Source organism: Perissodus microlepis, chromosome 16, assembly GCF_051167445.1.
Source record: "Perissodus microlepis isolate ML-2025 ecotype Zambia chromosome 16, ASM5116744v1, whole genome shotgun sequence".
Lineage (NCBI taxonomy): Eukaryota > Metazoa > Chordata > Actinopteri > Cichliformes > Cichlidae > Perissodus > Perissodus microlepis.
In genome coordinates, this window is record NC_140476.1 from 31305526 (window position 1) to 31449704 (window position 144179).

The window sequence follows — 144179 nt, forward strand, 5'->3', positions numbered from 1 at the left end:
AGTGCAGGGATGTCAAACATAAGGCCCAGGTGCTCGAATTAGCACGGCAAAAACTCCAACCCGGCCCCCTTAACAGCTTTGGAAAATGTGAAGAAAAGCAATGATTTAATTTTAAATGTAAAAGGATTTATGGAATTAAAATAATAAAAACCCCGATTAGAGGTTCTGAATGTCAGTTTTGATTCATCTTCAACTAACTGCTCAGCTCCAAACTCACCTTCCTGGACGTGAGGACACGGTCGGATTTTTTTGCTGTTAGATCCTGATCAATCCTGTCTTTATTTGGGGCTGAATTTCTCACATATGAACAGTGAAGTTACTGCTCTTGGCGTGACTCCTTTATACATGCGCACAGTTGTCTCACTTTAGAAACAGAATTATTCTGATGCTTCACATATGTTATAAACAGCTGAAACAACTGTCTTGGTACTTAATACTTATTCATTTAAATAACAGTAATGTGAAAAAACAGGAAATTCCTTCTTTTTTTTAATTTTATTACAGGACAGTCTTGTTTGTGAGCCCCCAGAACTTTTTCTGTAATTTTACAGAAATAATTTAAGCCCAAAAAGTTGTGCACTTCTTTCAGTTACTACAGCAGTAATTCTCTGTCTTGTAGAAAAACTGTTGAAAGTTCACTGCTTTCACTTATATTTGATATATAAAATGTGCAGTTAGACTTGTTTACGTTTAACTGCATTTTTTGTCTTCCCCGCGCAATTGGTTAATATTGTTAACTCCCTGAAAATGGCTTCAGCAGCAAAATTAAGATGTTGATCAAGCTCTGATAATGTGGTCTGAATTACACAAACAAAATGAAATTGTTGATAATCTCTAAGAACAACCTAACCTGTGATTTGGTTATTTTTTTTAAGCCCTTGTCACAGAATATGTCACTAGGGTGACCAGATGTTTCTCTGTTTTTATTCCTTATCCCTCGACCCACGTCTTGAGACAGTGTCCCACATTTTCTAAAGGCTGATTTTTACTCTGTGTATATGAAGGAATGGCTTTTTTAAATTACAGTTGGAAGGAGGACGTTGGCCTGTCTGATGTCATACTCATCAGGGAAAGTCACACGTCAACAAAAAGTCACACTCTTTGCAGATTTTGTTGAATATGATGGAAGCTACCATGAAGAAAATCAAGCGGCAATATGTCCTTAAAAAGAGTTTTTGTCTTTCTTTGCTAGTTATTTTTCAATTTCACACAGAGGCAAAATACGGTGTGAAGCGACATGTTGATACGCGTGTCATAATTGGATAGGGCATGTCAGTCTGTGGATGCATTCAAACTGAAACCGAAAAACTGTTCCCAAACAGAAGAGCAGATGAGATAACCGTGGAATAAAAGAGAATACAGGAGTGTAGAGATGATTTTCAGCCTCTTTTATCTTATTGCTCCTCACGGTTTTATTCATTGAGATTTGTAAGGCTATTGTGAATACTTTATCGTTTGACGTATGTCAACAATCCTGGCTGTGCTGTGATTTCAGCTGCATTTACATAATAACAGTAAGTGAAGTGATCACAAGTTTTCATCTGACAGGGTGCTCTGCTCTCTGTCACACTGAAACCTCTCTGCTCACTCTGAACAGAGCAGAGATAAAAAGTGTCGTGCCTGCGTCGGGAGAGTAAGGCCTTGTTGTGAAGCAGTGTTGTCTGTGGGTGTTTTCAGAGTAATGACATGGTAAAAACAACCTTTCCAGGGGAATGAATATTCAGTTATTTCCCAATGCATCCAGGTCATTTTTGTTATATGAATGTGTGCCAAGTGTTGTAGCAGATATGCAGTGTTACTTTTAGTCACTGAAACTATTTTTCCTGCAGTTTTCAGTTTTATTCTGATGTTGTTTTTACTAAAGCCAAAAATGTGAGCAAATAACAGACACAGCATTGTTATTTGGCACAAACTGATTGAGTTGTGCAGTCGGCTGAGTGTTTGACTTTTCCTCCAGTCAAACACTCAGCCGACTGAGTGGGCAAAGTTACGTGACAACACAGTAGTATGTTTGAAAGGGGATAGTACATAAAAGTATTAATGGAATTAAAATAACATAAACCCTGATCAGAGGTTCTGAATGTCAGTTTTAATTCATCTTCAACTAACTGCTCAGCTCCAAACTCACCTTCCTGGACGTGAGGACACGGTCGGATTTTTTTGCTGTTAGATCCTGATCAATCCTGTCTTTATTTGGGGCTGAATTTCTCACATATGAACAGTGAAGTTACTGCTCTTGGCGTGACTCCTTTATACATGCGCACAGTCGTCTCACTTTAGAAACAGAATTATTCTGATGCTTCACATATGTTATAAACAGCTGAAACAACTGTTAAAGCTCTGCCAATTCACCCATTCATACTGTCTTAGTACTTAATACTTATTCATTTAAATAACAGTAATGTGAAAAAACAGGAAATTCCTTCTTTTTTTTAATTTTATTACAGGACAGTCCTGTTTGTGAGCCCCCAGAACTTTTTCTGTAATTTTACAGAAATAATTTAAGCCCAAAAAGTTGTGCACTTCTTTCAGTTACTACAGCAGTAATTCTCTGTCTTGTAGAAAAATTCTTGAAAGTTCACTGCTTTCACTTATATTTGATATATAAAATGTGCAGTTAGACTTGTTTATGTTTAACTGCATTTTTTGTCTTCCCCGCGCAATTGTTAATATTGTTAACTCCCTGAAAATGGCTTCAGCAGCAAAATTAAAATGTTGATCAAGCTCTGATAATGTGGTCTGAATTACACAAACAAAATGAAATTGTTGATAATCTCTAAGAACAACCTAACCTGTGATTTGGTTATTTTTTTTAAGCCCTTGTCACAGAATATGTCACTAGGGTGACCAGATGTTTCTCTGTTTTTATTCCTTATCCCTCGACTCACGTCTTGAGACAGTGTCCCACATTTTCTAAAGGCTTTTGGGGCTGAATTTCCCATATATGAACAGTGAAGTTACTGCTCTGGGTTTGTCTCCTTTATAAATGTGCACAGTTGTCTCACTTTAGAAACAGAATTATTCTGATGCTCAACGTATGTTATAAACAGCTGAACTAACTCAAAAACCTTTTTAACATTTTACCGTAAAGTTATATTTTACAATATTTACATTTGTAGTAATGTGAATAAGTTGAATGACAGAAACCTGCAGGGGAACCACTTAAAATGTATTGTGCTTAAATTTTAGGGAGAAAAGTCCTTTTTTTTTCCTTTTTTTTTTAGATTAGCTCGGGAAATGTGAGACCGTGAAACCGACTGAAAGCAGACGCTACACTGAAAGCATGAGAGCTGAAAACCCTGTTGGCCTTTTCTGTTATTGCTGCTGTTACCCAAAGTCTTTTGCTGAGCTGACAAACCCGTAGAGAAGCAGAAGAGTAGTAGCTTTGTGACGCCATTCTCTCAGAGGTATGCTGTGTTTAAATTCATGCAGAATTATTTTAAGGTCTGACCTAGTAAGTAATTGCAGTTCTGCCTTTACAGAAAAGTGACCAGGGTTTACATTCAGACATCAAGACGACAAATGCCTTCAGCTTACTGTAAAGCAGTGCGGGCGTTTAAATACCAGAACATTGCACAGGTATAGAAGAAGCTTCCAGGAGATTTTATTATTGATGATTAGCATCATAAAAGCCATATTTTTTTAAGAGAATGATAGTATGTTAAACCTCTTTACTCAGATGGCCAGTGGTTGACAACTGTTGTTATGTTTACTGTTATTGACTCCTTGGTGACTCATTCTGAGTCATCCAGTTTGGTGTTTTTATTTAAGTGGAAGTTTAAATTCAAACATATTCTATGCTTCTAAGCTTCAGTCGCCTGACACCTGGCAAGTTGTTTGCTGCAGCTCCCCAAAAGTTTCGTTTTAACAGCTTCATTCAAATCTGTACCCAGGTTACAACATCAGGTTAGCCAATGAAGATGGAGTCAGCAGCAGAGGTTCAGCAGGGGGCAGAGACTGCTGTGACTGAGATGGAGAACCAGCAGATCACCCCGGCACAGATTGCTACTTTGGCGCAGGTATCAATCACGTAATGAAGATGATGTTGACACAATTTCCCCTACTTTCAGTGCGTTCAGTGCCCATCTTGAAGTGTGTTAAAATGCATGTGATAGCTCAGTCATATCACCTCTGTATTTAGGTGTCCATGACAGCAGGACATGCTTCAGCAACAGGTCCCACAGTAACACTGGTACAGCTGCCCAACGGACAGACGGTTCAGGTCCACGGTGTGATCCAGGCTGCGCAGCCATCTGTAATCCAGTCCCCACAGGTCCAAGCCGTACAGGTGAAGCTTGAGCAGTACTGTCTTTTTATTCAGCCTTAGCACAAGATCATTAACCATGAAGTGTTGATTAATGTCTTGTTCTTTTGATTGATGCTCCAGATCTCCACCATAGCAGAAAGCGAGGATTCGCAGGAGTCTGTAGACAGTGTGACCGACTCTCAGAAGCGCAGAGAGATTCTGTCACGGCGCCCCTCATACAGGTAATTAAGACATTCAAGACAGTGGTGTTATGCCACAGATGAGTCTAAAGCTTTGGGGGAAAACTGTCAGATGGCCACTAAACCATTTTCATTTGGCTCTGTAAATTTCAGGAATCGAGAAGTAGTTCCCAAAAGTTACATTTCTTCTTGCTTGCTTATCAATTGTGCATATTGGTTGCAATACAATCGGCTGATTTTAGTTTGTGTGTGGGGGGGGATATTGGTGTGCCTACAGCATGGATATGGGCATTTCTTTTATTTGTATTCCCCCAAAAACGAGTGCAAAGTGCAAACTGCATCCCGGACAGAAACAACTGCATTACGGTGCTAAACCAAGCTCCTTGCAAGCATCTACAGAGTCAGTGTGCTAACGTTAACCTAGCCTAGAACCCAGAGTGATGTTAAAACTGAATGAATGCAGACCCCAGTCCAGCAGCCAGATCCTGAACTTCAAGAGCTAACAAAGGCAGTGATGAGCAGTCAGGCTGCAGCCTCATTTTCTATTTGTTTCTAAAGTAGACTCACTGTGATGCCTTAAAGTCTCTTTGTGCTGATTTTCACCTTTGCTTTGTGCTGATTGCTTTGTTTTTATACCTAAATTCTAAGTAAAAGGTCATATGTGTGTTCACATTAGGATTTGTGTTGGTGTGTGGCCCTGTAGCCTCAGATTTATATTGTTAAATGTTTATTGTGAGACAAATAAGTTAAATCCAAATGTAATGCAACAAGTAGTAGTAGTATACCAAATTATGTTTTCATGGGAGCAATTGTAATAATGTAATATTGCTGCATTAATATTTACAGGAAGGACACGAATAAGCAATGAAAGATGCTTTATGGAACAGAACACTGTTTGATGTTTAAAAAGAGAGTTTGCTTTCACTTTGGTAGCTGATGTCTATTTTTAGATTTCACAGGGCACTGGCTGTCTCGCTTGCCCTGACTTAACACTCAAGCTAAGGCTGATACATTATTTTATATGGATAACTAGGATTGACAGTAAATCCACTTCTGCGTGTCCTAACAGGAAAATTCTGAACGACCTTTCGTCTGATGCACCTGCTGTCCCTCGTATCGAGGAAGAAAAGGCTGAAGAAGATTCATCTGCTGCTGCCGCCACACCTGCAATCACCACTGTTACTGTCCCGACACCCATCTACCAGACCAGCAGCGGCCAATACAGTAAGTAACATTTGGTTCAGTAATTAAATTATGTTAAGTTATTTTAGTAATTAAAAGAATATAATTAGGAATTAAAATATAAAATATTTATAATAAATAAAGCAATTTAACCATCAACCTCACTACTTCATGTGAAGTCTTAAATTATCTCCCCAGTTTTACAAAAAACTTGATTACTTAATATAAATATAAACATATTGAGGGAGATCACACTAGTATTAAAATATGTTATGTTTTCATTGCAGTTTAAAGCATTTTTAAATGACTTAAACTGGGTTAAGAAAGTAAAGGGCAGTTAATATTCCACATATTCATCACATAGAGGAAGACAATAAATCTGAGCTGTTTAGCTAATTGTTTTGTTTGTGGGGCAGTCCAAGAAATGTTTAACAGTTTGTGCAAGTTCATCACAGAAATGCAGTTTGATGCTTCAGTTTGATTAAGCGCAAGACTCTAAAAGAAACAATAACAACTTCACAGCACATTCATCACAATGTTTTCTTTATGGGAAGACTGGGGAGCGAAGAACGATAAGAATGAAACAAATTTATAATGTGTTTTCTGTCCTTTTATTTTTCTCCCCTTTCATTTGTCCCTCAAATAGTTGCAATCACACAGGGTGGAGCCATTCAGTTGGCCAATAATGGTACAGATGGAGTACAGGGCCTTCAGACTCTGACTATGACCAATGCAGCAGCAGCCCAGCCCGGTGCCACCATACTGCAGTATGCACAGACCAGTGACGGCCAGCAGATACTGGTTCCCAGCAACCAGGTGGTGGTCCAAGGTAAGAGTGGCAGTCTATTATCCATGAGCACAGCCATTCTTCAAGCCATTCTTTTGTCTTTGGAAGCAAAGACAAAAACATTTGGATGTTTATTGTTAGTAAACAAGATAGTTAAACAATAAACTAGGTTCATTAAGAGGCCAAATTAAACATCTGCTTTCTGTCAAATTTTCCTGTTAGCTGCCTCAGGTGACGTTCAGGCCTATCAGATCCGAGCAGCCCCTGCCAGCACCATTGCTCCCGGGGTAGTCATGGCCTCGTCCCCTGCTCTTCCGACCCAGGGTGCCACTGAGGAGGTCACCAGAAAACGCGAGGTCCGCCTCATGAAGAACAGGTATAAAAAAGGAGGACTGTGTGTTTTTGTGTTTGTTTGTTTTGTAATGTCTTTGCAGTTTCTTCAAATACATTTCTACGGCTGCAAGCACCAGGAATCGCAGGGTATTCATAGCAAGTTAATAGTGATTCATACAATCCCTGTAGTGAGTATGTTTCAGCCCAGAGTTTGGTACATTTGAGAAGTGTTCACATTGCAGGTATTAGAAAGGAGGCCAATGAGTACCCACCAAATCCAACATTCAGAAGGAAACAAAAACCCAAATTGTGTCTTATCCTTCTACAGAGAGGCGGCCCGTGAATGTCGCAGGAAGAAGAAGGAATATGTTAAATGTCTGGAGAACCGAGTGGCCGTTCTGGAGAACCAAAACAAGACACTAATTGAAGAACTTAAAGCCCTTAAAGACCTTTACTGCCATAAATCAGAGTAGTTGCACTCCTGAACACCACACTGGGCCAAGTAGCATTTCAATACTTTCAAATGCTTTGACTGTTTCTGTCTACCTGGCCTTCCGGTTTGCCCTTGCCTGGTCTTTATCCCCACCCCCATAAAATGGCTCAATCCAGAAGACTGTTATTACAATAAATTTAAAAAACAAAAGTTGTGTACTGTTATCAAGGTCTAATGAGAAAAACTGCAAAAGTGCTAACTGATACTTCATAGGCAATTACAATACAATCGCAATGACAAGCATATGACAGTGGTTAACATGCTGCTTTGTGTACGAGCCTGAGTTTTATTGTCATAGTTTTGGCTGATGCCCAGATCATTTAGTCTAATGTTGCTTCACAGGACAATAAGAAGAAATCCTGATATCTGCTTGTTTTGTTTTCTGTTTGTTTTTTCTTTGAGTAAATGGTTCAACTTCCAGGCCAACTTGAAGATGCAAATCATTCATAATGGTTTACTGAGGTACTAACTTTTACTATCTCTCTTCCAAGTTCAAGTTTGTTTTTTTACTTGAATCAAGGTTCAGTTGTTGAAAAACAGTTTATTTTCTGGCCTCACTGGACTCCCGTAGAGTCCTGCATTTACTATGTAAGCAATAATGCCATCTTTAAGTTGGCCTTGGAGTGTCACTGTTGTAGCTGTCGCTTGCTGTTTAATTTGCCCAGTGGTTTTGGTTTAATATCAAACTGTAAGGCAAGAACTATTTTCACTGTGTCCTAATATGTGATTCAATGGAAACTTGTCAAAAAAGGTTTTGTTGCAGTGGCGCAATATCACATTGAAGGTAGTCAGCTTTGAAAATGTTTACTGGCCAAAACTTTGACAAGAACACAAAGCTTGTTTTAAAAAGAAGGGGGGTGGCATTGCTTGATTTGTTTTTGTTTTTATTTATATACATATAAAATTATCTTGTCAATTGATATTTTTCCAGCTGTACTTTTTTTTTTTTTACTTTCTGGAAAATAGCCAATATGTTGCTGTACCAGGCAAACCCAGTCAGTTGCAGTTAAAGGCTTTGAATGAAACGTGAATTTCTACTTGATCCACTCGTTTATGTGAACCACATTGTAAAGGGGACTCTACAGCTAATTAGGCACAAACAATCCTTTTTTGTTTTCTAAATATTTGTAATGATGCTACCAACTGCCAAAAAGGAAGAAAGTGGAGCTACGTAGGTGCAAGCAGAAAGTTGATTGCCGCAGTCGTATGTGTTATATATTGAAATGGTAATATTACAATTTTCTATTCACTGCTTTTTTTTTTCTCATGACGATTGTCGCTACTCCCGAAAGATCATTAGCACTGTTTTAAAGGCAGATTATTTTTGTTACAATCTAGACTAAGTTTTTATAGTTTTAGTAAAGATTCCTAGTAATTCTGGGAACATTTTACTCATTGGCTTAAGGAAAAATTTCAATTTTAGACATTAGGTATATTCATGGTTTAAATTATTAAAGTGTTGCATTTGCCAATGCACGCTCTTAATTTGGTGCGTAAAATGCTCTCACAACAAAATTTTAGAGGATTAAAAGAAGAAGGAAGCAAACCCAAGTAACACAAGCGACAAAACTTTTGTTTTGTTTTGTTCTTTAATCTTATTTCCATTTTGCAGTGTCTGTTAAATGATGGTAAAATCTGAATTGTGACACCATAAGATTGCGGGTCATTTCTGGATATGTAGCAGATTGGATCCTTGGTGAAATCTACAGAAGATAACGGCTACAGTAACATGAGTTTAACTCTAATAACCCGTGAAGATGTACACTCCATTGAGAGGAGATCACTTTGTGGGACTGTGTGTGGTTTTTGAACAGATATGTGTATGTATTTGTGTGTTTATTTTTTTATATTACTGTACATAGACTCTACAGCATGTGTAGAACTCATGTATTTCTGTTTGTTTGATATGGAAAAAAATGTTCTTATGGCTTGTATGAAAATCAACTTTGCATATTTGTAACATATATCAGTGTATAATTGAAAGAAATGTATGTGTGTATTCATGTTATCCACCGGGCCTACCACCGTCATGGCAGCTAGTGTACGAGAAAAGGCCTTCAATGGAGATGTTATATTTTGGAGTGTTCTTTAGGATCAGTAGTGTTTGTAGACAAAAACAAGTCTGTTGAAAGCATTTGGGGTCCACAAGATATATCAGCTTCACAATTTTGTCATTGGAAAACTTTATTAGGTTTCCTAAACATATCTTTTGTCTATGCTCATGGAATTTGAGAATACCATTCCCATTGTTTAGGGTGACTTTCAAAATAAAATGTATTTCATAAGAAAGCTATATTTGTTTTAACAGAACATAGTGGGGAGTTTTAGCAGTGATACGATATGTATATCAACTGTTTCTGTTCAAACAAATGTTATATTGTTGTGACATAAATTTGTTATGAAAATCATTCTAAATGAGCAGAACCTCCAGCAGGTAAAGGTTTTCTGTCTAAGTTAAGAAATTAAAGCACAGTTTTTATTTTTTCTTATGTCAATTCAGTCTTTCATTCATTTCAACCAGAACATTACTGCAATCCTCTCTAATGAAAAGTTTGAGGCATTTTTAGTGGGAAAGATGCTGACATGAAAACTTCAAAAGCTAGAAAGGGAAATTTAAAAAATGTCCTTCAGCTCACGGTTGTGATCTTTATACTCATCAAGAAGTCGTTTGGTCCACTTATTAGCATTTGGGAAGCATTTGAAAGCTTTGTTCAGAGCTTTCAAATGCTTCCCGCTCTTCATCTACACATTTGCCATTGCACAACAGAGTGCGGACTTTGATTTAAAGCAATCTGTAGAATTCGTAAAGTCATAAATAATGTTCTTGTACTGCACTCCAGGGGATGATGATTATAAAGTCTGATGATCAAGAAAACCATAAATGGGCTAAAAATCTGTATTTAGTAATAAATGCATGGTCAGTGCCAGGGCTCTAACAGTGTGTTCAGGGATTGGTAGCAGTGACAACTTTTAGATACCAGTGCCATTATAATGCGACAGAGAGGAAATGCAAGAAAGTCAACCCCTTTGTAATTCAAACTTTCAGTGGTGCTTATATTAAAAAAAATCTAGTAATAACTTTCTTTTCTGTTGATTTGATATGGTGAGCTCAACTTTGTGATGTGATTACACAATATCTTTTAAACGATAATTGTTTTGATTTTTGTTTGTGTGCCAGAATAATTTGTAACAACGGGCCTCGTTTGTGCATGTAACAGAACGATATCCATGTGTGTAAAAGTGTGTATATATAAACAGGATTTCTAGAACAGTAATAATGACATTTTTTCTAACTTTTAATGTGATGAGTTTGTATATTGCCACTTTTGCAAGTTATCAATTGAAAATGCCATGTATCATACGGTACCTTGTATAGACGGGGTTGCCAGATGAAGCATTCAATACTGTTTGTTTAAACATTGTCAAATTATAAAACTATACCAGCCCATTATTTCAAAGTGCTGTTACTCTGGCATTATGTCACTCTTTTGTAAACACTTGCTATGTCACAATAAACTGATACTGAAGATTATATATCCTATTGTTAATTGTATTAATTGTATTGTGTGTATTTTCAATCTCCTGCGTTGTGTTTAGTGTTCTATTTCTAATAAAATGGTAGCATGTCAGTTTAATAATCATGATTATCCAAGTTTCAACATGTACGAGGACATTGAGAAAGGGGTGAGGTGTGAGCGTTTCAATGTGGCAGTGGGGTTACATCAGTGATCAGCTCTGAGCCTTGTTTGCAGTGGTGTTGGACGGGTTGACAGATGAGGTCAGGGAGGAATATGATGTTTGCAGACGATACTGTGATCTATAGTGAGGGTGAGGAGCAGTTCAAAGAGAGCCTGGGGAGATGAAGGTGGAGGTATGCACTGGAGAGAAGAGGAACAAACGTCAGTAGAAACAAGCCGGAATACGTGTGTGAATAAGAGATGAAAATGGCAATGTAAGAAGCAAAAGCAGTAAAGGCGAATGAGTTGAAATGCCTGGGATCAAGTATTCAAAGCAACAGAAAATGTAGGGGTGGGGTGGGTAGAAGTCTCAAATCTATTCTAACATGCATTTAAACCCATAATACGTGACCATGAACACTAGGTATGTGTAAGCCAGTTTAAACACTAAGCAAAAAAAAAGAAGAAGGTTGTTTGCTATAAATTTAAGCTGATGGATTTGGGGTAACTGTGGCTCAGGTGGTGGAGCAGGTTGTCTTTGGGATGTCAGTGGCTTGATCTCCTGGCTTACCGTATCAAACACTGTAACTTAAGCATATAGGGGAAAAACAAACAATGGAAGTGGTTAGGGGAGAAAATCATTTGATGAAACAGCTGCAGTAAACAACTAATAGTAGCCAATCATCTATAGTCATGTGATCAGAGCGCACATTGCCTGCATATTTTTCTCCCTCACAACACCAATGATCCCACACTTCTTTTCAGCATGTCTCAGTCCTTTGCATGTTTTGGTATCTGTCACTTCTGCAGCTGTTCCATCACGTTTTTGTCACTGCGAAACACTTCCATTGTTTTTCATGTGCTTTTGCAGTATTTTCTATTTGCATGTGCTTTCTTGATGTTCATTATGATTTTATTTATATAATCGCCTCAAGGCGCTTTATTTTGTAAGGTAAAGACACCCTTTTAACAGGAAGAAACCTCTAGCAGAACCAGGCTCAGGGAGGGGCAGTCATCTGCCGGGTTCAGGTTGGGGTGAGGGGAGGAAGACAGTGTGTAGTGTGTTTGACCTCTTTGGGTCACCGTACTGGCTCTTCCTGTACATGTGTCCACCTTGAGTTGCCTGTGACATATCTTTAAGGAGTGTGAGTATGTGTGTGAATATGTGCTATATAGGTACCAGTCCATTTACCATTTATAAGTAAATTCAAGTATATTGGGTATTTACTTAAAAAGTAGTTGAAGTCTGCTGAAGTATGTTTCATAGTCTCCAGCATGATCTTGCAAAAATAGGGTTGGATGACTGACATGGCTTTCTTTGTTTGTACTTAGAATTTCATGTTTACACATTAAAATATTCAACATACACAAACATACTGCTGGCAGATTGACACTAGTGTATGATTTATGTCATTTGCTTATTTAATCATTGAGCAAAATTTTAATACAATCTGTGGTTTCCCTGTTTCATCACATACAGCCAAGAGTGAGAAGGAAGAGGAGTCAGGAATCCTGTTTCTGAAACCAGAGAATGTGAATTTAAGTTCTGTCTGAGCTGCCACATTTTAATACAAACTGTCTGACACTGGTTTTCAGTGGCCTGTAAGGAAATCTATCATCAGCTCACGAATTCATCTTTAAATATTTGTCAGGGCTTTGTTTTTTTATCCCTAAATCTTCCTCTCACTCTTCGGCTTCACATTTAATTAAACAGCCATTCTTATTTGTTTAATGAATTAAGATTTAACAAATGTAGCATGTTAAAAAAAATATACCACCTGACTTACAGTCCCTGCTTGCCTATCCAAATTTATTGCGTTGTTTGAATAACAAAAGATACACTGAGTGACAGGTAGTGCAATAGAGGATGGGCTTCGGTTTTCACTGTCAAAAAAGGGTGTGGATCAGTGACGATACAAAAATAGGAGCGTTGTAATTACATTTCATGAGTTTAAATCTTCTTTGATAGACAGCCTTCACAACCAATTAGCAGGGTTTAAATGCTCGCCCATTGATTTATTAGCCAATAGTAATGCATGGAATTCCGAGGTGGGCGGGCCTACCACGTTCAGTGCCAAGGCTTGTCCGTTTGGGAGCTCCGGCAACAGATGGTGGCAGTGGCGTCTACCTACGGCACAAATCTGACAGGGAGGAGACTCAAATGGGGGTGTCCGGAATTGTGAATAGAGTTGGTTGTCTAACGATGGACCGGAAGAAGACTTTGTCAGTGCAGCTCCATTGATAATTTCTTGGCTAGTCTTTTAGAATTTTATCTTTTTTTCTTTGTTTTCCAAAGAAGGCCGCAAAAGCCTCGAACTGGATTTGTCGACACACTGGGCTCAGTTGCAAGAGGGCATCTCTGGGATTGCTCGGAAAGTCTCGTAAAATATGTCTGCTGGAATGTGACATTTTCAAGACGTAACACGGTCATTTTGAAGAGACTGTTTTATTTACTTGGTACCACAAAGTTGAATTGATGAGGAGCAGAGAAAAGTTAACGAACCGAGCTAACTGGTTAGCTATAATGCTAGTTGGCTACTTAGCACCGAAACTCTGGCATGTTGAATGAATGAATGGACCAGCTGCTTTAAACTAAGAACGGCTTTTGTTAGGGCGAGAATATATCGACTGTTACATACGCCCAGTCTGACTTTCCACTAAAAGGCAAAGCTTTTGGCTGTTTGGTCTTCGGCTGCTGCTCTACTTAGCCACAAATGGACAGGAGTACAGTTCCTGGGAGTTGGTGGAGAGCGGCGTTTTAGGACGCAAAGATAATGTGCTTGTACTGAGTGCAGCCTGGTAATGTTTATGAGGCCGAGGGAGGCTAACCTCAGCTAGCTACATATATTTGCACTACTTGGATTTGGCTGCTATCGTGTGAAGCTTCCGCTCAGTTTGGAATGGGGAATACGGTGTCATGCTGCGTGTCTCCGGAGTCGAGCCCCAAACTGCCATCGAGACTGCCGGCAGAGCGGCTGGAGGAGTTCCAGACCAGCACCGAAGTGAGCGACGACACTGTGCCCTACCTGCAGCACATAAGCGACAGAGAGGTCCCTGATGGTAAGAGCCTGCCAGACATCCAGCACTTAACGATTCCTTTATAGCTTTAACTCCCGTTTTACTTTTCAGTATCTGGGCCTGTGAAACACTACACCCATATTTGTTTGTTTACAGGGAGGCTCATCCTAATCCACCCACTGGCACAGTGCAGAATGATCTTTGTGTGACTCCCAAGCACACACGCAAACTTAGATGACTGTATGCAGGCTACATCATGTATGCACACACTTCTGTTAATATTGACCCACGGGATGAATCGAAAGCGAAAGATCATCCAAGAACTAAGTAATAATAGTGTTTCACAACTGTAGGGACAACATGCACACACCACACCCACTTTGGTTATTGCCTAGTTACACATCTGTATTTATTACCATGCCAGTGGCAAAACTGGCCTTTTTAATTAGGACATTCTTGGCACCATTTATCCACTGCATTATATTGATCATATTGGCATTACATACAAAAGTTAGACATCAAATGTGAAAACAAGCTTTTTGATATCTTGGTTACTTGGAATCAATTTCTGCAATCTACTGTGTGCTGAAACTTGAAAAGGTAAAAATAAAGAAACTGAGACACACACAAAAAAAAAAAAAAATACCCAAATGTGTTTAGTATTTTCTTTTTTTGCATGACATTTTTATGTTCACGCATGAAATTTACATATTCCTTAGGAAATAACTTCATCTTAATGTGTCTTTAAGCAGGTAGTGGTTGAACACAATGTTACAGAATAAAAAGTACATATTAAGTGTTGTACCCCTCTTAGTTTTGATGCCCACACTGTAATTTCATGCTGTGGTACAGACCCCGATCAGGAAAGTATCTCAGATATTTCTGTGTGATGTAGACCCAAGCTCAGTCCTTATGTCGCCACTCTTTATTGATTCCCCAGCTTGCACAGTTTATTCCATTTATGAGGTTATGGACAGTTGTGAGTGTAGTTTGTGAGACCAGCTGTTGGCAGGGTGAAAGTGGGAGTGGGAGGGGGGGGATCAGGCCAGCAATCTGTCGTGCATTCCTTATGGTACTCCCTTAACAAATGCTTCTATCACCTAATCCCTTGTATTTTATGTAATGTGCCGTCTGCATGAATTTGGAGAAAACGGATTTCTAAGTTGTGGACGTCTATGAACCAGTGCCAGCAAATCAAACTAATGACACTTGTGCTCTGTTTAATGTCTAAGTTGTTTTGAAAACCAGAGGTTTTGTTTTAAATGTAGTGAAAAGTTTTAACATAGTGCTTGTGTCCTTGATAGTCTCTGTATTTGCACAGTAAACTGAAAAAGTAATTGGACAGTAATGCCGTTGCATTTGCTAATAGTACTCGGGCAAATTGGATTTAAGGAGTAAAGGTCATTGTAATTGTAATGCTTTAATTGAAATTTTGCACACAATCCACCTGTCAGGCAACAAGATTACATTTAGTTCTTCTAAGTCAGATGTGTTGGAGGCTTTAAACCTCCAACACATAAGCACAAACAGGTTCCCAGTCTCTCTAATCTGTTCTGAGCTTCATGTCTTGTTTGTCTTTAAAAGATTAAAAAACTGTATTTATTACATTATTCTCCACTATTTATGATGATGATGATGATTTACATAAATACACTGTGTGATCTTATAAGTGTTTGATGGTTTTGTTAGCTCACAACTTTATGGTTTTTCTTTGGATTTATTAATGCAGAAACAGGAGCTAAATGCTCCACACCAGCCACTAATAATGAACATTTAAATGCTTTTCTTGCTTTTGTTGTATCAGAGCTGGCCTTGGAGTCTAATCCATCGGACCACGCCCGAGCAAGCACCATCTTCCTTAGCAAGTCCCAGACAGACGGTGAGCAATCATAACATGACACTCACACAGCAGTGATTCACACAAACTGTCTTCATCTAAATCCCAGTTAACAGAAAACATGCACACATCTTTTCACTTGAGCAAATGTTTGAAATTCAGTGGTCTTTAACCTGCCAGCTCCCCTAGTTGTGAGATGTTCAGCTACACCCTCAGAGAACAGCACCGGTAACTGTTGGGTGAAATTACAACACTCTGTCCTGGCTGAGACCTTAGTTATAGGTCCTATTGTTATAGCTGCTGCTCTGCAGATACATAAGTGTCTTTTAAAAATTCATCACTTTCTTCACTGTAGAGTTTAAGACTAAGATGTATCATTTAAAAAACCAAGTTGGCGATTACTTGAAAGGGTCTCAGAAGAGTTTTAGAATTTTATAAGGAAAATACAAAATAAATCACTTTTAATGGTTTGCTAACCTATGCATTATGAGTTATGTGTCCAAGACATAGTTGAATAAGTATATATGGTATATTTACAGGAAAAATATCTAAACAAATGTAAATAAACTCATCTAACTATAATTTATTTTACATGATTCTTGAGTGTGAAAAGGCTGTTAAGTGCTGTGGTATTACAATTAGTCTTCTGTGATTGATGCTGCTTTTAGTCTTTGTTGAACATTTTAATTCTTTTGCAGTACGAGACAAGAGGAAAAGCAACCACATAAACCACGTCAGTCATGTAAGTGTTTTGAAAATTTACATTAAATTTGTGCTTTTAATATTTAAAAAAAAAATCAATCACACTAAGCTTGGTTTTTAATATCCTAATGGTGACTTTAATATAACTACCAGTAATTAAATGTAACTTATGAACTTAATTTATGGGCTATTAGCTTGTGCATTTCATATTGTAGAGGGCTTCATTTGCGTTTATTGCCAGTGAATGAATCACTTTCAGCGAGGAAAACATTTAAACAAAGATGATCCACAAATATTGTTAAAACAAAACAATTATAACACAGAGCTTTCAAAAAATTGGAAATGTAGGAAGCATGCGTGACCGTCTGTCCCCTGAGCACCAGTTAATTGTGTGTTGTATTTTTTTGTTTTTGTTTTTTTAAATGTGTGAAGGTGTCCCCTGGTCCACTCTCAAAGAAATACAGCTCCTGTTCAACCATCTTCATAGACGACAGCACTGTCAGCCAGCCAAACCTCAAAAGCACAATCAAATGGTGAGAATGTCTCTCAGAAACACAAACACACAGGGCTGTGTTGTCCAAAGGTCCCTCCCTCAAAAAAAAGTCCTGTTACATCAGAGCATAGTAATCCTGGAGTGTTAGAAAACAGATGCATGACTAAAGCTCGTTGTTTCCCCTCGTTTACGACAATAATCTGTAATGACATTAGTCCAGTGAATGTGGATCATTATATCAGGATTATCTGAGTGTGATTAAATGAAGCCTTCTCGCTGAATGTGTCAGATATTTTGTCACACTATAAGCTCTAATACACATGCACACACGATGCTAGTGTCACACTGAGGTTGTAGCTATTAAACTAATCGGGGGTTTTTTCTTTCTCTTTCAGTGTCACTTTAGCAATATACTACCACATCAAAAACAGGTATGTGTAAATGTTGGATTTGATTACTATCGTGTAACTTTTGGCAGATTATTTTATTAAAACTAGTGTGCCTGTGAAGTATATTGACTGATGTATTGCTTGTGCTGTAGGGACTCGGACAGGTCACTGGACATCTTTGATGAGAAGTTGCACCCCTTGTCGGTGAGCATGTTAATGAAATTAACCAGCTCTCCAGCTCAATAATGGTGGTAGACTCACATCGTTCATGTTGATGTGAGTCAGTATGAAGACCCATCACATTTACATGTGTAGGCACTCTGCCCACTGGTCTTCTCTGGGCCACGTTTTTCTAGAAACTTCACAAGTTATTAAGAGTTGTGATGCATCACAAAAGGGATGTGAATCACTGTTTTAAAAAGAACCCATAATGAGGAAGAAAAACATCCTCTCTTGCGGTCTGCATTAATGACTTCCATTCAGTTGTAGATTTGCGATAAAGATGCAGAAGTGGTTTCTTTTCACTGCCTTACAGCGTGCTTTTTGCAGAGCTGAAGTTATCGTAGTGGAAAATAAAGAAATTTCACTGTTAAACTTATTCTACAGTTTCCATTAATAATGGATTTCAGCAGCTAAATGGCACAGCTTCTTTTTCACCAATCAATTTTCTATACTTAAGAATGTAATCATTGCATCATGCCTGACACATCCAGCTTGTTGTGGTGCGTTTCCACACAGCTTTTGGCTCCAGACTTTCAGATGAATTACTGAGCTACAAAAAAATAACCCCAAACAAACAAATGTGACCTGATTGTTGTTAGACCTTTGTTGCTTCTGTCAGACAAGTGTGTATTTTTCACCTCATGCAGAGAGAGCCAGTGCCTGATGACTACGCATATGTAGACCCAGAACACAAACTGATCTACCGCTTCGTCAGGACACTCTTCAGTGCTGCACAGCTGACTGCAGAATGTGCCATCGTCACTCTTGTAAGTGGTGTCTTGAGTTATTTATCACATTTACAACAGTAATTGCATTGCACACTGCATATTTGATTTCACCCAGTGTGTTTATATTGTTTTAATCCTTTTTTCCTTTTTTTATATTGTTTTTGATTTCTGTCTGGGTTTGTTTTTTATTTTGTTTTTTTGGATGGAGCTCATGCCATGGTGTACTTCTACAGTATCAGAATTTAATCAAACACACAAAGATCACCAAGTGGATATTAATTCAAGTTGTGCTCAGCATCGTGTTTGTCTGTACTGAAGATAACCTGAGTGACATGAACACAGCTGTGGAGGTTTTTGTTGTTGAGTACTTTGATGTTGTATTAAATGGCCACCAGATGGCAGTGAACGCCTGCATTTATGCTGTTTTCCCAAATAGCAGAAATGACAGTTGATCGTCAGTATGAAGACAAAAGACACTCACTTTTAAGTCAGAGCTGTCAGAGTAGGATTCCTGAATTTTTCTAGCTCAATCCCTATATTTACTTTCAGTTTATATCATCCTACAGGCTGGGTATTTTGGAAAGTAGTGTTTTGCTTATTTATTTATTATTTTCAGCTGTTGCAAAAATGAAAACTCAGTATTCTGTTTTCAAAATGGCAAAAAAACAACAACACATCTTTGTAGTTTTGTAGTGGTGCTGTTGTGGCTGTTGGCTTGTCACATAATCATTGTTATTAGAACAGAAATACAGTGTGGATACATACTGTAAAAGTAGTCTAAGTAGTCTGGAAGGTGCATATAGGGATTTTGCTCAGTACAGATACACACAACCAGACTATTGTTCCTGACTAATTGTAGTGAACTAGCAAAGGAATTATTAAAACCTCTGAAGCTTTTAACATTCTTCGTCCTCAAGGTGTACCTGGAGCGCCTGCTGACCTACGCTGAGCTGGATATCTGCCCCGCCAACTGGAAGCGCATTGTCCTGGGAGCCATCTTACTGGCTTCTAAAGTCTGGGATGACCAAGCTGTGTGGAATGTCGACTACTGCCAGATCCTAAAAGACATCACTGTGGAGGACATGTAAGTTGTACAAGTGATCTGAAAAATGAGAACATGGTGACTGTAAAAGAACCACTGGATTTAGTAACCTGTTTCCTGTTAATATAGTCACATCCTTGGTGAACTCTAATTTCTGTAGAGAAGATCAATCAACTTGTTCAGAAAATACATGTTAAAATAGTAATGTCAAATATTACCAAGAATGTAAAGCAGATTTAGTGCTTTAAGTACACATATCAAGGCAAATCTTACTCAAGGGTTTAGAATAATAACAATTCAAATGAAGGAGTGAATTTATCAAGGAAATCCTTGTTTTTCCTGGTACTGACTGATCAAACAGCATACCGACTGTGGAACCAAACAGAGTCTTTTCATTCTGCTGTACTGGTATCTTGCAGGCCCGTGTGAAGCACCACGATCAGAGTGCATTCAGTCAAAACTAGTTTGCTAGCAGACATGTTAGAAATGAAATGTGGTAATAGCTGTTTCAAGCACTTGTAAGTGGAATGAAAATACAGAGAAGATGTGGGTAGAAGCTTGAATATGATGCACACTTTCAGAACATCGCTTCTGAAACATAATTGTAACATTTCACTTAAATTTGAAAGAAAGTGTTTGATAAATCCAGCTATGAAGAAGAGCACCGTCCCCATTTAGCACCTCCTAAGGCCGTGTACAAAGCTGATTTCCCCCTTTGGGTTTGGAAAGAGATGCCGCTGTCACTGAATCAACATTGTTCCAAATATCCTCGGGTCTGTTTGAGAGGTTGAGAGAACATACAAGTACCCAAAATCTTTATTGGGTACTTGTTTGGGTTTGTTCTTGGTGAACTCTGGGGTGCCAAAATGTGGGTTGTTGGCATGTTCAGGTGGGGAAAGCTCCAGGAAACGCACATGCAATGAGAAAATGAAGAAATGTGTTGATTTAATAATTTATTTATTTGTTTTTTGCTGTCTGGCTAAGAAAATTGTTTGTTAATAATGCTCAATCCGCCCCACTACCATCATCACCAATAAATAAATAAATAAAAGGAATACATCAACAAGGGTGCACTTAAAGCAGACAGATGAAATACGGGGATGGAGAGAAGCCACAGCAATCTGTGCTGTCTGTCAGGCTATAAGAGTCGAGAGGCTGCACTTGGAAGACCCAGGCTTTATTTCCTACAATTGCTTTTCGTGTGTGCGCGCTCATATGCGTGTGTTTGTGAAAGAGGTCGAAAGTGCCTCCTTGTTTTTTTGTGATTTGGAAAGAAGCGTGTGCGCTCTCTCTGCGAGCCCCCATCCCTCTCATACGTCTGACCTATCCTGTCTGTGCCCTGTTTTCATTGCTTCCTCTGAAGTGTCTTTGTGATCCCGGCCCGGTCTGGATGGAGGGATGGGAAGAGGAGTAGAGGGAGAGAGAGAAACAGAGACGGAGAGAAATGGAGAGGAGGGTCTCAAGTGCTCTCACTGCTTCTACATAATGGTCCTGGCTCTCGCCCGTTCCATTAGTTGCCCCGGGAGACCAGACATCACACACACACTCACACACTCACTCTCACCACCTTTGCTGACCAACAAAGCATCTTGGATGCTGTCTCCTTGGCGACCACCTCCCTTAGATTTTACTCGTGACTGTGATGATGAGGAAGGATGATGGAGGTTGTAGTCTTGAAAAGGATGAGCTGTGATACTCCAGCTAAGTGCCTGGATGTCTGATTACCCACGTGTGAGTGTGAGACCTTTATAAAGATATATCAGATTCCATCTTCAGAGAGATGAGTTTTAAAGCTGAAAGTGACTGAATATAAAAGTTTGTGTAGAGAGAGGTTTGTCCTGTCTGCTTTTGTTTCTTCAAATCATGTCGTCTTCACTGCTGCTTGCTAAACAAGCAGAACTCATCAAAATGTCTTATTGAGAAGTTGTTTCTTACCTGTCAGTTGGACCCTGGTCCCCTTTTCTGTGAACAAGTACAAAAAGGAACTTTTGCAGTGGTTGTTTTGGGGGATTAGTTTACAGTGGCTTTTCACTGAAAAGATATTGTATACTAGGAACTTTCAGATGTTGTGCTTGCAGGAGAAATTGTCTAAGCTAAATATTAATATTCCCTTAATGCACAACTGTAGTTGACTATTTACTTCAACATATTACTCATCCACCTGCTACTAATCAAGGCTGTCGCAACAACTAGTGCTGTGTGATACTACAAATTTTAATATTGATCCGATACCATCTAAATACAGGGCCAGTACCATCCATCCGCTTCCACTTATCCTTTTCAGGGTCGCGCTGGAGCCTATCCCAGCTGTCATAGGGCAAGAGGCAGGGTACGCCCTGGACAGGCTGCCAGTCTGCCGCAGGGCTAACACATAGAGACACAGACAACCATTCACACTCACACCTATGGGCAATTTGGATTAATTAATTAACCCATCCCCATAAGCTGCATGTCTTTGGATGGTGGGAGGAAGCCGGAGTACCCGGGGAGAACATGCAAACTCCACATAGAAAGACCCTGGCATGATGGTGGAATTGAACTCAGGACCTTCTTGCTGTGCGGCAACAGTGCTAACCACCGTGCTACCATGCTGCCCAGGGCCAGTGCCAATATTTTTAAACAATAAAGGCAGCTTATGTAATGAAGAGACCGTGTCATGAGTTCTGGGATGAATTCTCAACATAATTGTAATGATCACTAAATAACTGATTTTCAGTTTTCACAATAATTAAAAAAATCAAAACAACAACACACTGAAGTTTTTCATGAATTTTAAATGTCTGTCTTTAAAGCACTTCTGTCATCTTCTGCTGTTTAGATGTGCTATAGTCTACAAATAACATAAACATGATAGTCAACACAAAAAATAGACATTTGTCATGGTTAATAAGTTGTGATTTTGTTTTTCTTTATTATATTACAGTTTTTAAAAAAAATAACTCAATTCAGTTGATACTTTGTGTCGCTTAAGTTCAGTATGTATCTATTCAATACCAAAACCACTAGCAATAGCAACAGTACTATTAATATTTGAATCGGTACGCCCACCTCTATCCATAACCAGCCGCTTGAAGTTTCAAAAAGCAGGTTGCAAAAACAAGTGTGATTCTGATCAATCTTTTCAAATGTCTCCTACCGTGTCACAAATTATGTAAAATGCAATTATTTTTTTTAACTTTGAGACTGGTTGACTAGGCTGTTCTTTCCTAGGGGAAAAAATGGGCTCTATTTTTTTACACACACTCATACCTTACAGTCCAAATTACGTCCCAGGTTTTGACTGTTGGGAATAACCCTAAGGTGTCTTCCTGATCTCTAGGAATGAGATGGAGCGCCACTTCCTGGAACTTCTGCAATTTAACATCAATGTGCCGGCCAGCGTCTACGCCAAGTACTACTTTGACCTGCGACAGCTGGCCGATGACAACAACCTCAGTTTCCCTCTGGAACCCCTCAACAACCAGCGTGCCCAGAAACTAGAGGTAAGCTTCCTTCCAGAGACTACAGAACATCCGTCTGTAATACTCATCTAACGCTGCCTCAGATTAGGAGTTGCTGGTGGATACTCTGTATTCTCAAGTTAAAGGCTGTTTATTTTGGCAACTGTTTCTATGGCACGATTTACAAGCAGGATTTAATTGAACTAATAAAAGTGTTAGTGATTAGTACAGTAGGAAGAACCACCCTCTGAAAACAGTCTGAGAAATTTCTTACGTAGCTTTTTTGCTCATGACCTGGATTTTTAAAGTGCAACAAAGGCTGTTTTATCATTTACTAATCATTAGATACCTTTAATTCAAACCACCTGGTTAAATCAAAATGATCTAGTCCATCTGTGTGTGACTTTTGAGTAATTGTGCTTTGATAATGCTCCTCTAGGCCATTTCAAGACTATGTGAAGACAAGTACAAGGACCTCAGTCGAGCCGCAATGAGGCGATCTCTCAGCGCAGACAACCTGATAGGTATACGACGCTCCAATGCTGTGCTCTCATAGACTGCTGCCCTCTGACCTCCAAAGTTCAGCTAACCCACAGCCAGCCCCAGAAAGCATTACCCACAGAGTTATCAGGCAAGGACAAAAACGCCACTGTATGACCTGTCCACACGGTAATTTACATTACAGCTGTAGACGTGCGTGATTGTTAAATTATAGGTGTTTACCTTATCTGAAGCATTATCATTTGACTGTTGTTTTTACAAGTCCTTTATTTATTTGTTATGTCTATCACTTCTGAGAGAACACATTGAACATGAATGATTGAGTTCATCATCTGTCTGAAATACACTTTAGTTTCTATTTTTTTCTTTTCTACAAAAGTGTTTGAATTACTTCATGCAGCCTTAAAGGATGAAGAGAGTGGTGAGTTATATTTGTTGTTACTGTCACCGTATTCCACGAAAGACCAAAACCAGCAAATGTTAGATTGTTCAGATGTGGCGAATTGTTTTGTTTTGGTTTTTTTTGTTAATGAAGATTGAAATCATGCTTGAGTGGTATAGCATAGTGAAGTTAATGTTGGTTGGTCATTTCCTGGGATTCCTTAACAGTATATAAATATAAACTTTCACCAAATGTATCCTTTTTTTCCTTTAGCCACAAAAAAATGCAAAATGATCTTTGTTGTAAATTAGATTTAATACCAGAAGTTACTGTGGCGACTGTAACTCAGACATGTTTACTGTCGATATGTTTCGAGTACATTTTTCTGTCCATCAGGATTGAACATCCACCATGTCTCATATTACAAGACACTGAGCTGTTATCACCGTGTGGGAGCTGGCTGACGTCTTCTCAGTCAGCTGTTTTGTGACAGGAAAATCAGGAGTGCCATTTGCAATTTGGTGTTAAGTTGTGTATACCACGGGTGATCAAACAAGGCTGTTTACTGACTCTGGATCAGTATTTGAAAATTAATGGCTCCATATGGAAGTTGGGTATATGCAGGTCAGCCTCAGTATTAAGTTCCTTAGATCCTCATTCCCCACCCCCCACCCCCCATCAGATCACCAGTGTTGTTCTTGTCCAAGGACCCATCCAGGCTAAGGTTTGGAACACACTACACAGATACTGAGGGGGAAAACAAACTGATGGATGCTCCCCTTCTCTTTTGCTTACTATGTAGGCTTCTAGCTGTGAAGTTTGTCTTGTTTTTAATTGAGAAAAAAAAACATTTGCAGATGGAGTATTTTAAATAAACACTAATCATGTAACAAATGTGGTTTATTGTCTTTTATGTTGTGTCTTTACGATCAGCTAAGTTCTAAACATTGTTGAGAATATTGAGCCTGACTTCCCAGAGTTCAGTTTAAACACTGTGTTATAGCCGAATATTAGAAAAACACAACATGCACCATTCATTAACCTTAGCTGGCATTATGATATCTAAATCAAAAACAGCCCACAGTTGTGAGGGAATCAGAGAATCGCTCATATTGTAAGTCCTTGGTTTTTACAGACATGCAGCTGCACGTCTCTTAACAGGTACTAGAACCTATGAACACATCACTCCAATTTTAGCCAACTTACATTGGCTCCCTGTTAAATATCATATATATTTTAAAATTCTTTTGTTCACTTTTAAAATTATAAATAATTTGGCGCCCAGCTATCTTTCCGAACTCCTCCATTTGTACAATCCCAATAGAGCACTTAAGATCTTCAGATGCTCCTAGCACAACCTAGGTGTGACCGAGCCTTTGCAACGGTAGCACCCAGACTCTGGAATAACCTCCCTGTTCATATTCGTACTGCTGAGTCTATCCAGTCTTTTGAATCATGTCTTAAAACATATCTTTGTACTTTGGTTTTTGATTCTAACTAGTTGGCTGTTATCTGGCTTGTTCTGCTGTCACCTATGGTTTCCTGCCCTGTTTTCTTATTGTTTTGTTTTAATTGTTTCATGCTTTTACTGACTGTGAAGCACTATGGTCAACTTTGTTGTTTTTAATATGTGCTATATAAATACATTTTGATTTGATTTTAACCGTTACACAGAACACAAGCAGTCCAAAGTAGAGCTGATACTTCGCACTAGGAGTACACTGAGAAACAGGTGTGGCTAGGCTACATGGTTGAATTGTAAACCAGTTTAAGCAGTTTATCTACTTTTTTTTTTTTTTTTTTTTTTTTTTTTAAGGAAGCAGTTCAAATTTTAAACATATATATGAGGCTCTTTTTGTCAGTGGTGAAATTGAAACAAGTTTTTCTTAGTTGAGTTAGGTAAATCATTCTGATTGCATAAATGTCTAAAGATCATATGAAAGCACTTGTTTCCTGCAAATTTCTGTTAACTGTACTGCAAGTATAGGCAAAAGTTTGTTAAATGCATCTTTTGAATCTATCCTTTGTTGCTTTCAGTGGCATAACAATATACACTCACTTGACACTAAAGTACTACTACCAGGTTGGACCCTTTTGTCTTTAGAACTGTCTGAATTCTACATAGCAAAGATTCAACAAGGTGCTGGAAACATTCTTCAGAAATTTTGGTCCATGTTGACATGACAGCATCACAGGGTTGCTGCAGATCTGTCAGCTGAACATCCATGATGTGAATCTCCTGTACCACCGCATCCCAAAGGTGCTCTGTTGGACTGACATCCAGTGACTGTGGAGGCCATTTGATTACCGTGATGTGATGTTCAACAAACCAGTTCTGAGATTTGATTTTTGTGATGTGGTGTGGGATAAGATGGATTTGCTCATCAGCAATACTCAGATAGGCTGCAGCATTTAAACAATGCTCAGTTGGCAGTAAAGGACCCAAAGTGTGCCAAGAAAATAAATTTCTCACACTATTACACCACCAGCAGCCTGAACCTCTTATACAAGGCAGGACTGATCCATGCTTTCATGTTTATGTTCTGACCCTACTATCCTAATTTTGCAATTGTCCAATTTTGGTAATCCATATAAATCATAACCTCAGTTTCCTGTTCTTAGCTGACAGCAGTGATACCTGGTGTGGTCTTCTGCCACTGTAGCCCATCTCCTACAAGGTTGAAAGCTGCTCTTCTGCACACCTTGGTTGTAATGAGCAGTTATGGAAGTTACTGTTGCTTTAAATTGTCAGGATGTCCCTCTCTGACCTCAGAACCAAATCATTCAAAGTAATTTAGAAACGTTCTCCCCCGTTCTAATGCTCAGTTTGAACTTCAGTAGGTGGTCTTGACCATGTCTACATGCCTAAATGCTTTCAGTGTGTGTAAGAGGACTGTGTGCATATTGAAAGTGAACAGATAAAATTTATACAATAGTAGATGTATTTATACAATAGCAATAGTACAGTATCTTGCTTTTAATCAGCTGATAGCTTCCTGGATTATTTAAAGACAGACATTCCCGTCAACTGTATCGTCTCTAAAGTTATTTTCACCCCCCAAAAAGTACCTGATTATACGTTGAATACTGTTGTAACACTGTTGTAACACTGTATCTAAGCCACATCAAACCACACATGGTTTACTTCCAACACATTGGACTTTATTATTTTTCTGTTAAATTCTAATGTCCCTCAGGTCAAGTGCTGCATTTTCAGCTTGCTATCAGTAACAATTACTCGCATACATCTGATATTTACATATATGTCTGGCTGAAGGAATGAATGAAGAATGAATAGGTGTCTTGTTGTGACGTTTAACGATGTAGGGTGGTGCTACAATGTGACAACACATTCCAAGAGATCAGCAATCTATTCAAGGAAACCCTCTTGCAAGAAGTAGGTGAGACTTCGTAGAATAGTTGTGTATTTCCACAAATTTGTCATAAACAGGGCAGCAAATGGTTACACATCCACTATACTGCCATTATTAGTGAATGCAAGAACTTCCAAATCAGGTTACTGAACAACTAATTTCTTCCTAGTTGAACTTTGCGCTCTCGTGCGCACTCTTCAGCAGTCAGTTAATGTTTTAGGGCTTCATACACAGTCAAAAAGCAGTGCACAACGTTCAAGATCCAACACTTTTAATTCCACAACATGAATCAAAATCTACAGTATTTTATCAACGTCCTTTGAGGAGGTCTGTCAATGTAAAAACTGAAAAAACCCCAACATGTACTCTTTAATCTACACATCAGTTTTAGAAGCATTTCTTTTTTTTGGCATTCATCATCACTCATACAATCATTTCCTTCACACACATCAGACTAATAAATTAGAGCTATCTAGCATGTGGGACACACGGTAATCTAAACAACACAAATGACCATCAACAATGAATGGAAATATTACAGAACGTCACAGGTCCAGTCAGTTCTGCATTGGCGCTGTAGCACTCTGCACTGAGACGGGTTTCATGTTGTACTCGTCCACCGTCATTCATTTTGTTGTCTTTAGCACTCTCTGTCTCTCTCTCCCATCCCCACCCACCACACATGCACACTTTTCTGGGTAAACTGTACACCGTGCAGTGAGTGTGACTTCTGAAAGTCAGTTTTTGTCAAGTTGTCAAACAGATAACTTACATTAGACCACAGAGCCATGCAAACAACGTAAGAGGGTTTGGTTCTTACTTACATGAGAAAAACTCAAAATACAGGTACAGTCTAAGTTCCTCAGTTAATTAACTATTAAGCAAAAGAGCTTTTAAATTGTGACATTGTTCAAAAAGAAGATTTTTCAAAGTGCTTGTTTTCTTCATCCAGCAGTCCAAATCCCAAACAGAACAAGATAAATAACAACCTGGGAAAATTTAAATTGTTACTTTTTACTTCTATAGATTTAAACTATGGATTAAACTATGTCTTGGTTATTTGTTAAACGTGGCTAGTTTAGTTTTCCAGAGTCTAAGGTGACCTTTACTGTACAGAGTCTAACCCTAACATCTGTTTGTTCTGGCAAAATACTGCTATAAAAATCACTTTGTGGTTCTCAAAGTGAGGTCCAAGGACCTCTAGAGGTCACTGAGCTGAGGTCAGGGCACCACAGAATAATCATTAATTGGTCATTTATGCTATTAATGTTTTTCAACAGCTAAGAACAAAATTCAGATGGGTCTGTGGTCTAATGTTCATCTGTTGGGGGTGAGGTGGGGGGTGAGCAGGTCCCCTTTGAACCAGCAGATGGGGCTGAAGTTTCATCCTGTATCTTTAACATAAACATTGTGCATTAGTTCACAATACATGAACAAAACTAGATTCCCTCCCACAGAAACTTTAGTGATTTAACGAGACAGTTAAAATGAGAAAAAGACTTTCAAAGAATTTCATCTCTAGTTTTGGGAAAAAGCAACATAATAAGGACCTTTTCCCACCTTCAGTTTGTAACCATACAAAACAATTCACTCAGACACTGACATACTACAGCACATTTATACACGAGTTTATACAGCTCAAATCTGATTTGTTTTTCTGGCGTCTTACACTTATGATTGTGGCAGTGGCATCAGCTGGTTAAAAACTAAATATATGGCACGTTATCTTTTTTTTTTAAACACCAAATATTTGTACAATATATACATAAATAAATATGTGTTTTTTTTCTCTCTCTGTCAGTGCTCAGGATGAGGAGAAGCATGTGGGACTCCATTATGGATCCATTTAACTCAAAGGTTAGTTCCTCAGTGACAGTCAAGTTCAGTCAAAGGTTTGAGCTCTACGTCCAAGGAAAGCAGGTCTAGCTCACAGTTCTGATATATGTCCACAATCCCAGTCTGTGTTTGGATACTGGGAGATGTGGCTGTACACGAGTCCTCTTAAAAGCTCATATATGAGGCGGAACAGCTTTATGGTAGATCCCTGATGTCAGCCCAGTTCCAGTATGTCCAGTTAAAGCAGTACTGGCCTCACTGTACATGGAGGGTGGAGCGGTGGCTTTCTGTGGCCAACAGGGACAGCATCGAGCCACAAACCTCCTCCAGGACTCTAAAGTTTTTCCCGACCAAATCCAGACTCCTGAGGTGATGCCCACCACTAAGCACATGAAATATTTGAGCATGAAGACGGCGTAGTCCGGGCCTAGTCCCAAGCGCTGGCGTTCGGACGGGCAGAGGCAGGCCAAAGCTCGCTCCCAGCCGGGCCGGTAGTGCTGCTCATACACCAGGCAGGCCACCACAATAGTGGCGGGGACAGTGTACAGCACCGTAAAGAGCCCGATGCGAATCATCAGCCGCTCCAGTTTGTCCGTCTTGGTGCCACCTTGCTTGATGATGCTCCTGATGCGGAACAGAGAAACGAAGCCGGCGAGTAAGAAAAGCGATCCGGTGAAGAGGTAAACCACAAGAGGTGCGAGCACAAATCCCCTCAGATTCTCCAGACTCTGGTTCCCCACATAGCAGATTCCAGCCACAGGGTCCCCGTCCACAGAGCTGAGAGCCAGCACCACGATGGTCTTGACGCTGGGGATGAGCCAAGCGGCGAGGTGGAAATACTGTGAGTATCCCGCGATGGCCTCGCTGCCCCACTTCATCCCTGCGGCCAGAAACCAGGTGAAGGACAGCACCACCCACCAGATGGAGCTGGCCATGCCGAAGAAGTACACCAGCAAGAAGACGAGGGTGCAGAGAGCGGGGCCATTGGTGTCGTAGAGGATGTGTAGGTGGTCGCCGCTGGCGCCACACGCCACTCGCTCATGACCTGCCACCAGCCGGATGATGTAACCCAAGGAGACAAAGAGGTAGCAGGCAGCCAGGAAGATGATGGGCCTCTCTGGGTACTTGAAGCGTTCCATGTCAATGAGAAAGGTGGCAACAGTTGTCAAGGTGGAGATGAAGCACAGCACCGACCACAGTCCCACCCAGAAGCTAGTAAAGGCGTGCTCATCTGGCGAGAAGAAAGGCAGGTGGCAGGGCTGGGCGCAGTTGAGCTGCGGGCCAGTCTGGACCCGGCCATACAGGCTGTGAGACTCCCTCATGATGGGGATCAGCGGCTCTCTGCAGCGGCACTCCCTGTCGCACTGCGGGGGGCTCGGTGGTCTAGTCCTGCCCTTAGGGGTGGGCTTGGGGAACGGGGGAGCCAGAGTGGTGGTCTCGCTGCTGTTCTGGTCCATGCACAGGGTCTCGTCCCCTAGCTGTGGCAGCTGCTCACAGCTCATCCTCTCGGGCCACTCAAAGCCATACTGACTCATGAGAGGCGAGCAGCCCCGTTTGGCTCGTTCACACACCGAGCGGCAGGGTGGGAGCGGCTTGCGGTAATCTGGCAGGCAGATTGGTGTGTACATGCTGCACAGGAAGAAGAGTAAGTCCGGGGAGCAGCGGATCCGGACCAGGGGCCAGAACTGGTGGACCTCCAGGCCCACCTCTTCCTGGGTGTCGTGGTTAAACTGATTGGGCATGTGGGTCAGGTTGTAACCAATGCCCCGACACATGGGCACAGTTATGGGCTCACACACCAGATCCTTAGAAGCACCTAATGTGAAGCCAGGGGAGTGGAGGAGCAGCAGCAGCGTTATGAGGGGCCACGGCATGTGTCTCATTGTAGATGCCATAAATAAATATTAAAATTCACAACGATTCATTTGGAGTCATTTAACGAAGAAATCTAATACAAGAGTCCTTTTACTGCGTGGTCATCTCAGAAACCTGACTGAGAACTTTCTTCTTCTGGTGGATAAATCAGGACATAAACAGCCTCTTAATGGTTAAAGCATAAGCTGAAGTCTTGACGGTAAATCCAGTTGATCCTGCGAGCAGCTGTCAATCATTCACCAGAGCTCCTGCAATCATTACGGAGAAAGTTCATCTCCGGCTGTCACGTTCCACTAAATGTAACGACCCTCTAACATTTTGTTGTCGTTGTTGTTTTTTTGTTTTTGTTTTTACACCGTTTCCTTCCGATAATTCACAGACGCCAGAAAAAGTGGCATCATGAGGTAGAAAATGTCCGTGACAACGTGAACAAACACAGAGCAAAGAGCGGTTCTCCGGTGTACGACAAACGTGTGGCTGTCTCCAGCGTCCAGCGCACGAAGCTCGGTGCGTAAAATCCACTTGTCGTGTCCTCTCGGGCTGGTGTATTCCGTCAGCAGCATTATTTTCAAACTTTTAAAAGTGTCCCCTCTGCCGCACCTGTTGCACTTCTCTAGGAGGGAAAACGAAATAAAACACGAGAATAATCCGCAAGTGTTCTTCAGGGTAAAAACTTATTAGTGCAGCAGCGCGTGTCAGCCTCGCGCACTGAGCCCGAGGACGGAATAAAGTCCGTTTGAAACTGCAGCACCTCCTCACCGTGCCGAGGGTCTGCTGCATTCAAGGCTATCGGAAATGTCACAATTCCTCCGTGAACACACCTTTCGAGTTTCTTCTTACTTGAAATGAAACAAAATCGGTTATTTCTGCCAAGCAAAGTCAGTACGGTGTCCGATTTTTATTACAGAAATGTGTTTTCAATTTTTATACATTTTTTTGTGTATAAAGTACTCAATTTAATAAAAACAAATACAAAATGAAAGAAGAAAAATAAGATTAGGTTACAAGGTTACAACTTTTGTGAAGTAGCTGCTACACACTGATTCTCCATATTGAATGGACTATTTTTAAGGGTTTTTTGTCGCCTGTCTATTATTATGCAGTTAAAAAACGTTCTTCTTGGCCAGGTTTTTATAATGAGGAATAATTTCAGTGCTTTGTTTGGTCTCTAGTAAAACCCTAAAAGCACTCAGTTTTTCTTTTACAACTTTCTTTATATAAAGAAAACGCACACGTTGACTTTATTTACGTAATTAATTTATTAGTAAAATGTGAACTCCTTTATTTGTGTTTCCTTTTGTAGCGCAGCTCAACAAAGCGCCTGTGCGGTTAGAGCGCATGTTTGGGATTGTCCCCAGTATCGAGCAGCACGTGAACGCATCAGTGAGTCATATTTATGACTTCCTGCATTAGGGGCTGGAGTTTACCGGGAGAGCTTGAAGGTATCAGATGATGGATAAGGTCTCTCCACCCACTCACACCTCCACCACAGGACCACACACACACGCACTAAACGGACTTCTCCATTCATTTTCAGTGAAGCAGACACGTGCATTATAATCCACGAGGTTCATGCTTTATTATATTATTATTATTATTATTATTATTATTATTGAATGCTCCTCCGTTTTGTTGACTTTGTTGTCATTCATTGCTTGTTTTTTCCTGACAAAACTGTAATTCTTGAAATCTTTTTAATAAATATAAGTAAACTTTATATTTATTGTTGCTGTCAGTCACTTCTGTTTAGTCATTCTGTTTCCATTTATCAGAACTCACATTTACACATATAATGTATTTAATATCATATGGCAATAAGAAAAACAAAACAGACACCAGGTTATATTAAATAAATGATATGTGCTGAAATTCTCATTAATAGTTTGGCTTTTTGATGGTTTAGCATCCATTAAACTGTTTACACATTTAACTGTTATTGTTTGGAGTTGAGCATGTCATTTTTTTATTTTCATTTTTTTTTTGTCCTTTGTTACATATAATTATTTTTTGTTGTTCAGGTGTAATAACAGGTCTTTTGTTTACGGCCTGTTGTTCACTCCTTGCTTGGTCTACTTATGCTGAACATGCCATTATCTGTAAATGATGCACCGAAACAAGAACAACAAGAATTTACTGATCATTATTATTATTCATTTATTTTACCATGTTACAATGGACCCATATTTACCTTCCTCCCTGCCGCCATACCAAGGTGAAATTTACCCTAAAAGGACTTTTCAGTCTGCACAGCTTACAATACCCGGCAACAGTGTTTAGTGTAGCAGTGTGTTTCAGTATTTCTTCATTTCTTTCCATTAATCAAAGAACAAAAATCAGTATATGAGACAGTTTTCAAGGTGTATCTAGGGATGGATGCTTTAATTGCCTCCATACAAAGCTAAAGAAGGTTAGGAGAGTGGAGGTGTCCTCTGCCGTGTGAGTTAAACAAAGTCTGCTTTATTTGGAGTTAATGAAATTAGAAGCCTTTTCTTGTCAAATAGACCAAATTGAATCACTGACCTGTTTAAACTCCAACGCACTGGGCCTTGATTAGATCTCAGAAATCATGTTGACGGAGATTTGCATGAACCTTGCGTCCACGATGCACTGATCAGAGCAGACACATGAAGAATGATGTAAATGGTGCAAGTATAAAGGACACTGTTTGGAAGGAAGAAAAAATAAACACTATTAAAGTTTTTTTTAAAAAGTTGTTATATTGTTACAGAGTTGTTACAGTATGTTTGGATCTTTTTCAGTCTTTTAATATAAATAACAATTTAATCTATATTTGCTTTATTAAATTAAATATCCTTTTTTTAAATTGCCATCAGTTTCACACATGATGCAGTGTATCCACATCATCACCTCAAGGTCACAATAGTAACATAAAAAATAATAATAATTTTTTTAGTGAACCTATTGCCAGAATTTTTGTTCATTCTGCCGCGAAGTAAAATCAGTTCCTCTAATTTGAAAGTTAAAACAAAGCAGAGCAGTTTTACTGAAGCTGATAGCAACAATGTAAGTTCTACTTTAAAAGGGGAAAACTCTGTGCGCCTGTTTAAGCAAGATAGTAATTCTAAACTGGGATCCGACTTCATCGTGGGGTACTGGACAGTTTTTTTGAAACCTGGAGTTATGGACAGGTTTCATTGGTTATCAGAGCAGCATGCGCGTGGGTGTGTAAGGGAGTGTAGGTTGCCAGCTAAGGTCTGAGAAATGCTCGCAATGAATGCACTGATATCTAAATGAAGTGGTAAAAAAAAATCAGTTGTGCTCGATAGCAGATCTCCTAACGCTGCTCTCTCTCTGTAGCCACACTGTACAAAGGTCACAGCTCTGGCTGGGGGACAAAGGTTTCCAAAGGTGTGTTTGTGTGTGTGTGTGTGTGTGTGTGTGTGTGTGTGTGTGTGTGTGTGTGTGTGTGTGTGTGTGTGTGTGTTTGTGTGTGTGTGTGTGTGTGTGTGTTCAGCATATCAGCTGAGACGAGTCTTTCTGATTTACCCCTCCTCGGCTCACACTGATAGATTAAAGCAAACAATGAGGAGTTCATATGTAAAGCTGGGAAGGCATCAATCTGTCATGTATACCAAAGCACACACACAGACACACAAACATATGCATGTGATTACTTGTGCCAGTTGTGTTTGCCTAAGATTTAAGGGAGAACACACGGAGACGTGACCTGCATCACTAGATGTTCAGGTAACCACAACACACACACGCACATCTGTACTTGTTTCACCTGCGAGGACTCTCAGTGACATAATGAATTATATATTACAGTGTCTTGCCTTAAGACAGTTTTAAGGAGGATTTATCTGTGATTGAGGTGTGCTTCCCACAGCCTGCTGAAGAATTTCTGTCCACAAGACAAAATTAATGTCTATTTAAGTGACTGCAGTGAGGATCTCTAAGGTTGCTGTTCGATGCCATGGATCCAAAGCAGTACTTCATATGTTGCTTAGCTTGGCTTTGTATTCCTTAACCACAGTTTTCAAAGTAACCAGTGTTTTCCAAAAACATATCCAATAACTGAGCTGTATGGGCAGTTCTGTATGATGAACAGCTAAAGTGAGGGAAATGATTCTTTGATCATCTGCTTAAAGTTTGCTCCCTTATAAAGAAATTCTCTAACAATCCTCTAATAATAAGTATTTGATTGGCTATGTGCACATGTGGCACACAGATTACAATCAGTCAGTCAGTTGATCAATTGCACATACTCCAGATCAAAATTCTTTTGTGTATAAAACACACCTGTCCACATAGCCAACTTCTTCCACTGAAGAATCTCTCCACCACCATTGGCAAGATAAGAGAGCTGTCAAAGGATGTCGGGGACAAGCCTGGACTGAGCTACGAGACCATCAGCAAGAAGCTCGATGAGAAAGTGACAACTGTCAGTGGGATTATTCGGAAATGGAAGAAATGTAAAATGACCATCAATGCAAGATCTTGGCCCATGGGGTGAGGATGATCATGAGAAAGGTGGTGGTACCACAGTCACCAAGAACACCACCGGTAACACTCTCATTAATGGCACCATCAACTACTAAGTCATGTTTTGCTTGGGAATCAAATGCTTTCACTCAGTAACATGTAAATCAATTTATATTTTTTATGTAATGAGTTCTTTATGGATGTTTGGTTGATGTTCTCCATTAAAACGAAACAAGCATAAAAACAAGGGGTTCATTTCTTTCTAAGTGTACAAACTTCAGCAGGGGATCAAATGATGATTTTTCCCAACTGTATGATCTATACTTGGTGCAGGGACTGAGCCTCAGGTCCCAGGAAATGTGTAATGACAGTGGGTGGGTTAGTGGATGCGAGGTGTGTTCAAGGAAGTATAAAAGGTGTTAAAGCCTTTACACATGTTCTCACTTTCTTCGTCTTCTTTTGTTTAGCAACAACAGGATCAGCTGATCATTGCTTGATGTCAACTTTTTTTTTCAATGTGATTTTTCTGAAAACTATCGTTTTTTGTTGCATAAATGCAATGCTTTTGATCTATATATATATATATATATATATATATATATATATATATATATATATATATATATATATATATATGTAGATATAGATATATGACAAGTTTCCATCAGAAAAATATGGAATTTTGTGACATTTTTTTGCAACACAGTTGGTGTGTAAAGGCCTTTAAGCTAAAAACCTATGATAGCTAATCTGTTTTTTTTGGGTTTTTTTGCTAATTCTTGTCTACAAATGTCACTTGCCAAGGACTGTAGCCACTGTGCATTTAATGATTAATTGGCTGTCTGCCTGTCCATGAATATAACCAACAATCAGTCCAATGTTTTTGTATGAACAGCAACAAGAACAAAATAACACAATCACCAGATTCATGGCGAGCCAGCAAGTTAACTGCTGTTATGTCTCTGTTACACAAGACGCAGATGCATTTTTGACATAATCTTTAATATGTTGACCGTTAATTTGGTTTATTATCTTTAAAGAAAGAAAGTCTATTGTTCTGTAAAATCTGCAAGGAGCTTGCACTTCATACCTCATATACACAATTTTCAAGCTATTTTATCCAACTCCTTGTTTCCCCAAATCTTTAGAATTAGTTGGAAATTGCAAAGCTAGCAAATAATCCACATAACAGACCTTATAGAATAAGTTGCAATCAGCTGGAATTGTCTTTCAAAACCAATTCCCCAACAGTTTGGCAGCTCATGAAACCTCTTCTGCCTGGCTTGTCACTGGTTTGTTGAAGGCTTCTGTGAATCTCTGTTTAGAAGGCTGTTTTGTGCTTAATTGCGTTCAATAAAAAAAACAACAACAAAAAAACATCTCATTAAGGATTTAAGTAGAAAACAGTGGATCTACCCTTTAACCTTGGTAAAAGCACACTGACAATCAGCAGGGCTGAGGCCTGCTGAAAGCGTCGATGTGGCCAAACGAGCGTCTGAACAACCAGGTCACTGGGAACACTGGGGCCCTGCCAGCTTTTGTGTAGCGGCTCGATAAATGTCGAGGGGGGGGGGGTACTGTGTATGTGTGCGTGTCAAAGCCATGCACTCTCCACTCATGTTGGGAGAGCAGAGGCCCGGTCCTTCCTCCTCTGTGACCGTTGTCCACATTCCCCCTCCTCCTCCTCTCTTTTTCTTTCCTCGTCCTCTTTTCCTCCTTAAACTGTCTTTTGTTTTCATTTTCGTTGGCATTTCTGCTCCGTCGTTGTTCAGTCCACTAAATGAGTCTTGACTGGCTCGCAGGCCACTGGAGAAGCACAAAGGACTTCGTTCTACTCGCTACAGTTGATCCATTGTGGGCGTCCTACAATGCACTAATTGGCGATGACAATTAAGCACGGTCGACACTCAGCTTCAATTTGCCCACTGCTCGACATACATCAGAGGCAAATGAGTCAGCCTCTGAGCTCCCCGCTCTCTCACACAATATCCATGTTCACTCTAGCAGGTTTACATGCACCTTTATTCACATGGATCTTGTTTTCTCTCAGCTCAGCTTGAGGCTGAGCTCATAATCTGATCATCGGCTGCAAACTGACACGTTATCGTTTTTCACCTCAGCAAACTGTGAATTCATTTGGAAATTGTTCACGTCACACGGCGCTTTTCGGCACATGGAGATGATCCATGTGTCACAATCTGTGAATCTTGTGCTCTCATTAAACTATTGCTCTGTAAAAGGAGTTTTATCTCCTGAGACTTTGGACGAAGTACTCAAATGTGGTACTAAACTCAACTGCCAATGCAGTGCGCAGTGTAAGAATACAGGCATCTAACATCTGGTTTAAGTTAAAGATCAACAAATTAAATAATCCCAGTTTTAGGTTGCATTGTTTTCTACCTTATATGGAGTACAATAAGTCAGCTCAGTGTTTCCAGTTTAAATGTTCTGCCCCACAAGATCTCTTTTCCACAAAGTACTGGTTTCCAATCTCTATCCCATCACGTTCCCCCCCACACACCCCACACAAAAACAGATTATTGCAGGTTCGCAAAAGCTTTCAGTATCATGGCACCACAAAAATTGCTGGCCCAAATTTGGAATCACTCGTCGACAGGGTCTACTGCATGAAATTTGCAATTTCACTGGGAAAAATGTGCAATTATTTCATGATTTTCATGCCGGTAGAAGTTATCCTACATCACCTGTGTAACATTTTGTTGTGGGGTATTTCTGAGAAGACAGAACGTAGTCAAGGACTACGTTGGTGCAAAAGACATAGGATAGTCACAAGGTTAATTTGAAGGGTCGTGAGATGGTTATGATATAGAAGTTATGCTATAGACATTCACAGGTCACTTCATCAGTTAGACCCTACTAGTACTGGGTAGGACCAGTTTTACTTTCAAAGCAGTCTTAATTCTTTGTTGCATAGATTCAAGAAAATGCTGGGAAGGTTCGTCTGAGAATTTTTGTCCATGTTGACATGATGATATCACACAGTTGCTGCAGATCTATGATGTAAATCTCCTGTTCGACCACATTGAAGTCACTGTCATTCTCAAACTGTGACATAGTCATGTCATGTATTTACTCCAAAGTTCATTTTCACTGAAGATATACTAATGCACAGCTTCATTATCCATGGATGTATCTTAACACATTCTGAGAACAACCATATCTTTGTAAAAAAAATACTGTTAGCAGTTATCTTCAAGTATGACCCTTGAAGCCACACATTGATATTAAAGCCATATGAATGTCTGCTGGAGGCAGGTGATGACAGGCATGACTTATGAACACATGATTTCAATCTTGCTGCATAAATACTTAAGGCATATTTGCATTTCACGTAATTTACATATTAGCAAATGTGTTCAGCATGTTTGCACACTGTATATTTATTCAGATGACTAGTAGGATACCTCTCCTTGTTTTAACAAAAAGTGTTTGCCCTCGAATTGTTTCAAGTTCCACTTTTTGTCAGTTTCCAATATTAACATCTTCTCAGACTTGTCTTTGTCCTTTCTAAAGAAAAAAAAAATCAGATTGATGTCAGTAAATCAAAACTTTGCCTTCTTGCAATGAGATGACTGATTAATAAATTACCAAGTAAAAAATCAAGTCTAATGCTGCATATACACATATCTTTCACTTGAATCAGTTGCAGTACGCATGCATCTGACAGGACAGATATGTTGACTTGACAGCATCACACAGCTGCTGCAGATTTGTCAGCTGCACATTCATGATGCGAATCACCTGTTCCAGAAGGTTCTCTTATTGGATTGAAATCTGGAGAGTGTGGAGGCCATTTGAGTGCAGTGAACTCATTGTCGTGTTCAAGAATCCAGTTTATATGATCTGAGCTTTCTGATGTGGCATGTTATCATATGAGGGTACAATGTGGTCATAAAGAGATGGACATGAGCAACATCATGCAGGCTGTGACATTTAAATTGTTCTCAGTTGATAATGAGGTGGCCAAAGTGCCTCAAGAAAATATCCCCTACACCAAGAGCGTCAGCAGCATCAGTCTGAACTGTTGATACAAAGCAGGATTGATCCACGCGATCATGCTGTTTATGCTAAATTCTGACTCTACCGTCTGAATGCTTCAACAGAAATCAAGACTTGTCAGACAACAGTTTTTTCCAGTGTTCTGATTTCCAGTTTTGCAACCTCAGTTTCCCATTCTTAGCTGACAGGAATGGTACCTGATGTGGTCTTGAAGGTTTAGAAATGCTCTTCTACACCTTGGTTGTAATGAGAGGTTGCAGGAGTTACTTTTGTCTTCCTATCAGCAGCAGGGCTGTTACCCCTCTGACCTCAGGTATCCACAAGGCATTTTTCACCCAGAGAACTGCTGATCACTGATTATTTCCTCTTTTTTGAATCACTCTCTGTAACTCTAGTTCTCCGAAGGACCCCAAAGTTCCCCACAATTTTTACTTTTTGTATCATGACTATATTTTAATGCAAAATTAAACTACACATCTGTAGCAAGAGTATTTCTACTACATGGTAATACCAATAAGTTCAATTTAAGCTTAGAGTACTTCTTCCACCCTCAGCTCAGACTCATAATTATGCAGGTTTACAATTAGAAAATACACCTCTTATTCTTGGATGTATCTTAGTACATTCTTAGTACATTCTTACATTTTTACACTGTATTGTACACAAAATATTAGCAATCCTTAATGCAGTGAAACACAAACAATTTCTCAACATGCACTCAAAACACTTTCACTGTTGAGAAGTTTGTCTTTATTGGCATCAGTGGCTAGCAGACAAATCTGAACAAAATCCAACAGCAGGAAGGGCTGATTAAATAAGACAGAAAAAAAAGTTCAACTCCCTGTATTTGCATCAGAATTTGGATGTGAAAACAAGGATAAACAAGGACAATAAAAAAACTTAAAAGTGCAAAAGATTTTCAGTCCAGCTACTGTGCTTAAATACTGTACAATATATTATTCTCTAAGACCATACTGCAATGATCACCATGTGCCTGAAACATAAGCAACATTTCAAGTCAAGTACCAAAAAAACAAAACAAAACAAAACTTCCTTAAAATTTCAACTTAGGCTTGAGCTGGAGGTTACTAGGATAACACTGCAGTCATGTAAAGAAATTAAAAAGCAGCTGGGACAAAAGACATAAGAGATTTGCAGATGTTGCAATATTGCAGTATTATTTAAAAATCAAATAAACATAAACCTGCACTTCCAGGTTGCAGTGAAACAACAGCATAAAATTAGCAAGTAATTTAATACATTTCTCAAAGTACGCAATCAAGTAACTTTAGCTACATAGCGGCAAATTGTTGGGCCCAGCAGGTATTTGTCTTATATGGGTTTTCTTTCCATAAATTAGGTTTCTGCTCTTTAAAAATGCATCATTAGACTGGAGCAACAGAACTAAATGTCCCTTTTACCTTTTAAAAAATAGTTATGGTTGTACTTTCTATTATAGATCAGTAAAAATATGGTAAAAGTGAGGTAACAAGTTGGAAATGAGGAGATAAAAAAAATTATAAATGTATTAATTATATTATAATTATAACACATAATTATCTTGTATCAACAACTATAAAGAGCTGAGTAATATTACACTGACATTTATGCAGATGGGTAATAACAGGCCATATGCCTATGGAGCAAAACCAAAAGCTAATCATAGTAATATGTTGATAAAAAAAAAAAATAACCGCTAGCAACAAAACAGGAATATCTGTATTCAAATTTTTATACACTGACTTGCAGAAACTGGTAGTAACCTCATAATAAGGTAATATTGGTTGATGTTTTATATTTTAGAATACTATTATCATATTACAATACTAAAATTAATTCTGCGTTATGTCAGAAACAACAAACAGAAAAACATCTGGCTCTTAATTGATATTAATGTCACTATTATCATTTTGTTTGGGGCAGATGAGGACAGGCATGACTTTTGGACAGATTCTAATGTTACTCTGTTTATGCAAACATGTCTTTTAAGACCTCGTCTGCATTTGCGTCAATTTGCATATTGGCTTATGTCTTCAGGATGTTTACACACCTCTTGCTGTGTTTTATATATTTATTCAGATGACTTCACTTGTACAAATAGAGAAGCGTGCATCACCCGGAGGCTATACTTGTGCTCTGAGCTATTTAAGATGACAATAACTAATGTTTAGCATGCATAATGTTTACTATGTTCGCAATCTTAGTTCATAGTGTGCATAGTATAGAAATGTTTGATAATTAGGTCTAAACAGGTAACTACACAAATGCATATTCCACCCATATTTCACTCAGATTCACAGATATAGGCTAATGATAGCATTACAGTACCGGTAACATCATAAATATCAGCGTTGATACAAGATAATTACTATGTAATTAAGTGGTAATAACTTGTAATTGTGCCATTATTAGCTTTTGTTTCTTACTGCCCCACTATTACTACATTGTTACCAACGGTAATATAAAGTACTACGGTAATTAGTATCCAGTTTTTACAGGTAATTGTTTGAATTCAACTTTTACTAATATATTTATTATTGTCTTTGAAACAATTGTAGCCAATTCACTTAGTAAGTCGGCCAAAAGTAAATGCATGTCTCTTGCTTCACACAGGTTCTAATTTTTCAACCCACTTTACCCACACACAGCTCAGTCGATTATACTTGTATGAAATTGTGGCTGACACAGACACACAAATACTGGTTAGTTAGATGTAGCCTTATTTCTTCAGTCATTTTCTTCTTTGAGTCCTTTTTCTACTGTTGCACTTTTGCTTGTGAAATTAATATTTTGGGGATAACGCCCCACATTTTTTTTGTATATTGTGCAAAAATCATAATATCGAGTCTGTACTTTGTGTGTATAACTTTGTAAGCTGCCTGTTTCTACACACAGAAAACCTATAACGCCTTTCACTTCTATAATTTATGCATCATTGGTGCTTTGTGTGCTTATTCAGTTGATGGTTTATGGAATTTAAAAGAAAAAAAGGCTTTCAATCTTTTGCCTTTTGCAGTGTGAAATGTTTTAGTGGCATGAAATCAGATTTTGTGGGTGATGTGTAGACTTGTAAAAATAGCCATAGTCTGAAAACAAACAAACAAACAAACGAACTCTACAATCTGGCAATCTGTAACAGGAATATAATCCCTAAATCGACATATTTTGATCCTCTGACTTGAAGCTGTTTGTTGGGGCCAGGATGAGGTTTGATTATGCTCATTATGCAACTGGAAACAGATGAGCTAACTTTGTGTGGTGGGCTGGATTTGGACTTGATTACACGTGATTTATTCCCCCTGCAAAACTCTGATCTGTGTGATAAACAGTTAAATGATCTTTGACCTCTGCTGGGCTCCAAAGTACAAAAACAGCATGAGTTCACAGTCAAAAAGTGTAATAATAATAATAAAAAACTTCATTAAACAAAAACAAAAGTTTTTTATGCAGCAGGCACGATCAATCGACAACTTAAACACTGTTTTTAATATCACCTGACATGACTTCAGTTATGACCATTAAAACAAACAAAAATAAATAAGTAAAATAAATAAAAATGATTTAATTTCAGCTCAAACACCTATTTAGTTTCAATGCGCAGCATCCTGAGTGCTTCACAAACACGTAGAACTGTCACTGATCTCACAAAAACACATATTCCTGAATCAAACCAGAGCTGAAGTTTGTCACATTTCAACATTGATGTAAATTTATGGCTCAAACAAGCTGATGAAGAGGAGGTTAAGAAAGGACAGATGGGGAAAAAGTCTGCACTGAGATTTCAGCTTGTTAGGAAGAAAAACAAAAGACAAAAAACAAAACATATTACACATTTTGGCATATTGAACTTTAAAGCTGCAGTCCTTGAGTCTTAAGATGTTGAGAAATCCAATATTTTCTGGTTTGCAATATATTTGAAATCTGATTTTCTAGCAGTGCCTAAAAACAAAGAGAGTGCAGCTTTCATCGATCACTACAGGCAGACTTTACTATCTTTTACTGATTGGAGCAGTTTCATATTTTATGTAGAAAAAATAAAAGCTTACTGTATCTAACATTTCACTCTACACCAAACCAGAAAAAATAGCAGGATTTAATTATTTACTCTTAAACCAGCAAAGAAGACAGAAAATTAATTTGATTAATTTCCTTTCATTATTATATTCTTAAAACTTGATGTAAACACAGCTCGTTCAGCGCTGTAAAGAACATGTTCCCAGACCTTTACACATCAGAGCTGTGGATTATAAAGGCCATCTAGGTTGCATAGAGATACTAAAACGCTAAAGCTGCTATCATGCTTGATAGATTCTGCATGAATAAAGCACAACAGGAAGTAGAATGACACAGGAGGGGAAAAAGGCAACAATAAACAATTACGTTACAGTTTATATTATTGCCCCTTTTGTTATTTTACAGTCAGAGTGATGGAGGGAAGAAAACGTGCCCAAACACACTGACAGAGTCTGCACTAAAGAAACACCGATCAAATGAGTGAGTGAAAATCCACACGTTAAATAACTTATAAGTAGGAGAGAGGAAGGATTTTTATACTTTCATACACATTATTTTTTTTGTTTCTTCAGAACAGCAGCAGCTGTGGTCAGTTTGGATTTAGTCAGACTGTAAATGTCATTGCAGAGACGTTGCCACAGTTTAAAAAAAACAAACTAAAACACTGCTCATTAAAACAGCCCTGCAGCAGAATCCACTTTCCTGGGTTTGTCCATGTGCTCCAAATGCTGTCAGAGTTATCGCACACTACAGTAAAAATATTATAAATAATACAAATATTAGCTGATTTAGTAAATTAATACTGTCATTACGAGACAAGCTGAGAACACTTGAGTCCCGCTGAAAAAATAATCTGTCACTTACAGTAACTCTGTTCAGGGACTTTGAGCATCTCGACAACAATTTGTGGCACTATTGTGAAATCTGGTGTTATGATTTTTATGAGCCACTCTGCGTCAGCGCACCTGTGCTTTCAGAGAAGATGTGATTCTAGCAATATTATAGGAAATCTGCTCTTATGTGGGTAAAGCAGCTGATTGTGCTGCAGGACTGTTTTGAGAAGTTTTCCTCCTGGCACTATTTTCATGTAAAAACAGCTTATTTTAATCACGCCTTCCTGTCCTGCACTCGTCATTAAAACACACTTTTCTAAATCCTATTACAAAGGACACCGTTTGTATACTTCATACACTCTAGCATGTTCTGAAAGTGATCTCAGGTTCAGTCTTGATTGCAGACTGAGGACTGTGGAGTTTTAGACCAAATAGCTTCTGTTAAAATGTTTTTTTTTTTCTTATCAGTGGTCAATAAGAACATGGAAAAAAAATACAGCTTATAAAATGTGTTTCACTTTTGACTACCATTATAAAATGAATAAACTGATACCTTACCCTTTAATATTTGACTGCTGACATAAATATCACTGACATGAATACATGTCTCTTTCTCTCTGAAAGGAAAAATGGTGAAAAAAGGGTTTGAAGTTTTGAGAGCTCTATCACTTTAACAGGAGTTGACGCATTTCCATTACACACAGATCCGTTTTCAGTTATTCTCTATTTTAGTCTGTAAACAAAGACAAAAACATTGCATGGTCTCAGAGGAGGGGGGATTTCAAAATTTGCTTATTTCACCCAAAAGAGAGCAGCAAACTTAATGGGTTTTTTTTACACATCCATTGCCGAGATTGTATACTAGTTTTCTGCCTACTGACTACTCATTTTATTGTTAAACTTAAGCTGGACTTTGAGAGCAGGTGGCTACAATCCACAACATTATTTTTAAGCTTGAATTCCTCCAGTTGATCAGCTTTGATTATGCAGGTCTAACTCCTGCAGTTGGAAAAATGTAAAAGGTAGGAATGAGGAGTGAGGAGGAGATGGGATAAGGATAATCAGAGGATAATCTGTTTGTGCTGGACTACAAAATGCAAGTAGTTTGATCTGTAGAGCCTGACTCAGCAGTTCTTCAGTTGGTTTTCTTCCTGCTCTTTACAGCAAACCAAAGGGTGCTCGGCTCAGGCGTGTGCGTTGGCAAGTCCACACACAAAAACACAAACCTGACGCTGCAACAAAGTGCTCCAAGTCCACTCCCTGGTCACTGCTCCCACAAGGTCCATCCTGCAGACACACACAAATCAGAGAAACAGGCCCTTGTTGTCCAGGGTGATGGCTGGGCGGCGGTGCCCTGTTTGTTATGGCTCCTGCGGGTATTTGTCTCAGGTGTCTTGGTAGGGCACGTGGAAACAGCCTGGGCTGTCGTCATCAGGTGACCAGAAGGACGATGGCCTCTTGTGGTGGAGTTCCCGGCGAACGCAGCGAGGACACGGCTGTGCTTTCTGTCGACACTCGGCGTGGAAAACGGCGCCGCAGCTGTCGCACCTACAAACACAAAGACACACGTCAGTCAAGTTTCACCAGCTGTACAAGGACACTGTCAGAGAGTCAGATTCAGACTCCATACCAACTGCCATGCATGAGGCGTCATTTGGCCCTGCAGGACTGAGTGGCGAATTATGTGAGGAAGGAGTGGATGGTGACTGTGTGGTGAGATTATGAGATTAGGTCTTTATGGTGCATACATGTGGCATGACCTTATGCTTTGGCAGTTCAGGGTAAGGCTAAGTAAACATATTTGAGAATGTATCATTTCTATCTACTAATGCATTGCATGAATCTGACTTCTAAATATATTTATTGTACTCAGATTACTGGTGCAATCCAATTTCATTCCCTTTCTTAAATAAGCCACCTGAGCTGCTCCTTCTACCTTGAAACCAGCTTTCTTCTGATTTGCTAACCCTTGAAAACAGAAGGTTTGAACTGCAGGTGGGTGTGCCTTTTGTGCTCAATGACATCATGTTTAAGGTAGTCTGAATTTGAAACTTTAACCAAGTTTACTAAGTGTCCAAAACTATAACAGAATTTTTGTAATTAAAAATAATCTTTTTAAAATTAAGCAAATCAGCCGCAAGTGTTTGTTATACCAGTGAAAGTGGCATCAGGGCTCCCACCTAAATTTTGGTTAGAAAGGAAACAACCAAACTTCCAAAGAAGTCTAACACTTTTGCTACTAGTGATTAATAAGTGATACTGAGAAGCGCATATAGATTTAATAATGGGTCTTAAGTTACCTGCTGATTACACTGATCTGGTGAGTCAAGAAATACGAGTGTCTGGTTAACCAAAGTGTCCAGGCCAACAAGCTCTTTCCTGTTTCCTTTGGCATTTTAGATGATTTCCCAATGACTTTAAGCTCCAAATAAATCGATAACTATAAACTGATAAAATATAGTTTCCAAACTGTTAAGTGAAATGCATATTGCGATATTCCATAATATGATTCACTGTTAAAACCACAAAGACTACATTGTAATCTGATAGCAATAGATTGGAATTGTCCATGAAGTAGGATAGGCAATTAACGCCCAGTTATTGCTCATTTCCTGCATCTTCTGAGTATGTGTAACTAAGTCAACAGCTCAGTAAATCTTTACAGCTCTGTTCCAGTAAGGACAGCAGATATGACTGTTATCAGTTAACACTTCTCAAGTCATAAAACACAGCTCAACAAGTAGGGTGTGTGTACGTCCAGAGCTTTCAGTCTTTCAACTATTGGTCCTGATCAGCTCCTATCTCTGTGATATCTGTCACTCTGAATTTCAGTGATGGGGACGAGGTTCTGGACACTGTCGTGACAATCCCTGCACCCAAGAGACACACACACACACACACACACACACACAGCTCTCATGCCAACCAGTGTTAGTAACAAACAGCAGACTCAGTCTTGGTGCTCAAAAAGTCACGTACACGTTAGCACCTCATTTCCAGATAGCAAAGTGTCAGCTCACCCGGCTTTCTCCCATGCAAACTGTTTTTAATCAATTTCTGGATTCAAAACAATTACTGAGTCAATAAAGTCTCCTGACTCCACTGAGAAAATAAAACTTTAAATACATTTATCTGGAAACTATCAGTTATGTGCGCTGATCTTCCATCTGATCTTCCAAATGTAAAACCAGTCATGTTTAACTTGTAGAAAGGTTATCGAAGGATGTGTACCTCCGGGTGGCGTTCTCCTGGAAGGGATAGATGACCTGCCCGTTTTGGCAGAGTTCACAGATGAAGCCTTTCTCTCGACACAAGCTGCAGCTGAAAACATGTGAGCTGGCAAACTTGATCACCTTGGACAGGAAAGGAGCCAGTTTTCCATCAATCACCTAGAGAATGATAAGAAAGCATGGACGGTTGTGAGGGATAAAAAAGATGAGCAGCAGGAGACATAAGAAATACATGAAATGTAACAATAAGTGTGACAGTTGCTATGTTTCTTCTTCTGATTTCTTTCATTATCTTTTTTTAAGCCCACTAACTCCTCCTTTGTTTGTTTTTATCTTTTCCTTTTTAAGTTTTTTCTTACAAGTTGAAAATCTTTAGGGTGGCCAATAAAGTATTAGTCACACGCACCGAGGTAAAAACGAAATTAAAAGTACTAAAGCATGCATCATAGCTCAACATATACGTTTAATGTTTAAACAAAATTCCCAATGAGCGTGTTTGATAACATTTAACTTAATATAACTAATTCAGAAAGCAATTTTATAATAAGCAGCTTAAACTATAATATTTTGACAATCAAGTCAAGTCAGCTTTATTTGTATAGCACATTTAAGAAACATCAAGTGTCAGCCAAAGTGCAGAACAGAGGGACAAACAGAGGGACAATGTAATCAAATAAAACATGACATTGAAGGCTTTTATTTTATTATTATTATAGCAGTTTTATTGAGTCAGTCTACAGAAGCACCAACAGAGAAGCATCATCCTCCTTACTGGAATGTTTGAAGGTTGCCAATATATGTACCTTTACATGTCTGACTGACAAAGACATTTCATATCCTTGCTATGCAGATGACAAACAGCTGTACTTCTCTGCTAATGTGCCAGGAGCTAGCACTGCAGCTCATGCAGATTTGGTTGCTGAAAGGCAGAGGCATTTCTATGATCTAACCTTTAGGGGGCTCAGGCCCCCATCATAATGTCATGCGTACAGATGAATAATCACAGATTTCAGTATAATACACCAGTTTTATACTAGTGAACTCTTTAGTTATTAACCCTTTAAGACCTACCATAGAACTAAGTCCGCCAGAGCTTATATTATATTTTTACATGCTGTAGAGCCATTTTTGGGAGCATTTCAAGTTCCTATACATCAATACAACCATTATAGCCCAAATTTTAATAATATGTCTGCATTAAGTGCATAGTAATTACATAAATTGCAAAAAAGTGCAATAAACTACAAAAAAATTGAAAATTGTTTTTGTTTTTTAACATATATTTCTAGTTAGAGAAATTTAAGAGGCTCATCCCTCAAAACTGTAAATACAAAAAAGTTGCACAAAATAGTTTCCCACCACAGGAAACTTATTTTGAGTGTCTTCATAGTTTTATTTTTGAAATACACCAATTTTTATATACTGCAGGAAAAACGAAATAAATATTATAGTGCAAATTTGCAAAAAAGCAGCATATGCATCAGAATAAACTATTTCCAGCAGTGCAATTTGAGTCCTAAGCATCCCAGAAACGACACAGAAAGTCATAAAGTCAAACATAACTTTTAAAAACACCAGTATAGGCTCATGGGGCCCTAATGGTAAAAAACTACATTTCCGCGAAAATGACGTCACTTCCGGTTTCGGGCAGGTAATGGTGGACATGCGATAGTTGGCGCTGACGTCTATTCCAACATAGGAAGTGTTATGAACAGCTGATCGGATCGGCAAAGCGTGTTTCTGGAATATTATGTTTTTGTTCCTGCAAGCACTTTTTATGCAGTTTTTGCAAAGCTATATGTGGAAGGAAACCGTGACCTAGGACAAGCTGATGGCATAAGATGTAAGTACAACTCCTCCAATTTCATATGCAAAAAAAATTATTGCGCTAGCTTACGCGGTTGCAGTTCTACAGGGATTTAAAAGTAGTTGCGCAAAACAGAGCGTGCCCGCTCTGATCGATTTTAAAGGGTTAAACCAGAGGCAAAGGATCAGCTATGTTGACCAGACACTGTTTCAGTCTCCTAATCACATGCAGTAGAGACAATAGTAGAGCAGGGCGATATGACCAAAAATATTTATCACGATATACATTTGAAAATTTGCGATAACGATATAACTGACGATATAATCGTAAGACAAAATACTTTACAACTCCTCAACTTTATTAGTGCAAAAAACCAAAACATCAATGTATTTTCACTTAAACAAGCAGCTGTTTTTTATGTGCATTAAAGTTATATAAAAATGTAACAGTGCAAATGCAAATTCCTTGCTGACAGTTTAACCAAAAGGCATTTCCAGTGGAAATTGGCTGACATATCCTCAGCATAACCATGTATAATATCCACAAAACTTAAAAAGAGGTTAAACACACACAATACGGTAATATTATGTTGAAGCACAGTACGTATCACTCCGCGAGGCTCCTGCCTACGATAGCCCTAATGCTCCGACAATCCATCAAGCGGTGCGGCTTCGTAGCTTAGCAAAGTCGTACTGAAACATTTGACAGATTGCTGAGCGCCGTGTACATAAAATCGTTTCGAGGTCAGTAAACACAACCAGAATTCATACATAAGGCACACGGGATTATAAGGGGCACTGTCGACTTTCAGAAAAATCAAAGGATTGATTTTAAGTGCGCCGTATTTTCCAAACAACACGGTAATAACGACGGCCCGCTAGCATGCGCTACCAAAAATAGTGCTTTGTTGTGTATCTGAGGGACGAAAGCTAAACCAGTTCCACACCACTGAAGCTGCAGCATTTTTACAAACCAGTTCTGGTTCATCTGTTTCATTCAACGATCCGCTTTCGCTCTTCTCATTCTGCGTCGCCGCCATGTGCGTATGTAAATATAGGCAGGTTTTGTATTGCAACATTTGGTTATGAGACCTAACTTGCCGTCTCCAAGGAAAACCTCTACCTAGCAGTACTTTCTTAAAATGGTCCCTTCAAATATTTCAAGATCATCTTGGGGAAAGGATGTGTTGGCTTCCCCCAAGATTGTTTAGCAAATTCAGCTGAGTTTTAGAAAGTGCAGTTGATCTGGGGCAAAGACATGTCTGAAAGTAATATGGGGGAATGGAGGGAAATGACAAATGAGGAAACTAATGCGACGCCACATTCAAAAAGGACCAAAACAAAGTTGAATGCTTGGTGGAAAGGCAGAAAAACAAGACAGGAAACTAAAGGAAGTAAGGCAAACAGTGTATGAGGTGAACAACTTTTGATGGCAACGCTTGGCAAGTTCCTTAAAGAACTGAGGGATGGGGGGCTTAGCAGTGGGGGGCTCGAGTTGTGGAGTCGTGAATAGACGATGAGAGACTGCACAGAAAGGGTGTACAGACTGACAGATATAACTCAACATGGCTTCAAGCTTTGTTGTACCTTGTTAACAGTGCAGACAGTGCTATAAGCTTAATAACCCAGGATATGTAAGACAGAGGGAGAAATTTAATCGAAAAAAACAGAGTAGAAAGTAAGAGAAAGAGTAGCAGATTCAATATACAAGAGAGATCTTGAGAGAGGGCGAGAGCCTGTATTCAGATACAAGTGGTTCCACCTGGCAGAGCTCTGGACCTGCCAATTATAACCTCCTTCATGCTGTTTGTTAGACGATGAGGACGAGGGGATGAGAGACGTAGAGAGGAGGAAGAAACCACACTTACACAGAGGAAACCCAGCACACTGAGGTACAGTGATTCCATCTGCACTGAGTCACAGGACCAAAGCAAAGACTGCTACACTTTCATTAAGTTGAATGGATTTAAAAACCTATAGGGTACCTTTACAAACATAAAGAAAATACAAAATGATTAGTCTTTGGATGATATTGAGCCTGATGCCTTGGACCAATATTTAACTAACAACAGGATTCATTCTAGTAATTTTACCATCTTAAAAAAGGTCGAGAGGTAACCTCCAGGCCTGAAAAATGCCACCAAAAACTTTACTGGCCACTTCAAGTTATGACCAGTTGAAGAAAACTTCAAAACTTTAGAGCAGAAATAAACATCTTTATGTATGCCTTTTTCTCTTGTTGAATGTTTGACTGTATTAAAGAACAATATATGATTACAAAGCTCTAAAGGGTTTGAAGCTCCAGCAACACTTCTGGTATGAAAAACAGTTTTACTTGATCAACATGGTACTTAAAAAAAACAAGACAAAACAAAAAACCCACCAAAAATCATGTTGATCAAATAATACACTATTATTTGTGGAGCTTCAGCCTATTTAGACCCTTGTTCATCTCCGCCACACCAGAAGTAGCTGAAGTAGTGCCAGAAGTCTCCATTTTGTTTCCACCAGCTGATAACCACCCAGCTCTACCATCCAAATATGTTCACATCTGGTTTTAAAAAACCCAGAAATGCTAATTGTGAGGCTTGAAAATTGTAGCTTACAAAACCTGTGGGTGAGTTCACTGTGGCTTTGTCCATCGTTTAAATACAGTCCATGGGAAAGAGAACAAAATGTGGGTTATATGCAGGTGCTCGGCTTTTTGAAGCCATCTTAGAAAAACAAGTACGAGACTGGTGATATAATTTCTTGTGACCAGTAGACTCAACGGGGAGAACTTTAGATGTGGAAAAGGGAATGAAAGAATTTAAGCTAAGCAGCACGAGAGGAGTCAAAGAATATTGCATCCAAGTAAAAAAAAATGTAAACATTAGGAAAATTAATAACTAATTTAAATACACTTTACATTATGACAATATCGACATGATTTTTCAAAAATGTTAAGAGTACCAAAACGGTGGAACCAAAATGCAGCCTAAGTTAATGTTAGGGAGAACGTAACAACAGTCAAAAAATAAAAATGTTTCCAGACGGACAGAGGAGCGGACAGGTACCGAGAGTGGCACACAGATTTGTGTGTCCCTCTCCCTCCACACCAAACCTAAGTAGGCCTGCTCAGTCCGGTCCAGCCCAGTCCACATGACAAATGGCTCTCCTGATGGAGGCTGACAAGCTCAGTAATTAAGGCCCACTATAATTGCACTGGGCAGAATCAAACGACTGGCAGCACAGCTCTGGTGGCTGGCTGGTTCTCTTGGGGGATGATGGGAAAAGAGGAAGGCACAGAAAGATGGATGGATGGAGAGTGAGAAATAAATATGCAAGAAGAAGAATATAAAGGCAACGTAAAGAAAACAAGAAAATCCATTTCTATTTCTTGCCCATAGTTTCTTCATTTAAAACGATTACTGTTTCAAATGAATTACAGCAAACTGGTTTCTCAGTGATTTTAATCACATTTAGGTCCCTGCTGTCAAAGCCTTCCCAGAAATATACAGCGACACTTCTATTAGTTATACCGAAAGCCCTGAGACCAGCAAGGTCACTGTGGGGTAATCATTTAGACTAGAACTTCCAACTTGGGCAGAACAACAATGAAGCCAAATATTGATGACCGTCCAGAGTGTGTGGGTGAACCAGTAGAGCTGTCTTTAATGGTCGCTTAGGGACCGACCAACTTCTGTCTCAATATACAAAAAACATACTGCACAGCAAAACAAACTGGGAAATTATTGGGATTCTTAAAAAGAACATAAAGTACAGTACATTCAGTTATCTTCAAATCAAAATTCTCTAGTTTCCCTTTTCACCTCCTTACAAAAGAAACTAGTTCCTGAGTTTAGTTTCAATAAATAAACCTGGAACCATTCAGTTAAAAGTGCTGTCTAAAAATTGGAATTTGAGCATAATTCATACTTAAGGTAAGTGACATTAATAGCTTGAACTGCCAACTAGAACAATGAGACTGAATGGCAGCTCACAAGCTGCTAGTCCATCCCCCAGCAAGCCAGTCACCATGAACGTCTACACCAGTGAATGTGCAACACCCCCCCAAACATAGAAAAAAAGGTCCTCATGATTATAGTTAACAAAAAAACCATGAAGCACTATCAGAATTAATTTCAGCATACAGAGCAATGCTGTAGAAGTATTCACCTATTTAACCCTCATTCCCTCCAAAAAACCCTCCCAGAAAACACACACACTTTTCACCTCCTCTCCCTCCATCCCTCCTCTTAAACTCCTCCCCCTCCAGTTGAACCTCTTTCTCTGCTCCATGCAGAGTCTTTGTGCTCCAAAACCTCCTAATCCCCTAAAACTGCTGTTAAACAGCCGTTCGCCTGCCCTCCTCTCTCACTCGCCCTCTCCCGCACACACGCACACACGCGCACACACACACACACACACACGCGCACACACACACACACACACACACACGCGCACACACACACACACACACACACACACAACCGCAGCTCCATTGAGACACTAGAAAGCCAGCTGGGATTACATGGCTGGAAAGACCAGGGTGAGATCTGTTTGGATAACACCCTCTCTCCTCTCTCTGTGTCACACACACAGAAAACCTGACGTATGTTGGAGGTCAGTGTATGGATGGTAGAGTCTGTCTTCTCAGGAGATTCCCCTAAAATCCCCAGACTTCCAAGTAATCTTCTGGCTGAGCAGATGTAAGAAACGTGTTTCTCTGATGCTTTTATTTCTTTTTAGTTTAAAAATCCAACCTTAATGGCACAATAGAATACTTTACTCTTTAGTGACATCATTCTATTTATTTTCTACTAAGGCACACAGCGATAGTAGAAAAAAGATGATTTAGCCTCTTAAAGGATTAAAAATTAACCAAGCTACTTGATTTGCTCGTAGGAAACACACCTTGGCTTGCTGCGGGGACAAAGCCTCGAGCCCTTGACGTCATGAGAGGCACTAGACTGATCTTGCTGCCTTTGACAGCTTCGAAGACAAAAACAAGATCTGTGATCCCTCACAATCATCTGCTGTCTTGAAAGCAACTTTGGTGCATCAAGGCGACAATAAGACGGAATGAGTCTGCAACCAGTTTGTGACTGAATGTCTCAAGTTGCCGAGTACACTCAATCTGTTTGTGATTCATATGAATTACTTAGATTAAGAATCCAGCTACAAATTCATAGAACTGAAACAGAAATTCAGAAATTCCTCCAGCAATAGTCAGGTAGTTGGTGCAGGACAGCCATTTAACTGCAAAATGGCACAGGTGCTTCACAACTTTGCTTTTAAATAGGAATATGACCAGAATACAAACAGTGGACAACCAAGTGAGATTGGACCTCATTGCTCCAAAGAGACCTCATGAGTGCAGACTCACACAGATTGCCAACATGTTGCATTCAATCTGTCTGCGTTTATAAGCTAGATGACAATTACTCACAAATCTAAAACTAAGCGTGACTGCAGTCAGCCAAGCTAGACCATTATTGTTTGTGACAGGTTGCCTCCTAACTGTGAACTGCCTTGCAATCTGGGCAACCAGTTGGTTGAGCAGGCAGCACCCTCAGCTACTTGTTGTCGGTCTGTCCCCCCCGTGATTGCATTGATAGTTGTGATCATGTGGCAGCTACCAATTCTTCTAGTTGCAAGGAGGTTGCGGTCCTATTTTTACTCTAGTGTGGCTCTAGAGTGCCACTCGCACCGAGACAGACATCCCCTTACTTGACATGACTGACAGTAACCATGGACTATACAAAAAAAATAAATACAAAGACTTCCCCAATGTTGATGTGCAGGCCAGCATTAGCTACAGGTTATATTTCTGCTACACAACACACAGACGTCTAATGAAGTAACAAACATCACGGCAATCAATCAAAACCACTTAAGCTTAAAAACCAACAGTTTTACATACTGCATCTTCAAACGTATGCACACCATAAGTGATGATTGTTAAAGGGAAATCGCAACAGAGACAAGAATATAGATCAGGGGTGGGCAACTCCAGGCATCAAGGTGTCCAGCAGGTTTTAAATATCATCCTGGGTCAACACACCTGAATCAAATGATTAGTTCATTACCAGGCCTCTGGAGATCTTAGAGACATGTCGAAGAGGTCATTTAGCCTTTTAAATCAGCTGTGTTGGATCAAGGAAACATCTAAAACCTGCAGGACACCGGCCCTTGAGGCCTGGAATTGCCTACCTCTGGTATAGACAATAATATAAAGACATAACACTTAATATTTTGACACAGATCCATTAAATTTAACGGATACTTAAAAAAGAATTTCAAAATAAAAATCAACTTTAACCAGATGCGCTGAAACAGGAGCCTTTAAAAATCTACATTGTAATGAAATAGAAATTGTAATGGATCACAGTTTCTAAATTACCGCTAACTTTTTTTATTAGGAGTGTTTGGGACAACAAAAGCCAGATTTACCATCATGACAAGGGATTAATACAACTGCAGGTCTCTATGAAATAGGCTTTGATTGACATTTTAATCTCACAAGGAACAGCTAGATAGCAGCTGTGTTTTAATTACATACATTTTATCAACCTGCCCCATGCCATTGCCACTCAAAAACCTCCACAGACATCATAAATCATCACATATAGCCTAAGAAACTGTATAGCGACCAGTATTAGCATTGTGCAATCTCTTAACAAAAATAGCTCTTATTATGTGGATTGCTGGAATATTTGAGGTTAAAGCTCCCCTTACAATTAAAGGCATGAGGAGAAATCTTCCGGAGAACATATAGCACTTCCTCAAGAGGCCTCTGTGTGCCTGGACAAGTGTGAGTGGAGAGGCATGCCTGGCATACAGGGAATGCCAGGGTGTCACTGTGGGAAGCCTGCTGTCTGCGTACACACAAGCATTTTTCTTTCCTAGAAACCATCCTTAAAGCAAGCAGAGGGATGGTGCAGAGCATCCTTAGACAAACACATATGGCTTCTACAAAACCAATGGGTCTCTAATAGGGGATATGGGTGGAGGCTATTTGTTGGGAGGTTTAAAAAAAAAAAAAAAAAAAGACTGGTGTGTCCCGGGCTTTAGCCAGGGGAGTTGAGCCTTCACTGACCTCTGGGGTGGAACAAAAAAAGCCACGTTGATTAAGAGTGTCTTTTTATTCAGGAGGCGAATCAAAAGAAACAAGCTTGTTAATATGGAAAACCAATTAAGAGGCAGAGTGCTCAAGAATCTGTGGGAGGAAGGGTGAGAGAGGGGGAGAGGGAGCAGTGCACTCTCTCCCAAAGACACACATTGTTGAAATTAATTCAAAATCCCCAGTTTAGAGTTTATGACAGAAAATCAGAGTTTAAGCAGGAAAAAGACACACAGACACACACACACACTCAACACATGTGTGCTGAGCGTGTGTGAGGCCAAGGCGATGTTTAGAAGAATGGAGGGATGTCACGCTTTGTTTTTCTGCCTGTTGATTCTGAATGTGACCAATTAGTGAAGCAGAGAGACACAGAGTGTGGGAGTGGAGGAGGAGGTGGTGGAGATGGAGGTGGAGGCGGAGGGGGGGCTCCAATCTCTTTCACCGTGAGAGTCTGTGGCCAAGCTCTGAGTAAGAGCAGGATGAAAGAAAAAAAATGGGGCAGGGTACAACATAATGAACATAATGACAAACAAAAGAACTTTTCAGTCATTTGTGGTCGCTTTCCTCTGACCCCCCCAACTCAGTCCGGCAACTCGGTGCTAAAAAAGGCAGCAATAAAGAAAAAAAAGAATCTATGCAAATCTCTTTAAAATCTCCTCATTGATAATTTCAAAAAGACATGACGACTTTTAAACTCATTCACAGATATAAGCGTTTGCAATTTAATGAGAAAATCTGGTGATTCACTAAAATGCCAAAGTCTCTTTGTTACTGCAGAGTAATAACGCAGAGTCATGAGGATAAGATGCCAGACCATTGTTTTCTCAATCTGGACACTTAAAGTCTCTGAATGAGGCTGCTGGAGGATATCACCCTTTCTTATCACTGTTATGACACGGACACTCGCCAAAGAAACAAAGGAAAGGTTGTGTTTACTTAAACGCAACACAACCTTTTGGCAAATCGGACGAAAAGAGGAAAAAACCAATGTGTTAGTCCCGTCCCGTCCCTGTTTGCTGCTCTCAGCTGCAGTTCATCGACTCTTGCTGAGGTCTATTTTTAGTAGTGGATTAATACATATTTGCTGCTCTAGTAAATAGCTCCTGCGTTGGGAATTTAGGACTGGCTAAAATATAATGAAAAGTGTATGACTTTGGTAATGAATGAAACCCATCACTGAGCCGAGTCGTATGAGCGGTGAACATGTGCAGACTTGATCGCTAAATGAGCTCATTTTCACAGCTTCTATCTGCTATGACATTAAAATTTCAGCACCTAAAACTGTTAAATAAACTTCTAGCTCTTTGCAAATGTTTGTGTGCTCTTGATAATAAAGGAACATACCGTCCAATGACTAATGAAACAATGAATGAAGCATAAAAAAAAAAGAAGAGTTTTTTCAAACACTGGTCACCATATTACGATTGACACAGACTGAAAATGTCATTTTTAGCATCATAATCTGTTTCTCTAACAGACACTGACAAACCAAATGCTGCTTTACTTGTTTAAAATAAGTTTATTCAAGCCTATAATCTATGCTTTATGCCTTATTCTACATTAAACCTTCAATTTGTATTCAAACACAAAAATACATAATTTAAAAACGTGGCAAGCATGTTGATGGACTGTATGCTTTCTTCTACTCAATTTTAAGTCTATTACAAACATTGTGGTTTAGTCAAATATACCACTATTGAACACAATCCAGAGTTTTAACAAAATATTAATGGGTGCTGAAATGATTTTGTAGCTTCCAGCTTCAAGAACACATTCTGAGTTTATCATATATCTGCAGCAGCAGAATCTATCGGCGAGCAGGAGAGCTGCGTGCATTTCCACAGATGGCACATGAGTGGTAGCTTTTTTTGATTATTATTAGAGATACTTGACACAGAAACAGGACTGATCCAACTCGAAGAGCAATGTTGTCACACAGAGTCACAGTTTAAAAGACATGATGGGCTTACCAAAGCGTGTATGGCTGCTTTCTCACAAGTACATACAGAAGGCGACTTTCAAATGATTAAAGTATCAAAACATGTTTCACCCAGACCCTTAATGCTCGATGGTATATGCATCCTATTCTGTGTGCATGTAGCTCTGGATGTGTGCATGTACCTGCTGCAGGTCAGCCAGGGAGTACAGGTGGATGTGCTGTAGGAGGTATTCCCGGGGGAAAATCCTGTTGAAAGAACAACAACAAAAAACTATTTGTCCGTCACTTTCTATACAAGCAGTTTATCAGGTTTAAACAGTCAGCGATGCTGGTACTCCAACTCTTCTCTTTTGACCACGAAAAAAAGAGAAAATCTGGATTTAAAAAATGTTTTCTTTGTGATGAATCTCACAAAGATCATCCCACAGCAAGGTAGAGCCTGATGTTGTTTACACCGTGCATGAGAGATTTATGATACTTACATGCTACAATATACAAAACTGAGACGGGGTACCGGCGATTATACTGCTGACCCTTCAAAGTATTTAATATTAGTCATGTAGCATTTTGATGAATTATAAGATGCATGAATAAAACACACAGTATGCTTTGCACTGGAGACACTTAGAATCCTGCAGCATCATAAAAAAGCCACTGCCATGACATTGTTTATGTCATGGCAACAATTACTAGCATTACTGCACACAAACTGAATTCAAGTTAAATCTTAAACTGGCTTCTAATAAAACCATGCGAGGGAGTTTTACTGCAATACACTCAGTCATCTAAGTGTATAAATAAGAACAGAATGATCAAGATCTGTGGGCCCATTATGAGCACATTTAATGTTTAACCACCAGCCATTCAGTCCAGTGATTGCTAAACAAAGTAATAATATTAATCTAGAGGCAAAAGCTTTCTCATTTCCTTCAGTAGTGTTTGACGAAACAGACGGCAGAGGTGTGGTGAGGTGTGTGTGTGTGTTTGGTCCAACAATTTATTTTGGTTTGTTTTAGTTTAAAGTTGCTGGATGAGGAAATGTGAAATCTTTAAGATTAGAATTAGGTTGTGTTTAGTGAGAACATAAGACATTTAGCTGCAATGTTCAAGGTTACTGTGAGGGGCTACAGAGGGATTATGCCAACAAATGTTCTCACGAATCAGGAAAAACACACGAGTGTGCTATGAGGCCTCCTCTCAGACCTCTAAGAAGGATGGCACCACCTTAAATCATGTCTAAAGCTGTGCTGGGTGTCATTAAAACATAAGGTTGTGTGCATGGGTGAAGTAGACGCCTCATGGTGATAGGTACCACTGATAAACTGCTGTTTGGAACGTTACCAATGGTTACCACATCAGCATTCATAGAAACTCTCTCACACACACACACACACACTCTGATTGTGTCGTCCATGTGCGGATGAACACACCCTCAAAGTGTGTGCCGATCTTGATAAAAAGACTTGAGAACTAATATGTTTTAGATTAGCAAGAGCACACACAAGTTCATGTACACATATGTACACACATGCCAACAACTGACAGTATTTGTGCAAGACCTGATAGGATCTAATTCTATATTTTATTTCGATATCCTCTGGGCTATTTCCACTCCGACTGACACACCTTTTATTAAATTCTGTTATCCCTCAGTGATTATTATTGTGTACTGAAGGTGGGTCTGACCTGAGTAGGTCTGTGTACAGATGTAGGAAGAAGTTGTGCAAACGAGTATGTTCCTATGTGTAAGTAGTGGACAAACCAACAAATTACAACATGGAGCAAACAAAGCAGCATCTCGAGGCAAAAACAAGCTTATCTTTTAAACCTCTGGATGTCTTTTTATGTTGACAAAGTGTCAGGGAAGTGCTGATACAACTTACGTGAAGCTTTACATTTTTGTCCATCACACAGCCTCCTGAGTTACTAACGCAAGAACAGCAACCTGCACGTAACTCCATGACATCCCCACTGAAGTCAGGAAGGACATCACAATGTTGTATGTACAGACGGGAATTAAAGCACTTCTCAGACAAGCGTACTATCGATATGTTGATACGATAATGCCAGGCATTAGGATACAGAGATTCTATGTTACTTGATACAATGAAGGAAAATTATCTGTGTAACCAAAGATAAGCATAAGCTTTCACCTGTGGTCTGCATTTTACCCCTGTGAGTTTCTTCTTCTTCTTCACCACAATTTATTTAACTTTACATCACTCTTCACTGATAAGTGGCAGCACAAGGAATCATGAAATAGTGACTGGAGCATCAAATCTGTTAAAAATCTATACGTGTTCTGCCATTTTGAGTTTATTTCAATGATTAACATATTTTAAGAGCAAACAATACCATTAGTTTTCCTAATCATGTACAGACATTGGAAAAAGAACACACTGTCCTGTCCACGTGCAGTCCTGTGGAAAACATAAGCACACCCTTACTGCTTGCATACTTTATACTTTTATGACTGTTTATGTCTAAATTTTATCTACCATGTTTGCTATATATACATTTTTCTTATGTTTTTTTATGGTATTGTTTACGTGTTACTGTAAACAATCCCACAATCTTCTCAGGAGTGGACGTCCTAACAAATTCACCCCAGGGTAAGATCAGGCAATGCTCAGAGAAAATACAAAAGCAAGCTACATCTCAGAATTAATAAAATTAATTCTATTCAGTTTTATTAATATACTGTGCCAAATCATAACAGCAGTCTGAAGTCACTTTATGTTAGTAAACCACAGACCCTATAACAATACAGCAAAACCCAACAATCAGATTCCCCCCATGAGCAAGTACATGGTGACAGTGGTAAGGAAAGAAAACCCTTTTAATAGGAAGAAACTTCTGGCAGAGCAAGAAGGGAGGGGCAGACATGACCAACAATTAAAAAAAAGACTGTTTGGAAGGGTTGCCAGAAGAGAGCTGCTCTCTGAAAGCTTTGCTTTGGATCGCAAACTTACATCTGAAGAGATGAAAGCAAAGTGGAGATGTTTGCTCATAATGCACAGCGCCACATTTAGTGAAAATCAAACACAGCATATGAGCACAAACAACTCATACCAACTGTCAAGTACTGTGGTGAAGGGGTGATGATTTGGGCTTGTTTTGAAGCCACAGGACCTGGGCACCTTGCAGTCACGGAGTCCACCATGAATACCTCTGTATACCAACGTAGTCTAGAGCAGCGGTCCCCAACCCCCGGGCCTTGGACCGGTACCGGTCCGTGAGTCGTTTGGTACCGGGCCGCGAGAGTTGAGGCTCAGGTGTGAAATGTATGGTTTTCAGGGTTTTTATCGGTTTTCAGTGTTATTTTGTTATCGTTTTTATCGTTAACTCGGTTTTCCTGGGTCTTTTCACGTGTGTTATGAATAAATCTTCTTTTTTCAGTACCGGTACTAGTTTTATTTTGTTGTATTTATCCACGACACCTTAAAGGCCGGTCCGTGGCACAAAAAAGGTTGGGGACCGCTGGTCTAGAGTCAAATGTGAGGCCATCTGTCTGACAGTTAAAGCTTGGCCAAACTGAGCCCTATAACAAGACAATAATCCAAAGCACAGACGCAAATCTTCAACAGAATCTCAGAAATAAAAAAATAAAAATAAAATACAAATTGAAGAGTCCCAGTCAAAGTCCTTAGTTAGATCTTTACCTGACTTAAATGCCGTGTTGGGCTCTTAAGAGGATTGTGCATAAACAAATGAACCGGCAACTCAATATACTCAAGGCAACGCTATAAAGAGGAAATTAAGTGGGCCAAAGATTCCTGTGCAAACCTCTCATAGTGTCCGAGAACCACTGCACAGGGCCACAAACACAGCTTTGAGGGCCCCGTGTGGTTCCTTGTGTGATTGTGTTTCCATAGCCGTCTAGCTGCATGCAACAGGCATATCTCTTCAGATCCCCTGAAATAAACTAATGACTACGGAAAGGTTTTAGCGCCATGGCCCTCATCAATCCTGCAGTGTTTGGAAGTGACGGGGCACTGGCCGGCATAAGCTAATGGGACAGAAGTAAACACAGAGCGCCACGATGCTGCTCGGCTTGACTACTACGGCATGACTGAAATGCTTTTTTTTTTTTTTTTTTTTGGAAGTTGAGTTTGTGATCCCGATTTCCTATTTTAAAATGTTAGAAACAGATTTATATGAATGTTAGGCTTACATTGCATTATGGTGACTGTAGCATCCATCAAATTTAGTTTCTGCTGTAAATAATCAGCTAGGAAACTATAAGAAAACGCAGACTTGGGTTGATCACTATTTAAATTGCCCTATTAAAATATAAGTCATATTACAATTTCCTCTTGATTTTAAATGCAAAACTATTTATAGCTCACTTAATCAATGATCCGAATGCATATTTCAGTGTTTTTCTGCCCACTAACCAACTGATGAATCATGCATTTCATCTCCACATGTAAATATTTTTATAGACTTTCATCTTACTTGTTGCCAACATTAAAATATGACAAATCTATGTGCTGCTTCTCCATTAGGAATGCTCTGTTAGTGAACCAGACCGGGGCAAGGAGCATCCATCACTGCACAGACAAGGCTTTCAGTGTGTGATCCCACTCACATAAACAGTCGTCCCCCCTGACCATCACACACATCGACATATACACACACAGACACATGTCTTTAATGTATAAACAGTCTATACACACACAAAGGAATGCATGCAGATAAAAGTTATGATAATGTATAGATATGGACTCAGACACACACATATGCGCACGTGCACGTCACGCAAGGAGAAAATAACAGTCAGTCTCAAAGCATTATTAAGGTTTCTGATGTGGAACATTTATTTTTAAATAATCTCTGCATATTCATCTGAGCAGAGCTTCCTTAAAGGATCAGTTTAGCAAAATTTATTGCTCTGCTTTGTACCAACAACATCTTTGTACCTAAAAAATCTGTCAGTTGTAGCTTTTTTTTCGTGTTTTGTCTCATTTTTTCCTCCTTCCTTTACATTTAGCCATATAACTTGATGAGCTTCTCGGTTAGTTCAAACAACTTAGCTCTTTCCACCATAAACATGACATTTGACCACCTCCCCAGTTCTCATAATGATGAGTTTTGACAACTCAGGATATATTACATTAGAGTAGTTTCCAGGCTTTTCCGGGGAGAGACCACCCTCACTAACTTCTGATTCACAGCCAGTCATTTTTTTCTATAAGCCGGCCTTAAAAATGACAGAAACCACTCAGTTCAGAAAAAGGCTTCAAGGCTTTCTCTTAGTCGGCTTTCAAGGGGTGAAGAGTTAAGGCTGGGTCGGGGTATCGGCTTGTACTTGCATTTAAGAGACATTACATGAATTTAATTTTCTTGCAAAATTCTTCAGGTCAATCAGCACGAGACATTTCAATTTGTAAAATATTTGCGTACCTCCTCATTACTGCTCACATAAGTAAATAACTGCTGGGCTACAGAAATGCATCTCAGTCCCACAGTGTTCATACCTTCGTCTGAGGTCCTCAGCAACGGTTGCTCGGCAGCTGAACAGGTAGGCCCGCAGTGACTGGAGCTGCTGACGGAGACGCAGGACTGTGCTCAGAGGCTCACAGTGTTCGTACAGACAGGGGTTAAGCTGCTGGATGTCCAGCAGTGGTTCTTCATACACAAACTCCAGGAACTCCTTGGCCTGTTTGGACACCTGGAAAAGTTTACATTAAAATGACTGCATCAAAGACCACTGACATATGAGGGATGATCCTGAGCTCAGACTTTAATGCTTGACAAGATAGAACAAGATAAAACCTGGGTGGCTAATTTTATTTACCCCCCGCCCAGAGCTACAGTAGCCATTTTCTGCTTTTTCTATTAATTGCTAATAATGTGGGGGGCTGGAGTCAGTAAAAGAAGTATGGTTGGCTAGTTGAAAAATAATCCCATATTGAACACAAATCTAAGACCACGCTTTCTGGCAGTAGCTTAATATTTAGCGTACAGATGTGATAGGATCAATTTTTCTCCAGTACTTACTGGAAACCTGCAGATCTTTAACAGTAGTCTTACAGTATACTATAAGATAAAACATGACAAGGCTTTTTAAGCCCCAAAGACCCTCCTCTAATGATTGTGCATTAAAAATTTGTTTTTTCTTTCATATTTCTGTGTGTATGCTTTCATACCTTGTGCTTGCTGGTGTCCCAGTTATGCAGCAGGCGTGCTGGGATGAGGAAAGAGTTGTCCTGATGGCAGCTTTGGCAGTAGTACCAGCCACTATAGTAACAAACCTTCGCCTTTCCTCTGGACAGACCAATGGGACGCTGACAACCTGAGAAGGAAGTCATTGATGAGTATGTGTGTGCCTTCAAATTTGGTACTTTAGTGTGTCTGAATGCTATCAGGACAACTCAAAGTCACACAATTTGCTTTTCAGTCCCAAAACATTTTAATCCAAAAGTGTTTTTTTATTGTCTCTGACTCACATATCATCAAATTGCAGCTTCACTAAAGAGATCCATATCTGTAGCTGTATTTGTTATCATGGGCTAATTAGTATTGCACACACTTGGTGTTAAAAGTGCACTGAAGCAGACAAAGACGAGCCCTGAGAGAGAGCACAAAGGCTGTAATGCAAATTGGTTGGTGTTAATATGTATCGGTTTATTGCCCCACACTAAATGCCATGCTAATCCAGCCAAGTAAACCTGTAGATAATAAACAAGATAGCCTCTATTTGACAAGATGCTCTGACCCTGATAAGGTAATCCACTGGATCAGGAAACACAGATAATCAAACTTAAATTATCACCTTGCAGGTTTTATACCTCTGACAACCAGGCAGGCTTACATCCATGCCTGTTCACTCATAGTATATGTAGTGAATACCTTGAAAGCAATTAATGGGTGAGGACCAAAGATCAGTGTCACTCGGTTTAACCAAATGTGAAATATGGTCACAATCTCTTATCCATCCCTGAATTATGGTTACATAATGGTCAAATGTTTTTCTTGCAAAATAATAAATAATATGATGTCACAGTGAAGTGGACCTTAGACACAGTTCATGAACTTCTCGTTCTTTTTTTATGTTTTTTATTCTGACATTTTGATGTTAGGTTGTGTTATCTTGACAAACCAAAGCCACTCTGAAGACAACAGCTGCCTGCGAGTGATCGCAGACCTGGCCCTCGGCTTCAAACCAATCGTTCAAAAGGCATCCAGATCAGAAGCTGATTGCACACCGTCATAACTTGGGTCGTGCTGTGGTCCACAACCACCGTTTTCCTTAGTGTGACTAGAGCATAACAAAGTGGGTGTGTGGTGTGTAGCTGTGTGTGTGGACAGACATTGTAGGGTGGGGCTAGCAAAACTGAAACAGTTGTTCATGCAAAGTTCATGCAGTGCCTGTGTTTGGAGGTACGCAAATAAACAAGCTCTTGAGCCAGACTTTCACTCTTTCACTCATTACACAACCGTTTGTCACATTTTCAATAAACACTGCGAGCAGCTTCCAGAGAGACTGCCTCCATATTTATGCCACAGTGGGTATAATGGGTGCTTTTTATCATGCTTTCCAGTGACTTTTCAAAACAAGTATAAAGCCACTGATGGTGTTCACAAATGTGTGTGGAATGATGATGAAAACTTCTTCTCTGTATGTTTGCTCAGCTTTGTAAAAACTTCATACACACTAGTTTGGTTCCTGTGCCTTTTACTGCTTTTAATAGAAGAATTTCATGTTGAAACGTTTAATACATTTGGTAGTTTAAACTATATTTACGTTGTAGTGAAATATCTTTAAGCGTATCTACAGAGCCTAATGTAGTATGCACTACAGCAACAATATCCCTCTTGTTTTTGGCTGAGGGAGCCTGTGCTGATCTCCACTGCAACACAGAAACTCCTGAAACCACACATGCATTCTTCAGAAAGATGATCCTGATAGTTCCCATTTAGTGCATCTTCTATCCAAAATCTTCACCTCACTGATTTGAGGTAATCCCTAGATAACAGAATCCTGGTTCTCCCAGTAGCCACAACACAGCAGACTCCATTTACAAAAAGCTCTGCAGACCTAAAAGACCAACAGATTCTCTGCTCTATTCAGCCTGATAGCTTCCACACTCTGCTTTGTCTTCCAGGCTCTTTAAAGTTCATTCTTCACCCAAACACCCGGCCCTGCTCTCTGATCACGCGCACCCAAACAGTTGAGCGCTGAAGCAGTTCAACAGGTGTCTCTTATCGCACCATCTTAGCGGACACAGAGCCTGGAGGAAAACAGCAAATGAGGAGAGGCACAGAAGAAAAGATCCTGAAGATTGTTATCTAGGAAAACACAGGCTTAGGAAGCTACGGAAAAAAGAAAAGGAAAAACAGTGGAAGAGGGACATGTGTCAGCGTGTTTGTCAGCTCTGCTTTAACACAAGAAGCGCAGGCTGAATGAGAGGAAAACAGGAAAACAAAGACATAATAAGTAAAAAGCTATTGAGAGATGAGAGGAAAGAAGGGACTGCATGAAAGAGAAGAGTAAGATCAAACAAGCGCAGATGATGGCAGACAATAAAGACAACTATCACAGACAATAATCTGAAAAAAGGCAGACAATGGTCCAATCAGCATTCAGAGCTGAGCTCCTTCTTTATCTAACCAAAATAAAAAAAACATATTAATTTGGGAGCTTCACTCACAAAAAGAATGGAAAACCAGGCCCAGCTAGTACTCCACTAGAAGCTTTGATTCTGAGATCAAAATAATCTTTTTTTAAAAAATATATTTTACTATTCAGTTCATTTATTGCTTAAGTTTTCTTCTCCCTACCTTTAAGCCAGCTTTCTTCTGATTGGCTATTATTTAAAGAGCAAGTCAGAGAAGAGGATATCCACTCTCTCTGACATCACACAGAGCCAAACATAAAAAAACAAAACCGTCTGAAACCCAGTGTTTAGAGCAAGTCTGAGGCCTGGGTTATTGCTCAGTGGGATTAATTACACATATGCCGACCTCAATATTTAAAATTCTTGCCATATGTAATATGTAAGTGTATATATGACAGATAAGAAGAATAATGGGGCCTGACGGTTCTAACATTTTCAAATTCTTAATTTTTTTATGCTTTCTTGGTGAATGTGATGAAATGCTAAACTTTGTCACTGTGAATCAAAGAGATTAGTAACGGATAAAAGGGAATCGTGAACAACTCTGTACAACGCTGTATCCTGTGGATGCAACAGGATGATGTACCAAAGCTCACAAAGATCTGAACTACGGAAGAAAAGCTTCCTATAAGTGAGCCTATAAGCGAGTGGCCAGTGCAGTCCCTGGATGTCAACCCTTTTGCCTTTAATTAAAAATGTGAGTAAACCTTACAAAGTGATTTTCCATCTGTCACATGTATGACCTCAACGTGAGTCAAAGCACCGTCAGACGTGATTTGCCTGTCTTACTTCCTGTCCACTGTGTCTCTAATTTAAACATTATCAGCATCCATTTTAAAGAATTTATAAAGTTTAAACAATGTGCATTTGTTTTTCTTTAATCAAAACCACTGTGCAAGGATACAATCCTCGACAAAAGACAACAATAAAGTCTTATCTTACCGAAGGGCCAACAATTGAATACATATGTGTAACTCACTTCTAGTTAGGCTTATTACAGCAATGAGCTCATGCTGCTGTTTTGGTCAATGCTCTTTCCAAAAAACCACAATCCGCTGGTTGGCAGCCAGCAGGCTGAGGGGATGGTTAACAATCAGAGAAACACTATGTCACTTCGAGGAAACGGCTGACCACCAGATCAGCTTTCTGGCCAACTGTGGTCTCAAATTTGGTGTGCTGCTGTTGGGACCAGAGGAACAAAGACAGATATGTATGTAGCCTGAAAACATTTGCAAACCGAATAACAACCTTTAACCTAACCTCAAATTCTATATCATGAGTAAAAGAAGAGAACACACCCACGCTGACTGGTCACACGGTGGCGAAAGGACCTCTACAGCAGCGGGGGCACTCTGTAGTGTCCTTTGCTCAATAAAACAAAAAGCAACAGCAAAGGCAATGTGGACTACAGAAGATGACAAATATCAAATAACACCATCCGTATAAATCTGATGCTGATCTGTGCCTCTTCCAAACCTCGAAACTGCAGCAAGACAACTGCAAAACATACACACTGCAGGGATTCTTACCAAAGAGCAGAGAGATCAAAGTAAGGACAGGTGGCACTTCTTTGTTCTGGTTGCAATGAGAAATGTGTATGCTTTACGTCACATTACTCACTCAAACTAAGGTTGGACTTTTAGGAAGTTGTGTTTTTAAGAATATTTACTGTCATAAAAAGTAAACCAAGTCTAAGCAAGTATTTATATATAGATATACCTGCAATTCTTATCCAAGCCAATACAAAGTGGACACTTAGTGAATGTAAAGTATAGAAACTGTGGGTTTAGAAGTATATATCATGTAAATAAACTGTAATAACACACTATACATAAATATGTAAGGACTTTATAAAAGTAATTATATAAATTACAATTTCAATACATAGGAAATAGCAGCACTATTTCATCCTTGACAGTCATCTCATTCTCTCATGAGGCACTTTTGTCAGCAGTTTCAGTGGGCAGATTGGAGCATGATTGTGGTCAATATCTTTAACAAGGATGCATATTTTCATCACTGTGAAGCATCTAAATCCAGGCCGAACCAATACCACCCAGCGGCACAACTGCAGCTTCTTTTTATAGCTGCTGTTTGTGTGTGTTTGAAGTGTTTGTACATTACAAAGCTGCAAAATCTCAGCTAATTTCCACCCAAACTACAAAGTACATTTGTACTTTTTGGTTATTATGAAGAAGAAAGAAGGGTGATCCCAAACAAACTGTCCACCTAGGATGGTTATGTGGAAGAGTTTCATGTAGACCAGAGCGATAAGAGTTTGAAAGACTTTACAACCATCCAACCGGTGTAGGTAAGTGTGTTTCTATTTCACTTAGAAATAGATATTTGTTAAAACACCTGCAGCGAGTGTATGTGTTAAAAACCTGCAACTTTTGTTGCCTGCAGGACACAAGAAAAAGTTCAACCCCACCACACCCAAACCATTTTATCCATCCTTAATGGAAAAAAGCATTTAGTGAAATAAAGGTCCGCATGACTCCATCTGCAAACTTGTTTACTTTCTCTACATTAATAGCGTTCATCCAGCTTAGTTTCACTCTATATTTCTCCTCTGGCAGTGGCTCTATGCCCACCAGGCGGGTCCGGCTCACAGTTTGGGAACCAGGTGGTGTAGCTAGCAGGTGGCAGATGAAAAGACACTAATTATGCTTATTTTAACTGAAGTATTAAAAAACAAAATCTCTGGTGGAATAACTGATTACTTAGTAAAAAATAAAATTCATATTGATTTGAGGTTTTAATTAGCCTCTCTAGCATGAGGATTTGCATCTTTCCTCTCTTGTATTATTACAAATTTAATCCATTTATAGGTGCTGTTGAACAGAATAGGCAATTGCGAGACAACAGTCTGGGCTCATAGCAGGGGTGTAGCCAATTAGTGGCCCCCTCCGACCCACCCCGCACAACCTATACTCACAGAAACAGAGTTGCATCCACTAACTTTTATAAGTTCAACAAATACCGTTGATTCAGATGCATTTAACATCACAACCACCCATTTATACTGAATTTATCTTATAGGTCTATTAAAAATAAACAAAAAAAATGACTTTGGCAAATATTCTATATTTTATTATTTGAAGGTACAAGAAAAAATTATAATCATGTGAAAAAGAAAGTTTTCACAGGACTCTATGCAGTCCTGTGGAAAAAAAAAAGGCTGTTGCTGATGATTTACATTTACTTACCCACTTAATTCCTATGGAAGTAGAAATTGTGCACACCACTAATAAAAGCAGAGGTTTTATTAGTTTGCTGATTTGGCATTCAGGCATACAAGTGTGTGTTAACCCACAATTTTCCCAGGAGTAGAAGCAAATTCACCCCATGTTCAGACCGTGCAATGCTCAGAGAAACTGGAAAAAAAAAACAACAGATACATCTCAGACTCTACAGGCTTCAGTTAGTTATGTTAAAGTTCATGACAGCATAATAAGACCAAAAGACCAAACAAGTATGGCTTGTTTGGAAGAGTTGCCAGGAGGAAGCCTCTTCTCTCTAAAAAAAGAGCATGGCAGCACCGCTTAGGCTTGCAAAGTTACATCTGAACAAACCACTTCTGGAACAATGCCCTTTGGAAAGATGAGACCAAAGTTTGACCATAATGCACAGCACAATATTTGGTAAAAACCAAACAAAGCATAGCATCACAAAAACCTCATTGGACAGATGTGAGGTAATCTGCCTGACAGCTACAGCCTGGCCCAAACTGGGTCATGAAAGAGGCCAATGATCCCATGCGCATTACCAAATCTAAAAGCAATTCAAAAGTCCCTCCACAATAATGTGAGAGACTGATAAGATCATACAAAAAACTATTACTTAAAGTTATTGCTGCTAAGTGTGGTTCTTCAGAAAGAACATAGTTTTTCACAGGACTGCACAGAATCTATGAAAACTTCACATGACTGTATTACAGATGTTCGTGGTTCCTGACACTGAGAAAAGAAATAAATGCATCCCAAAGTAATATGATGTTAGCTTACACTAGCATCTTGTCAGGTAAGCTAGCAAAGGGAAAATAGTGACTGAGAAAAACATTGCTGCTACTACTACTAATATTATTAAGCATATTATGCTAGACGTTACATTTCTCAGCTGTTTAGCCTATTTCTTTTCCATAATAGCAGAAATACTGTAATCCTCTCAAAGGCTACTTTTAAAAAAAATGTCCAGAGTAACTATTAATAGTTTCAGCTGCTAACTACTTCCTTCATTATCAGCAGAGCAACAACCGCGTTTTATTCGCGTCTCTGATCTTTTATGAGTCTTTTTGGGATGCAGAGAATGAGAGACAGAGGGAAAGATGAATGGGAATTCAAACATAGCTCAAAGGTCTACCGATTGTACTGCGGCTCTCTGTAGTGAGAGAGGGTCACTTTGACCTGCTAGCAGTGAGAGAGAGAGAGAGAGAGAGAGAGGAAGAGACACAGAGATACAGAGAGGGCGAGAGAGAGAGAGAGCGATGACATCAGGGAAAAAAGGGGGCTCATGCTTTCATCTGCCCGCCAGTGGTTCAAACAACCACACCTCTGACAGGACACCCGTGTGTGTGTGTGTGTGTGTGTTATGTACATGTGTGAATTAAAACTCAAAAGACGAGAGGAGCCTGAGCTTTGATGTGTCCCATTCACACCAACCAAACACTCCAATGAAAATGTGGACAAATGGAGAGTACTATGAGTAAGATGGCGTGTGTGTGTGCGTCTATGAGAGAGAGAGAGAGCGCAAGAGAGAGAAACTGTTTGTCTTTTGATGTGAACCCACCTCCTACTTCCTCACTTCTCTCATATCTACTGATTCCCACTTCACCCAAAGCCCCCCTGTCCCACAGATTCACATGGTCTGTGGGGGCCTGAGAATGTGCTCCAGCGCAAAAACAGGGGTCATCTAACCTGAGAGCACACTCTGCACAATGTGTGTGTGCGTCTGCACACTCATGCGTGTGCGGCGAGGGGTTATGGGGTGATGGAGAGTCACAGCCTTCAAACGAACACTAACCATTTCCTTCAAAAGGAATCTAAAATGCAGCAGTTCCCATATGTAATTAGCTGAATATATTTTACATTTTAAACAACGATTCACTCGATATGTTTGTAAGGAAGCAGCCTGCATATGCAAAGAGAAGACTTGAAACAAGTTCAAAGGGAAAACGGTGAAAGCTGAGGTAGCATACCGAACATGAGATACTTATTACCGTCTTGTAGTCGCACGCTAAACATTTCTCCAAACCTACTTTCAGCTAAAAATGTAAAGGTCAATGTCTTTTGAAAAGATGGAGGTTTGATGCACATTTGCACAGCGGATGGCTGGATTCATTAATAAATAAATTTTCTATTTGCACCTAAAGTGCAAATGCATGCATCCAATTGTTGTCTGCTTTTGATCCATATATACAAGTATCATCTGAAGATACTATGAGCAAGTGCTTAGCCACAGTGAAAAGGAAGAACTTGCTAACAGGATGTTTGACAGAAGATGGATGGATGAATGAATGGACAAATACTGTTTTGAGTTAAAGAGTGACGCTGCCAGGAAGAAGCTTGATAATGAGGACCCACACTTGAAACCACCAGCTGATGAACTGTGTTCCTTGTTATTGTCTTATCGCTTTCCTTGTTTTCCCTTGACAGCGTGATATCTAATAAAACAAGTCAAACTTAAAATGTAAACAAAAGAGGCCCAGAGTATAAGATCTTTGGTGACGTCTGATCATGTGCCAGGGGAACAACTTCGCTGGATGTCTGCTGGAGCAGTGAGCAGCTTTCTTCTCAAAGCTATACCACTATTTGGAGTTTGATGGTGATGGAGAGTGTTGGAAATCTATCCAGCTCACGCCAACGTTTGTTGATTTGTAACTTTCTATCCTCTGCTGCTTCTCTTCAATGTGGCGTCCACAGGGTTCAGTTTTAGGCCCCCCTTGGATCTATCTTCAGGAAACATGGGATTTCTTTCCATTGTTATGCCAATGAGTCCCAGATTTATTTTCCTCTTAAAAAGATAAATGGTTTACCAGCAGACTCCCTGTTCAGATGTCTTGGTGAAATAAAGGTCTGGGTGGCTTTGATGAGCAAAAAACAGAAGTGAGGATTTTCCGTGACACTTCTGAGACACTACTATGGATCTTGGTTCTTTGGCGCAGTACGTTCAACTGAACATTACTAATCTGGGAGTTAAAATTGATGCGGATCTTAAACTTGAAAGCCAGGTCAGGGCTGTTGTAAGATGTAGCCTTTTTCATTTGAGGCAGTTAGCCAAAATAAAACCTATTTTATCAAGGCTGCTTTTTGACACGGTAATCCATGCCTTTGTTACATCTAGGCTGGATTACTGTAACGCACTTTATTGTGGTGTTAGTGATGTGTCCATTAGGCATCTGCAGGTTGTGCAAAATGCTGCAGTGCGTCTTTTAACTGGCACAAAAAAAGTCTGAGCACATTATCCCCATTTTATTTCACTCCACCGGCTACCTGTACATTTTAGGATAATTTTGAAGTTATCTTGTTTTTAAATCTCTTAATGACTATTTTTTCCTAATTCTCTATTTTTAACATGTTTGATTTTATTTTCTGTTTATGGTATTTGTATATGTACAGCACTGTGTGAACTAGGGCTGGGCCATATCACACCATTCACAGTAATACCGGTATAATGTTGGGCAACGATAAGAAAATTAAATATTGCGATAGAATATGGGTAAAACGCACATGCGCAGTGCCTTTGTTTTCATACGTGGAAAAAGCATGGCGGCGACGGAGAATAAAAAGGGCGAAAGTGGATCGTTGAATGAAACGGATGAACCAGAACTGGTTTGCTGCAACTTCAGTGGTGTGGAACTGGTTTAGCTTTCGTCCCTCAGATACACAACAAAGCACATTTTTGGTAGCGCATGCTAGCGGGCCGTCGTTATTACCGTGTTGTTTGGAAAATACGGCACACTTAAAATCAATCCTTTGATTTTTCTGAAAGTCGACAGTGCCCCTTATAATCCCGTGTGCCTTATGTATGAATTCTGGTTGTGTTTACTGACCTCGAAACGATTTTATGTACACGGCGCTCAGCAATCTGTCAAATGTTTCAGTACGACTTTGCTAAGCTACGAAGCCGCACCGCTTGATGGATTGTCGGAGCATTACAGCTATCGTAGGCAGGAGCCTCGCGGAGTGATACGTACTGTGCTTCAACATAATATTACCGTATTGTGTGTGTATAACCTCTTTTTAAGTTTTGTGGATATTATACATGGTTATGCTGAGGATATGTCGGCCGGTTTCCACTGGAAATGCCTTTTGGTTAAACTGTCAGCAAGGAATTTGCATTTGCACTGTTAATTTTTTATATAACTTTAATGCAAAAAACAGTTGCTTGTTTAAGTGAAAATACATTGATTTTTTTTTTTTTTTGCACTAATAAAGTTGTGGAGTTGTAAAGTATTTTGTCTCGTGTCAATTATATCGTTATCGCAAATTTTCAAATGTATATCATGATAAATACTTTTGGTCATATTGCCCTGCTCTAGCGTGAACCCTGATTTATTTTAAAGTGCCTTATAAATAAAGATGGTATGGTATTAACAGAGAAAATGTCAAACTGAAACCTGTATAACATCCCAAAACCTACTTCGATAATTGACTGTATAGGGAAGAAGAAGAAGAAGAAGAAAAATAAGTGAAGACTGAAAACATTTACATCCATAGAAATCAGGGTTCCCACTTTAATGGTGCGAGAGGGAAATTTTAAGACCAATTTCCAGAAAATCTTGAAAATGAAAGCTAAAAACCTGTGAGAAGACATAAGACCTCTATAACAAGGCCTTGAATTCAATGGTTGTAAAAGACTTCAGGGCTTCTAACACTGTAGGAGACCAAGAAGGGATACAGTCAAATAAATGAGGCGGTGACAGCAGGAGAAAAGGGAGACAAAAAGAGGGAAAGGCTACGAGTGTGAAAGAACTGGTGAGCGGAAAAGTAAAGAAAGGGAGGACAGGAGGGAAGTGAATGGATCGAGAGAGCAGAGGTGTGCTCTGTATAGAAAAATGGACGTATCCAGCTGTCCCGTCCTACCCAAAAACCCTTCAAACAAACAACTACAATCAGGGCTGACCACTGTAGCATCCCCAGGCTGCTTTTATTCCCTCTCATTCATTCATCCATTCATCCATTTTTCCTCTCCTCCGGTGCTTTAAGCCTACCAATTATCATCAGTTGCCCCCAGACGGCCTCTGTCCTTGTTCCTGTTTCAGCTGGCTTTTCAAACAGCTCTGCATTAATAAGCCAGTTGTTACAAATAAAAAGGGAGGTGAGCGGTGATTATTCAAAGCCCTGCTAAGAGACAGAAAGAAAGAGAGAGAGAGCGAGAGCCCATGTTTTACACCTAGGGTGAGTAAATGCAATTTATATGAATTGGTATGAAGAGTGATAAAAAAATAACAATAAAGGAGAAGAAGGCTGCGATAGACCTGGAAATGAAAAATCATTCCTGCCAAATACTGAAAAACATCCGGTGATCCTGACAGAAGAGTTAGAATCATCACAGAAGACATCATCTACAGTGCAGCTAAAGAAAATAAATTACTATGAACACCAGCTTGGGAAAAAATAAGAATGAATGATGAACATGTAGCTATATGAAGGTCACAGCAGATAGCTACAAGCAAACAGTTAATCCGAGCCGGACATCTGCAGCTGACAGCCTACATGATGAACATGCAGTTTTAAGCCACTTAACCCTTAGATGCACACGTGGGGTCAAAAATGACCCCATGGGTTGTTTTTCTTCAAAATCTTTAAAATGCAAAGTTGTAATATATTCATATTCCAGGTATTCCTCATAAAATATGTTTGTAACATGAGGCCATTTGCATTTTTATTTATTTTTTCATTAATTTAAAAAAAAAATGCAGTTTTTGTATCACTACCCCACTCTTCCACAAGTGGGGTCAAAAATGACCCCAAGCAGTTCCTATGGAATCTTCTATGAAACTTTCATTCTTAGCAACTCTGACTGTCCCACTTACACTTCTGATGGATCAAGAATGAATTTTTACACAGTAACATACACGATTTATAGTCAGGGCTGCACATAAGTGGTCTGCAGGTGTGCATTCGCTGTCAAAAGAAAAGTATTCCCGGAAATTCAGAGAATACGTGCCTCTTTTGCAGTGGAGGAACACCAAAGTAATTGCTTACGGAGCTTGCTTCTTCAACATCTTTAAGAGTTCTGAACAAATGTCTGTCCTCCTCCAGAACATCTAATGTACACAAACGAGCGTTCCAACTTCTTATCTGGTACGCGTCTATTAGTTTGACAGCGAATGCGCACCTGAGGACCATTTATGTGCAGCCCTGTTTATAGTTTTCTGTGCATTTCAAACATTGTACTTTCTGATTTTTTTTTAATATTTAACATGGCTGCTATGAGGCCAGCAAGGATCCCTGTGGACCTTGCCCTACAAATGATCCAGGACCGAGGCACTGACTCAGAATCTGACATCTAAGATATAGAGTATCCAGACTATTGTCCCCCCCACTGAACAAGGCCAGTCAGATACAGAGGAGTCCTCTGATGAGTCCTCTGAAGAGGAAATGGATATTGAGTCTAACAGAATGAGCCCCTCTTACTGCTCTAGCCACAATATTCTGAATTAGACGGCCAGGGCTTGCACCTGGGTTTAGTACTTTCTCCCCAGTAAATGCATGGAATATGTTCATGTCTGATAATTTAATAGAAGAGGTGCTGACATGCACAAACATGGAGGCACGAAGAGTAGCCACAGACAGGGGAAAAGAGTGGAAAATGTAATCAAACATAAGCTCCTGGCCTTCATTTGATTGACCATTCTTGCAGGAAGTGAGAAGAACTGGGATGTACCAGTTGGTGTGTTTTTTGGGAGTCCTCTCCATAACCCATTGTACAAGGCCACTATGTCTATGTATGATTTAAAGATATTCGCCGTTTCTTGCACTTTGAGGACAAGAGGACCAGAGCCTACCGACTGAAAACAAACCACATGGCAGCTTTCTGCTACATATGGGGCCTGTTCCTGGTCAACTGCAGGCAGAAATTCATCCTCAGTGATTGTGTTACAGTGGATGAACAACTTGTGCCTTTCAGAGGGAAGACCCAGCTTCTGCATATATGCAGAGTAAGCATACAAAAGTGATACAAGTGATACAAAAACTGCAATTTCTTAAAATTAATGAAAAAATAAATAAAAATGCAAAGGGCCTCATGTCACAAACATGTTTTATGAGGAATACCTCAAATATGAGAATGTTACAACTCTTTGTTTTAAAGATTTTGAAGAATAACAACCAAGTTTATAGCAAAATACATTGTTTCTATTTGGGGTCATTTTTGACCCCACTCGTGGAAGAGTGTAGGTATTGGTAGGTTGTGCATCCAAGGGTTAAAAAAAAAAAAAAAAAAAAAAATCGCATTTTGTAGTTTTGAAACCATCAGCTAATACCAGCTGGCATAATAAGGTGCATTTATAGGCATCCATACAGATACCTAGAAGATAGTGCTAACATACATCTGCAACAGTGTTAAACTATTTATACAAAACAATCAAAAACAAGACCAAAAAGTTTTTCGAGCCATCCTAATGAATCTTTTTCATATGAATGTCCTGCAAATAACGTAACAACAAGCCCTTTTCTACCTGACCCACTGTTCATATTTTATTCAGTAATAAGTGCGCCATTTAAAATTATTTACGTCCCTGTATTATATCATTTTATTCTCTAATGAGCATATATTGGGTCAGTGGGCATCATATGCATTTTCAACTTCAAGAGCCCCAGCTGACCGTGTACCCTTCTTGCCTCTTCTGTTTACATTAAAGCCGGGTCCAGTCGAGTTTCCTGAGAACTGCAATAATCAGTCACACTTTGTTGATGAGAAGACTAAACAAGCAGACCATGAATAAGAACAAGGCTGAAAGCAGGCCAATGGGGGTGAAAGGGTGAAGGGAAGATATTTCTGTATACCTACAATAATGTCTTGGGAGCCAATTAGGCAAAGTTACTTGTAATTGTAGAGATTGTTGTTGGGACTGAAGAGGAAAATGTGCAAAAAGCCTAATTAAACAAGAAATGAAAAATAAAGAAAATCACAACTAACAGTTACGAAGAACATTGTCACTAAATCAACTTATCCAGCAATTTGAACGTACGTGTGTGTGTGTGTGTGTGTGTGTGTGTGTACATAGTTGCAAGAAAATGTTTATGAACTAAGATTAATGAGACTGGCAGACTATACATATTATTTTAATTTAAGTTAATTGTTTTAACTCTGAGTGTGTTCTCAGTGCTGCTGTGCATTTCCAACATGGCTGAATATCAAAGCACTAAAACTTTAAACTGGATACATTAAATTTTTTATTTCCTGTATTGTAATTAGAGGTGAAATCACCAAATTAATATACACTTTCCTGTGCTTTGCATCATCACAGGAAAGTGTATATTAATTTGGTGATTTCACCTCTAATTACGATACAGGAAATAAAAATTTAATGATCCAACTTAAGAGCTAGCTCATATGTTCCCCAGAAAATAATTTATACTTAAAACACATGCCGTAAATACAAAAATGGTCAAAATGTGGCACTTGCAGATGACTTAACACCAAAACTCTGCACATAACCTGCTCCAGACCAGGTTATGTGTTTAGCCTAAGTTGCCACAGTGATTTAACCAGGTAAAATAAAGAGCCACTTTTAAGACACAAAAAACTCAGCCTTCAGGATGGTAATTTTCTTCAACTTGTCTGTGTTTGTAAAAACCACTCACCTGCACACCTGAAGCTCTGAGCAGTGAGCCCCTTCTCCACAGCCAGACAGGTGAGAATACTGAGGAAACTGGTGGTGACCGACTGTCGCTTTGCTCTCTGTGCGTCCCTTTGCCTCCTGTCACTGGATGGATTTGATCTCAATAGCACCCCTTGGAGACCAGGAGGTCCTACTCCTGGTTCTGTCCCTTCTTGTGCAGGCCTCTGTGTTCTGACTGCCTCCCGCAAGGTCTCCACCCACTCCTGGGCCTTGAGGTGACCATCAGCACGAAGTTTGAGTACCTCTGTTGGGAAAACAGCCTGAAAAAATTCCCCTTTCCCCGTCCATGGCTCTCCATTCTCTAACTCATGATCATGATGAACAGCAATGCAGGACGCCAGCGAGTACTGGAGAACAGGTTGGGACACAGACCCACGGCCTTCTGTAGGGAAGGCCTGGAGAACAGATCTGGTGAGGACAAAAGTGAAAGCCCGCCAGTTGTTCTGATCCGTCAGCTGGTACAGTAGACCGACTCTGAGAACGTCCTGGCACGACTGCGTGAACAAAGGCAGGGTGGTGGGTCTGCTCAGGACAACAGAATTAGGTGGAAGACAGAGCGATGCCTCTGCTGAAGTCGGGGTGTCGCTTTCGCCATCAGGCCTGGTGTCGAGCCCAGAAGGAGAAGGCGAAGACGAAGGTGACATGGGTGCAGGAAACTTCACGACATGATGATTTTCTACTCCGCTTTTATGCTGACGATTCTCCTGCCTCATGGGTCTGGCTGCCTGCACCTTCTCCCAAATCAGCCGTCTCCACTCCATGGCTTCCCATTGGCTGGCCGCCCTCAGCTGAAGACGTGTGCTGTTGAAGAAGACAGCCTGGATTGTGCGTTGGTCTGCAGGCTGGGTGATCTGGCCGGGCTGGCTGCAGGGTGCTGGAGACATGACGCTCTGGCAGTGTGACAGTGAGTAGGCAGTGCCCAGCTGGCGGTTGGCACTGCTGTCCAGAGCGTACAGGCGGAGCTCGCAAGGCGTCAGCTCAACATGGCAGGGTGTCCAGCGGCCTCGGGGCCCCTCACGCTGCTCCATCTCACACTGCTTCACCACACTGCTACTGCTGCTTTTATCAGCTGGACAGGCACAGAAGAAGAGCAGGGGAAAAAGGTAGAAATGAAACAAATGAATAATATATATGTTCAGAACAAGCAGTTGTTTTAACAAGGGCCTTTCTGTTGGCAATTTACAACCATAACCATCCAAGTTTTAAATGGGGATCAAAAATGTATGTTTTTAACAATCCCCTCACCATCTGAGGCATGTGACTTTAAGAAGTAAACATCAACCTCTATACTTAACATCTGGCTGTCAAGAGTTCCTTTTGTGGGTGTTGGCAGCAGTATTGTTTGCATGGTTCAAGTTTAGCCTTTCATGCACATAAAAACTTAACATTTTTCATGCCCTACTTCAAGATTAGTAATTTAGTTTCTAATATTTTCTTTTATGTTCACTTTATGTTCCTTAGTTACTTTTTAACTACCCAATTCGACACTGGTTAAAACCAGTCAAGTGAAAATTATTTACATGGGAAACATCTCATGCAATAAGCTACTTAAACTACAATAAAGTTTTGCAAAAACTGTGTGTTTCAATACCATTTGATAATCTTTTACCACTGACATTTGATCATGTTTAGGACTAATTAATAAAACAGAGCTCAACAATGCTATCTCTAACACAACATGACAAGGTGATCACAGAAATAGTGTGTTGAGGCGTGCTGTTGAGAAAGTGAGTGGCGGGAACATATGGATCGATGCCAGAGGAGGCAATTGAGTCCACTGTAACTGCTATGAAGTCAGCTACATGCACACTTTAAAGACTAAAGGTTGGGAGAGATACTGAAAGTGGATTCTTTGTGGTTCTCCAAAAAGTTGATTCTGTTCATCTGGACGTAGCGTTTTGTGGGAGAAACGTTTCGTCACTCATCCAAGTGACTTCTTCAGTCTCAGCTGACTGCAGGTTTCAATCTTATAAACAGTACATTTGCATAATGACTGAAACCAGCCCACTGAAGGAACAATGGACTGGGAGGTCAGTTCCTTAATCTTAATTATGCAAATTCTCATGACCATTGATCAACAACCACTGACCAAAACCCCCTGATCACAGACCACTGATCAATGGTCATGAGTACCATTCACAGAGAGTTGGGGAATGGCTGCAATCACAGCATTGTAAGATGGTGACAGATGTACCCTTAGGCCCCCTCCTCGATTCAGAGATGGTCTTTCCCTTTTCACGTAAATGGCCTCCTTGACTTCGCGCTCAAACCAGCGTTCCTCCCTGTCCAGGATGTGTACATCCTCATCATTGAAAGAGTGTCCACTGGCCTGTAGGTGTAAATAGACTGCAGAGTCCTGGCCTGACGAGGTAGCTCTTCTGTGTTGTGCCATCCGCTTTGCCAGAGGTTGTTTGGTTTCCCCGATGTATAAATCCTGGCAATCCTCCTGCCAAGTGGCAGGAGGATTGCCAGGATTTATACGCTGTATACGCTGTGTACGCTGTTAAGTAACAGCGTACACAACATTACTCTGTTTGTGTCGGGGGACCCGATCCTTGGGGTGGACCAGTTTTTGGCGCAGCGTGTTTTGGGGTTTAAAAGCCACAGAGACCCGGTGTTTAGAAAAAATGCGTCTCAGCTGCTCCGATACTCCTGACACATATGGGATCACTACAGGTTTTCGCTTGGGCAGCGGTTGTCCTTCTCTCCTGGACCGGCTGGAGCTTTCTTTAGGTGTCTTTCCAGCTTTGACAAAAGTCCAGCTGGGATAACCACATTTACTCAGGGCCTTCTTGATGTGCCGTTCTTCTGCTTCCCTGGCCGCTGTGTCAGTGGGGATGGTGAAACGCTACGTCCAGATGAACAGAATCAACTTTTTGGAGATTTACTTTCCTGGATGATTGAGAATGCATCAAGACGATTCTTTGTGGTGTTTTCCTTTTATGGACAGCATCTATAGTGTGAACTCATACTGATAAAAGACCCGGGAGTCTTCAAAGCACTTAAAGAGACGTGAAAACTCCAAGCCTAATTCCAAGCCAATGACCTACCTCCTACCTTGACTTGCTTATGCAGCTTTTTCCTGCCACATTTGTTACAAGTCTAATTGACCACTGGACATATAATCAGGGCCGGTCAGTTTCCTGAAGGAGGTCGCTTATCATAGCCTGACTGCTCAGACCTGAGCTTTTGTATTTTGGTCAGAGATAGCTATCCACGGGTGCTCCTCTGGAAACGTTTCTTGTAACGAAGGCAGGAAGAAACAGTATTGTTAAAGAGGCCAGTGGGCAGTCTGCCCCACTTTCCTAATCTGAAGGCTGGAGCCCACATTTTCTCTCAGATAATCCACTGTCTGTTCCTCAGAAAGTTGGTTTCACACTCGTTTTCCTTTTCTCTTTTTTCTCTTTCAGTCTTGCCCTGTGATTATCGTTAACTTTCTCATTGATTAAGGAGGGTTCAGATTAAGGCAGATTTCAGTGACCACAACATCTGCTTGGAAAATGCACTTGACCACAATTGTAGGGACTTACAGCAGATATATGGAGCGCTGTAGTGACAATAATGTTCTTGTCCAGACTTTGGGTTATAAACAGTTAGAGAAATGAAATTGGATATAAGGGCAGTGTTAAAACTAAACTAGACTTTAAGCAAAGTGCTGCAAACTGGCATCTACACTATAAAAAAAAAACCCAATCCTTTCACATCATTAAAAGAAGCCAACATCAAGGTGAAAAAAAAGCATATATATTTAGTTTTTTTAAACCTACACCCACTTGTCCTCCACTAAAAGAGGAACAGAAAGAACCACTTGCTATACCGAAACTGGTGACAAAGAGGTGAACTTTCAATGAGGCAGAAAAGATTGAGGACTGAAAAAACAATGATTTTATACTGCACCTGTGATTATTTGATATATTATTACAAAATACATACTGGCTGTGCCTCAGGAACTGAAGCAGGTTATCCACTAATTAGAAGGTTCGTGGTTTAATCCCTGGGTGCTCCAGTCTGCATGTCAAAGTGTGATTGGGCAAGATACTGAACTCCGAGTTGCTCCCAATGCGTTCATTGCAGTATAAATGTAGAAAAAGTGCTTGTGTGAACAAGTCATGTTGTATAAAGTGTTTTGAGTGCTCAAGTGGAATACAAAAGTGCTATATGAAAACCAGTCCATTTACCTTGGTTACATTTGCATAGAAAGTACTTCTTGTCCTTATCCATTAAGATGTGGTCGGGACCTGCTTCACATCAAAATTAATTACACTCCTGCAACAATGGTTACTTACACACGTTAAAACTGACTATTTTCCAAGTGGAACATGCTGAAAACTCAATTTAAACATTGATGTACTCATGCTTTTTGACCTGACACACTTTAACTCGGTAAAGTGTGAAAGACAAGTTTTCTAAATCAATCTGACAAATTGATTTAATTGCTAACCCCCGCCACAAGCAGTCTAATTGGTGCATACTGCATTTTGGTTGAAAAAAGCTAATTCTCTTAGAGCCCCTGTTAACTTAAGGGTGGCAAGTCCAGTGCCTCATCAATCTTATCAAAACAGCAGCTGACAGTGTCACTCTAGGTCTCTGACTTTGCATGTTAACAAACCTTTTTTGCTAAGGGAACGAATGAATATGCAAATGAAATCAGGTCTGGCTGATTGGCAGTCTTCACGCTTGGGAGGCTCGAGATGAGAATTAGGCATTGTGGTGAGGAAAGCTGCTCTGTTCAATTAGCCTTCATCTCTACCTGGTGGGTTTTGACATCACACACAATAATAGTCTAGCGTACACATTCAAGCCTTCAACCATAATTAACATTTCACTCTGTTGTTAAGTAACACTACTGCCTTTATGTTCATCGAGGTACAAACTCCTGCTTAAAACTACGTGCTGTTCCCAAGTTTCCGGCTATAAGTGAAGACCTATCCTACAAATGTACAAAGGTATACCCTTAACCTATTTTCTAGATCATAGAGCTTATCCTCATTGAGCCAGTACTAGCCTGGAGAGCACTTCAGCTACCTTTAACCTGGATTTAACGCTTTTCTTGGACGTTCAAGTTCAAACTCCCTAGATTGAGAAAGGGCAGAATTTCACTTGTGTGTCAAAACTAATTGACATTTATAACAGGAACTGAAACACAGAAAGTATGAATGTACACAGTCAGCAGAAGGCCCAACTAAAAGTGTTTACTTTTAGTTGGGCCTTCTGGGAATCCAAAGGCTGTGGCTCAAATGGCCAATCTTGTAATCTGTAGGGATTGTCATAATTTCTCAGTACTCTAATAGTCCTTAAAGTAGAAAGAATTAAAAAAACAAACAAAAATGAGGTCTGCTGCAAACTCTGCAGGGTAAACCTAGCATGTCACAAGTCTGCCATGACTTTGTGCAGACATTTGAGTGTGAATCATTTGTTTGTGCCAATGAGTTACCACTAGAGATGCACCAATCCATAATAACAGATAACGGACAACAGTCCAGGGTTGACTCTAAAAGCTGGATCAGGTATCAGCAACAATCAGCCAGCCTATTTAACTCAGTTCTATGTTGATCTGTTTTTACAATGCCACACGTCAGAAGCACTGCACAGGCTGCTAGGGGGGAGAGTCAACATAGCATGGAGGAATCCGATAGCAAATATTCAGCATCTTGACGGTATTTCATGCATTTTACACCGATAGATTCTCTTTGCATTTTTTCAACAGTGTTTGACCCGTTTCCAAAGAAACTAACACAACCAAAAGGGGCTCTAAGACAATACAATCTCTGTTGTTTCAGTGCTTGTGTCCTGTCAGCTCCACTGTTTGTGTGTGTATATAGAAGTGCACTCATAGTAAGCTGCCATAAACAGGGAAAGTTCAGTTTTATTTATTTAGCACCAAATCATAACAACAGTCACCTCACATATTCAATTCAATTCAATTCAATTTTATTTATATAGCGCCAAATCACAACAAAAGTCGCCTCAAGGTGCTTCATAGATACAGAGAAAAACCCAACAATCATATGACCCCCTATGAGCAAGCACTTTGGCGACAGTGGGAAGGAAAAACTCCCTTTTAACAGGAAGAAACCTCCGGCAGAACCAGGCTCAGGGAGGTATGTATGTATCTTATATTCTAAGTTTAAGACCCTGTTAGAGAGAAAACCCCAACAATTAGATGACCCCATATGAGCAAGCAATTGGCAATAGTGGGAAAGAAAAACTCCCTTTTAATAGGAAGAGGGGAGAAAGCCAGGACAAAGACATGCTGTGCAAGAGAGCCAGGGATGAATAATAACTAATGATTAAATGCAGAGCAACGTATTAACACAGAGTTAGTGAAAAGAGGTGAGTGAAGAAGAAACACTCCCAGCGGCCTAGGCGTGCTGCACCGTAAGCAACCTTAAGTACCCCTGACATGTTAGGTGTACAGGCCGGGGTAACTCAAGGTCTTACCCATTTTTAAAGCTCTTTTGAGTGGTTGTTTTTTTACTATTACTGCTGCATTTCCTGTTAAATATTGGTGACTTAGTATGAATGTGTTTATTATTTTAAAAAGCATACAGCATAAAAAATACACCTATTGCCAATGTTTGTTTGGTTTTTTTTTTAATCAATGCAGCTTTTCTAGTTAAACACAATAGAACTTAAATAGAAGCAAAGCCTATGTGGTTACATATGCATGTATATTGTGTACATAAAAAGGCGATAATCATATCCATTTAGCACCTAAACATCCCCAGCTGTCACTAATGGAAAAGCCAACAGGCTACTTTTCTTTTTTAATGTGAATGAAGACACATAGCAAGGCGAGCTAAATCACTGTGCCTTGTGCTTATTACCGTCCTTTTCCTCCTCCTCTCTTTTCAATACACATCGAGCCAAACTAAACAGCCTGATGTCTTTTCACACATATGCTAATACTAAATAATCCTGCCAGTATCAGGGGCTGGGTAATTGGGTTGCCTCTTCTCTTGCCTCATTTGAGTCCATTTGCTGACAGGATTACAGGCTATTATCCCTCAGGATCCCTTAGGATCTCCTTAGTCCTTTAGATAGCCAAAACACACAAACAAATGCTGTGCGTGTGTGTGTGTGTGTGCGTGTGTGTGTGTATGTGTGTGTTGGGCTCTCTGCCTGAGTAAGGACTGTCATAGCACAGCTGTGTCATTTCAAGTTATCATCATCTTCTGTCATTATTGCTTTCTCTGAGGATGCTTCAGCCTAAGTACAGCACACGCCCCGATCCGCAGCACAAATAGTGCAGGACTTCTGTCCTCCGAAAGCCTCTCAAAGGCTGAGAAAGCTTTTCAGTGAATGGACGGTCGATAGGAGCAGAGGAGGAGGAGGTGTGCATATTTCTGGCAGGTTCAATGAGTTGGTCACCAGAGGCCATGACATCATCTTCAATGAGTCAAAGCAACTCTCCATGCCACAAACGCCCAATTAGGCAAATTCAATCTGATTAAAGGGTCAGTTAACTCAAATTAGAAAACAGATGAGAAAAACGGTGTAACCACTGACTGAAGTGAATAATATTGATTACCTCGTAACAATTATGGGCAGACGTCTGGGTCAGAGAATCTGACAGCTCGAGTTTCATGGCGAGTGGCACGAGCACAGATAAATAACGAAAGCTGGGTTTTCAGGTACCTGCGACAGTTTCAACTCACAACTTTATCATTTCTGCTAACCTCTCTGACACGAGGTGGTTTAGAAGCTACTCCTCAGCAGGGCGAGGCATGCAAAGGGTCAACACTGTATTAGGCAAGAGTGTTTGTAACGTTTTCACTTACAGCTACACATCTCCTCACTTACGTCAGCTTGACTCAATAGCATGAAGTTAATTTCTGGATGTAAGTGATGGTATGACTTTTCAGATGATCTCCTAAACACAGTAAAAGGCGGATCTATTTATTTATGCTGCTGAAAATCAGTAAAATGTACATTTAGAAATCTGAACTATAGTCTTTCCAGAAAGAATGTCCATGTTATTCTGCACAACTCCTAATGCTCTTCCAACTTGTGTCCATGTTTACTCTTGATGAATACGGTCTCAAGTCTCAAGTCTGTGTCAAAACGTATTCTTGATTTTAAAGACATGGTGAAGTTATATCCACCATAGGAAAAATGCTTTTGAAAATCTGTGACCTTGGTAACACATGAAGCTAAATAAATAACTTTGCGTATCAAATTTATTAGGTTTCATAAAAACATGTATTTAGAAATCTGTCAAAAAAGTTGTTTAAAACTAAAAATTATTGAACCATCACAGTGGAATTTCTGTTTAGGAATGCTAGTAAATAACTGTAATTTGGCATCTTAATCCAAAAATAAAAATGTATTTTACTACTTTTTTCTAATTTTTTTTTTTAAACAGTACGTTTAAAAATTCATGGATGGATAACACTAATTATATTTTATATTATATTTTAGTTATTTTAGGTCAGCTGTGGCATAAATCTTACATTGGTTGGTGATGCAAAAGCTACTGGTGATTTAATAGGAAAGCATATACCTGTTGGCTCCAACACTTTTCATGTACAAGTACGTCACACTGAACTGTAGAACTACAGTTTAAAGTTTGGGTTCACCTGTAACTTTTCCACTAATCCACCACATAGTTAAAGAAAGCACCAACCCCTGAACAATCATGATATCAGATCATGCATATCAACATGTACCAGATTATAAATAAACTTAATTTGCACATGAAAGACACATTTAAAAAGTTTACTTGTTATAATATTAACAAGTAAACTTTGCAAATATTTTTGCAAATATTAACAAAAATATTTGCTACATATTTTTACATAAGGCAAAGGTTAAAATATCAATACTACAATCTAAATATCAGGAGAGCAAATCAATATGCTTTCAGATGTGTGGCTACATGTTGGTGACCTTTTCCTGGATTCTTTCCCCGGGCTCTCTGTCCTGGTCGTTGTGTCCTTGGGCAAGACACTTTACCCTACCACCCAGCCAGAGGGGCCGTGGTAAGCTGGTAAGCTTACATGGTAAACTCCACACCTCACCACCAGTTGATTCACCTTAGTTTAATTTACAGTCACTACTTTAAAATATTCTACTTATTGTTCAATATTGTTTCTTTATTAAATGTATGTATTTTTCCATCACACCTTCCAATGTTTATATGGCGTGTACACATATTAACCTTGCAAGGTCAAAGTTCTGTTTTATGTTATATTAATACATCTTTCTTTGTTTGACTTACCTGGGGGTTGGCTTCTCCTCCTGTCTGGCAAAAGGTGTGGCAAAGGGCTGGGAGAGCTGAAGTACCACTGACAGCCTAATTGGATAGCACCACATGCTTCATTGCCTGGGGGGTGTTTCATGTTTGTTTAATTGTTTTGTATTAGTTGGTTATATGGCAGCCATTTTGTTTTCCCCCGTGTGTGTCATTTGGTTTAGCTAAACCAGTATTTAAATTCCCCTGTGTGTCATTTCAGCAGGTCAGTTTATCTTATGTTTGTTTGAGGTTTTGTTAATTATTATCTTGAGTTTAGTCTATTGAGTTGACCTCTTTTATTGGTCTGCCTGTTTAAGTTTTGGCTTTGTTAAATATATTTTCATATTTTTGGGTCAATAAAACCCCCTTTTGAATTAAAACACCTGTGTCCTTTATGCTTTACTGCTTGGTCCCTGACAGTGCGTTATGGCAGCCTCGCTTCTGTCAGTCTGCCCCAGGGCAGCTGTGGCTACAACTGTAGCTGCCTCCACCAGTGTGTGAATGTGAGAGTGAATGAATAGTGGCACTGTAAAGCACTATATAAAATCCAATCCATTATTATTATTTTATGTAATATGTAGCAAATATTTTTTTTAAATTGCTGTTCAAAATCCATTCTGTCAATTAACTGTATATTAACTTATGATCAGTGACTCACCTTTTCAGCTCTGCCATGGAGCTGGACTAAGCTGTTCACATTAGCATATATATTATATTATCCACAGTGTGAACATGAACTCACCCTCCTGCTGGTGGTTGAGGATCATGTTCTTCAGGGTGTTGCAGTCCACTGTGGGCAGACCATTGTCAGTGCAGGCAGACGGACGGTAGTGGACATCTGACCTGGACCGGCTGTGTCCCTTCTTAAACGCAGAGTTAGATGAGGAGTTGGTGGTGTTGTTGGTACACTCGTTGGTATGGGCAGCCAAGTCATTGGTGGAACGCGCTCGGCTTCTCTTGCCGTGCCTCAAACCCACTCCTAGCCCCAAAACACTGACGTTATCAGCCCAAGCTAGGCCTAGAGGCCCCACCTCCGGCTGCTCTCCAGCTAGCAGGTTCCACACGCCACTGGAGCTCAGCTTGCCCAGTGCTGCATTAGATACCTCCTGCAGCTGCTTCGACTGCCTGGCAGGCTGAAGGTTCCCTGTTTGAGCCTGGCTTGTACCTTGGCCTTGTATCCTATCCATGCAGTGGATGAAATCCTCTGTGGCCTCCAAAGCTGGGCTGATATCACCCACCATGTCCAGCTGCTCAAGACCCTCCATGGCTGTACCAGGACAGGCTTTCCCTGAGCTGGAAATCTTACAACTAGACAGCTATCCAAAAAGGGTTTAAAATCCCTGTTAGCAGAATCTGCATGGCCAATAAACAAAAATCAGCTGTCAGTTGGAGAAACGCAGGTGTTTTAGGTATGCTGACAAGCTAGTAACAAAATAAATCCCAAGCAGTTCACAAACTTCAAAAACTGCTGCCTTAAGCTGCGATCTGCCCTCTGCATGAAGACAGTACCCTCATCCAGGGCTACAGTCTTCTATTTTTTAATGATGCTCCACTAGCTCTGCTAGGTGAGTCAGTATATTCTCCGGGGAGCTACTGCAGTTTCATGCCAGGACTGGCAGGAGCTGGGACTTTCCAATCCAATCTGGGTGGCAAACTACCTTACGCAGCCAGATACACTCACATTTGGGAGCAAAAAGCAGCAAAGTCCTTCTCCTTTGTCTCAATTGCTGAGGGACTAGAGTCAAAATCATACATCAGCTGATTTACACTCTTCCGGCCAATCGGGTGACGGCTGGGGCATCAGCTGGATGGTGTTTGTGGCTTGACTGTAACAGAAGGGAAGAAAGAAAGAGGAACTTGTAAAAGAGGAAGTATGCAAAATAAGCACGAAGACTGGAAAGACAGCTGACAGTAAGAAAACTTGCTGCTCATTCCAGGTGCTTTTGTGAAATTTAAATAGAGTCTCTGTCAAGACTAAAATTATGAAAGAGGGTAATAAAGTATCTAGTTAAAGTTTAAACATCAAACCACCTACCCACCTACAGGATCTTCATCACACTTAGACCAAAAAAAACCCCAACTTCAGATTCCGTCTCAGCAAACAGAAACAATCATCATTCTTCGTACTGGAATAATACTTGACTTCCTCCTCAGCAGATTATCTCTGGACTGAGCGGACAGAGAGGAAACAGGCCTGGGTGGGGTTCCCATCCATCTGCTTGACTGCCTGTCTCTTCTGATTGTCTCCACTCCTCTGTCTCTCGCTCCCTCTCTCTCCATATATACACACTTCTTTTTTTCTCGTTTGTGCTCTCTCACTCTCATTGATTTTCCCCTCCTCCACAGCTCAGCCTCTTTTACTTTTGTCCACTTATGAATTATTTAATGGCCATTGCATCATTGAAACTCATTTTCATGGAGCAATTTGCCGGTGATAATTTGTTGAAAATAAAAAAAAACCAGAACATTATCATGGGAGGGAAAATGTCAGGGATTTTCTTAGCTTTGCATTTTTACGTAAGATTTATTATATGTAGCACATGTAAGCGAGACTATACAGTCGACTGTCACAAAGTCCTAGAACATTTGCTGCTGGTAAACACTACATTGCACAGAAATGACTGAGCCCTGGATTTTCTTGATTTCTTTTAAAAATTATTATTAACTATCTAATCTGACTTAAACGTTTTCTCACAAGAAAGAGAAAATGCTTTAAAAAACTACATTAATAAGTTGATGACATTTTGCCTTTAGGTGAGGTAATGTCAAAATCACCATATCCCTTGCGATGCAGTGATAAACACACTTGGATCAAACATTCATATTTGTAATAAAACGTGTAGTCGCTCTAAACCAATTCTCCAACACATTTGAAATCATCATAATTTTAAGACTATGGGTGGCAAAGTGAACACAGTTAACCAACTTTCAGTGAACAATTTCACTGGAAGAAAAAGGTGGTCAAAAATCTAATCAGAGAAGCTCGAAATATGAGTCTCACTGATTTATTGGTGGGGCAATATTAGCTATTTGCTGATTTATCAGTGTTGGCATTTATAACTGCAAATAAGTAACAATTCAAAAAGAAATGGGAGAAACATCCTTCCTTCATCCTACAAGTGTTGGCTTTGCCTATTTTGTCCATCAGAGGGCTCTCTGCAACGTTTGAAACGCCACAAACACAACACCCAGTTGATTCAAGGAAACCCAAGCACAGTAAATAAAGAACTACCCATAGCAAATGCTATGACAATCTGTTTAGGTTGTGTTTTTGAAAGAAAAAAAGCTATAAAAAAACAACAACAACAAAAAATGGATAGATAGAATTTAATGATCGAAGTTGGATTGCACCAAGAATTCACTGCTGTGTACATCTAGCGAGCACTGACCACCTTGTAATCCATTTAAATGGCAACACTATGTATCATCTCTTATGAACATATTTACCATGACATCATCTGCTTGCAGATATAGCTGTGAGCTAATACTGCATCGTCATCAAGGTTGATTACTCATCGAGCTTCCCACTGAACTCCTGTTGACTCACACATGCTGACATAGCCCTACAATCAGCTCAGTACAATGCCAAGAAAGCAAAAAGTAAAAACCAACCTTTCTTTAATGGTGGACGGACTTTGGTAATGACACTGTTGGAGATGTATGATGAATTCTAACTAGCAGAGTAACATAATTCTTCAGTGACCCAACATCCCTTCAGGTTCGAGTTCAGTTGGGGGAACACCATCTGCTTTACGGGAGGATAAAAATCTAAAAACACACCTCCAGGCTCTGTAAGAGTTGTCTCACCGAGATGCAAACTGATGGAGTGCTGCAGCACATGGCCTCACATCAACAATCACCTGACCTCAACCCAGCTGAGGCGGTTTGGGATATGTTACACTGCAGAGTGTGGAAAAAGCACTCTCTGTGGCACCTCCTTTAAGACAGTTGGATCGTTTCCAGATGAAAACATCATGAACCTGACAGAGAAACAGCCATGAGTGTGCAAAGCCGTTTGCACAGAAACAAAAATGAAAATCGTACTTTTTTAAACTGGCAAGCGGTTATATTTTCATATCTGCCAGAGATGAGGTGCACATCAGGTTCCACTGGGCTCACTTTTGTCACAACATCTTTAATGTTATACTGAGCTTTTATTTCGATTGAGGCTGCAGATTTAAATATTCACAACTGTAGAACCAACCTAGGGATCCAATTACACAAAAAACATGAGAACTGTGTGAATGACTGCTTTATTGCTGAGTGTCAATCCTTCCTCTCAAGATTTCATATACGAGTTCTAAATAATTTTATATAGAACTCTCATATCCATAAGTTAGACCAACGGACTTGAACACACCAGCATATTTAACTTTTTAATTAAAAAAACGCAAAGCATTTCATAGATGCTTGAATACATCACATCTATAAGGATATTAGCTCCTCGTTTTAAGCAGCTTTCGACAATTATGCTGACATTTAACTGGGATAGCAGGTACAGATGAAAAACTATCAGCCTCAGCCCTGTGCACTTCAGTTCACAAACACACAGTCAGCATCACTCAGCTGGAAACACTGACAAAGGTGAAGCCACAGTTAGACATTCCGACACTTACATGAATTTGCTGCCCATGTCAGCTCCCCTAACGCGTCTAGTTCATCGTCTAAATTCTTTCGAAATAAATGTATGCAGAAAGTCGATGGAACACTCCTAAAGCTGACTGAAAAAGGCCCGTGCTCATCCCCAGCTAAAGTGATGTGAGCCGGGGCTAGTTAGCTCCCAGCTAACGCTAGCCTCTCTCCATCCTTGATCAATGTCATTTAAAAACGAGATAAAACGGCTCACTTTTTCAAATGTGCACCATCGCATGGCGCTAGTGCTTTACTGGTGTTTTCAGATGGTGGAACTGGTGCCCTGCACAAGCTATATCACATAATTCTTGACTCACCTTACTGTGTTTACCATTATGTCATCTGACAGTCCGTCAACGAAACACTCCTCTGGGTGCAACTCGGGTTAGCGGGATAAAGGTTCCGTGTAATATTTGACTATTGTACACAGCATGCGCCACAAATACACACATACAGATACACAATGTAAACACTAGTGAAAATATAATATGAAAAAAAAATTATTGAAAGAATTTGAAGAATTTATTACATAGTGAAATCAGCAACAAATTTAAATCCAACCTCTTACTATTAAGTTATAAGTTATATGCAAAACCAGGTAAGTGTCTCTTTTGATCAACATTTATTTAACCCCTGAAAAACAACCAATAAACAGAAACTTCTTCATAGTAAGTAGAATAAAAAAGCAAATACATATTTTAAAAACATTTCCCTGAAAAAATATACACATACACCAAAAACAACTTCAGCAACAACAACAATGATAAGTGCTATGAATTGCAAAAGGCTCTGAGCAGCAATTTCAAACTGCGCAATATGAACAATATTTCCAAATGCTTTCCTTTTTACTTTTTCACAGCTTGGCTCGCGTGATTGGGTAGAGGCTCAATAGGGGGTCCATGTCCCTCTTGGGGGGACACTCCACCATTTGACCTTAGAACTGAAGAAACTTCTCGGACGAGAGGTGAAAAGTCTTCAAGCACCTTAAAGAAGTCCAGACACTTTTCTTTCCAAGCTCCTTAGACTAAGAAACTAAGAAAGACTAGAAAAAGCACAGAAATATATTACAAAGATGTGCTAAAAAAAAAAAAAAAAGGAGAAGAAGCCACAAGGCAGTGTACTCCTGTTCGTCCCAAGCCCGGATAAATGAGTAGGATTGTGTCAGGAAAAGCAAAAGGTATACAATCTTTGCTAAACAGAACATGCAGATAATAAACAGGAAAAAAAAATGTGGGCATACGTTAGTGCCATTGGCTAACAGGTTGCAAGTGGAATCTACGCTACTGTTGGCTGAGGGCAAAGGAAGAGGAAAGGAGAAGAAGAGAGCCCAGAGAGGTGGAGGTATGCTCTGGAGAGAAGAGGAATGAAAGTCAGTAGAAGCAAAACAAAACGTGTTTGAATGAGAGGGACACAGGTGTAACACTGCAAGGAGCAGTGACAGTGAACACAGATGAGTTTAAGTATCTGAGGTCAACCTTCCAAAATTTGGACAGTGCACAAGGAGGCAGGATGGAGTGGGTGGAGATGAGTGGCAAGGGTGAAAGATAACATATGAAAGATAACATCAAATTAAAGGTTTACAAGATGGTAGTGAGACCTGCTGTGATGTATGATGATGGTGGCACTGACAAGAAGACAGGAAGTGGAGCTGGAGGTAACAGAGCTGAAGATGTTAAGCTTTTCATTGGGAGTGACCAAGATGCACAAGATCAGAAAGGAGTTCATCAGAGGGACAGCTCTGATTAAACAGTTTGGAGACAAAGTTTGAGAGGAAAGACTGAGATGGTTTGGCCATGTGCAGAGGAGGGATGGTGGAAAAGAGGAAGACCTCAGAGAAGATGTAGTGAAGAAGGACATGCAAAGTGCTAGTGTGACAGAGGAGGATGATTGGAAGAAGGTCAGACGGAGGAAGCTGATACTGTATGGTGACCCCTAAAAGGAGCGTCCAGAAGATTAAAACCATAGTAATCACGATCATCGTCATCATCCGGTCGTTAAGTCTGACGTCACTAGCCGTGCCTGGGCCTAAACTCCGCTGCAGGTCCATATATCAAACGATCACTATGGCATTACTGAGAGTTGAAAAACTGTCTAAAGTCTTTCATCTTTAATAAAATGATCTGCGTTCTGCTCTACCAGGTGTAACAGTTGAGTTTAACATCCAGGCATCCATGAAAATGGAATTTATGACATTTAACGGAGTTAGAAGTTAGCAGGACGTTAGCTTGCTAGCTTCTATCTAAATACAATATAGCATGTCCTGACTGCGGGGTTTTGGAAACAAATTAAACGTACAGCTCTGTTATCACTTCCAACATAAATGAAGACAGAAAACTAAACAGCAGTGACGTTTGTAGGGTTACTGAAGTTTGGCTAGCTGATATATAATGATGTGCTACGTGACCGCTAGCGACACAGCTATGTTAGCATAATATAAACAAGCTAACTTTTTTCCACTCGATAAAAGTTAACGTGAGTGTTCTCGGTGGTCAGGAACAAATGTAATCGCATGGCAGGATGCTGTAAAAGGACCAAACTTCAGCCAGGAGAACTGAGATAATCCATCCACAATATGAGGTTAGTCATTCATATACTGCTGCATGGGCTGGGCTGTAGTTACATCCTAAGGTTTTAAAAACTGAGCTTAAATACCTCTGGTGCATCGGCCCAACTAGGGGGCTCTCTAACTGGTGGGGAGGTTGTTACATCTTTGCAGGTGGTCTCCTCACTACAGGAGCTCACTCTGCAGGTGGGGGGAGAGATATAGGAGAGGGGGAGAATGAACTCAACCTGGGTGTCTATTGTCTTGTGTAGTTTGGGAGATGATTGGATGATGGGGTGGGTGCAGTTTTCTCTGGGGTGGAGTCGGGTGGGCTGCCCCGGACTTTGTGGGGCTGGGCAGTGCTGCTGCTGCGGGCCCCGGTCCGGCTGGGCCTGGGCCCCCTTGCCCTGGTGGGTTCCAGAGCGTGGGGGTGCCTACTGGGGTCAGCGGGGGAGCTGGCCCCAGGGAGGGGCCGCTTGCCCCTCCCTTTCTTCCCTCCCCATCCTCAGCTGCCTCCCTATTCCCGCTCTACCACACCCACCCACACACGCAGGGCTTGGGGTGCAGGTATGTCACCAGGGTGCAGGGGAGGCACTCCCCCTCTGTCCCCTTCTGGCCGCCTGTGCCTCAATTTTATTCTGCAACCTAGACATCCACATTACTCACACTCTCACATAACACATACATATAGGGCCTTGGGGGTGGGCACGTTTTACAGCATCCAGAGGATGGTCGTTGTACTCCAACCCACCTCTGGCGCTGGTGCCCTACCCTCAATTTTAAATGCATTTAGACACTGAGGGTTTTCGGGAGGAGCCGTGCTGCTCTCTGAGAGGAAGCTAGTACCATGCTCTCCTGAGTTTTAAATGCACTTTAGAACAGCACACAACAACATTACATATGAGCGGGCGTAGGGAGGTTTGAGGTCTTCACTCACCCCGGTTCTGTTAGCCGTCAGGGCTGGGGGGCTGGGAGGAGGTGCTGGCCGTCGGACTGGGGTCTGGGATGCGGGGCCTCCCTGCTACTGCAGATAAGGAGGTGGTCCGCTTGCCTCCACCCCAGAGAGAAGGGTTACATCTCCTGGGTCTAGGTGCGGCTTGCCCCTCTGGGGGCGGGGGTACCTGGACCTGGGATATAGAGTATGTTTGGGGAGTGCGACTGTCTGTGCAGTGTCTATTTGTGTCTGTCTACACGTTGGGTGAGTGCCGAGTATTTGGTTGTGCATATGGGGGTGGGAATGCACGTCTGTGTCCGCGTGTGCCTGTTTGTCTGTGTCTATATGTCAGGTTGGGTCTTAGACTCAACCTCTCTGGGTACATCTCAGGCCCTCTAAAGTACGGAGGCCTATCTCCCCTCACCACACTCCCTGCCGGTGGCTGATGCCCTTAGACGTTGGTGTGTTGGTGGTCCTTGTCATCTGGGGCTGGGCGCTCATGCATGTACCGGCTCACTCCTGGTGGCCGATTGGCGGGGCCGGGCGCCTGTGGCCCGGCTGGGCTCCTTCCGGGGGGTGGGATGCCCTCAGGCCTCTGGCCTCTGGGCCTGAAGCTCGGTCCTCTCTGGCACAGCTGGCTGCCGGCGGAGCCCGCGGGCACGCCACTGCAACCCCCTCTGGCCTCTGCTCCGTAGCTGCGGGGTGACCTCTCGTTTGGGGCTCTATTCAGCTCTTCCCAGGAGGGTGGCACGGTTCCCCCCCCCTTTGGTGGTCCTCCTCGGGTCCTTGTACTCTGGGGCCTCTGGATATCTGGGGCCTGGATCTCCTCCATACCTGCTTCATACCCTGGTGGACGGGGCTATGGCTCCCCACACTCCCTAGCAGATCGTTACATGGAGAAACCTTTGGAATACAAGCATGCTGATCCACACAGGTATGCACACAGGTGTACACACGGGTGTTCACAGACGCGGACTACACCTTTCTTGGCTGCTGCCTCAAAGCACATTGTGCGCTGTCTATCTTGCGTGCTGCACAATATCGTTTATTATTTAGTATCTACTGTTATCTACTGCTAGCTAGTTTATTGTGATGGTGCTGTTTTTATTATGTTGCTCTTTGTTGTTTGCTTTCTCTTCTGTTTTTTTTCTCCATACAGGTGATCCAGGCGTTTTGTTTGTTTGTTTGTTTGTTTTTTCCTTTCTTCCCCCCCTTCTCACCGTCTCTTCTCCCCTTTGGCTTTCTTTCTCTCCCTCTCTTTCTTTCATTCTTTCTCCCTGTCCTATCCCCCAGTCACGTCTGTCCCGTTTGTAGCAACCGAAAATAAAATAAATACATAATTATAATAAAGGTCAATCAAATGGACCAATATGGCAAGGCCATGATGATCCACTTGGTAAAATAAATCCGCTTGGCATCTTTCTTGGCCTTAAGACAACAATTCTGATGGCTAAAGATCCAAACGGGACACAAAAAAAAAAAAACAAAAAAAAAAAAAAAAAACTGAGCTTAAATAAATGATTAGCGGTAATAAAAGCCGAGGGAGGTCAACAGTGATCACTGACTGTTTTAGGAGCTTTTTGAGATTAAATAGAAGAAAATACAAAACATTAAACATGTTAACAACACAAAAGCCATTTTAAACGCAGACTACTTTAGGCCCGGAAGTAGGATTCGTCACGTCATCACTTAACGACCGGATTAAAACACTAGAATTGCTTTTCTTACTTTGCATTTTCTAACATAAAAGTTTCATAACATTTCTTTAAAAAAACAAAAAACAAAAAAAAACCTCTTTTCCTCATTTCGTTGCTATTTGTAGGTTTTTGAGATTTCCCCACCAGCCATTCTCCATCTTTCAGTGACGTGTTCTGCATTAAACCAATTCTGTTGCACACAGGGCACTTCCATTATTTTCATTATCATGAAATGGGATAGAAATCCATAATAGGTGTGATCAATACCACACTTAGTAGCAGAAGGTAGTGCATTTACTTAGTCTTACAAAGAAAAGTTCATGACATGCGTCTACACACACAAATCTGACCAAGATGGGGAGAGGACCAAAGAGAACAGGACAAAGAAGAGGTGGAGAATGGTTTCCAGCTAATGGGGTGCTTGAAGCTGACCCAGCACCCAAAGTGTCAGTCCAACAGAGAGAAGCACAGTAATTCTCCTCCAACCCATGTTTCACAGGGGCTGAATTGATGTATGGGGCCAACACAAGATGCTTTATTACAGACACATTGAATCAATATCGTCCCTTTCCAAAACCATTGACATGTAGTTTCATGTATATTGTTTGGGGGAATAACTGACACTCTGGCTATATGAATACTTTGACTAATGGTGTGTAAAACACAAAGATAGGTAAGAGGTTCAAATAAATGCTTATAGAGCGACAGACAGAATCATAACTGTACAAGGATTCAGGGACCTTTGGGTTATGCAGGTGAAAAATTTGTTAATTTTGCTTTTTCAGTGCTGGTTGATGATTTGTTTGTTAACCTAAATTAAATTACCTTGAATAAGTTTGGGCTCTTATTTTGAAATAAAGGCGAACAGTATGAAATATGTGGAGTTAATAAACCATGTTTAGTATCCGTATGACTGGTTTAATACTGGTTGTCATAAGGAAAGAACCCAGCATGCTCTGGGGCAATTGACTCAGCTCAGTGTGTTTCTGCATTTTCATTGGTTACTTTCTTCACAGTGTTACTTTGATATCTGTTGAAAAAAAATTTTTTTATCACCAATGAATATTACATACAGCGTATCCTAATGCTGGTGCATAATAAGTTTAGCTGCATAAAAAACTGATATCGTGTTTTTATTATGCCATTTTCCTACTTCTGTTTGTTTAGAATGTGGAAGGAACCACCCTCTTCAGATGTTATCAGTCCACTCAATGGACTTTATTACCTCTAATAACATCCACTGGATGATAACATCTGAAGGGAAGGGGAAAACATACATGCTAAAAAGAAATTGTGTTGGTTTTTTTAAGCATGTTTCAAACATATATTCAGCTGTTAGATGGAAAGCTGTTTCTAATACATTGCAAAACCCAGTCACACTTGGGCAGCACCAATAGTTAAAACCTATAACACATTTATTTAAATTTACATCAGTAATCAAAGGATTCTATCAACCAAATATTTACTTTTATCAGTCATGTTTCTGCTTGTGTAACATCAACATCTCAACAAGTTTACACCAAAACTTTTTGCAGAATTTCTGATTTGCTTCAGGAACATATTCTTCAAATTATGGCCCCATCAGATAAATAAACTACAGGTTCTAGTGTTCAAAATTGTTTTGAATTTCATCATGAATGTTTATAGGTAACTGTGGAGCTTAAATAATTATTTTGCAGAAACAGTCACAATCTTTCTAAAATCTTTTTTCACCTTCAAAATAGTCAGTAGACACACTTCTATTAAAAACTCATAAAAGGACTCAGGGTACTCAGGTTTCCTCACACAGTCCAAAGACATGCAGGGTTAAATGGTGATTCTATACTGACCGTGGATGTGAGGTCGATAAAGTGATTGATGTGCATGGAATAAACAACTATTGCTGAAATGAGACTTGCACTCTAAAGTTCTTTGAGTGGTCAGCAGGTTTAGTAAAGTCCTCCTAATGCAAGTACTTTATCTTAGACACTCTTTCTGAGCTCATACTGAGCTTGTGCAAAATGTAAAATAATGAAAATAGGATGTAAATATTTAATACAGCTGCAGTTGTGTTAAACACTATTATGGACATAAGGCAAGCTTTCAAAATTCCCATTTGAGAAAAAACCCCAGTCAGACTGCTTCTCTTCATTTTTGCTCCAAAATGCTTCCTGTATAAGTTGTGAGGAAGGGGATCAGGACTAGGAATGGTCTATTCTAGAAATTATTGCAAAAACAAAACAAACAAACAAACAAAAAACCTTCATCTCGAGTTTTAATTAAAGTTTTTGACATTCTGGTGTAGAAGCCTCTTCATGGACAGATCGTTTTCTGCCTTAAATGTCAACACTAATAATTCAGATGTGAATATGACACTTCTGCTTTTGCTATATTTCAACTGAGCAGCTGTAATTCCATTTGTAATACCAATAATAGTAATATAATTATAGTAATAAGATAATAGTAATAATTTTGCATTTCCTAAATGGATGATTAGGTATCGTTATTCACACCTAAGTCATCTGTGTTTGCTGCAGTGTATCTGAGCATCAGAAATCCTTTTAGGCTAAGTGTTTGTTGCTGAATATGTGGACTGAAGCAACAATTAAGCATCATCTTTAGGAATAAGACCGTCTCTGTCCATCATTTTCCATCTGAGAGCAATCTCCCGTCTCCCTTCCCTTGACTTATGGACTCTTGTCTCTCGCCGTCCTGTCAGTCTTGCCTATTTTCTTTCTTTCGAGCATACCATCTTGTACTGATGACTAAATTATGATTAGATTTAAGGATGTGCAGCGCTTTCATCTGTCTAGTGTGTTGTTTAATACTGCTCCCCCTAACTCCTCTCGAACCACCACCCTGACCCCCCAAACACACACAACACAATAGACGTCTACCTCGACTCACTCGCGCGCTATTGAAAAGAAGAGTGGCTGATTGGTCCCCATGGAAACACTGTGTGCGTATGTGTTTTGAGGTAATGTTTTTCCCTCGTTCAGAGTAAGCTGAACATGCACTCTCAACAAACATAGGACAGATTTTCTATGCAAATAATCCATAAGCAGCACACTGCACTGGTCTCATTTTAGTGAGAGGTTTGTTGGTCAGATCACCTGAAAGACTTCAGCCGAGTTGAGCAATATGCTGCACACGTGCTGGTCTGTAAGAAAGAGCAACAAGTGTATGTTTCAGTGGTGAAAAAACAGGAAGATCAATCTCAAGAATATGTCTGTGAAGGTTCTCAGTCATCCAGGTCATCGTAGTCAAAGGAGCTTGCAAAGAAAAGCGTCTGGACTTCTTTAAGTTGCTTGAAGACGTTTCACCTCTCGTCCGAGAAGCTTCTTCAGTTCTAAGGTCAAATGGTGGGGAGTCCCAGATTTAAAACTAGTGGGAGTATCCCCCCACAGAGGGACAAAAGGACCCCCTGATGATCCTCTAATCGCCTGAGCCAAGGTGTGAAACTGGGTGTGGGTCCCAATCAGCCAGGGTTTCGGGTGAGCTCATTGTGAAACATGGCCCCACCTTATCATGCGAATTTCAGGAATTCTGAATATGAATATAGGAATTCCTGAAATTCGCATGATCTCTAGAATAATTCAAGTAGCAAAGTAGAATGACATCAAAGCAGCAAATGTGCAAAGTGTCCTGTGTTTTGGAATAAAACTCACTCACTGTCTTTGCACTGGAAACAGCTTCAACAGCATCCTAATAAAAATGGCTGTGACACAGGACCCTCACACACACACGGGTTATGCTTGGTGTCTTTTTATTTTGACAATAATCTGCGGGGGTTTTTTGGCACCCGCTTCGGACGCAGCCACTCTGTCTCTCTGCCAGCATCATCTGCTCCATCTCACTGTGGGAACACAAAAAGACATCTCCCTCATTAACGCAGTCCCGTACACCTGTAAAATATTTTAAAATCAGCTCTTCATTAAATGTGTATTTTTGCATGAGAAGCTGGACACGTTGACACTGATGCTTGTTGTCAAACTGAAGAATGTCTGCTTGTGTTTAATTTTTACTTGCCTATATTTTGAGCCAACCACTATTTTTTCAGAAACCAACTGAATAATTATTTTTATATTAAACTAAGCAAATGGGGAGCTTACAAGTGGTTTTTTTTTTAAAAAAAACAAAAAAAACTTTTTTTCTTTTTTAAGGTAACAATAATTTTTTCTCTTAGTTGCTCAGGAGGTAGAGTGGGTTATCTGTTGGAAGGTTAGTGGTTACTCTGTCTGTGTGCTGAAGTATCCTTGGGCAAGATAGTAAACCACAGGTGTCCTTGATGTGCATCCATGTGTGTGTGTGTGTGTGTGTGTGTGTGTGTGTGTGTGTGTGTGTGTGTGTGTGCGTGTGTGTGTGTGAATGTTTGTGAAAGTGTGTGTAATTGGGTTAATAAGTGCTCTGTTTAGAGCAGAAAAGTGCTATAGAAGTACCAGTCTATTTACCATTTACTTGTCAAAGACACCCATAAACAGAGCTGTCACAGTGGGTGAGCAACAGGTGAGTGTATATCTCTGTATATTGACTGGCTGTCCTGGTGAAGCTAAGCCTGAAAACTAACCAGGATGTTTTATGTGAATACCTTCTTTGCAGCACAGGAGGGATTTATCTGAGTTTGCTGCCACAAAAACTGATTTTCTAGAGTGAGGCCTGTCCTATCTGGTGACCATGAAACATCCCTCTTCTCTGTGTACTGACAGTAATATTATGATGGAAGATGGCAGCAATGTAATATAGAAATGCTGTTCTGCTATTTGTTTTTTATATTTCACTGCTGTGGAGATCTTTTACAAAATGATCTTAAAACACATGAGGGCTGACGATTTCTGACTAATCTGGCTTAGCGGGCACGTGTATCACACACATACAATACCAATGTGTGTCTGTGTGTGTACGCATATTTGCGTGGGGTTGTGTGTTCAGCCCTCGAACCACATGTCTCATTCACACCTAATGATCGCAGCCTCTCACTGGTTGCCATCTCTCCTCCCAGACCAAATCCAATTACTGGGGACAATAGAAACCAGCTCTGGGCTCAGGACTCCATCAGCTCCTCTGTGCTGCTGCTCCCTGCTCCAAGACTCCTGCTGGACACCTAATCATGTCAAGGGTCCACAAGGGCCACGAAATACACCTGTCTGCACACACACAGCCTCACAAACACCACACACACAAAAGAAAGTAGAAAAACACAAATACAAATAAAACAGGGTACAAAAAAAGCCTGATCTGATCTGAACAGACAACAAGAACACAATTAAGCAGAGATATTTAAAGCAACAAGAAAGCACAAAAAACCTAATGTGACACAAGCAAGATACAGGGTGACATAGGGCACTGCTGATTAAACAAACCTTTCCTATTCTTTGCAATGGACACACAGTTTACAGCATTACAAGTTCCAGTGGCTCCATCTAGTGGTCCTGACTTTTTCCTAGGAGCACTTTTAATGTTGAGGTGTCGTTTTTTTTTTAATTTTTATTGTGTGTATGTGTTCGTGCCTTGTCATTATATCTATAGAGAAAGAGAGGTTCGAGTTACTGTTGCAAAAACAACAGTTGAACAATTTCAGTATACAAAATAAATGTCTATAAATAATTTTGAGTCAGTAACCTCTAAAATATCCCGACAAATTCTATTAGCATGGATACTTTCGATAAGTGAAAGGTCTTTGACTGAGGTTCAGATCTTTTATGTGATTTCTTTGATTAAGGAAGTTTTTCAGAGAAATATGAACAGAAAGAAAGTTTAAATTCCTTTTGTTTTTCTTTTGGAGATCACAGCTAGTTTCAATGGTCTTGTAACGATATTAATAACATCTGAAACATTTCACTTCCTCTAATGATGAAAAACAAGTGATTGAAACCAGTATTATTTTCACAATTTACATGACCAGTGCGGCAGAGCTGACAGAAACAGTCTGCAGCCTTCGGAACGATGGAGGAGATTTACGCTAATGTGAATTGTGCCAAACTTTCCTACCGAACACCTTCAACAAATTACACAGGTAAGAAAGAAGTGGCCGAAAACAAAACAGATGTATTTTATCATTTGTGATGGTCTTTAATCTTTTGTACAGTTTATTAGCTTCACTGATCTTTTCTTTTTTTCAGGTCCAAGGAGCTCTAAGAGGGGTTTCAATTTAGTTATTATTCTTTCTCTGGGCCTGCTGAGTTTTTTCCTGCTGATTGGACTCATCATCCTTGGTGTCAACTGTGAGTCTGGTTCTTTATTTGAAGAGACTCAAAACTCTATCAGCCCATCCTGAAACAACTTTAAAAAAGTTTAAATATTTTGACTTTAATTCACATAATTACAGAGACAGTAAGTATGAATGAATGATGGAAGGAAGCAATGTTTTGTGTTTCAGAAGCATCCATCTCAATCTGTTTCAGACTGCAACTCCTTACGGGATTCAGCAGCAGCATTCTCTGCCATCAGTAACAACCTTTCCTTCGTGACTGAGGAGAGAGACCTTCTCCAGGCAAACCTCACTGAGAAACCAAGGAACTTGAAAGGCTTCAGATGATGTCTAAACAGAGTAAGTCTTTGTATGTGCTGTTAATATTTAGTTATTGAGTCTCTTTCTCTTCTCCTCTTCCCCTCACCCCCACACGTGGTTGTGGTAGATGGCTTCCTCTCTCTTAGACTTCCAAAAAGAGATTTTTTTCCCCATGAGACCCTCACACACCCAAGTCTTTGGGTGACAATTTCCCAGGCCTCATGTGCAAACCTTTTGGTTTGGGGGTTGTCACAACAAAAGAAAATGACCACATTCCTGTCGCAGGTTGGTGCTGCCTGCAAAGGAGTTTCTGAAAATGGTCCTTCGAGCACCCCATCAAGGGACTCCAAGACAGTTGAGGACTCTGAGCTGCTGCTTGGTTCATAAGCTTCACCAGTAGCAAGGATCCATTCCCCAGCCTTAAGGTCAAAGTCTACTTTAAAGCTTGGGAAAACCTCAAGCTATAGGTTCTGACTGTCTCTGCCAGAGACTGATTATAACCCGTGCTGTGTATTTGCAGGAAGTATTTGTAAACCTCCTGCAAATGCTCAGACTCCTTCCCTACCAGAGAAGTGATGTTCCAGGTATCTAAAACTAGTGTAGCACAAGCAGTTTATACCGGTGACCAACATTTTGTTGTGTTGTTCTGTGTTGAGTGACACAAATTTTGGTTACTTTCATTATGAGTAAATTGGTGCTGTATTTTGTGTTCAATCTTTCTTCCAGAGGAAACGTGTCCTTCAAGATGGAGCATGTTCAGCTGCAGCTGTTATCTCCTCTCTGAAAGTTCTGGTTCCTGGGATCAGTAGCGGTTTTAGATACGGGCGACACGGGCGGTTGCCCGGGGCGGCATCGTGGTGGGGGGCGGCATCATGGGCATCGGCAAAAAAAAATAAAAAATGCTCATACTCATGCTGCCCCGACGTCAGCCAGCGCATATTGGGAATGGCATAGGCACCGATCGGTTTTCTATCACCCATTTCCTGGGAGTAAGGGCGCCCTTCGTTTGCGAGGTGCGCCTGCTGCTTGCGGCACAGAGAGGAGAGGGCGGGGCGGCGGGGGATTCTCTGACCGGCTGGAGCAGCATCTAATAACCAACTCGCAAAATAAAACAAAAATAAAAACAAACCAACAAACACGAAAACACCAGACATTATAATACAGACTTATAATTTGCACCGATGTTTTTTCGAAATTCTATACACGAAAAGTGAGCGCGAGAGCCCTTGGTGCGACTGCTTGCTGCTGAAGTCAAAGTAAACTATTGTCATCTCCGCTACAGTCCAGAGAGACGAGACGACGAGGCTCCAGTTACAGCAGTGCAAGTAAACAAACAATATATATAAGAAGAGTAAGAAAATAAATATACACTTTAGGACTAGGGATAAAGGGATCAATAACAATTTAAAATTTACAGTTTGATGATTTAAAGTCTCACACACAAGCCGTCGAAAGGGGAGGGGGGCCGGCTGCTATCAAATAGAGCGCATTTCATTCCCGTCTCTCTTGGTTGTTTATCTCCCGCTTTGCGCCAGAAGGAGGAAACTAGCGGAGGTCGCGTTAAACAGCAGAAGCGCCTTTAAACTTGATGAGCTGTTGTTAGAATTTATTTAATATTACTTTCTAGGATCAGCTGATGTTTGTTGGAGCCATAGCCGTCAAAGCTGCTGGTCATCGGTTTGGTTATCTGGTGAGAGGGAAACATGAAGATGAAACCAGGAGATGTCCTCATCAGAGCTGAACAGGTGATGGAGAAACAGGTTTACCTTTTAGGTGACATGAATGGGTTGAAGGATAGTTATGAACTGTTTCCGAGAGACAAATAACACCAGGATCCTTTTCTAAGTAGCTGACAGCTGGTAACTGTGCAGGGGCGGGTCTAGCAAAGTTTTGCCAGGGGGGCAGGTAGAGCATTAACAGGAAAAGGGGGGCACAAAGACATACTTTTCTTTCTTATTCTCATTTAAAATGTCTCGCTTTTAACAAATAATTATCCGAATCTTACAACCAAAGTTTTCATCTGATGTCAAATGTATAGAAATCCATTATTGTACAAAGTAATTTTTTTCAGGGTCCCAACATAATTTCTTCAGATGAAAGTACTGTATATGATGCCAGTATTTTCCCACATTTTCTAGATTCTGTACCAGTACTTTGTGTAAAATGCCATCAAAAAGTCAATTAAGTTTTATTCTTTCTCACCTGTCTTTCTGTCTCCTTTCACTTTTTAAAGATTGCCATGTTAGAAAAAATATTTTGCCCTGCCATGCTGTTTATTGATGTGGTAAATAAATAGTTTATGAAAATATCACTAAATATGTCATTTATTATTTTTAATATTCAGTAATGGTCATGTCTCACCTCTAGTCTTCTCTGTCTTAATTTCAGGTTTCCACCATATGTTGTAGATAGTTCAGGAGGTTAACTCAACCAAGCAGTCTTTGGGTTTCGGCTAAGTACTGTTTAGAATACCAGAATAGGGAGATGGTGTAGGTTTAAGTTTATTAGATTGATACATATGTACCAACAAGACAGTGTACATCACTGTCACAACGACGTTTGTTTTCATTCAAAGGCTTTATGGTTTTTCCTATAATACCTGGTGGGCTGGTCTCTAGTCAAAATGCCCGGGCTGATTTTTTGTCCCAGTCCAGCCCTGGGTCTGGGCATTCCTCGCTGCACTGTACATCATACACTACGTTGTTAAGTTTGTGTTTAGGAGTTTTGTCTTTGGGATGAACCAGTTTTTGTCTGAGTTTGTGGATGGGTCTGAAGTAAGCTGGGATGTCGTGCTTGGAGAAAACTCTCCTGAGTTTCTCTGATAAACCTGCTACATAGGGGATGACAATTTTGTTCCAATTGTTCTTCTTATCCTCCTTAAGTTGGTGTTTGAGCTTCTTTTCTGTGCATCTTTGCTGACTTGATAAAAGCCCAGTTAAGATAACCACATGTTTTAAGAGCTTTCTTTACATGTGTGTTGCCTCTTTTTCCCTTCAGGCTTAGAGGGAATATTTTTGCCTGGTGTTGTAGGGTCCGGATTACTCCACGTTTGTGTTCCAGAGGGTGGTAGGAGTAAAAGAGGAGGTACTAGTCCGTATGTGTGGGCTTCCGGTAAACTTTAATGTTGAGGTTTCCATTCCCTTCAATGTGCACGGCCCAGTCCAGGATTGGCAAACAGTTATTCTTTGTGTCTTCCCTGGTGAACTTTGTTTTTATCCACAGTGTAGCGACTTCCACAGTCGCTAGAGGCCGGGGATGGAGCCTGCCTATTTGCCTGATGCGCTGTCAACTTTACGCAATAATGCGAGAGGTGGAATTGTTTGCTTGTTTATTAAAGTGCTTTGAGAGTTTACAGAGTAATGTCATCGGCTCCTGATTCAGACTCTTAAAACATCACAGGCTCTAATGTAACAAGGCGAAACATGTTGTGCAGCGGTCAACAAAAACTACGGCTACCCAGCCCTCCTCTCTGTCAAAATCAAAACCAGTGAATGACAGACTGACAACGCCCATTTATGTCACCGCTAGCACCCACGTGACTCCCATAACAACCAAACAAATAAAACCCAGTGATCATCAAAAAATTCAATACATTCAATTATGGCTCCTACACACAGCGTTGACGTTTGCAGTGAAGGATACTTCTTGAGTTTTGATTTTGACCCAGGTGTCGTCCGCATAGCTGTAGCAGTGGCTGGGCCAATTTGTTTCCCCTCTCTGATATGTTTTTATATACATATTATATTGACTTTTTAACTCTCTCATGCCCTTCTTCATATTTTAATGTGAATGGAAGAGTGAAACTTGAAAATGACTGAATTTTAAACAAAGAGGGGCACAAGAAGTCAGCTTCAAAGACTGCAGCTCCTGCAAAGTTAAATTTGCAAGGGTCCCAAAATTTATCCACTTAAATTGGGTAAATTGCCGACAAATGCTTAACTATGTACAGGCAAATATTCATTCTGTGGTCTCTGGTCACCAGGTCGCTTCCAGTTTTAAAAGCAACCACAGTACAGTGAGTCTGTTGAACCAGTTTGTCTGAATTCAGATGACATCACTAAAGCAGTCAGACACAGTTTAAGTGATTTTATTAAAAAAAACAAACCCCAAAACAAAACAAAAACAAGCTGCTTTGATTTTTAATGTTGAATTAGAAGAACTACAACAGTCACCCACTGCCAACTAATCCCAACAGTCCTGTGAAGGTGTCTTGCGTCTCACTTGGTAGAACTCTGACTGCAGCAGCAGACATACCAGTGTGCGCTTTTCAAAACGCAGTGACTCCAAAACATAAAGCTGGACTCAGATTACAAGACCTGTAGGTCAACTCTTTCCTGTCATTTTCTCCACAAAGTCAGTTTAACCGCCTCATGTACTTAACAGTAATCACATAGGAGCTGTAACTGAAAGAGGTGGTGCTGGTGTAGTCTTTTATGGTCGCAGGGGTTTCAACCTGCTAAAACCGGAGCCTAATTATGTGTCAGAATCATGTCAAAATTAACACAAAGCACAGATTAAGCCCAAAGGAGGCTCTGTGGATTATTATAACCGAGCTACCCATGGTGCAGAGCATAGGGCTGGAACACAGTAAGAGAAAACGAAAAATAGATCAGCTCTACGTGCAGCAGAAATCTGGAACTGGTCAGACTGAACTAATTCACAGCAACAGAGTGAGAGGAAGGAGAAGCTGCTGTTACTGAATGCACTACATCTGCTGGGTGGAGTTTCCATTCCAAGTGTTGTTGTCATCCTCACTGTCCTCCTGAGTCCTGAGCCTACAGACTTTACCATCTTTCTTGAATTCCTTGGGACTGTTCTCCAAAGTGTGTTTGGAGAGATTTCCCCTGAAACGGAAAATAACAGGACAGTAAGCCAGTTACCACATTCAGAACATAAACTCTCCAAATCAAGAAAAAGAAACAATACATCTGATGTCTAAAAATGTCATTATATTAAGGCCATCACACGTCGTGAAAATGCAACAACATTTAGAATTTTCCCGATCCAAACTTGAAAATGAAGAAAGAAAAAGGAAGCCGACATCAAGCGATAATGAGTTGGTCTTGATGTTTTTAGACAAGAAAAGAAAAAACTGAGATTTTGGGTCATCTGATTCCCAACAGGAGGCTTCAGCAGGAACATCATGGAAGCTTTTGTACATATTTCAGTGCACATCTGAGGAGGCAGAGAAGTAATTTCACGGAGCTGACTGACCCAGAGCAGCATGTAACTGTGTGTCTGACTTAAAACTATTTGTATATTCAGTAGCAGCGCATGTTTTGTGCTACCTGCACACTTGTTGTCAAATGCAGTGGTCTGATTGGTCAGATCAGAAATATTGTGGAAAAAAGCTTGGGTCAAAAAAAGAAATGCTGCAAATATGTCTAATGACACTAAGCGCTGGATATGAAGGACTGCGTTAAGAACAGTTGAGTACAAAAAATATTTTTAAAAATAGGAAATATCTGCACAAATTTTACACACAGGTGTAAAGGCCTTTAATGTGAATTTTTGCAAGAAAAAAATACAGAAAATCAGGGATTCAATGTTAGCCCTAAGAAGAACCTTATTAAAGTCGCATTATATGCGCATTAATGATGTGTGCTTCTACATGTGTGGAGACTGCAAAATGGCCCTCACCTCTTTGCCTTGTTTGAGGCTGATGAGCTGTTGTAAGAGCTGGACTGGTGAGCGGGACCCCTGGGCTGGACAGATGCTGCAGAGGGGGGTGGTGTTGCAAACACAAAGGAACTGAAAAATCTCCATACAGCCAGCAGAGGGTAGAGGAGTGTACCCAGAACTGCCCAAATACCACCACCAGAGGACTGGACCACTGTGTTTGCAGGCCTGCCTGATTGCTGAGAAGAAGAGTTCATACACTGTCACAGGAGGCGCATTTAAAAAGGATTCACCTTTTCAAACATGCACACGTGTGTGTGTGTGTGTGTGTGTGTGTGTGTGTGTGTCCACACTTTTCTATGTTAAACTGAGTTTGTGCATAAGTCAAAGCAAATTTCAGAGAATTTCATGGCTCCCTCTACATGTTAATCTGCGTTTCTCTTCACCAGCATGTCTTTATCCTGTCTTCCTTCTCTCATCCCAACCGTCACAGCAGATGGCCCCGCCCCTCCCTGAGCCTGGTTCTGCTGGAGGTTATTTTCTGTTAGAAGCGAGTTTTTCCTTCCCACTGATGCCAAAGTGCTTGCTCATAGGGGGTCATGATTGTTTGCTTTTTCTCTGTGCGTATTATTTAGGGTCTACCTTGCAACATAAAGTGCCTTGAGGCGAGAGTGGTTCAGGGTCAGCTTACCTGCCCAGATCCACTCTCTGTACTGGAAAGCCCCCCGTATAATAGAATACTTAAAATAAAAATACCACCACAGCAAACCCTGAAAAAACGGGACTTTGATATCTTTTTGATTCTGTCTATTTGGTCTCTTATCTTATTGGATGGTGTTGTATGTGTATATACGTTATGTTCACATATGTGTGCTTGTGTGTGAATGTGTACAGTTTTGTATATGTATGTGCATATTTGCATGTACATTATATGCTATATACTCTTACATGTCTTACAATTCTTTTTTTAAAATGTTTTCTTTCTATTTTAATTATTTTATTATATTATCCCTCTGTTCAGCACTTTGGCCGACACTTGATGTCTTTTAAATGTGCTATATAAATAAAGATGACTTGACTTGACTTGAAAGTAATTTCTTAAGCCTGGAGAACTACTGTTCCAGACCACTTTAAAAATACTGGCAATGGTCCCCTTGTTCTCAAGTTATGACATTTACAAGACTTTCAGAAAATTTGAGCTCTAACCTTGGCCTGAGATTTAAACTTATCTGAGATTTTTCACCTATAGAATCAATTCGAAACTACTAAATCACTTTGTTCTTAGTTATCACATTCACAAACTTGGACGTCCAAGTTTGTGTCCGTCCAGGATGACAATACAAGCCTTTTATGGCTGAGGGGTAAAAAGTTACAAGGTAATACATTCCTTCAGAAAAGCAATGACAAGTGACTCAAGACATTTGAGTATCATAAATGTTTGCCAACCATAAAAGAAATCTGCAGTTTTTAATTTAGACAAGGTTTGTAGAAAAAAAATTTTTTTTTAGGTTTAGCAGGGACTTCCACGTTCTGCTAAACCCGCTGAGGTGAAACTTCAATTGTTGCCAAGGAAACCTGTTAAGGCCAAGGCCTGGGCTGAATATGAAACACTCTCTGAGTAACTTAGTAACTAACTACTAAAAAGTAGACTACTCACTGGCAAAAGAACAACAGAAGCACTTGGAGCCAGGTCCAGTTCTAGCAGAGTCTTGTTTAGGTCTTCACTGGTGAACTCGCGCCGAGGGAACATGGTTGCAAGGGAAAAGTTTCCATAGCGGTTGCCAACTTCCTGAGGACACCAGGACAAACATTTTACAGTGACTTAGTATGAAGTGATACAGTGCTGTGTGACATGCTTGAACATACTCTGAACAGTGAAGAGCTTTGTTTAACACACAGGCTACAAAATCAGCAAGCAGAAAATCATCCTGATGCTTGAATTAGCAAAATGCAGCGCACCCACAAATACATTACACACTACAGCTGAAAGCGATACATTTAGTACCACAGTGTACATTCACCAGAAGGCCTGCCTGTGTCTCTAGTTGTTAACACTGTGCAAACACTATCCCTGGTGCCCCGAATTTTTATTTTGGATGATTATAATCATGTATGTCTTAAAAAAAACCCAAAACATTAACCTTTATCAGCATGTCTCTCTTAAATCCCTCAAATTCCCACCTCTGGGATCGACACATCATAACTGTGTACATCTGCCTAGCTATAAAACTGTTGTCAGGAGGGAAAAAGTCCAAATCATGTACATTAAGAACTGGAATGAGGAAGCAGTGCCCTGCCTGTAGGGCTGTTGCCAATGCACTGAATGGGATGTCTTCAAGCAATCTGGGCAGTTTTGTCCACAATTTAAAGAATGAGGCATCAGAGCTGCAGGCAGCTACCAAAGAGCTGAAAGGAGAAATCCTAAAGGCTAAACAAGCCCAGAGATCAGCTTTAGAAAATAAAATGTCTGCAATAACCTGGACTTGGCTTGGTATTGCAAAAGAAAAAAAAAAAACACTGTAGGAATCCAGGATGCAAAGACCAGTGCTCAGGATATTTTAGAGGGTATTAATTCACACAGAGAATTTGTCAATGCTCTAAACTGCTTTTATAACAGTTGTGAGAAATTTCTTCACATTCAGGTAAAAAGTGCCGTGGACCAGACAGCTCCTTAAACAGTGTGCGAAGGAGCCGAGTCCAGTGTTTCACAACATCTTTAATCAGTCCTTAAAATGACAACATCTCCTTAGTGTCTGGGAGGATGCTGTAATTGTCCCACAGTCATCCAGGCAAGAGACTTTATGTTGGATCCTCTACGGTTTGCTTACAAGCCCCACAGAGGAGTGGAAGATGCTACATGTCTTAACTTGCTCCTTAAACACTTGGAAAGGGAGAGGTGTCCTGCCAGACCTATTGATTTGTCTTCTGCTTTTAATAGTTCAACCGCATGTTTTAAGGCTCAGGAGCTGACCCAATTACAGATGCAGCACACCAGAGAAATCCAGTCATGGTGCATTATAAAGCCACTTTGACTGAACCTCTGTCTCTCCCCGTCTGTGGCTCATTATGCTCCCTTGGTTATGTTCTGTTATGGCTTTTGTACCATTTAAACTGTGTTTGAGTTTCTTTATTTTATTAATATATCTTACAGCCTTTAAAAGCCTGTGTGTGGTCTCCCAGTTGTCTTATCCTTTGAGCCGATTGTGACAAAGATAACCTGATCCTAATATCTATATATTAGGATATCTGGACTGCTCAACAAGAGCAGAGAGGATGTGAAATTCAAGAATCAAGACAGACCTGAGCAGCGAAGTTTCGAGCCTCCTGCAGTCTACTCTGTGAGGGGAACTGGTTGGTGAAGGAGGAGCCGTCTGGGAGGCGGAACTGGATCCTTGCTATGGTACTGAAGAAGAGCGAGGAGAGGATAAAATTTGAGCAGCATATGCATATACACATGCACATCAGACTGTTCACAGAACTGCTGGAAGCTGCAGTCAAGCAAAGGTTAGTCCTGCTGAATGGGAAACCACTTTTTAGGGCCACAGCCTGGGAACTTTGTATTGTACACGTATGAATTAGTCATGTTTTCGATATGCATTATATTGACTTTTAACAATTCAAGTTAGCAAATTGCTATAATAGTAGTTTATCTATTGAAATAATGCAAGCTGTGGAAACTCCATGTGGTTACCTAAAGTAAACTCAACTTGTGAACCCAGCCTTGATACATTTTTGATACTAATTTATAGTTGCACTAAAAACAAAAACACATAATTTCTCCACTTTCACATTAGTTTTTTGAATTCAGTCTTAACATTTTTTTTTTAATCTTCTGTAATTGCCTCGTGTCTCATTCACTTTTGTTGTGTAATACGTGCAACATCCATCCATCGGTGACATCACTTATAGAAGGCTTTCAGCGGTGGCGGTGGCGTGACGAGGCGAGACCTTCACATTTACACAAACTGAAATGCGTGAGTTGTTATCTAACTACTCCTCACATTTTCAGACACATAAAGTGATTAAAAAGAAGCAATTATTTCTAACACAATCAGGTAATGTTTACAGTTTCAAATTCACATCATTTAGTCCCAACAGGATACAAATGTCATGAGCACCAAACTCTGTTTTACATGAAGAGGGTGATCATCCTCGCTTTCATTGCGGCCAAACTTAGCCAAGTCAAAGATTTCCAAACCAAGTCATCTAAAGAATCAGTGGATATTTTAGATTTTGTTTCACTGCACACTACTGCATGACATTTGTGCTGTTTCACGGTGCATTTTACAGGACGAAGCAGCATCAACAGAAAAGAATTAGATAAAATATTAAAAGAATGACAACTCAAGTGGGAAACACCACTGGGTTTCAGCCATCACACTTATTAGTGGAAAATTTCCTTTTCAACTAATTTCCTACAGAAGGCTATAAGAAAAGAGCTTTCATCATTATTTTAACATTTATATGTCAGCTATTCTGCAGCTTTAATTTTTCTCAAAACATACTTGTATCAGACACAAGCCCATTTAGATTAGCAACTTTTCGGCTTGTAACAGTGGATTTTTTTTTTGTTAAACACCAAACCAAATCACAGTTTATACTCCTAAAATACAAAAGTAGGAGAATCAGGGTATGTGTGGATATATAATGATGATATTAACACATTTAATCCCTATTGAATTTTTTCTCTTTTATTTTGTTGGTGAAACTACAGTTTCTACTGACAGCTCATAACGTGCTTTTGTCATGACTTATATTTAAGGTATCACTTAATTTTAACATAACATAACACATAAACATACAATACATACATTTGATGTATTTGGTAATTATATTTATTTACAATATAAAAACAAGTGTGTTCAGTATAAGAACTAGACACGTAGAATGATTTGCCCATCTCGTCTCTGTGTGCTGCTGGGCTCTGAATCGGAGGGCAGCTCCTGAAATCACAAAGAGAAAACAATGATCACAAATAGTTAACTGTTCAGTTTGTCCCTCAAAGCTGAAATAAAGTCCATCCCTGTCCTGAAACAGGCCCTGATTTTCTCAGCTCTTAGATTTTTACTAATGCAGACTATTTTACCTATTTTGAGCAAAGATCAGGCCAGTCAAGCATTGTCAACATTAAAAAAAAAAAAAAAAAACAGAGCAAAACATACAGAGGTATTAACACAATTATATTAATCTGCTGCCCTAGAAGTTGACAACATGCACTACCAGTCAGAAGTTTGGACATACTTTCTCATTTATCCATTTTTCTTTATTTTCGTGACTATTTACATTGTAGATTCTCACTGAAGACATTAAAACTATGAATGGACACAGTAGTAAACAAAAAAAGTAAGAAATACCTCAAAACATGTTTTATATTTTAGACTCTTCAAACAGCCACCCTCTGCTTTGCACACTCTTGGCATTCTCTCAATGAGCTTTATGAAGTAGTTACCTGAAATGGTTTTCCAACAGTCTTGAAGGAGTTCCCAGAGATTTTTAATTTCAAACCCCTCCTCTACATTAACCCATTCACTCAGCAAAGCAGTGGGCAGCTACCAGTCCAGCGCTAGGGGGAGCAATGTGTAGAGACAAAACCTTGCACAAGGATGCCTCAGGGTAGCCTTGCATTCAGTGCATTAGAACCCACGACCTTCCAATCATGGGGCGACCACTCTACCTACTGAGCTATCCCTGCTCGATGCTAAGCACTTGTTGGCCTTCTTGCCTACACTGTGCAGTCCGCCTCATCAAAAAACCATCTCGATTGGGTTTAAGTCACTGTGGAGGCCAGGCTGTATGGCACAGCACTCCATCACTCTTCTTTTTTGTCAAATAGCCCTTACACAGCTTGGTCACAAAAGGTTGATTCTGTTCTTCGGGACGTAGTGTTTTCAGGGGGAGAAACGTTTGGTCACTCATCCAAGTCACTTCTTCAGTCTCAGCTCAGGCCAGTGGACACTCTTTCAATGATGAGGAAGTACACATCCTGGACAGGAGAGAATACTGGTTTGTGCGGGGAGTCAAGGAGCCATTTACGTGAAAAGGGAAATACCCTCTCTGAATCAATTAGGGGGCCTAAGGGTACATCTTTCACCATCTTACAATGCTGTGATTGCAGCCATTCCCCCAACTCTCTGTGAATGGTACTCATGGCCATTGATCAGTGGTCTGTGATCAGTAGTTGTTAATCAATGGTCATGACAATTTGCATATTTATGATGAAGGAACTGACCTCACAGCCCGTTGTTCATTAAGTGGTGCTAGTTTCAGTCATTGTGGTAATGTTCTGTTTATAAAGTTGGAAACCTGCAGTCATCTGAGACTGAAGAAGTCACTTGGATGAGTGACGAAACGTTTCTCCCACTGAAAACGTCCAGATGAACAGAATCAACTTTTGGAAAGTAAAGGGTGGTTACTTTCAGGAATCTAAAATATCAGACTTTTTCTTCTTTAATACATAATTCCATAAATCTTGCTTCATATATTTGATGTGTTCAGTATGTATCTACGATGTACAAAGTAGTAAAAACTACTAAAAGCTACTACAATTTTATGAAACATAATGCATTAAGAATATTTCAAACTGCTTTTTAAAATTATTATATATATTATATATCTCAGTATCACATTTTTGTAATAAAAATATTAAAATGTGGTGCTGAAAAATTCCTCAAAATTTTGTCTTTTAAAAGACTGCTCAAAAAAAGTTAATCGGTACAGTGCTTAATCAGAGTAAAGACCCTTTCACACCGGATGCGTAAAATTCATGCGAATATTTCAAGGGTAAAAATATTTTGGGATCCGAATAAACGGATCTGACAATCAGATCACTGCATTTGGCAACAATTGCACTCATGGCTCAAATTGCACAATTGTACTGAATATGCAATGATATAAAAATAATAAAATAAATACAGTTTTACCTCAGACACACAGCTGAACAATACTCCAGCTCACTTGGCTCTCTGAAATGATTTCTCTACCTCCTCATATGTGGTTCGAACTCTGCTAAGAAGAGTTCAAATTGCCCCACTAACATCCTAAATCATGCAGCCTACACAATGGCACCCTGACTGCCATTAGGTACCAGGATGAAATTCTTAGACCCATCGTCAGACCCCTGCACTGCTACAGTGGGTCCTGGGTTCCTCCTGGTGCCTCGTGTGGTGAGAGTATACAGGCAGTTCCTGAAGAATTAAGGAATTGATGCCATTGAGTGGCCACCAAGCTCGCTTGATTTAAATCTAATTGAAGAGCTCTGGGAAATGATGCTTTGCTGACACTGCCAGGTTGCACCTGACTGTCCAGGAGCTCAGTGATGCCCTGGTCCAGAATTAGGAGGAGATCCCCAGGACACAATCTCTTATACTCTGATCTAATACAATGACAAATTACTGAACTTGGTTACACGGTAATGCTTGCTGTGCTTCCACAGAACACAGCTTTCCACAGAAATGATCTCAGACCAGCAAAAGCCTCTGATCAGTTTACTGTCAAAGGCCAAAAATGTATCCACAATGTGTAAACCATGAGAAAATAGCTGCTGGCTTCTCAGCTTGCCTATCTCAAGTTATTATAAATGGGAGACAGAAACACCTGTAAAACGGAGACAGCATCAATCTCCTATAAGTGCGAAACAAGCGCAGCTTGTGGTGAAAATAGCCTCACTGCGGTAAGTAATGTAAATGATCAATGCAAACGGATGAGGAGCTTTATGATAGTGCTCTATGAAATGAAAGGAGAGGTCAATTTGCTTTGTTAAAGTTTAATTTTGTATATAGTTTTAGATGTGATAAGGCCTTGATGTAACGCCAGTAGTCACAGATTGGGTTTACCAGGCTTTAACTAGTTTTAATGTAAATTACAAACTGAGCTGTAACAGCTCAGCCACACATAGACAGCTTTAGTTAAACCCTGTTTCTTTTATTTTATGGTTATCAGCTGTGTTTTCAGTATTTAATCCATATTTCAATTAATATCACCAACAGCGTGTGAATTCAGCCCAAAATACTGTGGGAAAGTGTTCAGATTTCTCAGTAATTTATCTTTGGTTAATGCTGTGTTTTCCCTGTCATTAGTAGCAAATTCATAATTACATTTAATAGCAAGTTCAGCTTGCTATCACTTACAATAAACGCACAGTAATGGTTACTGACTGGGGCAAGCTTAATAACTTCTCAGTTTCTCATGTCAACAGTTTCAACACCTGCTGCAGATCTTCACATCCTTCAGTCGACTACAGTATGAACAGCAAAGCTAATAGCTAAACAACAGCACTGACATTTAATTAACATTTAAGCACAACAGTGATTTCCTTAGTTGGGGTAAGGAACTTCATTTTTGTGCATGCATTATCTACCCTGGCTTTCCTCTGATAGCTGACTGTGCGCTAGCTAGCTGAGACTCATTACTGAACAGATAATAAATTACACATTAAACTTACCAAAAACGATGATGATGCCTCGGGTCCCTTTTGTCATAAGTCCAGTTTGAAACAAACAGGAAATCAAATGTAAATGTGGGGTGGCTGTCGCTCAGGAAGTTGAGCAGGTCATCCACCAATCAGAAGGCTGGTACTCCAGTCTGCATGCCTAATCCCAAGTTGCTCTCTGATGCATCCATTAGAGTACAAACCACTATGAATGTGTGTGACTGTTAGATAGAGAACACTTACACAGAAAAGTATAGAAAAAAAGTGCTTGTTTGAATGGGTGAATGAAACAAGGTGTACAAGGCGCTTTGAGTGCTCAGGTAGAGCAGAAAAAGTGCTATATAAGAAGTCAATTTACCATATAATGCTGGATCTCCTCTCAGTGCCCCTACTTAACCTGCAATTCTCAAACTGGCAGTGGATCTTTTGGGTTCTGTGTGGGTTTTGTGGATGCTCATTCAGATTGTGATTAGAGCTCAAGGCCAATATTGACTATTTGAAAATATATTGGTATGAGAAAATTAATAAAGTAAAAAAAGGACTGGATAAACACCCTTCAACCATATTATACTCTATAGTTTGTCAACCAGAGGGCACTTTGCAACTTCCATGTTGGTTTTGAAAGCCACAATCGCAAAAAGCAGCTGATCCAAGCACAGTCAGTCAAGTAATCGACAACTTGTGACAATAAAAGAAACGTATTTTTAAATACCATTGTCATCTTATTAAGGACTCATATGTAACTACACAACAAATGTTGAGGAGATATTTAGGTTTTATTAGTTTGAAAGGAAAAATATTGGCTCACATATCAAATTTTAACTGACCAAATATCTACATCAGTCTTAAAAATCAGTCGGACTCTAAAAGGGATGTGAAGAGATTGTTCGCTTCACCTATCAGTTGACTCAATAATGCATGTGATTGCTGTACATTACTTCTTAAATTTAAATGGTCCACTCACCTCCTCTCCCTAACTAATGCCTCCTTCCTGGCCTCCTCTTCTGCCTGCCTGGCCTGCAGCAGCGCCAGCTTAGCAGCCTTTTCATCCTCTCGTGTTTTGGTGTAGCGCGCTGCTCTGTCAGCTCGGTCCTGCAAAACACAAAGACAGGAAGCAGATACAGCCAGAGTTGGGCACAACACATTCCAAAGTAATGCAATACTGTAGTAACAATTACTTTTTGCAATAAATAAAAAACAGGATAAAATAAAAACACCATATTTTCTCTCCAAACTGGGAAATCACTCTGTTACAGCCACCAATTAAATAAAACCAATAGTACAAAAATACAGGCAGTCACCAGTCCTACCCCTCAGCCCCTAGTACACACACCTATGGTATTAATTTCAAAATCCTATGTCACCTTGTTCTCAAGTTATCAAATTCACAAGATCTTTGGAAAACTTACTCTGACGTTGAGGTCAAAATTCAAACTCGTCCAAGATTTTTAGTAGATGTACCTATTGTATTAATTTGAAGTTCCTAGATCGCATCATTCTCGACTTACTGCATTTAAAAACTTGGGTGTCTACATTGCTCACTCAGCAGGGTGACAACAACACCCCACCAGGTTTTTACAGCTGAGGGGTTGAAAGTGAAGAACGCAAAACAGAATGTCTGTGAATGTCCTCAGTGATCCAGGTCATCGTAGTCTAAGAAGCTTGGAAAGAAAAGCGTCTGGACTTCTTTAAGTTTCCTTGAAGACGATTCACCTCACATCCGAGAAGCTTCTTTGGTTCTAAGAGCAACTGGTGGAGAGTCCCAGATTTTAAGCCCTATGGGAGCGTCCCAAGAGGGTCATGGACCTAGCGGTCCATCTGCATCTAAAGGACAAAGGTCACTCTTTCGAGGATGCCAGTGTTCACATTTTGGACAGAGAAGATGGAAAGAGGAGTGAAAGAAGCCATCTATGTCCACTGTGAATGACCATCTTTGAACAGAGGGCGGGGCTTACGACACCAACTGTCTGCCATTTATAATCCAGTTTTTAGATCCTTTCCCAGACGCGTTTACACCCAGGATGTGAGTGGGGCAAATTTCAAATATCAGATTATAAGATGTTTACAACAACTGAAATAAAATTTACTGTCAAAACCTTTGGTCTTTCACAGTAAACTCTACAACTGTCCTTAGCATGGGAATTCAAACAGACGTTAGAAAATCTGTTAAGATGTCTGTAATCCAGTAATCTAACACATGACTACACTTAATCACCTCTACCAGGTTATGTTTTTGGTTGCATCTACGCTTGTGTCATTCTGTCTGTAAACAAGACAGCTGAAAAAGTTTTGAATGAATTTGAAAAAAATTCTGTAGGGGTGAACAATGGGGTCATGTAAACGATCCATTAAAATGTGCCTTACATCCACCGAAGTCTTCACGCTCAACTTACTGATACATTTTTTTCAGCAGTGACACAAACTGTTATAACTGAAGAGACTAGGATTCCTACAAGTGTGCTTTGTGTGTAGTCAACATGTTGAAAATACTGTATAAAGACTTTAAATATGTCACGTTTGAGCTCTGATGCCTTTCTTTCAAGTTTCACCCAAAACAAAATGAAAACACATCCATCCATTTTCTTTCCTGTCACAGAGCTGACACAGCAGGGGTGTTTCAGGACTTTCTGTGTTAGCCCTTCCACAGACTTCCAGCCTGTACAAGTGTGTACTGACCTCTCGCTCCATTACAGTTGGGACCACAATGGGATAAACAGATATATACTGCAAGTAGCTCAACACATGCTAAATAGAGCACAAGTTAATATATAACTTAACAACTATCTAAAGGTCTGATGATGTAAAACACAAAGGACAGATTTCTCTGAGGGGGACATGATTGTTTTTGGTATTCCTTCCAAACGGAGCAGATAAGGTTACCATAGCAATTTGCTGTTTGACCCGTTCCCTGGCAGCCTTCTCCTCTGCCTTCTCTCTGTTCCTTTCCTCTAAGAGTCGCTTGGTTTTCTCCTCTTCTTGTTTCCTCTTGAAGTCCTGCATGTCTTTCCCCACTTTCCGTCTCTCCATTTCCTTTCTGATTTCATTCTGAATCAGAGACAAAACACAGGTAGGTTAAGCGTGGAGTGGCTCATATTCTAAAAAGACATCATCCAACACACTACTAACAGGTCAGAGCTGTAACAACATGTTTAAGAGGAACACTACAAAACAAATTAGTCACCAAATGAAAACAAAGCACTACTGACAATACCCATGATATGAAAAGTGCCGCTGTCTATAAAAACAAGGATTAAACACAGTTTAAAGCTGTTCTGCACCAATGGGGGTTGATCGAGCTTTGAAAGCTTATGTTACTAATTCCTACAGGTGTTCAAACTTTTCCGGGTCACTTACAGCCCCCTCTGTCTGCAGTGTTTGAACACACTGTGGTACCAAACGCTCGTGAGCATCAGTTAGAACATGTAAAATGTCAGGTTTGAGTTTGATATTTTGGTCTCATCTGTCTCATAGGCACTTATTTAGAATAGAATAGAATTCAACTTTATTGTCATTGCACATGCACAGGTACAGGGCAACGAAATGCAGTTTGCATCCATCCAGAAGTGCTTTAGTGATATAGATATATTACAATATATATTAGCAATAATATAGATATGTGAGTATATTACAGAAATGGGAACTATGCAAGTTGTAAACAGTTGTAGGGTTAAAAATTATCGTATGTACAGAATGATTATTTACAGAGCTATACAGTAGTGCAGTTAAGATAAATTAGATATGTGGATAATTTCTACAGTATCTATATAAAGTGCTAGTGGTTGTGAGTGGTGGTTCAGTCCATGTTATTATTGTGTGTTTGAGGGTACAGTTGTCCATTGTGGGTGTGTGTATGTTCAGTCCATGTGTTAACGTGGGTCAGATGTCAGGAGGCAGAGTTCAGGAGTCTGACAGCTGTGGGGAAGAAGCTGTTCCGGTACCTGGTGGTCTTAGTCCGGAGGCTCCTGTAGCGCCTCCCAGAGGGCAGGAGGGTGAAGAGTCCATGTGATGGGTGACTGGGGTCTCTGATGATTTTCCCAGCCCTTTTCAGACACCGCTTCCTGTAGATGTCTTTTATGGCAGGAAGTGGTGCTCCGGCGATGCGCTGGGCAGTTTTCACGACCCTCTGCAACGCCTTCCGGTCCGAGGCAGAGCAGTTCCCGTGCCAGACTGTTATACAGTTGGTCAGGATGCTCTCGATGGTGCAACGATAGAAGTTCACCAGGATGTCTGAGGACAGGTGGTTCTTCCTCAGAGTCCTCAAGAAGAAGAGGTGCTGGTGAGCCTTCTTGACCAGCTTGGAGCAGTTGGTCGTCCAGATGAGATCCTCGGAGATGTGGACTCCCAGGAACTTGAAGCTGCTCACACGCTCCACAGCCGTCCCCTTAATGTGGATGGGTGGATGTGGGTCAGCATTCCTCCTGTAGTCCACGATGAGCTCCTTGGTCTTCTCGGTGTTAAGCAGCAGGTTGTTTGTGTCGCACCACTCAGCCAGACGATCCACCTCCTCCCTGTAGGCGGCCTCATCGTTGTCACTGATGAGGCCAATCACCGTGGTGTCATCTGCAAACTTAATGATGGTGTTGGAACCATCAGCAGGTCTGCAGTCGTGGGTGAAGAGGGAGTAGAGGAAAGGGCTCATCACACAGCCTTGTGGTACACCGGTGTTCATTGTGATGGTAGATGAGCAGTGGTTATCCAGCCGGACATGTTGGGGGCGGTTGGTCAGGAAGTCCAGTAACCATTTGCAGATGAGGGAACTGATGCCCAGGTCTGTCAGTTTCCTGATGAGTTGTGAGGGGAGGATTGTATTGAACGCTGAACTGAAGTCTATAAACAGCATTCTGGCGTAGGTGTTGTTGTTGTCCAGGTGTGAGAGGACAGAGTGCAGTGCGATGGAGACTGCATCCTCTGTGCTCCTGTTCTGGCGGTATGCGAATTGGTGGGGGTCCAGGGTGGGGGGGAGACAGGATTTGAAGTGTGCTAGGACCAGCTGCTCTAAGCACTTAGTGATGATGGGGGTGAGTGCTACTGGGCGGTAGTCATTGAGGCAAGATGGGTTGGAGTTTTTGGGTATCGGGACGATGGAGGTGGATTTGAAGCAGGCCGGTACCACAGCGTGGGCCAAGGACAGGTTGAATATGTCTGTCAGCACTCCTGCAAGCTCCCCAGAACACGCTCTGAGAACACGCCCGGGTATGCCATCAGGGCCTGCAGCCTTGTGGACATTGATCCTGCTCAGCACCGCTCCTACATCGGTGGGGGAGAGAGTCAGAGGTTGGTGGTCTGGCGTCACGTCTGCTTTGGTTGTGGTTGTGGGGTTCCCTCGCTCAAAACGAGCATAAAAGTTGTTGAGCTCGTTGAGGAGGGAGACATCAGAGGATGCGGGGGAGGGTTTGGTGGTCCTGTAGTCTGTGATGGTCTGGAGTCCTTGCCACATGCGTCGGGGGTTGGAGTTGGAGAAGTGTTCTTCTACCTTCTTTTTGTAATGGTGTTTGGCTTTTTTGATGCCCTTCTTTAGATTAGCCCTGGCTGTGCTGTAGGCGTTTGCATCTCCTGACCTAAAGGCGGTGTTGCGGGCCTTCAGGAGGAGACGAACATCCCGGTTCATCCAAGGCTTACATTGGAAAAAAATTTACATTGGAAGACGAGTAAATTTCCTTTTTCAGGTTGCACAAAAAGTGTTCTACTGATGGACATTGCAGGGCTGTACTTTATTTTAATAGCACATATTGTTTGTCAGTATTTACTTGGTTAATTTTTCAGGCAGTTTCATTTTTGATTTATATTCGTGTATCTTAAAGTAACATAAAAGTGCTTTGTTTTGATGTTGCTGAGAGCATTTTTTGGGTTAGTATTTTAAAATCAAAGTACTTAATAAGAAAGACCTCAATGTTACCTTGTTTACATATTTTTTCATGTTATTCAAAAGAGTTGATATTTGATTAAAGTAGTTGTGTTTGTGTTGCTACTGTTACGGCCCTATCGGGGCCTCCTCCTGAAGTTGCCTGTGTGGTCCTACCAGCTCTCCTGCCTTAGGTGCCACCTTTTTCTTTTGTACAGCTGCCTTCCATCAGCAAGTAAAAGTATTTAAGCCCAGAGAAAGGTGAGCTCCGGTGCCAGAGTGCCATGTGAGTGGTTGCAGCTGGTTGTTTGGTCCTGCTTGGTGGCTTGGCTTAGTTACTAACCCTTTTCTGACTTACTTTTCAGTTTACTGACCGACGCTTGAGTTTTGTTTTGTTTCTTTAAATGGTGATAGCGGCTTGTCAGTCTCTGTTAGTTGAGTTATTAATAGAACCTTTAATAAAACTCTTTAATTTAACCATTTTTCTTCTCTGTCTCCTTTTTTTGTTACTTTCTCTCATCGCCTGGACCCTTTTAAGGGAACGTAACACTACAGTGACTGCCTTTTTTATTTATTTGAAATGACTTTGATAAAGATGTTAATTTCTCCATTTCTTTTGAACTTAAAGAGCAAGTGTTTTTGTTTCCTCTAGTGAAATGTAGCCCTTTATTTTGGTTGAGATGTTAAGCATTTAACAGCTTGGACTGTTTACTGTTAGTTCCTACAATTAAATTCAGTCTTAAAAATCACAAATATAGTCTGGTTTTTAGTATCACAATATATCGTATCGTCTCCCCTGTACTGTGATATATATCACATCGCCAGATTCTTGCCCCTAGTAATCAGTAATCCATTTCCTGTATTGGAGTCGGGGGGTGGGCAGGTAACTCTTTCACTGTTTGTCAGAGTGACAGAAAAAGCTGTTCAGGTTGTTGGTGATCTGTTGGTGGACTGGGTGGCATTAGGCTTGTAATTGGTTAACTTCTCGAGCCCTTTCCAGACAGAAGGAGAGTCATAAGCTGACAGCCACTGTATTTTCTTCTGTCTGTTTAGCCTCTCATACTGCCTTGCTAAACCTTTACTTTGATGACTTGAAACAGTCGCTGTCTCAACTCTGAAACACTTCCCTCTTTTCTAGCTTTGGCCTCCTTAGCTGGGAACCAGGACTTGTCATTATAACTCACCCTGGTGCATGATTGTAGGCATTGTTTACTATGACGTAACAAAATGTTGTCTTCTCTGGTCAGACATTTAATAACTTGTCTGTATTTGGGGAGTTCCTGTCTGAGGTTTGCTTTGTTAAAATCACCAAGAACAATACCTGAGGATTCTGGGTTTGTTCACTCCACACACTGGGCCTCCTGTACGCTGGCCTTTGGAGGAATAATCACGCTGAGCAGAATAATTGAAGTATACTCAAAAAGGGGAAAAAGGTTTGCAGTGGATGAAACAAGTTTCTAGGTAAGGATAGCAATGTTATTAAATAACAGTCACATGGTTAAACCAACCACTGCCTATATAAACACAGATTCCTCCAGCTTTTGTCTTGCTGCAGATCTCCGTGTGCCAATCTGCTCTGAAGAAGTGGAATCCTGCCAGCTGCATCGCAGAGCCCAATATTGATCCACACAGCTACATTTCCACAAAACAGCCGATGAAGAGGGGTCTCTGTTTTTCCCTCTCAATCGCTGGAGTTCATCTGTTTTATTGTGAGGACACACTGGAGAGGAAAGAGACACACGAGCACACTGTCTGGCTTTCCTCTCCTACGGTGTCTCACGTTGTGAATAAGAACGGTCCAAATGTTGGCAGTTGAGGTGATGAATGATAGAAATAAGTCTTAATGGGTTGCAGCCCTTATGTTCATGAGCTTATCTCTGGTGTAAGAAGTTCTGGTTGAATGCAAAGCAGAGTTTACGAATAAATAGAGCGCATCAAAACACCACGCCACCTTCACAGAAGAGCCCACTTTGCCCTCGTGTGACCTCAGCTCAAAGGTAATTAACTCATATCTGTTAAAACAACACATTGCTGTTGTAGATGCCCCAGTGGATCACATGGTGAAAATCCTTCAAGTGTGGTCTGACTGTTCCCTTAGCGTAAACAAAGATAAATGGGCTATGCTATGGCCAGGCATCGGATTTGTTATGTTTCTCTGATATTACACTTTTCACTTTATGTAAGCATCATTGTAAAAAACCAGGGCCTACAAACACTGTGCTCTTTCTGGTTAAACAGTTTTCAGTGTTCAAAATGTCTTACCTCTTCTTCTCCTTTCTTTCTTTGCTCTCGTCTCTCCTCCAGCTTCTTGGTCAATCTGACAAAGTAAGAAAATGATCCAATCACACATCGCGCTGGTATTTTATCTTTGCAGTCTCATGTCAATCGTAACCCAGTCCTGAAATGCCAAAATTAATTATGATTAAACTTGGCAGTCTGAGTCTTTGTTGTTCTTTGCTGGTTACGTGTAATGCTTTAATCGAGCTATGGCACAGAAGGTTTGGTTGACATCGTCACGCCACACCTTAATACGCTGCCAATATTTTCTCCAGGGTTCTAAGACACAAGCTTAGAACCCTGGAGAATACTGGCAGCCACCAGTGCTACCCCTGGGCCTCCCAATAGACCCATCTATGATGAAAATGTGAACATTTACAGAAAAGTCGACCTGACTTTGAGGTTAAGGTCACTGGAAGGCAAACTCATCTGAGATTTTTAGTAGCTCCACCTTTGCTATCAATTTAAAAAAAAAAAAAAAAATCACATGTTGCCTTGTTCTCGAGTTATCGTATTTCCAAACTGTCCACGTTGCCCACCCGCCCAGTAGGGTTTTGACAATATCAGCCTTCTATAGCTGAGGGGTCAAAAAAGCAGCGTCTCAGACGTTAAGCTTACAAACACAAAGATCAAAGCACAGCTTCACAAAGCTACTCTCACATTTTTTATTAATACTGCAGTGAAACATTAGACTTGATTGTTATTCTGCTGTAAAAGTTGCCATTTTTTGCAATTTAACACAAAGCACATCCTCTGTTTAGATCACACTCAGCCTGACATGCATTTGTGTACCCACCGTTCCACCTTAGCATCCAAGTTTTCTTCACCCTGAGTCGGATGATCTAAAGACGCATTCTCTGGACTTGAGGGAGACACTATGTAGAACAGGGACGCAGAAGAAAAGCACAGAGTTAAGACCTTGTCAGCATGAACACAGTCTGAGCATAATCTTTTCCCTACATCCACACAACCTCGTTAAATTCCTGATCCATCAAAAAATGGAAATGGACCAAAATCTCCACAGCTAGTGGTCTGAACAAGTGACCGTTTCAGATCTTCAGTTAACAACGATTGTTTGCTGTATAGCTTCATTAACAGCAGGTATTGCTATCTGAACAGCGATCACACATGATCCCCAAATCTAGGGTGGACTTATTTTTCTGACATGTTTTTTTTTTTTTAACACAAACTCTCAGGTGGTCAAAGAGCATATTTCTAAACTTTGGTGCACTGGGTTTAAAATTTCCTCCACTAAGAGGAAAAGTATGTGGCGCAGGCTCAATCACCTCCTGCTGCTTCTGCTACAGGCTCTGTGGTTTCTGTAGATGATAGAGGCACTGCTGAAGCTGAGGCAGGTTCTGTGGCTGAGCTGGTCTCTACAGGATCATCTGCCTCTGATGACACTGTCCCACTTCCACTCTCCTGAGTGTGCATCTACCAGAAAGCAGGGAGAAAAATCATAATACAAAAAAATAATTTGAATTAAATATCTCGTGTTAACCAAGAAACATTACATGTATTTGGTTATTACCAATACTGATAATTTAGAGCAGCTGTGGCATTCTTCAGGAAATTTATGTCCCAGCTTACATAGTAACTGGTATCCCTACAGCACAACCTTCCAAGTCTTTGTGCTATCTGTCAACGCTACGTGTAGTTACATTTCTCAGGAGGTACACGCCAGGTTATGTACAAGGCTGCTGCGTTTGGTGGGGCTCTCCTTGTGGTGTAAATTACGACGTAGATCTGACACAGAAGTATAATTCATGTGTAACATTGGGTGGTGGTCTAATACATTTGATGAGCACTGTATATTATGAAACTCACTACTGGAAGGGCTATAAAATCATATGTGCTCAACCTCACAACATATGGAACTTTAACGTCATGAGCAGATAAAAGAACCTCAATTCCACTGCAAAAGCAGCAAGTTTTAACTAACATCAATATAATGTTGCACTGATACAGTGTGCAGCATGACTGTGCAAACAAAAATGACCTGTCACCTCATTACAAAGGCCAGAGTGTGAGTCTTTAAAGGGTCTCTGGCACAATCTCTCTACCAACGGGATACCAAGTACTGACAAAGTATGGTTGATTTCTGCTGCCATCTTCATTTAAAAGAATTTGTCATGTGCACACAGACACACACAAACATCACATTGCTGAGCTGCAAAATAAAATCACGACTCCAGGAACAGTTATTTCAAAAAAATAATTAACAGTAGGGTTGCCCGTAGCTGTAAAAGTAACTGTACATAATTCACACATTGCATCAGTACCTGATCAACTCTGTTGATTCTCTTTATCAGTTCTTCAGCAGACACACTTCCAGCGATGACCTCCAAAGGAATCCCGTTCTCTCCAATGAAGAAGCTCGATGGTACGCACACCACTGGATCTTAAGGGTGGTTTTGTTAAGGCCCAAGTTTCAAGCAACTCACATGAGTGATGTGAACTGACTGAGTCTTTAAATAGCACACATCATTTACATTAAAAGGGTTTCTAGTGGATTCTAGTCCACAAGCATACAGAGCAGAAAGGGTTGCCAATAAACACAATACACCAAAACAACACCAAACATTTGAGTACGCCTGCTGACCTACGAGACTTTGTGAGGGTAGCATGAATGTGCACAATCTTTACTGCATTTCCTTCTAAAAATGACAATACGATAACTGACATTAAGAACTGCAAAAAAAATGTGCTCATTCATTCAAGCCCGACGTTACTTATTCCAGTCATTAGTTACAAGCAGATGGATCTTGGTAGCAGGTTCTCATCATTACTCTCATTATTTTCTTTGAAGGCTTTAAACCTTACCATCTCAGTTCATATTACACACGTCATTAACACTTCAATTGTCTGACTGATTCTTGAGTGTATCTGAGGAGGAGTTATAATCACGGCTTCAGTCTTGTTGGAGTTTAAAATGAGGTGAGCCGGTCACTAATGCGGGATTAACAGTCAACTAGGGTGGACAGCCAATCCAGCTGGTGAGGCTTAAAAGACACTTACAATTAGGGCTGGGCTATATCATACCGTTCACGGTAATACCGGTGTAATTTTGGGCAACGATAGGAAAATGAAATATCGCGATAGAATATGGGTAAAACGCGCATGCGCAGTGCCTATATTTACATACGCACATGGCGGCGACGCAGAATGAGAAGAGCAAAAGCGGATCGTTGAATGAAACAGATGAACCAGAACTGGTTTGTAAAAATGCTGCAACTTCAGTGGTGTGGAACTGGTTTAGCTTTTGTCCGTCAGATACACAACAAAGCACTATTTTTGGTAGCGCATGCTAGCGGGCCGTCGTTATTACCGTGTTGTTTGGAAAATACGGCACACTTAAAATCAATCCTTTGATTTTTCTGAAAGTCGACAGTGCCCCTTATAATCCCGTGTGCCTTATGTATGAATTCTGGTTGTGTTTACTGACCTCGAAACGATTTTATGTACACGACACTCGAAAATCTGTCAAATGTTTCAGTACGACTTTGCTAAGCTACGAAGCCGCACCGCTTGATGGATTGTCGGAGCATTACAGCTATCATAGGCAGGAGCCTTGCGGAGTGATACGTACTGCGCTTCAACATAATATTACCGTATTGTGTGTGTATAACCTCTTTTTAAGTTTTGTGGATATTATACATGGTTATGCTGAGGATATGTCGGCCAATTTCCACTGGAAATGCCTTTTGGTTAAACTGTCAGCAAGTAATTTGCATTTGCACTGTTAATTTTTATATAACTTTAATGCACTTAAAAAACAGCTGCTTGTTTAAGTGAAAATACATTGATGGGGTTTTTTGCACTAATAAAGTTGTGCAGTTGTAAAGTATTTTGTCTAGTGTCAATTATATCGTCAGTTATATCGTTATCGCAAATTTTCAAATGTATATCGTGATAAATATTTTTGGTCATATCGCCCTGCTCTACTTACAATTGAATGTCATTGGCTTAAAAATGGTAAAAAACAAAACACCAGAGAAAGATTGAATGATACCGGCTAAAGCAAGCATGTAAAAGGAGAATAACAACAGACCCAGGATGGAACCCTGAGAGACACCGCAGGTCAAACAAGCAGTGTAGGAGGAGAAGCTGCCCTAAAGGAGAACGTCCTTCCAGATAAACAGGAGGAAAATCAGTCAAGTGCTGAGCCAGAAGCACCAGCCAAAGCCTTCAGCCTATTAGGTAAAATTAAAGCAATTACTTTATATATTTGTAAGGAGCAACCTGATCATAATGGCAAGGCAATGTTCATTAAAAGAGTTTACTAGGTGTCCAACATTATCATCAGCAGAGGCTGAGAAATTAAAAAGAGACGAGAACTTAGAAATAACAGTATAAATATAACAATGCTAAGAGTTAAAGGTTAAGAAAAATATCAGAACACAAATCTAAACAGAGGCAACATGTACTGTGACCTCAGTTTCAAGCTAAGAAATATGGGCTAACATCAGCATCTGTTGTCTCAATTTACAGTACTTTGCAAGCATCTCAAGCCTGCCTTCATTTCCTTAGATTTTGCTTCTATGAAGCCAGACTTCTGTGTAAAGTTTTTAAGTTGTCTTGAGCAACAATTCTAAAAACTCCTTTGTTGAACTGTGAGGATAAGCCACAGCAGCCTGGAGAAAAGCCACACAAGCAAAACGTGCTCACAGAAAGCTCTAAAATCAGATCAAGTCAGAACTTTCTTGCTGTGAGGCTCCGGCAAGACACCCAGTTCCCAAAGACAAGTCAGTAATAAGTTTAGTTAATAAGTTCAAACCTCGCACAACAGAAGGATACAAATCTGGGAGAACTGTGCACACGTGTCACTGTGGGGAAAGAAGAAAAAATTGAAACATTTCATGGTTTAACTCCATGTACAGTAACATCTGTTTAGAGGTATTACATCAAATGCTTGTTAGACTGACAGAGTGATCGAGATTTACATCAAAAGGCAAAAACCCACAATGATCAATACTTTTCTAAATTCTTCATTCTCCATTTAGTGGTGACTCACACAAAATTCCACAGCACATATAATTTTTGGTGACTGTTAAGCTACGAACAGGTAACAGAAGACTTTATAACACATCTTTTTAAAAACAATAAGTTTATGCATAAGTTTAATAAGGTCTGCTTTTCTGTTCTTCTACTTTCTCACACTGTCAAGCTCAATACTTGCATCATTACTCTAGTCCAATCATCTTCCTGTCCACCTTCTTTGAGCCAATTAGCCTCTGGTTTAAAAAGACTCTCGTCCATGCAACCAACCTCCTCCCCATCTCCACCCCAGACACCTCAGTCATAGCTCCATCCAAGCCTCAGTCTTCATCTTCATCGCCACCAGAGTCTAGACTCCAGGGCGTCCTGTCTCAAATCCCATCACTGCTGTGATTCATCCTGCTATGATGGATCATCGGGGTCTAATCGCCAAATACAATAACTTTTTTATGTCAATAAATCATGCTGTGACATGCGATGTCAATCAATATTCATAATCGCCGTACCTATGACAATGTTTATGCAGAGTTTCATTCAGATTGGCCGACACGGTGAGTAGGAGACAGGGTACACACAGACTTAGGTCATGTTCAACTGATTCAATATTGAGAAGCTGAAACAAAATGATGTGTAACAGATCATATCTACAAACATCCATGAAGCACCCTGTCATATGATTTTAAAGTCGCCACAGCAAGTTTTGCTAGTACACCTCAATCTATTGTTGATTTTATGTGCAGTTAATTCCACACAGGTAACTTTAAATCCTGGTTCATCATTTAGCAGTTTACTTTCAACTAAAATGACTCTTTACCTCTTGGCCTCCACTTTGATGGCCACGCAACATTTCTGGGCTGCCTCTGAGACCCTGTCATCCTCCCAGCTGGACATCAGCTGTGCTGACTGTTCATCTTCTCCTAAGGACAGAGTGACAGAAAACTGATGAGACATGTGGTCAAAACTATGGGTCCAGTTTCACTGATGGAACTGCAGAAGAGTGCAAGTCTCATCTTTTCCAACTCTTACAGTAACGTCCCTCTGCGTAATCTGGGAACCACTTTTCTCTCTTCTGTTCTCAGTGTTTCTGTGATGCACTGATGTATTACAGAAACACAACTGTGCCAGGACGGAGACACAAAACCTTTTTTTACCCCACAGAAAACAGAAGCTGCTTTTCACTTTGTGTCAGCTTTGTGCTTGACAACATCTGTTCAGATCAAAAGTCACATTAAAATCAATAAACTGTTGTATACTACTAACACAGCTAAGAAGACTGTTTATACCTGGTCCAGTGTGATGCTGAGACTTATTGTAGAGAGCTGTTTAAAGGAGACCATGCCATGGGTCTAGTTCTTTATAATTCGTTATTTATTATACATATGATCGTAGGCCTTTCCATAAATGTGTTTCTTTTTACATTTCGCTTTCTGATTAATTACAGAGATATATGCGGCATATCGTGAACCATGCTGACAATGTGGAGCTCCTTTTGCTCCACAGCGCCCTGTCATACTGTGATGTAACGACGAAGGCGCCGCGGCTGGCCACACGAGTGTACTCGGCTACTGTTCTGGAAGTGGACGGACGGTCCGTCATTTATGAAATCCTCGGACTGGCCTGCGGAATGCAAACAACTAACGCTAGCGTTACGTCAGCCCGGTTCAGCTGTGAGGACAGCAGGTGCTGTTGCACAGGACGTTACACCGACACACCGTGTACACCATAGATATGTTACTAGACTTCTGTATTCTTGCTGTCGGTGGGTATTCATCAAATACATATGACGACTTCTTTCATAACACACTGACTATGCTAATTAGCTAATGGCTACAATGGCTTCCAACGCTAACTGGCTAGCACCATGTAGAGTTTTCGCATGTTTTCCACTGTTACCTGTGATGACAACGACAAAGACCAAACTCCGTTGTTTAGCCGATTTAATGGCATCAGGAATTGAGCCCTGAAACCAAAGCATCATTGCAAGCTGAGTTCTGTGTTTCTGCTTTGGAGACACGGACGAGCAGCTAGGCTTACCAAACCTAAAGCCCAGTCAGCCTGTCACTTTCTACTTCCGCTCACAGCGCACATCAGCTGGCTGCAGCGTCAGCTTCTCTTCTTCTCTCCAGTTTAACGACAATCAGCATCCTAAGTGTTGCATTACTGCCTCCTTCAGGTTCACTAGTTAATTACAATCGGTTCAACTCTATGCTAATTAATTATTCTCGAAAAGAGTCTCCTTCTGTTCTTCCCTGGCCCTAAACTTTGCAGATCTCTAATCACCTCTCCTCTTGTTCATTGCATCCATGTGTCAAATCAACACAGTTACATTCTAAAGAATTATGGGGAGTAATGAAGCGCCCATGACTGTAGAAAACAGTGTTTATTTAATAAGAAATGGGCTAATGGGCAGATCCACTGCGGAGTCCAGGCCCACCCACTGCCATAGTGACGGGCAAACTTAGCACGGCTTCGTGAGTAACATGATTAAAAGAGACATAAATACTAATAGCATTTTATGTAGGGATCATCCATAAACTGTGACACATCTTTTTTGGTACTGTTCTTCTCAGTGGCGGTCCTAGCCTGTTTGGCGCCCTGGGCGAACACTCCCTCTGGCGCCCCCCCCCCTACACCCACACACACACACAGACAAAACATATTAAGGATTGTACATTAACATGAAGCTGTTGTACACACACACACACACACATATGAAGAGAGAGAGAGTATGCATAGTATGCAAACGGCTACCAAACAGCCATCATAATTCGTCATACACTGAGAACAGGACAAATCAACAATTGACAATGACTAATTAATATTAAAATCTGTAACATAATGTATTGTTTGGAGTTTAGTCTGTTACTGTTACTATTTTTACCATTTCTTCTTGGAGCAACTGTAACGCACATAGTTTCCTTAGGGATTAATAAAGTATTCTGATTCTGATTCTGATTGTTTCAGGATGACCTGACATTATCCAATGACACATCTGCTTACCTGTATCTTTTGCTCGTTTCTCTTCCTCTTCTTTTCTCTTTTTTCTAAACTGAAGACCTGATGGCTTTGAACTTTTCTTGTCCATCTTCCATTGGTTTTAATTTTGCACTCCAGTATGAACACCCATCCCTCAACCCAAGGATCACCACAACATGATCTAACACACCTACACCTTAGTTCACAGATTCACTTTGTCTAGGGTGCATTTCTGAGATTTCACACAACCCAGGATTCAAATCATGAATACATAATGGGCTTGGATTTACAACTTTATAAATGAAATGCGCTCTATTTGATAGCAGCCGGCCCCCCTCCCCTTTCGACGGCTTGTGTGTGAGACTTTAAATCATCAAACTGTAAATTTTAAATTGTTATTGATCCCTTTATCCCTAGTCCTAAAGTGTATATTTATTTTCTTACTCTTCTTATATATATTGTTTGTTTACTTGCACTGCTGTAACTGGAGCCTCGTCGTCTCGTCTCTCTGGACTGTAGCGGAGATGACAATAGTTTACTTTGACTTCAGCAGCAAGCAGTCGCACCGAGGGCTCTCGCGCTCACTTTTCGTGTATAGAATTTCGAAAAAACATCGGTGCAAATTATAAGTCTGTATTATAATGTCTGGTGTTTTCGTGTTTGTTGGTTTGTTTTTATTTTTGTTTTATTTTGCGAGTTGGTTATTAGATGCTGCTCCAGCCGGTCAGAGAATCCCCCGCCGCCCCGCCCTCTCCTGTCTGTGCCGCAAGCAGCAGGCGCACCTCGCAAACGAAGGGCGCCTTATACTCCCAGGAAATGGGTGATAGAAAACCGATCGGTGCCTATGCCATTCCCAATATGCGCTGGCTGACGTCGGGGCAGCATGAGTACGAGCATTTTTTTTTTTTTTTTTGCCGATGCCCATGATGCCGCCCCCCACCACGATGCCGCCCCGGGCAACCGCCCGTGTCGCCCGTATCTAAAACCGCTACTGTGTATTGTAATTGGTCCAGCCCAGAGTTGATCATGACAAATTGGCTAATCCACCACCTTTCATTGCTTATACACTTACAAAAACAAACAAACATAAAAATGCGGTAAGCTGGTGGGTAACAGGCAACAACAGTGCGTTTCTCACTGTTACATGCATTTGAATGGAGTTCTCGCCAGACACAAAGTATAGGTTTTCATTATGTGAATAACTTGAAAATCTTAGCTCAAACAGCTGCAAAACCTGTTTGCCCAGCACGGGGATATTGAATTCTATAAGATAAAGCCATAAATATGTGTGTCTGAGTCTTCTATCAAAAGTTACAGCTATTTATATGAAGTTGTACGAAAACGCTTTATTTCGTCAAGACAGTTCGTTTCTTGCGATTTCCATGCATTTGAATGGGGAACTCGCCCGAAACAAAGTATAGGTTTTCATTATGTGAATAACTTGAAAATCTTAGCTCAAACAGCTGCAAAACCTGTTTGCCCAGCACGGGGATATTGAATTCTATAAGATAAAGCCATAAATATGTGTGTCTGAGTCTTCTATCAAAAGTTACAGCTATTTATATTGTGGCGTGTTGGGGGAACAGCTAGTTCTCTCCCATCATGCCTTGGGACATGTGCTGCTGTTTAGATGTTCTTGTTTTATTGTTCATGGTTACGTTACTTTTAACTGTTATCTTGCATGTTGTGTTTACGCTGTGGTGCAGAGTCACTGACAGATGTTGTTTTGTAGAGAGTGCTGTACCATGAGTGACTTCTGTTGTGCTGTTGTTGAACCTTGAAGCACATTGTAGCACAAGCAAGCATTATAATAAAGAACTCCCCCTACCTGCTTAGGGTTGAATAACAAGCTCAATTTCTCTCTGTGAGCTTCTCTGTTAAGATTTCTCTGCATGCCACATTGGTGTCAGAAGTGGGATTCCAACAGCATGGCCACTATTCTGAAAGAGGAAGAGGAGCTGAGGAAGATTGAGGAGCTTATCACTCGCCTGGAAGCGGTGAATGGAGCACGATCGAAGAAGCGGGGAGAGCCCCGGGCAGCAGCAAGCCAGCCAGGGGAAGATCTGTGGGGCTTACCAGATGGAGCCTCACACCCCCGCCCACTGGGGAGCTGTTGGAGCCGCCAAGGCATGCTGCAGGCTCCAAGACCATGAGCAGCCAGCCAGCCTCCACTCATGGTGATGCCTGGGAGCAGCACACCCTCATTGCTGGCAGCCGAGGGGGACAACGCCAACTGTCTCCAGGACCAAGTGCAGCCACCGCTGCCATCAGGGGCTCCTGTCCAGGGGAGCATGAAGCTGCCACGCTATAATGGGGAGGCACCTCCAGAGACCTACCTTATCCAGGTACAGCTGGCTGCTCAGCTAAATGGATGGTCAACAGAGGAGACAGCTGTCCAAGTCGCCCTCGCCTTGGAAGGCAGGGCCCTGCAGATCCTCACAGATCTTCAGCCAGAAGAGTGTTTAAGTTGGCCTGCTGTTGCCAGAGCAATGCAGAGCAGGTTTGGCCTCCGTACACATGCAGATGATGCCCGGGATAAACTTGCTAGCCACCCACGGAGACAAGAGGATGCTGCAGCACAAGAAGAGCTTGCTCTCCAGGCTTTTGTCCGGGGTCTCCAGCCAAAACGACTACAAGAGCACATACATCTGCATGCACCTTAAACCCTGGCAGCAGCTCTAACTGAGGCCGAAAGAGTGGAGCATGTGCTCAGCCCAGGTGCACGCAGCCCTGGCATAAGTCACCAAGTGCGCCAAACGGACTACGAAAGGAGCGACCAGGAGGAGGAGGCCCGCCAAACCACCAACACACCACCCTGGCGATCTCGGCGAGGGAATAGGCGAGCAGGAGGCCAATCCAGGGGTAACTGCCATCGGTGCGGAGAACCAGGCCACATCGCATGCTACTGTCCAGCGCCAAGCCCACAAAGCCTGGCACCCCAGCTGCTGTTAAACTAAGGCGGGTTGGCACAACGGAGGAACTGCCCCCTGCCACCACTCTGTCCTCCGAATCACACTTGCGGGTTGGCCGGCTCGGCCAGACACGGGGACTGTATCTGGACTGTGACCTTGCCGGCACCACCTGTATAGCCCTGATAGACACTGGATCCACGCTTTCCTTGGTACAGGCCGGAGTCCTCCCTGGTACTGATGGCCCAATACCGCAGGGTTGGCAGCCTACTCAGCTCCACATCACAACAGTCACGGGGGAGCGTGCCAAAGTTAAGGGGGAAAGATCCCTCCCGGTGACTGTTGCTAACTGCACTGTGGACCACCAGTTCTGGCTAGCCAGCATCCAGGACCAATGCATCATTGGCCTGGACCTGCTAGCCAAATGGGAGGCCACAGTGGACGTGTCCCGAGCAATCCTTTACCTGGGCACGGAGGCTGTGAAGCTCCACACCACAAAGGAAGTCCCGCTGCCTGCCTCCACTTTTTCAGCCAGCGTCAGGAAGCCTGAGGACCTGTCGCCGCTGGCGGGGGAAGGGGCCTCCCCTTCACCAGCAGTACCGCAACTGTCTACAGAGACCAAGCAAGCTATCGAGGACCTATACCAGAGGAGCTGCGAGGGTCTCCAGGCTGAGCAGCGACGGCAGCTGCGAGAGATACTCGACTTGTTTGCCGACATCTTTGCGGCCAAGGATGAGGACTGCACGCAAACCAGCCTGGTGCAACACGACATTGACACTGGGGATGCACGGCCCATTCGCCTCCGCCCTCGTCGCCTTCCCCATGCCAAGCGTGCCGCAGCAGAGCAGAAGATAAGGGAAATGGCAGAGGCGGGCATCATCGAACCCTCAAACAGCCCCTGGGCAGCCCCGGCTGTACTGGTTCGGAAAAAGGATGGTACCTGGCGGTTTTGTGTCGACTATCGTCTACTCAACAGCATCACACGCAAGGACTCCTACCCATTGCCCCGGATTGATGATGCCCTCGACGACATTGCTGGGTCCTGCTGGTTCAGTTCCCTCGATTTGCGCAGTGGCTACTGGCAGGTGGAGCTGACGCCAGAGGCCCGCCCAAAGACTGCTTTCTCCATTGGCCAGGGACTGTGGCAGTTTAAGGTGATGCCCTTCGGCCTCTGCAATGCCCCAGCCACATTCGAGCGCCTAATGGAGAGGGTTCTGGCTGACATCCCCCGCGACCGCTGTGTGGTCTACCTGGATGACCTCCTCGTTCACGCGACAGACTTCGAGAAAGCCTTGGCTAACCTGACTGCTGTTTTCCATGCTATCCGCCAGGCTGGCCTTCGCCTCCACCCCAAAAAGTGCCACCTCTTCCGAAAGGAGACGACCTTCTTGGGTCACGTTGTGAGCGGAGCAGGGGTTTCCACTGACCCTGCGAAAGTGGCCGCTGTGAAAGACTGGCCCATTCTGGGCAACACTGCCGAGTTGCGGAGCTTCCTTGGCCTGGCATCATACTACCGGCGTTTCGTCAAGGACTTTGCTACCATTGCAAGCCCCCTGCACTGGCTCACACAGAAGGGCCGGGAGTTCCACTGGAGTGAGGACAGTGTCGTGGCATTTGATCGGCTCCGATCTGCACTGGTTGAGGCACTGGTGCTAGCCTACCCAGACCTGCAGCTCCCTTTTGTCGTGGACACCGATGCCAGCAACACAGGGGTGGGGGCTGTACTGTCGCAGGAAGGCCCTGAGGGGGAGCGGGTCATCTCCTACTACAGCCATTCCCTCAGCAGACCGGAGAGGAACTATTGTGTCACCCGTCGAGAGCTGCTGGCCATCATCCTGGGTCTCCGCCATTTCAGACCCTACCTTTACGGGAAGAAGTTCCTCCTGCGCACAGACCATGCGTCCCTCACTTGGCTGCTCAGTTTTAAAGAACCGGAGGGACAGCTAGCCCGGTGGTTGGAGACGTTGCAAGATTACCACTTTGAGGTTCGTCACCGGGCGGGACGTCTCCACACCAATGCAGATGCCCTCTCCCGACGCCCTTGTGAGGAAAGACAGTGCAGGTACTGCCAACGCTTGGAGGACCGGGAGGGCATGACTTCAGTGATCGCGTCACCACAGGGCGGCCCTGAGAATGACTCTGTTCCAGGTGGGCATTGTAGCAGTCTTCAGGTCCAGTCCGCCGCAGGGGATACTGAGGGTCTGGAGGCCATGGATCCCCAACAGCTGCAACACGACCAGAACCAAGACCCTGCCCTTTCCCAGGTTCAGTGTTGGATTGGAGCTGGTCAGAGACCATCATGGCCAGAGGTATCTGCACTGGACCTCGAGACCAAGGCTCTCTACTCCCAATGGGCCAACCTCACAAACCGAAACGGCCTCCTCTATCGCCGCTGGCAGGCTCCTGGGGGTCACCGTGAGGTCTTCCAGCTCGTGGTACCTCAACAGTTGCGGTCCAGGGTGCTCCAGCTGGTCCATGGTGCGGCGGGGGCAGGACACTTTGGAGTTACCAAGACTCTGCGGCGGCTTTGGTCTCGGTTCTACTGGCCTGGGTGTCGCCAGGACGTAGAGCTCCATGTCCATCGGTGCGATGCCTGCACGGCTCAGAAAGGGCCTTCCCAACGCTCTCATGCCCCCTTGCAGCAGTATCGGGTGGGGGCTCCCATGGAGCGGGTTGGTGTGGACATCCTGGGACCCTTCCCCACCACTGACCAGGGGAACCGCTACGTCCTGGTTGCCATGGACTACTTCACTAAGTGGCCTGAGGCCTATGCAGTCCCTGACCAGAGTGCTGTTACCACTGCTGAGCGTCTGGTCAACGAGATGTTCTGCCGGTTCGGGGTACCAGAGGAACTGCACAGCGACCAGGGCCGGAATTTTGAGGCTGCGGTGTTCAAGGAGGTCTGTCAGCGGCTGGGTATCAGGAAGACCCGGACGACGCCACTGCACCCCCAAAGCGATGGGTTGGTGGAACGCTTCAACCGCACCCTGGCCACCCAGCTTGCTATCCTGACCTCCCGCCAGCAGCGTGACTGGGATCAACACCTTCCCCTGGTCCTAATGGCCTACCGTTCTGCAGTCCAGGAATCTACTAAGTGCACTCCAGCGGCCTTGATGTTCGGTCATGAGCTTCGTACCCCAGTGGACTTGGTGTTTGGATCCCCCCCCGAGCAGGAAGTGTGCGGGGACCCCGGGTTGGACTACCTCCACAACCTCCTCGCCCGGCTCCGAGAGGTGCATCAGTTGACCAGGCAGGCTCTCCGAGATGCAGGCTCCCGGCAGAAGCGAGCTTATGATACCCGCTGCAAGGGGGAAGGACTTTCGCCCGGTCAGCATGTGTGGGTCTACAGCCCGGAGAGGAAGAAAGGGCTTTCTCCCAAACTGATGAGCCAGTGGGTTGGACCCTGCACTGTTCTCGAGAGGCTGTCCGATGTGGTCTACAGGGTGCGGCTGGTCAAACGGAACAGGGTGGTCGTACTCCATCGTGATCGCCTGGCACCCTATCAGCCCTTGAGTCCATCCAGGGAGGAGTCAGGGTCCCAGCTTCAACTGCAGGCCCCCAACCTGGCCTCGGAGGCGGCTGGGGGACCCACGGAACGTCCTCAACGAAGCCGTCGCCTTCCCCAACACCTCAGAGACTTTGCTATGGACATGCCGGTTGCTGGGGACAGCTAACCACTCAGGTGGGGGCTGTGTGGCGTGTTGGGGGAACAGCTAGTTCTCTCCCATCATGCCTTGGGACATGTGCTGCTGTTTAGATGTTCTTGTTTTATTGTTTATGGTTACGTTACTTTTAACTGTTATCTTGCATGTTGTGTTTACGCTGTGGTGCAGAGTCACTGACAGATGCTGTTTTGTAGACAGTGACTTCTGTTGTGCTGTTGTTGAACCTTGAAGCACATTGTAGCACAAGCAAGCGTTATAATAAAGAGCTCCCCCTACCTGCTTGGGGTTGAATAACAAGCTCAATTTCTCTCTGTGAGCTTCTCTGTTAAGATTCCTCTGCATGCCACAATATGAAGTTGTACGAAAACGCTTTATTTCGTCAAGACAGTGCATTTCTTGCGATTTCCATGCATTTGAATGGGGAACTCGCCCGAAACAAAGTATAGGTTTTCATTATGTGAATAACTTGAAAATCTTAGCTCAAACAGCTGCAAAACCTGTTTGCCCACCACGGGAATATTGAATTCTAATAGAAAGATAAAGCCTGTGGGATTATAATATTATTTTATGCCATGTTAGACCCCTAATTAAAGATTGTGAATTATTATGTAGTTTTGGTTTGCATTATTCTCCTGAATTAGAAGAAGGTGATAACTATTGCATTTGTTAAACTGATTTGCATTACATTAGACTGCTGATTTATTGTGAATGAATGATATTGTTTTATGATGCATTATACTGCTGAGTTATAAGAAATACTGTTCGCAGAAAGTCATCGCCTTATTTGTCTGATTAGAAGAGAACAGAACATACTGGAGAGGTTTTCTGCCCCATCTCAGCAGGAGCAGATAAACAGGGAGCCAAGGTCGTAGCTTAGGCGCCGTGTGAGAGAAAGAATGTGAATGTTTAGGCTTTTATGATTAGGTGGGGGCCACTAGAGGCTATAAGAGTTTGATCAATGCTCCACCATTTTGAGATCTGATGCTGTCTGCGTACGGTATCCATCTCCCACGCGTGTGATCATTAAAATCATCGTTTGACTCAACCCGGCCGGACCAGTGTTGTTATTTTGGTTTTTCCTCTTGTATCCATCCCCAATATTTGAATCCATAACAGTTTTGGGGGCTCGTCCTGTGGTATTGGGGTGGAAGTTGGAGGTTTGGACGGTCCGAGGTTGTCGAACGGACAGGCACGAGCCAGTGGTCTGACGTGAGTGGGCATAAGCCGGCTTATACAAAGGTAAGGCACTACCTGTTGAATCCATTTCCAAAGTGTGCCAAATTGGACATGATAAAATTAAAGTCTACTCACTGAAATTACTGGTAGATGTCTGTTTTGATTTTGATGAAAAATCTCATGAGTTAAAGCAGTTAGAGGCTGCTAAGCAGTTAGAGGCTGCTAAGAAGTTAAAGCAGTTAGAGGCTGCTAAGAAGTTAAAGCAGTTAGAGGCTGCTAAGAAATTGGGTTAGAGGCCCAAGGTAAAGGAAAAATACTGGGTTAGAGGCCCAAGGTAAAAGAAAAATACTGGGTTAGAGGCCCAAGGTAAAGAAATTGGGTTAGAGGCCCAAGTAGTTTGATAGGGAATTGGTCATTTTGTGAGTTAGAGGCTCCATTGGTTATGGTTGGACCTGAGTTGGTCATTTTGTGAGTTAGAGGCTCCATTGACCACTAGGTTGCACCTGCCTCAGTCATACTCTTGTTTTGGGGGTTGACTGTTGTTTTAAAGTGTTATAAATTATGATAGGACGGCAGTTAGAGGCTGCTAAGAAGCGCAGTGCTCAGAGGTAACGCTTGCCAAGGCCGGGGACGCCTAGGCATTGTCCTCTTTGAGGGATAGTCAGTTGGTCACTGTGGAGCTTGGGGCACTCCAGAATAACTAGTGGTTGCACCACTTTACCGTTTGGAACGGTATCTGCGCTTTTTTGGACACTGTTAAATTGAGTTAGGGACTTTAGATATGAGGCCAGATACAGTTAGAGGCTGATACTGGTTAATTGATCACAAAAAAGTTGGACTTTCTTCGGTTGGACCCGTTAACTTAAATTTGTCAAAATTGTGTAGGCGCTAAATCTGTCAGGCCTGATAGTGATTGTAAATATAAGACGTCTTTGTAATATAAAATAATAGAGCTGTGTGCGCGATTGTGTGTGACGTGCAGCTGCAGCGCTGCGAGCTATTTTTAGACGGTGTGTGAACATGCAAATGAGGTGGCTGCTGTGAAGCGCACAGAGGACTTTTGCTTCCTGTTTAGCATGTTTTTGAGTTTTATAATTATGATTTGCAAATACTGTTAAAGACCTGTAAATAAGACGCTGATTTTGCTGATTATAATATTACAAATAAGGTTTTGAATGACTACGGTGAATGTTTATGCACCCAGAGAGAGAGAGAGTAAAATCTAGGCAGATAAAGCGAATGGATGTTTTCAGAAAAGAAATACTAAGTGAATGTTTTAGTGTGTTAATACAGGTGGATTTCTCTCAACCTGGAAACCTGAGTACAGGATAAATTAACAGAATTGGGACGACAGACAGGCCAAGCTTTGGCTCAAAAGTTTACAGCTTGACCCCAGCTTTGTCCCAACCCTGAAAAGAAGCTTAAAGGACATCTTCTCCTCCAGTTATCGGTTACCATCACTGGAAATTTTCAGGCAAGTTTTTGACTGAATTGTTATTAGCACCATGTGTCCCTGAATCTCACAAGCAAGCTCTAACTCCTGGCTGAAGACATGGAATGCTGTTATTTAAGGTGGGAAATCAAAATTTGGGAAACAAAATAAAAACACACACACAACCAAAGAAATATATGAGAAAGGCACGTGTTAGAGAAATGCCTCGTTTGAGAAAAAAGTTAAATTAACCCACCTACAAATGCACACACACGCAATGAAAAAACAGCTTTGGGTGCCTTGAAAAGCGCTATATAAATCCAATCCATTATTATTATTATTATAATTATTACATTCATGAACACGTGAAGATTTTCCAGCAAGGTTAAAGCAGCGAAACTTAACATACACCTGTTGTTAAATGATAAAGTTTATCCACTACTAACAAATAAACTCTCTGGGTTGCAGGACAACAACTTAACTTCAAAAAAAAAAAAAAAAAAAGACAGTGGTCTGACCAACCAGTGATGACACGACAAATTTAGTGGTCAAAAGATTCAAATTGTGACATGTTTTCTGCTGATTGATTAATACAAATGATTACTGAATGAAAGAAAATTCTTTTTTTTGGCCTTTTAAACGTGATTTTAAGAATTTTAACAGGTACCTGTGTTGTCCTGTCAACTTGGTGGGTTATGAGTT

The 144179-nt window shown here is 40.9% G+C and overlaps 5 protein-coding genes across 6 annotated transcripts in view; 2 read left to right on the top strand and 3 right to left on the bottom strand.

Moving 5' to 3' along the window:
- Nucleotides 1–10775, top strand: part of creb1b (cAMP responsive element binding protein 1b) — a 12205-nt gene extending 1430 nt beyond the window's left edge. The window contains exons 2-8 of one of the 2 annotated variants that reach the window (XM_084908198.1): nucleotides 3894–4019; nucleotides 4142–4288; nucleotides 4388–4488; nucleotides 5516–5670; nucleotides 6275–6457; nucleotides 6638–6791; nucleotides 7077–10775. In XM_084908198.1, the coding sequence (XP_084764324.1) occupies nucleotides 3915–4019; nucleotides 4142–4288; nucleotides 4388–4488; nucleotides 5516–5670; nucleotides 6275–6457; nucleotides 6638–6791; nucleotides 7077–7221 (990 nt within the window). In that variant the 5' untranslated portion in view covers nucleotides 3894–3914 and the 3' untranslated portion in view covers nucleotides 7222–10775. Of the gene's footprint in view, nucleotides 1–3887; nucleotides 4020–4141; nucleotides 4289–4387; nucleotides 4489–5515; nucleotides 5671–6274; nucleotides 6458–6637; nucleotides 6792–7076 lie in introns of those variants that run through there. The other variant, XM_084908199.1, reaches the window with a different exon arrangement.
- Nucleotides 10776–12983: 2208 nt separating this feature from the next.
- On the top strand, nucleotides 12984–24566 carry ccnyl1 (cyclin Y-like 1). The gene is made up of 10 exons (XM_084907999.1): nucleotides 12984–13978; nucleotides 15741–15815; nucleotides 16472–16515; nucleotides 16908–17008; nucleotides 17364–17399; nucleotides 17510–17561; nucleotides 18227–18346; nucleotides 19225–19391; nucleotides 22669–22831; nucleotides 23229–24566. The coding sequence occupies exons 1-10, from the start codon at nucleotides 13819–13821 to the stop codon at nucleotides 23343–23345; spliced, it is 1035 nt and encodes a 344-aa protein (XP_084764125.1). The 5' UTR covers nucleotides 12984–13818; the 3' UTR covers nucleotides 23346–24566.
- A 2734-nt stretch (nucleotides 24567–27300) lies between these two features.
- Nucleotides 27301–31475, bottom strand: fzd5 (frizzled class receptor 5). The gene has a single exon (XM_084907998.1). It carries the CDS (start codon nucleotides 30775–30777, stop codon nucleotides 29056–29058), a length of 1722 nt encoding a protein of 573 aa, XP_084764124.1. The 5' UTR covers nucleotides 30778–31475; the 3' UTR covers nucleotides 27301–29055.
- An 8475-nt stretch (nucleotides 31476–39950) lies between these two features.
- plekhm3 (pleckstrin homology domain containing, family M, member 3) lies at nucleotides 39951–92888 on the bottom strand. Its single transcript, XM_084907678.1, has 8 exons — nucleotides 92813–92888; nucleotides 88606–89689; nucleotides 78591–79697; nucleotides 64306–64451; nucleotides 63634–63827; nucleotides 58336–58399; nucleotides 47302–47459; nucleotides 39951–45618 (listed from the first exon to the last, which is right to left on the bottom strand). Exons 2-8 carry the CDS (start codon nucleotides 89126–89128, stop codon nucleotides 45456–45458), a joined length of 2355 nt encoding a protein of 784 aa, XP_084763804.1. The 5' UTR covers nucleotides 89129–89689; nucleotides 92813–92888; the 3' UTR covers nucleotides 39951–45455.
- A 15338-nt stretch (nucleotides 92889–108226) lies between these two features.
- ubxn4 (UBX domain protein 4) lies at nucleotides 108227–133417 on the bottom strand. Its single transcript, XM_084907922.1, has 13 exons — nucleotides 133213–133417; nucleotides 132134–132236; nucleotides 131119–131147; nucleotides 128604–128722; nucleotides 127608–127755; nucleotides 127118–127196; nucleotides 126307–126361; nucleotides 121083–121247; nucleotides 119167–119294; nucleotides 113075–113177; nucleotides 111432–111563; nucleotides 109796–110013; nucleotides 108227–108999 (listed from the first exon to the last, which is right to left on the bottom strand). The coding sequence occupies exons 1-13, from the start codon at nucleotides 133295–133297 to the stop codon at nucleotides 108861–108863; spliced, it is 1503 nt and encodes a 500-aa protein (XP_084764048.1). The 5' UTR covers nucleotides 133298–133417; the 3' UTR covers nucleotides 108227–108860.
- Nucleotides 133418–144179: the final 10762 nt, after the last annotated feature.

What these genes read in the sequence shown, in the direction of transcription:
- ccnyl1 (XM_084907999.1), top strand. Translation starts at nt 13,819, where the DNA reads ATGGGGAATACGGTGTCATGCTGCGTGTCTCCGGAGTCGAGCCCCAAA. An exon ending in ACATAAACCACGTCAGTCAT is followed by an intron (nt 16,516 to 16,907) that starts GTAAGTGTTTTG and finishes AAATGTGTGAAG; the next exon opens with GTGTCCCCTGGTCCACTCTC. An exon ending in AGCGTGCCCAGAAACTAGAG is followed by an intron (nt 22,832 to 23,228) that starts GTAAGCTTCCTT and finishes ATGCTCCTCTAG; the next exon opens with GCCATTTCAAGACTATGTGA.
- fzd5 (XM_084907998.1), bottom strand. Translation starts at nt 30,777, where the DNA reads ATGGCATCTACAATGAGACACATGCCGTGGCCCCTCATAACGCTGCTG.
- plekhm3 (XM_084907678.1), bottom strand. Translation starts at nt 89,128, where the DNA reads ATGGAGGGTCTTGAGCAGCTGGACATGGTGGGTGATATCAGCCCAGCT. An exon ending in CCTCAACCACCAGCAGGAGG is followed by an intron (nt 79,698 to 88,605) that starts GTGAGTTCATGT and finishes GTGCCTGTCCAG; the next exon opens with CTGATAAAAGCAGCAGTAGC. An exon ending in CCCTGGCTGACCTGCAGCAG is followed by an intron (nt 47,460 to 58,335) that starts GTACATGCACAC and finishes ATCATTCTCTAG; the next exon opens with GTGATTGATGGAAAACTGGC.
- ubxn4 (XM_084907922.1), bottom strand. Translation starts at nt 133,297, where the DNA reads ATGATGCTTTGGTTTCAGGGCTCAATTCCTGATGCCATTAAATCGGCT. An exon ending in CTTTGTCGTTGTCATCACAG is followed by an intron (nt 132,237 to 133,212) that starts GTAACAGTGGAA and finishes CTCTGTCCTTAG; the next exon opens with GAGAAGATGAACAGTCAGCA. An exon ending in GCATTAGTTAGGGAGAGGAG is followed by an intron (nt 113,178 to 119,166) that starts GTGAGTGGACCA and finishes GCTCTTCTTCAG; the next exon opens with TACCATAGCAAGGATCCAGT.